Raw genomic sequence first — 144,179 nt, 5'->3', positions numbered from 1 at the left:
GGTAGCAAAATCTACGAACACAACAACGAGCGATTCTTGCTTTAGACAAGGAACGCCTTCGGGCGGCAGACAGAGCTGTAAAGAGTCTAGAAATACAAGCAAGAGCAAACAGGAGGAGGAACAAGAGGAAGCTGGAGGAGGAGTTTGCAGAGGATGAAGATAATCCATCCTATGGACCTGGAATGCACTAAAAAGCTAATCCAATCTTTGTCGCTCGATTCCCAAAACTTTTATTTTCTCATACTAATTACATGTTTTCTAAGGATCTTCCAAACATATTTGTTTCAAACTTTCAGTAAATGTTACACAGTACCTTCTGCATAATTTAACACAGCCTTTTTCCAAAAAACTGTATATTTTTGAATATATAAATAAAAAATTGCAAAAAAATATTGTTAATTTTCATTACAATTGAAAAAAAATCATCTTTAATAACTGAACTAAAATTTTGTAAAATCCCTGTGTTAAGTTGTAGCCCATATTCCAATAAATAATCTGTAAACAGTTCTACTTCCTACCTCAAATGCTTTGTGAGGAAAGATGTAATTTATAGGCGTTATTTTAACATTGCAAGTATAGGGCGTTCCGGAGCCCCTTAAGGCAATGCTAGACGGCAATGGTGTATGGAACGCCACTGGGGACAAGAATGGCATTACATAGTGTTTTCGGCCGAACCCAGGCTCTCTTTTTTTGAAAATGGTCGCCGCATTTTGGTTCGCCGCAGACAGGGGGAGCTTCAACACACTGATTACATTGGAAATTGTAATTCTTCTAAATTTCACCACTAACTTCACAAAAAGATAATCAACTAAAAAATCGAGTGTTTCTTACATATTGCAGTAAAGTCAACGAAATGAAGCAGAGTACCACACATCGACAACATCACATGGAGATGACATAACAAAAAAAAAAGCCCTTGAAAATGGGAATCATTTCCCTAAACGCATTGCATGAAAAGTAAAGTAGAAAAAATCGTGACTCGTAGCAGAAGAATTATTTATAAACTGACCTACTGTTTTCTCAGTCGGAGGCTTTCAGAACGATTTATAATTGATCAAACCGCAGTGCACGACTACATGTTTCTGCACGAACATCTGCGTTCTTGATGTCACTGAATGTCAAACTTTTACCCTTGCCCCCAGATCACCACACTTGTCGCGGATCGAAAATGTGTGGTAAATGGTGAAATGACGGTTGCAGTGCTCTGATCCAATGACAGTCACCACATATGAACTTTGGAACCAGGTGAATGCAGCATGGATGGCTATACCAGAGGACCCCATTCGCGTCTTTTACGCGTCGATACCATCACCCATAGAACATGTTATCAGAGCGCATGCCTATGAGGCAACAGGACACATGCTGAACTGGGCCGACTGGATGCTAATTATTTCTGCTGACTGTATTAATGTGCATGTTCTGTGAACATGAACGTCTCATATCTAGTCGAGGGGGGTGAGCTGTTTTTTCTGAACATGAGTGTATTAGAAAAAAGGTCTCAGAAAGGAAAAGGCAACATGATGCCAGAGCGCCTCACCAAGTTTTCTGTTTGACAATTTTGTGCTTATGAAAACTAAGAACAAGGAGCTTACGATTGATTGTGTGGGATCCTCTAGAATAGTGGACAAGCCTTGTGCAAATGGCTACGGTTTGGAGCATTACTAGTGCCACAAACCTTTGGCATTGCCCAATATCTTTGATGCGAAGTGATACATACAGAAAAGGTAGTGGGAACAGTAGTAAATCATCGCCCTCAGCCGGCCGCGGTGGTCTAGCGGTTCTGGCGCTGCAGTCCGGAACCGCGGGACTGCTACGGTCGCAGGTTCGAATCCTGCCTCGGGCATGGGTGTGTGTGATGTCCTTAGGTTACTTAGGTTTAAGTAGTTCTAAGTTATAGGGGACTTATGACCTAAGATGTTGAGTCCCATAGTGCTCAGAGCCATTTGAACTATCGCCCTCAGGGGGCGAACATCGGGCCTCCCGTGTTGGCAATAGTGCTTCCTTTCTTCGTTTTATACTGTCAACCTGCATCTTCTTCATTCAGATTTCGTCTTTCGTTCTTCTCTATCTAATGTAAAATAGTCTCTGTAAAATTTGAAACGGAGAGCAAATTCAAATAGGGTGGCAGAGATGAACAACATTATCTCGAGGGTAAACAATTACTAAAGATTAACATGAATGAACATGGAGCGATTGATTTATCTATATAAGGAAATTTCCAGACGATGAAAGAAAAGGGACTTTGTAGTTGTGGTCTACAAAAAGCTAATGCAGTATTGAATACATTTTTCATATTGTCAGTATTTCCAATATTTATGTATTTTCTGTGTGTTTCAGCTAATTTTTTAGTAACTGTAAAGATAAATAATCTTTCTGATAAGAGAGTAAGGTAACAGACCATTTAAATTTTTTGAAATAAATAAACAAAAATAAAATAAATAAAAGGTAAATAGATTACGTAGTTATAAGCACTTCTTGCTTTAGTAATTCGTCTCAACTTAAATGAATTTTATGATTTTTTGATAGAAATGTAAAGTTGGTTGTGCCATCTTAGGTACTGTTTTTCATATTTTGAATGATGATTAGTTTACTTCTTATTGGAAAAATATTAATAGTGAATGAGACTTTTCACAAAAAGTAGTGTTGCAGAATGAGATCTGTCGAATGTCTTCCATATTTGGTTCTTCTGAAAATTTGTAGGTGGGCAAAGTTTTGTTAAGAAAAGTACATACTTCAATTGTTGTTAATTCAGTTTCAGGCAGCCTTTCTTAACAATCTTGCCGTTGTATAATCTTGAAATGCATTAAAAATAATTTTAGATTCACGGGTGGAAAGAAAAGTACCAAGTTATTCTGCGTTAATTTTAACATGCAGCTGTATTTTGTTATGTGAATGCACGGGAGTGCTTGAGAGAGTCAATGAGGGAAATACAAAAAGTTGAAATGTTTTATTTTTTTAATATCCATGTTAAATCTAAACCATTGGAAAAATTCCTGGGAAGAACCTCGAGGCGTGTGACATATACCCGAGGGAGAATGATTTTGTAAAGGGAAGTCAGAAGACGTTAGGACCGGAATAAGTCTGTCATTTACTTTTAGAATTATCGAAACTTTATTTGGTTTATAACTAAACCTAATGTAAAAAATTTAAGTTTTCGTTACGTACAATACTTTCTAAATTGTGACTGAATCAGAGAGGGTTTTGCCGCGAGAGTCTTCTAGAAAGAATATTCCGACTGGTCTTGAGGAGCAACAGCCAATCCGAATTGAGAGCTTCCCGCGCAGAGAGAGGGGTGCTGTCTGTAAGAGGACAGATGCTAAGGAGGTCGCTTACGAACCTTTGTACCAAAGACACCACGGTAGATCGCTCCTCTCAAAAAATATCTAAAATGAAGAATTAGAGACGTAAATTCGGTTCGATTATCGCTACAAGGAAGCGACTTGAGTGGTAAGCATTTCAGTGAACATTTGGTAATTTTATATGCTTCCGTGTGAAGGATTACGTTTAAAATATTCTCGTAGAATTTATAAAATCCGCGTGGCCTGTTTCGCATTCCTTAAGGAATAGCTTGGCAAGCACTTCTGACAAAAGGGAGACTACTGAATCGACTGAATTTTCTACTCGCTTGAGGTTGTGGGTCAGTGACTATATCGATCGTGAATAATATTCGGGTCGAACCTGCAAAATTGCGGCTGCTTTCATGTGACGATGTGCAGCACACACACACTTTGCTACAAGAAGACAGAATCTGAACCCCCAAAATTTATCATAAACGATCAGAAACAGTTGTTTACCTAGAGTTTTGCGGCATCTATCTGGTAGATATTAGGTACTGAATTCTTTAACGCTAATTTGCAACATTTATACAGTAACTGCTACGACAGAGTGAAGGAAGAGCAAGCAGACAAGAATCCTATCGAGGTAGGTGGATTGAACTGTATGAAAGTGATAACAATACGAAGAAAACCGAATCCCGCCCCACCGTAGTTGCAGTGCAACGATCTGCTACAGAGCTTACCTGTGGCTGTAATGTTCGTGCATTACGTTAGCAGGTCAGTGATTCTGTGCATTGTGAACAAACTGAATTGTAAACGCGTCAGTGGACTCCTATTATCACAGAGGGTATTGGCAGATATAGTATTCTGCTACGGCAGTAATAGCCTCGCTCGTTTACTGTATGCCGAACGACATCCAAAACGCGCCAATCAATTTGAAATTGTGTTCAGGCTATTCCAGTGAGCTGCAGAGACTGTGGATCATTCGCTGCACGCACAACGAACTGAACGTCATCCATTTTGTTGTACATAGAGCAAAGTTTAGAATACGACCCTAAAAGGTGTCGCTGTAGTGTGGATTCTTTCGTAAAATGGTTACTTTTTGCTTGCCATTAAGAGTGAATTGAAAATGACGTGAAATACAGATGTTGCAAATGTTCTTGACAATAACCCTTAGTCGAAATTAGATAATCGCACGATTAAATAAACATCGCATTACAGCCTACTACGGACCATGTTTATCTTTATTTAATATGTAACACTTGACCATGTTACCCAAGTATCAGAGTTAAATGCCCAGACATGTAAGGTATAGACGGCCATCGGACAGAAAACTTTAAAATCAATGAGAAAATTATTAAAAAAAGCTTTCAGCACTTGGTAAATGTTTTATTGTATCTCTTAATATAAAAAAATTGTAAAGATATTGATAGTAGGTGAATTATAAGTTAAACAGAACCTCATTTGTAAACAGCATTTTCCAGTTTTAGGATTTTTTAACATTTTTATTAATTCGTTAGAACATAACAGTTTTATATGGAAAATAATGAGAAGTCGTCGCAGTTATGCAGTTAGATGAATCTAGATCTAAGACTAATTTACGAATAAGGGAGGATTAGTTTATAGGTTATTTTTTAAAACATGCGTTACCACATCCATGGCACACATCAACATACGACGTGCAGGATTCATGTAGCCATAACTTAGACCTGACACTTTGGATCCAGTCACAGGTTTTATTTGTTTCTGAGTAGTCTTTCCCTCATCTAGCGCTCTCGTCCTCTTCTTCATGAGGTTCGTCACTTGACTCTTCTTTGTAGTGAACGTCGTCTGACGAGTGTAACTGGCTGAAATACCTTTAACCCTTCTTGATTCGAGCATTTTTCATTAGTTTATTTTTCGAAAAGGTATAGTCTTTTACCTCTTGCCTCAAGTTTCAGTTTTAACTTTTTAATATTTTCTTTTGACTGCAAGTTTGTAGCTTTAATTTTCCTGGCCGTACACGTGTTTGTTTGAGGTTCAGGTTCATCTGGATAAAGTTAAATATTGTTCAGAATTTCTTTGGAGGTGACGTGGTTCTTTTCACTTGAAATCACAGGCCAAATAGGCCTATCTTCTGGTCTTGTATAAGGCACTGGTAGAGGGGATGTTGCCCTTCTTTCAAGGAATATTTGGCCACATTTGTCTGCTGAAGAAGAGTCAGTGGTTCCAATAGTGGACTGTGACTCTGGTAACAGAGCTCTCTCAGCGAATTTTTTTCTAGATGACTGGATGATATGTGCTACAGTAGGGGAACATGGTAGGGGTGACGCGATTCTTTCGTGGAGTGTTTGCCAGATACGCTGATGTTTTTATTTCCTTTAAATCTATCTGGATCACTTGTAAAAACGTAGTCCGGAACTGCGTTCTGATGATGGTATAGTTGTCTCTCTCAATCAGCCAGGAGAAAAGGCAATGGCGCGTCATCAAACATGGTGGATGCAAACTCAAACAAAATATATGTATCGGTATGCAGTTAGACCGAAACAATTTTGCAACCAAAGTTTCCGTTGCCAGTCACAGGATAAGTTATGTGGAAATTGAAAGGTTTTGATATAATACACAATTTCTTTGTATACTCAAAACTAAACTCATTCAAATACTTACTTTTATTTGAAATAAGTAATCAATCGGAGCAGCATCAATCACCCACGTTGCTCACTAACTACCAATTGATGGGCAGCGCTGCACTGCGGATTGTGGAAGAACGACAGGCGATGGGCATCTCTCCAGTCGAAACATAACCTTTGAAAAATTTATGAATTACTGTGCTAATAAACCTCTTACGTTATTTGATTTTCAAACAGCTGAGCAAAACTGAACGTACTCAGACATTTCTCTCTTTACTTATTCTGATCATCACTAAACTGACGCACAATATATATTTTTTTTTTAGCGCAACGCAGTCTGACATTAAACAATCCCTACAAAAGAATGGCCGTGACTAACAGTAACCTATACCTTTCATGAATCACTTACCTCAGAAAAATCTTCATTACTCAAACTACTGCAATACAGCAAGCACCAATACTGCCCGCTGAATAACAGATTCTAACTACTGAAGGTGCTAACTACTGATAGGCATAGTTAGCAAATGAAAGATTTTGATAGAGAACGAACAATGTATTTACCTTAATAATGTTCAAAAGTCGTCACATATTTATATCAGTTCATGATATCCAATATTATAAATCTACTCTTTCTGATGGATACGTGTCCTGATCGTCCGATCTCAGAATTCTGCCATCTCTGTCTCCACATCCACCACTGCTGGTGGCTCACCTCCAACTGCACAATGGTACATGCTGTTCACATCCAACTGCATAACATTACAATAGTAAATATTCCAGAAATGCAAACCAGCCACAGACTTCACACGGCACAGTCAGTGATTTTCATATAGAGCGCTACGTGGCGTTACCAACAGAAAAACCTAAACAGCCTACTTACACTGTACAGCCGGCTTCCCCAGTTTACCCTAATGGCATCCGGACACAGCAGAAGTTTACTTCTCGTTTTTATCGATAGGCAATGTCACAGTTTTTGACATCCTATGTATTTGACTGAGATGAACATTATACAGTGTATTATATACATGGCGACTCACTAAGAATTGTGATCAGAGAACGGACCGTTCACTATGTCATGGTAACACGATGTGCTGTAACCAGAGCCCTCAAATGTGGTTGTATGGAATCAAAGAGGGTCTGGTTCTTTTTGCAAGGAATCTCCTCCACATGGCCTGTTGGCTAAAATAAAGAAGATATTTTTAGCAACCAACAAGTGGCCATTTATGCATATTCCAGATATGTTTGATGAGCAACGTGTCAGAGGATTGTGGAGCCTTTGGAAGCACTATTACCTGTTGCTTTTCGAAGATAACTCTCTCTTTCCTCATCCCTTCGAACCGATCATAGTTCTGCCAAACCATGATGTACTAGAAGTGACTTTTGGTCTTGGTAACACTGTATACTTTTGGCTATTAGATGATCGTGATTTAGAGTTCCTTTTATCTGAGTCACCCGTCTTCTTACAAGTTTGATGCGTCCAGTCACGAATTCCTCTCTTGTGCCAGCCTCTTAGTGTCAGAGTAGCACTTGCAGCCTACGTCCTCAATTATTCGCGGGATGTATTCCAAACTCTGTCCTCCACTACAGTTTTTGCCCTCTTTACCTTCCTCTAGTACCAGACATGTCATTTCCTGTCATTTAACAGGTGTCCTTTCACCCAATTCCTTCTCCACGTCAGTGTTTTACACATATTCCTTTCCTCTCCGATTCTCCGCAGAACCTCCATATTCCTTACCCTATTAGTCCACTTCATTTTCAACGTATGGCACCTCATCCCCAGTGCTTCTATTCTCATCTGTTCCGGTTTTCTCACAGTCCATGTTTCACTACCATACAGTGCTGTACTCCAATCGCTAATTCTCAGAAATTTCTTCCTCAAATTGTGCCCTATGTTTGATAATGGCAGACTTCTCTTGGCCAGGAACGCCCTTTTTGACACTGCTTTATTTGATTGGATTCGATTTTAACAGGGAAACAAAATCAACATGGGTCAAGCCCACTGCTGCCCTCACCAAAAAAGGTTTTATTGTGCTGTATCGTTCACTGACTGTAGTTAAGCCAGGCAATGCCCTAGAACAGTGCAAGGAGATTCTTTACTAGCGCTTTGCTACACACAGTTTTTTTAGGTCTGGTTAATACGAATATTCTGTGTCTTTCAATCTCCAATTCCTCGCATTCAAAGATCAAATGTGATACTGTTTCCTCGTCCTCACCACACATCCTACATTTGGGGTCTTCTTTTAGTATCACCATTATATGTAGGTGTTTTTTTAAATTCGCATGTCTTCATTATCACTAATCCCTGAGTCACTATGAACCCACAATAGTTTTACCCTATTGCTTTCCAGTAGCTCCACAAGGATTTCATAGCATTCTGCCACTATCTTTGATCTCGTTGCAGAGGCTGCCAGTGCTTTCAGGGCTGCTTGGCTGTCTCAATAAATGAAAATGCTACGCTCTATGTAGCACCTCCACAAACTCTCCTCCAAACACACCCTGTAAGTAGATATTTCTGTTCGAAGCAGAGTGGCTATCTTTCCTCGAGAGACTGCACTCTCCATCCTAGGCTGCACTTCATTTAATCCGGTCCCAACACCTTGATCTGTTTTCGAACCGTCAATGTACCAGTCTACATCCCAAGTACAGTGTCTAAATTTGTTCTCCAAGCGCTCTCATCTTCAAATTACTACATGAAATGCTTGTTGAAGCAGCTGGGAGTTATTATATAGTAGGCCGCCATTTCCCAAGCTACACCTATAACTACATCACTCAGTATTTTAGTGTGAGATCATGCATACTCTTGGGGCTTAAGCCCCCGTATTTACCACAAGCTGTCCTGGTACTCACTAGAGGACCATTCGCCTTGGAACAGGTTTTCCTTATGCGAGGGGTCCATGATAGTTTCTCATCCAGGGTTAACCCTAGGTGTTTCACTATCACCTCCACTGGCAGAGTTTCATCGAGAAGCTTGAGATACCTATATGTGTGTTGGATCTGCTTCCTTCGTAAATGGTACTATACAACAGTATTCTTAGTATTGAACCTTAGTTTCTGTTTCCTGCACCAATTTAGCACAATGTTCAATGCTCCTTTTGCCATAGCTTTGACTGTACTTGAAAATTTGCCAAGTATTACTATGACAAGGTCGTCTGCGTTTCTCTGACAAAAGTACTATCAACAGTTTAATTCTACAATCATTCAGCACAAGGCTCCACAGTAGAGGGGACAGGAACGCCCCCCCCCCCTTCCTTGTTAACAGCCTCTGGTTGTGTTGACTACCATGTTCTCTTGCATCGTGGTGGTTTCTGCCTTTCTACCACTAAGCATGGCTCTAATCTACCAGCAAATGAAGGTTTCCAAGCCATGCACCTCTGCTGCCTTAAGCATGGATTCGAAGATCGCGTTGCTAAAATCCCTTCGATGTAGAGGGCTATTTCCTGAAAATCTAGTGCTTCCTCCACCTTACCAGCAAGTTGATGGAGTGCAGTTTGACACGATTTTCCTGGTTGGTATGCATGTTGGTTTATGTGTAGACGGACTCTAGTTAACCTGCTCTCCATAAGTTCACGTTGACCAGTTTTTCTAATTTTGTAAGAAGAAAGGAGGACAGACTGGTTGGGCTCATATCCTTGGCCTTGTACGATCAATTCTCCCTGGCTTTGGAATGAAGACAACGTTCACTGCCATCTAGATGTTAGGAATAATTCCTGCTGCTAAGCTAACACTAAATAACCTGCATAGGAATCTCATTAAGTTCACTTCTGCTTGTTGCAGGAGCGCTGGAAAAATTCCATCTGGGCCAGGTGACTTGAACAGTTGGAATGTTCCCACCTCTTCATTGGATTTCACTATGGTCAACACGTTCTCGGGCCAATTCCCAGTTCTCCTTTCTAACACATGAAAACCGATATCTCACAGGGCTCTCGTCCTGGTATGTGTTGTCTGACAGAGTACATTGAGGAAAATGAGTTATGATAAGTAGTTCCATCGTTTCATGTGCTGTCCTTGTATACTCCCCATCCTCTTTCCTTAAAGATCCTCCTGGATTAGTTGGTACCCTATTGAGGATTTTGTGAATTCTGGCCTGAACAGCCGTACCTTCTACCTTCTCACAGAAAACCTTCCAGGACGCCTGCTTTGCCTGATTAATTGCAAGATTGTATTATACAATGGCCTCCCGATATTCTGCCTGTTGTCCTTTCCTTCTCACAAGTCTTCGTAGCTGTTTCTTCTGTGATTCCAGGTTGTTGTTCCATCAAGATAAATTCCTATTCGTGCACTACTTGCTGATTCAGCAGTTGTCATGGTACCAGGTCATGATGGCAGAGGGTTACTGCCTCTGCTACCTCCTCAAATTCTCAAATTATCGAATTTCTGCATTCCAATAGGCTTGAGTCGAGGTCCCTCCTATACGCCTCCCAGTTCCTTTACTTTTTAGGGATTTCTGTAGTACATGGTCTGTCCAATGCCCATTTCAGCCTCGAATTTAATGTGGTCTGATGAGGATGGCGCTAAAGCCACATGCCATTGTTTGACATAACTACCCATCAAAGTGGAACAGAAGGTTATGTCAATTACCTCTTCCCCTCTTATATTACCGAATGTAGGTTCCTTGGCCCTATTGAGGATATCTAAGCTATTAGCTGGAAGAAATTCTAGAAGGTTCTCACCTCTATTGTTGGTGTCAGTGCTGCCCCACGCTAAGTTGTGGGGATTAGCAACGCATCCGACTATTAGTTAATAACCCTGTTATGCACAGGCTTATGTCAGTCTCCTCACCTCCTGAGAAGGAGGAGCACTGTCCTCATAAGGAAGGCATGCCGAGGCCATTACAAACTCCCTCATGATACCTTCCTCATGTTGCCGCATCCTGATGGTCACTTAGTCCCTAGAACAAAAGTCCCCTATCGGCATGAAGGGGATTCCATTTCTTACATAATTGCACATTCTGAACTGTCTTATGTTTCTATCATAAACTAGCTTACCTCCAGGGCTTCCGACGGCTCTACATCCCCTCTATATAAATAGGGTTCCTGAATCAGGGCCATGTCCACTTCCATCTTCCCAGAAGATGATTTAGGGCACCAGTGGCCCCTTTACTGTGTTACAGATTGATCTGCAGCACGTCCAGTCTCCATCTTGCCGCCATTGTCGCTTCTGACGTCTTTGACTACCCTTACAGCAACCTGTGAGAACCCACATAATAGTCTCAGGTCCTGTTCCCGCATTGCCTTCAGTGACTTCTCTCCTACTTGCATGACAAGGGTTTGGCCGTTTGTTGCAAACTTCCAGTTGATTAGCTTCCTATCCTCTGTTGAGTCTTTCGGGTTTTGAGACCCTATTTCCGCAATCAGGGTCTCTGGAGACGTATCCTTAAGGAGTTTTGGGACCCATATTAATATCTTTGTTGTCTTGAAGGGTTCAGCCACTACCTTTACCAACAGCTTCACATCCTCCCATGGTGATATTAGGGGCACATTTTCCTTAAGACAATTCACGGTACCCACCACCTCACAGAAAAATAATAACACTGTGATCCAGATAGACTCTCCTGAATTTGGGTCCTGAAGTAGTATTCGTCCCCCCTCCCCCCTCCCAATCTTCTCAAAGCGAGCCATTTACACTAGCTCCTCCTGTTGTGAGGTGATCTTGACCAGTGGATAGCCTTGCTGGATAACCGCCATCCTAAGAACCAACACTGCAGCACTATAGGTCTGTTTCCCTATTTCTTGACCCGGCTTTTTCTGGATACACTTATCCTGAGAAGTGGGTCTTCCCTAATTCTCTTACTGCCGGCTCTAGATGTAGAAGGGGTTTGTACATGCACTTCTCCCAGGGACAGTCTTTTCTTTGAGATCTTGGTCTCAAGTCCTTTTAGTTCCCTCCACTTTTGTTTAGGAAGCCGCTGTTTTCCTTCATTTAGCTTTTGTTCTCTGAGAGGTTTCATCCTCTGAGCCACAGACAAGTCTTTGATCTTAGTCTGGTCCAACTTCTTAGTAACCATACCCACTTCTTGAACAGGTCTGTCCCCCCATTCAGCTAAGAGGACTTTTCCATCGGTTCCAGTCCTAATGTTTGGGTGTCTGAGGTCTCAACTTTCCCCTCAGTATTGTTATTTTCTTTTGTGTACATTTTGATTCCACAAGAGTTGGAAATCTAATCGGTCCACACTACGAAAACCCCAAGCAGTGCAAGGCAATTCACACAGGGTTGTCGCCCAGTATTCCTGAGTCTCCGTTCACGACATATCTTCCCATGTGCCACGCACCCCTCGGCACAGATGGGAAAGGACAAGGAATGGATGTTGGATGACAGGTCGTTGTGGGACATTAACCAAGACCTTACCGACCATATCTTCCCACAGGTGTCATAGCCCTCAGCTTCACGGGAACCCACAAGCCTCGCCTCCTGCACGGAAAGTGCTGCTTTAAGGTGGTGTCACTCGGAGAGTTTGCCAATGCTACTCTGCTTTTGATGTCCTCCTTGCCCCGCCAGTCATTGGTTATTTTGCTGCCTGTGTAGCAGAATTCTTTAACTTCATCTACATTGTGACCAACAATCATGACGTTAGGTTTCTTGCCGGTCTCATTTCTGCTACTTCTCATTACTTTCGTCTTTCGTCGTTTTGCGCTCAGTCCATATTCTGTACGCATTAGATTGCTCATTCCATTCAAAATATGATGCAGTTCTTCTTCACTTTCACTGAGGATAGCAATTTCATCAGTGAATCATATCATTGATATCTTTTCACTCTGAATTTTATTCCATTCCTGAATTTTTTTTTTTTTTTATTTCCATCATAGGCTCTTCGATGTGTAGATTGAACAGTAGGGGTGAAAGACTACAACCCTGTGTTACACCCTCGGCACATTACGTTTTTATATAAATTGCTGAAGATTGTAACGAGATGCGTTTACCAAATGCAGCATATGATTTCATTTTGCATCACATTGGCGCTGCGTTCTTATGCATTCAGTTTGGTATAAAATGAATCGTCGTTACTTCCAGCGTGCCTGTGTAACTGAAGCTACAATGCACCAAACACGCTTTCGATTTTGCTCTCACCGCTAAATAGGCCTACGATATCAAATAATGGCAGTGGAACTGATTGATCAGATCATCTGACTGATAGAAGGGAGAGCCAAACCAAACTGCATGCAGTGAAACATAAACAATAATTTTCTTTCAAAATATCCTTGAAATAATTTAGAAACGCTATCAAAATACACTGGTGTGCAAGACTGTAGGTCGGAAGGAACTTCCACGTGATGTATTACTAGCAAGCAATATAGCTCGATAAAACTTAGACAATGCACAGACCGAACTGCTACATAATACACTCCTGGAAATTGAAATAAGAACACCGTGAATTCATTGTCCCAGGAAGGGAAAACTTTATTGACACATTCCTGGGGTCAGATACATCACATGATCACACTGACAGAACCACAGGCACATAGACACAGGCAACAGAGCATGCACAATGTCGGCACTAGTACAGTGTATATCCACCTTTCGCAGCAATGCTGGCTGCTATTCTCCCATGGAGAAGATCATTGAGATGCTGGATGTAGTCCTGTGGAACGGCTTGCCATGCCATTTCCACCTGGCGCCTCAGTTGGACCAGCGTTCGTGCTGGACGTGCAGACCGCGTGAGACGACGCTTCATCCAGTCCTAAACATGCTCAATGGGGGACAGATCCGGAGATCTTGCTGGCCAGGGTAGTTGACTTACACCTTTTAGAGCACGTTGGGTGGCACGGGATACATGCGGACGTGCATTGTCCTGTTGGAACAGCAAGTTCCCTTGCCGGTCTAGGAATGGTAGAACGATGGGTTCGATGACGGTTTGGATGTACCGTGCACTATTCAGTGTCCCCTCGACGATCACCAGTGGTGTACGTCCAGTGTAGGAGATCGTTCCCACACCATGATGCCGGGTGTTGGCCCTGTGTGCCTCGGTCGTATGCAGTCCTGATTGTGGCGCTCACCTGCACGGCGCGAAACACGCATACGACCATCATTGGCACCAAGGCAGAAGCGACTCTCATCGCTGAAGACGACACGTCTCCATTCGTCCCTCCATTCACGCCTGTCGCGACACCACTGGAGGCGGGCTGCACGATGTTGGGGCGCGAGCGGAAGACGGCCTAACGGTGTGCGGGACCGTAGCCCAGCTTCATGGAGACGGTTGCGAATGGTCCTCGCCGATACCCCAGGAGCAACAGTGTCCCTAATTTGCTGGGAAGTGGCGGTGCGGTCCCCTACGGCACTGCGTAGGATCCTACGGTCTTGGCGTGCATCCGTGCGTCGCTGCGGTCCGGTCCCAGGTCGACGGGCACGTGCACCTTCCGCCGACCACTGGCGACAACATCGATGTACTGTGGAGACCTCACGCCCCACGTGTTGAGCAATTCGGCGGTACGTCCACCCGGCCTCCCGCTTGGCCACTATACGCCCTCGCTCAAAGTCCGTCAACTGCACATACGGTTCACGTCCACGCTGTCGCGGCATGCTACCAGTGTTAAAGACTGCGATAGAGCTCCGTATGCCACGGCAAACTGACTGACACTGACGGCGGCGGTGCACAAATGCTGCGCAGCTAGCGCCATTCGACGGCCAACACCGCGGTTCCTGGTGTGTCCGCTGTGCCGTGCGTGTGATCAGTGTTTGTACAGCCCTCTCGCAGTGTCCGGAGCAAGTATGGTGGGTCTGACACACCGGTGTCAATGTGTTCTTTTTTCCAATTCCAGGAGTATAGAGCAGAAGGTAAATGAAAGAAATACATATGAGAAGAACGAAAGGACACTTTGTTTCCAAGACAATAATTACGCTGAACTCACTGTGATTTAGGATGTTCGCCTGGGCATTGGACTGGTAGGACATTTTTGTGATTACGTATGCTTTTCCGGCGTAATAATTTTTGAGAGTCTCTTCGGGCTTGCGGCCGGAGTGCGATATATCGTTGCTAGCAGTGCTCCACTAAGGGCGGCGTCACCTCCCTGTCTTGGAGAGCAGCAACCGTGATCGGCGGCGCATGCGCCGTGTACTGAACAGTGGCCTATATTGGACTTCGATTTGCAGCCTGGCGTCAGTTCTCAGCGGGACTCATCAGCAGAAGCAGCATTTTCCTGAAGATGGCGAACAGTTGGATCGCCGAAATATCTAGTCAAGTTGATTTTAGGATCCGGCATCAAACCCGAAGAGACTTTCAAGGACATTTTTCTTAGTGGGGTTTGCGATCTCCACAGAGGGCAAAGAAAACTCTGCAACTTGTTCCCATGCCGAACAAATGAGGCAAGGAGTTCTTGTGGTGGGGTGTGGTTGGAGTGGTTGGGCGGTTTACAAAATCTGTATGGTCGTTAGTGCATTTGGACACACTGCAATACGTCTCGTCAACGATGCGTTAATTCAGTGATCAGGATACTTTCCAACCTTGCGGAGTGAAACTTCCCTTCTTGGTACATTTGATGATTCTAGGTCAACGGGAAGCGCACTGTAGATAGAGATGTGTGTATATGCGAGTATCGAAACATACGACGTGAATGGCCGTATCTTTTGAGTATACTGACTTAGATGCTAAGGTTTATTATACAGCTAAGGATCCGTACGCCTTAATATGTGACACCAGTTTCAACTTAGTACGTCAACCCGTTCCTGAAAAAAATATCACTGAACAGACAAACAACAGACGGACAACGAAGTGACTCTGTAAGGGTACCGGTTTATCGACTGAGGTATGGAACCACAAAAATGAAGTCCGAGCAAAATACACCTTTGAAAAGACGCACGTGGGGAAGGAACACAGCGTCACAATACCGTTCACAAGTGGGAGTACCATGTTCAATGACTATGCCTTTCCACACCAAATTACCTGGACCATCAACTACATTGCCACAATAACAGTGACGTGTGAGCGTGTAATGTTGAAATATACAGAGGTCACTGTACGAAGGTGAGTCAAATGGAAACCTTAAATTTGTAATAACAAATCGACATTTCGCGCTGTTATCCTGTAAGTTGGTAAGCGTGCTACAAACAGCTTGCAGAATGGCCTGTAAGTGGCAGCATAGCACAGATGCACACTTATCGTCGCAGTATCAGTATAAAGATGGCCGCCCCACTTGCGACTTGCACCAGGGGAGAACAGCGTTCTGTTATTCGGATTTTGCATAGTGCAGGTGTGGAACCTACCGAAATTCATCGACGAATGAAGGTTCACCACGGTGATGCATGTTTGTCACAGCAGCAAGTCTACGAATATAGTAGGAAGTTCGCAAATGGTGTGACTTCAGTGGAAGATGCTCCTCGTCCAGGTCAGGCACAAGAAGTTGTAACTCCACAGAACATTGCAGCAGTTAAAGCCATAGTGAATGAAAACCGCCAGACGACACTGAATGACATTGCACCATGTTTACAGTTTAGTCATGGGTCAGCACACCTCATTGTAAATGATGTGCTCCAGTTTCACAAAGTGTGTGCAAGGTGCGTGCCACGGCAGCTGCCTCCTGAAACGAGAGAATGACGTGTTAATGCTTGTGAAGAACTTCTTCGGCGCTTTGAACGAGAAGGTGATGGTTTCCTTGCAAGAATCGTTACTGGGGACGAAACCTGGGTTCACTTCCACCAACCGGAAACGAAGAGAACGAGCAAGGAATGGCCCCACTCCTCATCACCAAAACCAAAGAAGTTTTGAACAGAACCATCAGCAGGGAAGGTTATGCTGACCCTCTTTTGAGACGAAACCGGCGTCATGTAGGAGCTCTACATGCCTAGCGGGACCACTGTCACCAGTGCATCATACACAGATATCCTAAAAAATCATCTGCGGCCTGCAATAAAATCAAAGCGATGTGGATTGCTGTCAGCAGGTGTCCTTTTGCAACATGACAATGCAAGGCCCCACACTGCCCTTACAACAGTTGCAACAATCACAGACCTGCATTTTAGTGTCTTCCTCATCGACCATACGCACCAGACCTTGCCCCAAGTGATTTCTATATGTCTGGATCACTCAAAGACGAAATAGGAGGAAAGAAGTTCCGTTCTGATGAAGAGGTACGCCATGCGGTGCGTGAGTGGTTGCGCAGACTACCAAAAGAATTTTTCTCGAAAAGAATTTATGCAATTTGTAAGCGCTGGAGCACTTGCATTGAGCGTGGGGGAGATTATGTTGAAAAGTGATACAGCCTCGTACCACATCTGGAAAATAAATAATATTTAAAAAGTATTTAAGGTTTTCATTTGACTCACCCTCGTACCTGTGCAACATTATGCCTCCACGAAGCGTAAATGTGCACCACCAAAATGATAATCTTCCACAAACTTCTTGTGTGCTTGGGTGCATTACATGTTCCCAGCTCTTGCCGTATGAGGGTACGCATTGCACCCGGAAATACTGTCAACCATCATCCTTTTAAAGGTCCAAGTGTTAGGGTGTGTGGAGGCATAATTTCGCGTGGGCGTTCTGACTTCCTAATATTGGATCACGGGCCACTCACAGACCAACGTTATTGTGGCAGAACACTCCTTTCCTATATGCGTCACTTGAGGGATGCATTCGAAGGTGACTTAATTTTTTCGTGGTTGCAAAGCGCGACCGCATCGAACAGCCCTGGTGGAGCAGCTCTTGGAACGAGGTACTATTAGGTGAAAGGACGGGCCTGCCCCTTTCCCAGACTTAAATCCCAGCGAACACGTGTCGTATGCATGGGAGACACGCGCTGCAGGGCGCGCACGTGCACCAACAGACAGCAATCAGTCGTCATCCGCGCTGGTGGAAGAATGGAACGCCGGCCGGGCTGGCCGAGCGGTTCTATGCGCTACAGTCGGGAACCGCGGGACCGCTAAGGTCGCAGGTTTGAATCCTGTCTAGGGCATGGATATGTGTGATGTCCTTAGGTTAGTTAGGTTTAAGTAGTTATAAGTTCTAGGGAACTGATGACCTCAGATATTAAGTCCCATAGTGCTCAGAGCCATTTGAACCATTTGAAGAATTGAACATGGCACAGCAAGAACTCGTCACTAACCTCGAGGCCAGTATGGGAACACGCTGCAGAGCAGTCACCGCTGTCCATGGTCATCAAACACCCTACTAAGACCATGACCTGCCATTTGAATTTACAGTAGGCCACCATAAAAGATGGTGAATGTACTGTAATTGTTGTGTTTGAATAAATGTGTCATTTCTGCTCTCATCATCACGTATTTCTTTCAGCCATCAGTCACCCTTACGTCGTATGGTCCAAGTTTCATCGAGCTATGTTACTTGGCAGTAAGAAATTATTCGAAAGTTACTATTATCTCTAAGTTTTGGACACCAGTATTGCAGAAATGACATCATGTAACACTTCAGCTTGCTGTTTAATTTTTTCTAAACTGTGTGACCGTTTACGATCAAGGATCAGCAGCCAGCAAAAATTTTTGCTAACGACAAGGGTCATTTTCTTAGTTCTTTTGAGCCGTTTCATGTGGGCCCCCTCTCCCCCCCCCCCCCTCATGAATTCCACTCCTGTGCTAACCCATTCGTTTCAGATTAGCTCTTATGCCATACATCCTCAATTATTTCTTGGGTGTATTCAGAACTCTGTCTCCCTCCACAGCTCCCTCTAGTAAGATACAGGTTATCCCCTGATTGTCGTAACACATGTCCCATGATTGTTTCCGTTCTTCGTATCTGTATTTTCTGTATGTTCCTCTCTTCACAAATGATGCGGAGAACTTCTTACGATATCATTCCACCTATTTTACGACATACATCTGTGCCACCAAGTCTCAAACATTTCGTTTCTCTTCTGTTGCGATTTCTCAGTGTCCATGATTCACTAGCATACAATGCTGTGCTTCAAACATACATTGTCAGGGATTTCTTGCAAAGATTTAGATATGTGTCTGATACTAATAGAATTCTCTTGACCGGGAGTGCCCTCTTCATCTGTGGCAGTCTGCTTTCCATGTCCTCCGTACTACGTCCGTCAAGAGTAATTTTTGTTTCAAAGTAGAAGAATCTACTTCATGGTCATCAATGTTGGTGATAAGTTTTTCTCTATTCTCATTTCCCGTACATCTCATTACATTTGTCTTTCTCAAGTTTACTTACATTCCAAATTCTGTACTCATTAGACTGTTTATTTCGTCCTAAAGATCCTGTAATCTTTCTTCACATTCACTGAAGATAGCGATGTAATCAGCGAATCTCATCATTGGTATTTGTGCACCCTGAATTTCAATCCCATTCTTGAGCCTTTCTTTTATTTATGTCATTGCTTCTTCGATGTAGAGACTGAACAGCAGGGTCGAAACACAGCGTTGCTGTCTTACACCGTACTTATTCCGAGCACTTCGTTCTTGGCTTTCCGGTATTATTGTTACCGTCTTTGCCTACAGGTTACTACTGTTTGTCTCATATTCGAACACTTTTTCTGGATGGACAAAGGCTATGAGCTTATCTGTACTTTTCCGGTGTCTTGCTTACATTACCAGGCCCATAGTCGATTTCGCCTGTCTGGTAACTTTACCTTTCGTAATGCCAAACTGTCCATCTAGCAGATTTCCTATTTTCTTTTCCATTGTTCCGTATAATATTCTTGTCAGCAGCTTGGGTGCGTGAAGTGTTAAGCTGAGTGTGTGATAGATTTTGCACTTGTGTGCCCTTGGTATCTTCAGAAATGTGTGGATGATATTTTTCTGAAATTCTAATGGTGCACTGCCAAACTCACACAGATTCTACACACCAACTTGAGTCGTTGTTGGGTTGCCATTTCCCCCAATATAGTGTATACCGTCAGCCTTACTTGATCTCACGTTTTCCAGAGTTCTTTTAAATTCCGACTCTAATACTGCATCACCTACGTCACCTGTATCGATTGCAATTTCTTCTTCCAACACTTCATCAGACAAATTGTCTCCTCTCATAGAGGCCGCCAATGTAGTCTTTCCATCTACCCGCTGTCTCATCTGCGTTACCTGTATACATACATTAAAAAAACTAATCGTCAAAAAAATTATAAATATTATTTGACTCAACATACAATTTACTGAACACTATAAATATTACAGAGATTCCAACAATGCCACATTCCGCAATACAGCTAAAAGAAAACACTAAGGATGAAGGAGGCTGGAAGATACACAGTTATTCACGGAATTGTGTGAGACGTATGTTTAACAAAGTGTGTATGAAAGTACATAATCGTCTACAACACTTTACACCAACTTTGATAAATTAGCAACGACGGTGTAGCAATCAATAACATGTAAAATGCATTCAGTGACCTCACCAATGCAACGCAGTGTAAAACACTGATTAAGATGAAAAGATTTGGTATGCATTTCAAGGGACATACAGGTAAATATATGCAATACATGTAAACCAAATACCATATAATTACAGAGGTTATTAGGTAATCCGTCAGTGCAGAATAACTGATTTTAGTAAACAGGGAAGAAATAACTAGATCGAAACCATTGCTTTAATTGAATTATATATTTATAGAAATGACGAACGCCAGTTACGATTGTCAATTTGTTTATTAATAGCGATTGCTATTAGGAGCACTATTCGAAGATGCATGAGTGCTTTTTGCAGTAGCTGGTGCCCATGTTATGGGACCCGGTACTGTTAGTTCGCACGCAATATAGCTAATATGTGCCACAATATTCGAAACGTTTGCTTGATAGTCGCAAAGTAAATCCAAATTAATAACTACAACGCTAAAAGCGGTACTTATCCTGTCAGAGAATTTCATGGTATCATTGAACTTTGAAGCTAATTCAGTGGCTTAATTTATATTTTGGCTACACTCTGTCTGACGACATAATGTCGCAAAAGAGTTACCGTTGTGGTGATGGAGATGCAGTCGACGCATCGTGTACCACAAGTTCTAATTAGGCTTCGCTCGTGTAAACATCACGGAGATATGTAGGCTCTGATACCGACAGAAAAACAATATTAACTCATCGCTGCGTTCAATCCATGAAATGTGCGGACACAGATAGCGTTGAACTGATGGAAATGTTCTCTGCAGTATCTTATAGACTACTGCGTTCAGCGGAAGAAAGAGACCTGCAGTTAAAGACTGAGAACGTGTACTTGCGGTAAATGTACAGTACCTGTCTTACACATAGATGATTCAGCTCGTTTCACAACGTCTTACTAAACAAATTACATTGCATTAAATTATAATACATTCGGAATTTTGAAATCATGGACGGAAGAGCGAAACAAACCGCCATTCAGATTGTGTGTGTGTGAGACTAGTCACTCATCGGCAGACTTTTAAGCAATACTCGCAATCCTGAAGACAGGGTGCGTAAAGATATTGCTGAACACAATAATATTCAGAAGAAGGGGAAGAAATTCGGGATTTCTTGGATGACAAGCACTTCGTTTTCATGTAAGATAAACTCTCCAGATACGTGCTTCTCCGAAAGCCAAACTAAGGTGTGTGGAAGAGGGTTCTTCTATTACATCTACATTCCTTGCCCCCCCCCCCCCCCCCCGCCCCTCTGTCCCCATCACTTTCCCTGTTCTGCTATTTGAGAATGCTTTCGGGAAAAACCCGTATTAATTCTAATACACTCCTGGAAATTGAAATAAGAACACCGTGAATTCATTGTCCCAGGAAGGGGAAACTTTATTGACACATTCCTGGGGTCAGATACATCACATGATCACACTGACAGAACCACAGACACATAGACACAGGCAACAGAGCATGCACAATGTCGGCACTAGTACAGTGTATATCCACCTTTCGCAGCAATGCAGGCTGCTATTCTCCCATGGAGACGATCGTAGAGATGCTGGATGTAGTCCTGTGGAACGGCTTGCCATGCCATTTCCACCTGGCGCCTCAGTTGGACCAGCGTTCGTGCTGGACGTGCAGACCGCGTGAGACGACGCTTCATCCAGTCCCAAACATGCTCAATCGGGGACAGATCCGGAGATCTTGCTGGCCAGGGTAGTTGACTTACACCTTCTAGAGCACGTTGGGTGGCACGGGATACATGCGGACGTGCATTGTCCTGTTGGAACAGCAAGTTCCCTTGCCGGTCTAGGAATGGTAGAACGATGGGTTCGATGACGGTTTGGATGTACCGTGCACTATTCAGTGTCCCCTCGACGATCACCAGTGGCGTACAGCCAGTGTAGGAGATCGCTCCCCACACCATGATGCCGGGTGTTGGAACTGTGTGCCTCGGTCGTATGCAGTCCTGATTGTGGCGTTCACCTGCACGGCGCCAAACACGCATACGACCATCATTGGCACCAAGGCAGAAGCGACTCTCATCGCTGAAGACGACACGTCTCCATTCGTCCCTCCATTCACGCCTGTCGCGACACCACTGGAGGCGGGCTGCACGATGTTGGGGCGTGAGCGGAAGACGGCCTAACGGTGTGCGGGACCGTAGCCCAGCTTCATGGAGACGGTTGCGAATGGTCCTCGCCGATACCCCAGGAGCAACAGTGTCCCTAATTTGCTGGGAAGTGGCGGTGCGGTCCCCTACGGCACTGCGTAGAATCCTACGGTCTTGGCGTGCATCCGTGCGTCGCTGCGGTCCGGTCCCAGGTCGACGGGCACGTGCACCTTCCGCCGACCACTGGCGACAACATCGATGTACTGTGGAGACCTCACGCCCCACGTGTTGAGCAATTCGGCGGTACGTCCACCCGGCCTCCCGCATGCCCACTATACGCCCTCGCTCAAAGTCCGTCAACTGCACATACGGTTCACGTCCACGCTGTCGCGGCATGCTACCAGTGTTAAAGACTGCGATGGAGCTCCGTATGCCACGGCAAACTGGCTGACACTGACGGCGGCGGTGCACAAATGCTGCGCAGCTAGCGCCATTCGACGGCCAACACCGCGGTTCCTAGTGTGTCCGCTGTGCCGTGCGTGTGATCATTGCTTGTACAGCCCTCTCGCAGTGTCCGGAGCAAGTATGGTGGGTCTGACACACCGGTGTCAATGTGTTCTTTTTTCCATTTCCAGGAGTGTATATCTGATTTCCATGATGTAGTCGGGCAGTCATAAAGCATCGACTGCACACCTACCAAAGCAGCGCCGTGAAACGGCGTCAAGAAGGCGCTGACCCGAGCACCAATGGAAAGAGCGGGCAGCGTCACACCTCCAGAAAGACAGAGCTTAGCGCTCCCTGTCAACGCTGACTTAATCTGTCGCTCACCGCTAGGTTGGCCAAGTTCGGTAGCAGATTTCTGGAGTATCAGTACTGAGAATTAGGAAGACGCACTTAGCCAGCGTTCTGCGAGAAGTAATAGGGTGCAAATTAATTACATGGAGGAGGCACAGGAAGCACATCAAGATACCTCAGAGCAAGAAGGTAAGTTATGGTTCTTTCCTTTTTAGAAATAAAGTTTTCTATTAACCAGTAACTTTGGATTTCTGCCAAGGGCCATCGCAACTTCCCTCTTTCCTTGTATGTGTCAGTGCTCACTCCCATAGTAGCAAACACAACTGTAGTCATTTTGACAGTAGTATGTGGTAGGAAGTAATATGTTGTCCAATTCTTTCCGCAGCGTACTCCCTTGGAAATCTAATACTAAACCTCTCGATGATGCTCAGGGCCTCTCTTATATCGTCTGCCAATGGGATTTGTTGAAGATCTTCATAACGCTGCCGGCCGGTATGCCGAGCTGTTCTAGGCGTTTCAGTCTGGAACCGCGTGACCGCAACGGTCGCAGGTTCGAATCCTGCCTCTGGCATGGATATGTCTGATGCCCTTAGGTTAGTTAGGATTACGTAGTTCTAAGTTCTTGACGAAAAGCTACGCTCTCCGTTGGATCTCATGTACATCATTTATCAGACAACCTGGTAAGGATGTCAGGAAGGTGAACAATACTCAAGCAACCACCTAAAAGACGTTTCGTAAGCCTACGTTGTAAGAATAACATCTCCTTGAGATTCATTCACTGAATCTCAGTTTGGCAATTCCTTTTCTTACCACTACACTCATTCTCATAAAATAAGGATAATGCTGATACATGGTGAAACAACGCTCTGGTGGGTGGTTTGCGGGTTTAAATAACCTCGGGGTATGACCATGTGGTGAATTTGACCTGCTTTCGTCGCACGGTGGCGCTGGCAGCAGTCCACAGAAGAAGAAGTGTGTCGGTGCATGTCAGGAGTACGGTGCAGAGAGTATGTGTACAGACGTGCTAATGGTGACTGTGTGTTAAAAATGGCTCAGTGAACACATACTGATAACGTTATGAGGGGTAGGATACTATGGCGACTGGAGGCTGGTAAAACACAGCAGGTAGTAGCATGAGCTCTTCGTGTGTCACAAAGTGTGATCTCAAGATTATGGTAACGATTCCAGCAGACAGGAAACGTGTCCAGGAACTACAGAACGGGGCGTCCGCAGTGTACAACACCCCAACAAGACCGATATCTCACCATCGGTGCCCGTAGACGGCCACGTAGTACTGCAGGTAGCCTTTCTCGGGACCTTACCGCAGCCACTGAAACAGTTGTCTCCAGACATACAGTCTACTGACGACTGAACAGACATGGTTTGTTTGCTTGGAGATCTACAAGGCGCATTCCACTGATCCCTGGTCACAGGAGAGCCCGTAAAGCCTGGTGTCAAGAGCACAGTATATGGTCATTGGAACAGTTAACAGTGGTCCCAGGTTAGGTTCACGGACGAGTCCAGGTATAGTCTGAACAGTGATTCTTGCCGGATTTTCATGTGGCGTGAACCAGGAACCCGATACCAACCCCTTAATGTCCTTGAAAGGGAACTGTATGGACGTCGTGGTTTGATGGTGTGGGGTTGGATTATGATTGGTGCACGCACACCCATGTATGTCTTTGACAGAGGGACTGTAACAGGTGAGATGTATCGGAACGTCATCAGTATGTCCACCTTCTCAGGGGTGTATTAGGTCCCACTTTTCCCCTGATGGGTGATAATGTACGACCCCACCGAGATGCCATCGTGGAGGAGTACCTTGAAACAGAAGATATCGGGCAAATGGAGTGGCCTGCCTGTTCTCCAGGCCTAAGCCCCCTCGAGCACGTCTGGGATGCTCTCCGCCGACGTATCGCTCCACGTCTTCAAACCCCCAGGACACTTCAGAAGCTCCGACAGGCACTGGTGCAAGAATGGGAGGCTATGCCCCAGCACCGTCTCGACAACCAGATCCACAGTATGCCAGCCAGTTGTGTGGCCTGTGTACGTGTGCATGGTGATCATATCCCTTATTGAAGTCGGGATGCATGCGCAGAAAACAGTGGCGTTTTCTAGCACATGTGTTTCGGGACGGTTTTCTCAACGTATCACCAATACCGTGGACTTACAGATCTGTGTCGTGTGTGTTCCCTATGTATCTGTGTTATTAGCGTCAGTTTTTTGTAGTGCCACGTTGTGTGATTACTAGTATGCATTTTAGGGTAATAGCCCTACGACTGGTTTGTTGCCAATAGTATAATAGAGCAGTGGTAGATCAGTTCAGCTATTTTACACTTATTTACCTTTACTGTAATCTGTCATTCCTTGCACCAGTCATAGACTCTTGTAGATCTTTACAGCCTTCTTGCGTTACTGCCTCGTTATAGACAACCGCATCATCGGCGAACAGTCTCGTAGAGTTTCTGAATTTTTACAGTAGACCCTTTATACGTACTATTGTAAACAATAAATGTCCTATCACATTTCCTTGGGGGTCTCCTGAAATTACTTTCAAATCTGTTGATTTTCGTCCGTCAAGAGTGATGCCTTGAATTTTATGTAGAAGATTTTCATCCTCCAAAAGATTTACAAATCGTGGATACAGAACAATTCCTGTAGTTCTATATTTTGACTCGGCAATATAGGCCTTTAATTACGTGTATTTATCCCAACGCTCTTCTTCAAAACGGGAACGAGCTGAGTTTCTTTTTTGTTTCTCAATTCGTTTGGCACTCTTTGGTGATCCAGCGACCTACGATAAAGTGCCTCTAGAAGGGGAGCGAGTTCTTTCGCATAACGTCTGTGGAAACTCGCAGGTATCTCATCTGGTCCAGATGTCTTTCCACTACTGGGAGACTATAGTTTTTTATCTATTCCGCCAACGCTTATTTCGGTATTTGCCATTTACACTGATTCAGAGGAGGTACCGTATTACAATTTACTGCGGTGAAACAGTTTTGGAAGACCGATTTCGGCATTCTCTCTGTCATCTTCCCTTTCGGTGCCAGTATGCTCACTGACCGGCTAAGTGGATGGTTAGCTCTTTTTGCTTTCTTAACAACTCACTAGCACGTCTAGTAACACCGAAAATATAGATTAAATACGTTCTGCACCAAACTTCTCACCATTTAATATCTGTTCATAATTTTTAATATATTGCTATTTGTGAATCTGCAAGACTTATTATGGAGACTATATTTAATATTTAATGGGTGCAGTAGCGTATTTATCTTTTGAACGTATACAATCGGTTGTAATTCTAATATAAATGTTGTAAATTGCTGGCTGATTGCCAAGGGAATATTATTTAAATGTATAGATAGTAACGACGAAATGACAGTACGGCAGTAGCTGTGCCATGTTTATCTTTCCGTATGGATAGTCTCTGTCGCGCTGCAAGCAGAAAGGAGGCACAGCAGCTTGAGTCTTGAAAGAGTGCGGAAGTATTTGTCGGGCGCTCCCGTAGACGCGGTGTGCATTAATGATCGCGCAAATGTACCGGCATCTGCTTTATTTCCCAGGGAGTATTGAGAGCACGGTCGGAGTGGACAGCCGGAGGAAGCAGTAATTTATAGCCCCTCCCACAATTGTCCTTGGTCTGGAGACAATTCGTGGTACTCAACCACCAGCAGCTCCACCAACGCCACATTGTCGTGGGCTACATTCTTCGTTGTCTGCACAGCTGCAATATCGTAAGACTGTTAACTAGCAGAGTATAGCTAATATTTTACAGGCATTACTCAGTGACATTTAGTTAACAAACTTGCGTCACTTTCGTTTCCATGCAATAACCAAATGTAAAAATATGAAAATTTATTACCTATTCACTGCCAGTTCAGTCTGAATCTTGCTACATCAGTAATTGTTCATTCTGCTATTGCTTAACAGAGGCTTCAGCAGGTTGTAGCCGGCCGTTGTTACGAAGCGGTTCTAGGCTCTTCAGTCTAGAACCGCGCTGCTGCTACGATCGCAGGTTCGAATCCTACGTCAGGCATGTCTGTGTGTGACGTCCTATGGTTAGTTAGGTTTAAGTAGTTCTAAGTCTAGGGGACTGATGACCTCAGATGTTAAGTCCCATAGTGCGCAGAGCAATTGGAACCATTTGAACCAATTTTTAATTTTAAGTATTAATTTTGCTCGCTTAAAGTAACGTAAAATTCCTATAGCAAAATTAATAACTAAGGATACAACACAAATTAAGAATGCGCAATTTCATTTATTCTGTATTTAGCATAACGAGTGACTTATGCTGGCTTGATACGTACTATATTGTTCTTATGTTAAAAGTAAATCAGTTGCTCATTTGCTTAAAGTAAATTAAATTCAATCATTGAATTATTAAAAGTAAATTGGTTGACTTTTCCCAAATTATATGTTACACGACGCAGATATTATTGAAAGTCTTTTTTACGTAACAAAGTTTCAGTTACAGCCAGTCATTTATTTAACCAGCAACTTCATTTAACTTTGCTTTCAAAATTTACTGTTTCGGAGCAAGTAACTGAAAAGTCAATGGTTTATGAATCATTTACACACATCAAAAAAAGTTTTTCATCACCCCGGTTTCCAGAAGTTATGAAGATAGACTTTGACTATGGATATTATATCACCGACACAGTCACTTTGACGGTTCCGAAATGTCACTAAACCCGTCCAAAGATGTAAACAACCACGCATAAACAAAGCATATATGACGGAGGGGCTCCGACAGCCGATCAGTTCCAGTCATTCTACCATGAAGGAGGTACACGGCTCGTGTTGTCTGTAATTCAGTACCGCCATTCGATCGCGTCCTCATTGTTACTTTGTGCGAGGAAGAGCTCTCAACAAGGGAAGTGTTCAAGCGTCTCGGAGTGAACCAAAGCCGGCCGGTGTGGCCGTGCGGTTCTAGGCGCTTCAGTCTGGAACCGCGTGACCACTACGGTCGCAGGTTCGAATCCTGCCTCGAGCATGGATGTGTGTGATGTCCTTAGGTTAGTTAGGTTTAAGTAGTTCTAAGTTCTGGGGGACTGATTACCATAGATGTTAAGTCCTATAGTGCTCAGAGCCATAGCCAGTGAACCAAAGCGATGTTGTTCTGACATGGAGGAGAGACAGAGAGACAGGAACTGTCGATGACATGCCTAGTTCAGGCTGCCCAAGAGGTACTGCAGCATTAGATAACAGTTGCGTACGGATTATGGCTCGGAGGACACCAACGCCACCATGTTGAATAATGCTTTTTGTGCAGCCACAGGACGCCGTGTTACGACTCAAAGTGTGCGCAAATGGTTGCATGATGCCCAACTCCACTTCCGACGTCCATGGCGAGGTCCATTTTTGCAACCACGACACCACGCAGCGCGGTACAGATGGGCGCAACAACATTCCGAATGGACCGCTCAGGATTGGCATCACGTTCTCTTCAACGATGAGTGTCGCATATGCCTTCAAACAGACAATCATCGGAGACCTGTTTGGAGGCAGCCCGGTACGGTTGAACGCCTTAGACACACTGTTCAGCGGGTGCAGAAAGGGTAGGTCCCCTAAAGTTTTGGGGTGGCATTATGTGGGGCAGGCGTACGCCGCTGGTGATCATGGAAGGCGCCTTAACGGCTGTACGATACCTGAATGCCATCCTCCGACCGATAGTGCAACCATACCGGCAGCATATTGACGAGATATTCGTCTTCATGGACGACAGTTAACATCCCATCGTGCAAATCTTGTGAATGACTTCATTCATGATAACGACATTGCTCGACTGGAGTGGCCAGTGTGTCCTCCAGACATGAACTCTATCGAACATACATTGGATGGATTGGAAAGGTCGGTTTATGGACGACGTGACCCACCAACCACTTGATCTATGCCTAATCTCCGTTGAGGAGTGGGACAATCTGGCCTTGATGACCTTGTGAATAGTATGCCACGACCAATACAGTCATACATCAATGCAAGAGGACGTGCTACTAGGCATCAGAGGTACCGCTGTGTACGGCTATCTGGGATGCCCCCTCTGAAGGTCTCGCTGTATGGTGCTACAACATGCAATGTGTGGTTTTCATGAGCAATCAAAAGGGCGGAAATCATGTTTAAATCGATCTCTATTCCAATTTTCTGTACAGGTTACGGAACTCTCGGAACCGCGATGATGCAAAACCTTTTTTGATGTGTGTAGTTTATCGAGGAAAAGGGTGACAACCTTCTTTTGTCAGCCAGTGATTACATTCTTAATTTTCTTTGCCATTACCTTTCTTAGGATTTTGGTTTTTCATTGCTCTAGTGGGCTTGTGACCGGTTAATTATCAGTTTTTCTGCTAACGAGTATTTTTATGTATTAAATATCACTTGGCTCCCCCCACTCCCCACCTCCCCAACCCCCCCTCCCCTCCTCACAGTATGTGGTTCGTGAGCGATTGTACTAAATCCCGCTCATTTCAAAGTTATTATCAGTATTTAGATAGGTTTAGAATAAATTCTTCCTTCAGAATGGTCTGTTGTGCACTTTCCTCCTACTAAACGGTATTATATTCCCTTTGTAAAGATAGCTTTACTCAATGTGAAATTTCATTAGGCATACGTGATCACCGTCATAGACACTGCAATCCAGCAGGCATATTAGGAAGGGGAGATTAGAGTTTTGTTAGCACATCTGAAAATATAGACAAATACGTAATCAGTGCTGTTTGTTGCGTTGTAAAATGTTAATTACATCCGGAGATATTGTAACCTAAAGTTGACGCTTGAAACCTCCGACGTTCAGTTGCGTGTTGTAGCAAACACGGGCCACGGTCGGCGAGCAGCATCTGCAGGGACATGTTTACGATGACGACCGTGTTTACGAGCGTGGCCGTAGTGCACTGTTGTGGTTTGGTCTAGCTGTCGCAGTGTCCGCATGTAGCGCTTGCTGCTATTGTTATTCTGCATTCGTGTCCGCACGAAGACCAACTCTAGTACACCGTGTTACCAGACGTCTGTGATAGTGTAGTGTTGTAGGAACTTTGACCATGGTGTATTCGAACTCTGAAAAGGCGGAGATGATATTCATCTATGGCGAGTGTCGACGAAATGCAGCTGAAGCCTGCAGGGTGTATGCAGAACGGTACCCGGACAGAGAGCATCCAACGTGCCGCACATTGCAAAACATCTACCGCCAACTGTATGCAACAGGTATGGTCGTAGCACGCAAACGGGTCCGTAACAGGCCCGTCACAGGAGAAGCGGGTGCAGTTGGTGTGTTAGCTGCTGTTGCCATGAACCCACACATGAGTACACGGGACATTGTGAGAGCCGGTGGACTGAGTCAAAGTAGTGTCATGCGCATACTGCATAGTCACCGCTTTCACCCGTTTCATGTGTCGCTACATCAGCAATTAGATGGTGATGACTTTAATCATCGAGTGCAATTCTGTCAATGGGCATTAACAGAGAATGCGTTGCAGTTATACCTGTTTACCGATGAAGCGGGTTTCACAAACCACGGGGCAGTGAATCTACGGAACATGCATTACTGGTCCGTGGACAATCCTCGCTGGCTCAGACAGGTAGAGCGACAGCGACCGTGGACTGTAAACGTATGGTGCGGAATCATTGGCGACCACCTCATTGGTCCTCACTTCATTGCAGGGGACCAAACAACTGCAACGTACATCGCGTTTCTACAGAATGATCTGCCAACGTTACTCGAAAATGTCTCACTGGAAACGCGTCGACGTATGTGGTATCAGCATGATGGTGCACCTGCACATTCCGCAATTAACACTAAGCTGACCTTTGACAGGATGTTCGACGGGCGTTTCATAGGACGTGGAGGAAGTATAAATTGGCCAGCCTGTTCTCCTGATCTTGCACCTCTGGACTTCTTTCTGTGGGGTACGTTAAAGGAGAATGTGTACCGTGGTTTGCCTACAACCCCAGAGGATATGAAACAACGTGTTGTGGCAGCCTGCTGCGACATTACATCAGATGTACTGCGGCGTGTACGACATTCATTACGCCAGAGATTGCAATTGTGTGCAGCAAATGATGGCCACCACATTGAACATCTATTGGCCTGACATGTCGGGCACACTCTATTCCACTCAGTAATTGAAAACGGAAACCACGTCTGTACGTGTACCTCACCCCTCATGGTAATGTACATGTGCGTCAGTGAAAAAGACCAATAAAAAGGTGTTAGCATGTGGACGTAATGTGCTGTTCCAGTCTCTTCTGTACCTAAAGTCCATAACCGTTCCCTTTGGACCCCTACGTAATTCGGTGCTCTCCGATACACACGATCGAACAGAGGAGGAGTGGTACGCAAGCGTCAACTTTAGGTTACAATATCTCCGGATGTAATTAACATTTTACAATGCAACAAACTGCACTGATTACGTTTAAAAAAACGTAGGTTTGTGTTAAAAAACATACTTCCGTGCATTTTTTTATGGTATTTATTAACCAATTACACTAGTCCCTCTTCTCACGTTCGGTCTGTGGGATCGATTCGTCAGTATTTGATGTGGTTCACGAAATATATCCAGCGGTAATGTTAGGTGACTCACCCTGTATTATACAAAGTTAGAATTTGCTTTAGTTAAAATAAAACCGTAAAATTATGTTTTGGGGATTTTTATCTCATTTTGTTCCATGGTGGGACTTGATAGCTCCGTCAGGTGATAATGGTACAGCCATCGCCTGCTCCTGGAGACATGGCGTTGATAAAAGACTACTTTTTCTCACATTCACACAGAAAATATCTTCCATTGCGAACACTCATAAGACAGTTGTTTTCTCAATTGTGTAAAAACTACAATTTTCATATATCTTCCGGACAACAGTAAACACTGGCAATGAGCTCCAAGATAATGTACTCAAATTTAATTTGAAAGAGAAGACCATTCTTTGTTCCTTCATGCTCAAGGGCACTGGCCAATATTTCTAGTTAGCAGTGCTACGTTAAAACTGAATTTGTTGATCCTCTGATTCGAAATATTACTTTGATGACTGATGTATCGCATGCTGCGTTAGTTTCGCCAGTAAAGCGTTGTTAGGTTAGGTCAGTGTTTTTTAACGTCCCGTCGACAACGAGGTCAGTAGAGACGGAGCGCAAGCTCGGTTTAGGGAAGGATGGGTAAGGAAATCGGCCGTGCCCTTTCAAAGGAACCATCCCGGCATTTGCCTGAAACGATATAGGGAAATCACGGAAAACCTAAATCAGGATGGCTGGAGACTGGATTGAACCGTCGTCCTCCCGAATTAAAGTGTTGTGCTTATATTCTTAATGAAAGTATTTTGTTAAAGAACCACTGATTTCCTCATCTGGTGTACGATTGTCACATGTAGAATCCAGTATTTCCTCATCTTTCAACTTTTTGTCATGCAAAAATATGAAGCTACAGGACGAAAGGGACTTAGAAGCACAGATTTTTATAAGATAATTTTCTAAAAATCTGCGACGCTTTGTGCTGTTAAACAATTACTAATGTTATCACAAATAGACTAACCAAGAAATAGGGAAAAATATGAAGCCGCGATTATCAGAGTAAACACTCAAAATGAAGCACAGAATGACTCTCGTCGAATTACACGCAGTGAGTAGTGCAAGGACTGAGCGCGCTGAGATTCAGACTGTTCTATAGCCACAGATAATGCTTCCAGAAAACGTCTGTTATCTATTAACAACGTACACAAAATAAGGATAAATGAGGCGAAGAAATCCAGCCATGCCTGATTCAGGGTAGAACGCTCTATGCTCCTTTTCTAAAGGGGGACCCAGAAGTTCCACCATATCATATTGGGTTAAGGCGTAAAGAACAATGTTTCTCAATTTCATCCATTTGTCCTGGGCACTGAATATCTCATGTTTACTTCTCAGATACTCTGCACCTTGTATCCTTTACTCTTGCTGGGCAAAAGTTTTTTCCTACATTTCTTAACAATCCTGTGGTCAATGGTGCTTTCCTGTACGTTGATTCGTAAATTTCAGGTCTTTTTCTGCTAGAAAATCTAAGACTTTATCCCCACACCTAGGTTATCTATCTGCTCGAAGTATTTTTCGGACAAGACATTCAGAATAACGTCACACGAAGGTCTGTCTCTGGCATCAGTTTTGATCACATGGATTTTCAGTTCTACGTATGAGAATTTTAAATCTCTTGTTTCTACAACAGAATTGTCAGGAAGGGTATCCACGATCTTCCCCAAGTTTTCTATGAAGCTATTTCACATTCGGAATCCATAATAACCTAACTAGACATCGTATAATTCATTTCGGCAACAAATACACCGCCACATTTGGCATGTGAGGTATTCTGGCGATATTCGAATACAGCAATACGCTAAATTATCCATTCCTTTCTAAAAGCTATATATTTTCCGATGTATAACATGAACAAATAAGTTTGATGCATGAATAGAACGGTAAACTTATCAAGTTTACTTTTTGCACTCTACAAATGTTCCATGAGTGCCCGTTTAGTCATACGATACACGTCCAAGCGATATTCAATATCGTTACGTAACTCACGTAGCAACATCCTATGAACTGACTTCACAGCGGCACAGTTGCGCTTTCTGAGCTGGTACAGTTTTCTTGGCGGCTGGGCTATGTAAACACTGTGTTTAACGTACCCGCAAAGGAGGAAGTCAAAGGCTACGTAGGGGCCATTAGAACATACCATTTTGACCAATATGCCCAATCCAGCGATGCCGTACTTCGTCGTTTACGTAGCGATGCTGGAATGAGGTGTTTCCCAGTCTTGTGGGAATATGATATTCTCAGAATCAGCAGTCAGTTATGGAAACAACCACAACTCCTACATATCAACTTAAGAGAGACGATTCAGTTTTCTCACAGAAGGGAAACGGCCTATACAGCATTGACTGTGACACTGTACAGAAATGCATTAATCTTCGGCGAGTCTCGTTCTTGCGCCGTAATTTTATAAGAATCTTCACTCTCCCAAACTTGTGGCGATTAGCGTTTCCAGACAAATGAAAGGCGTGGAGGCGAAATTTTCATCGTTAAGTGACTGCTATAACATCATTCACAAAGGTTGCTGCGGTATTCCAAATTCGTGGCTTGCTCGAGCTGAGTACGAAATGTAGCGTCACCCTCTCCACGGTCGCTGTTGCCACGGTTGGTCGACCGGTACTTTTCTTTTCACTGAGAAAAGAAATGTTTCCAAATTGTCGATACCAACGCACAATGCCCAGTTTACATGACTTTTCTTTTCCATAATTTCTTATGAGTGCACGCTTCACTTTTGTAACTGATAGACATCTCGCACACTCCAACAAAAATAAAGAAATAAATAAATAAAAAATAAAACGTCTCTTTTCTTGCTTTGTCGCCATTCCGTCAAGGCACTGCACTCATAATGCCAACTGGTGGCCACAATGCGGGCATGACGAGCTTCCTAACTTTTCTATTAAGCATCAATCATATTATCAAATACCATATAGAACTTTGAAAATTAATGAATCATTTATAGTATCCTCGTATAGTCCAGGCTGAATTTAGGGTTTCATTGTCATTCATTTTCAGTGCCTATTAAATTTCTGTTACAAATAAAATTAAATCGTTATCACCTTTAATGAGCGGTACTAATTCTGAAACTTTAGCATGGATGCTCCTGTTGTTTACTAATATCGTGTTAATCCGCAATATCTCCAATGGGCGACGACGAACGTCGTTTGAGAGTAGTGTAACAGCAGTTCGAGTCCGATACCTCCGCAGAATCGTCTGAGCCTCAGGGCTAGACCTTCGGCTCTGCTCCAATCCTAATTTTAGGACCACGATAGGCTCTTAGTACGATGTTAGGAATAGCTTAGTGTGCACCTCACGTGCGATACCAACCCAGCCAACCGCCTACGAAAAGAATCGAGAATTGTCTGAGAACCCACGCGGAAAGCTTCATTCGTATCGACGCAAGCCACAGTATCGTGACATTGTAGTCGATAAGAGAAAAAAGACTTGGTAAAAACCAAGACCCTTTCATAGGATTTATTGACGTGGAAAAGCTTTCGACGAGGTAAAGTGCTGTTGTGTGTTTGAAATCCATGTGTGTACGCTATACGGCTAATGGAACACACGCACAAGAACCAAGAGAGAATAAGAATGTCATGATGTTGAAAACAATTCCGCTGACAGCTGGTAGAATGTTGACAATATTCTGCGAATAATACATCTTGACTGTGAGCGACGTGAACCACAATGACATTTTAATATTTTTCAACCGGATTACGCCTCTTTAGGCCGAGAAACCGGATATGTATTAACAAAACCCATCTTTCCTCCAGTGAGCAGAATTCATCTTAACATCACGCACTTCAACAGCTGCTGATGCCTGGAATGTGCGAAGAAGAATGGGAGGCTAAGAAAAGAATAACAGAATTTCAAAAAGCATAGTGCCGCGTGCATACTTTTTTCTTTACTGTTCAACTTGTACGTACAGGGAGGAAGAAATGAAGGAAACTTTAGCAGAGGCATAAAAATTCGGGGAATAAATTCGACGATTCTAAAAGGAACCGTAGAAGTGAATGTTTGTAGCGATACACAGAGATTAGAATACATGTCACAAATAATGCGAGACGTTGGTTTTAATAGATACTCGATGATGAATAGATTTGCATAAGAGAACATATTATGGGAGGTCTGATAAAAAACAATTTGGTAATAAGCCTCGTCAGTTAACTGAAACTATGGCAGTTGTAACTGATATGAGGCATTACTGCACAGTAAAATTTACAGCTCATGGAACCTATCGATTTTACACTTTGCAGAGAGAGAAAAATATGGACATACACTATTTGTTCAAAAGAATGTGGAGACCTATTAGCGGACATGAGGTGTGTCAACCCTTCATCTTTATGACCGCTTGTGGTCTGCTAGGCACTTTGAGTGAAGTGTCTGAGTGTCTGTGGAGGAATGGCACCCCATTCCCCCTCAAGAACTGAAACTAGAGGTGGTTTTGAAGCATGACACTGGAGTCTGGAACGAAATCGACGTTCTGACTCATCCCTTAGGGTATACGATTGAGTGCAGGTCGGCACTTTGAGCAGGCCGTTTCACTGCAGGAATGTTATTGACCACGAACCATCGCCTCACAAACTATACTTTATGTTAGGGTGCATTGTCATGGTGATCCATTCATCGTCTCTAAACTGCTCCTCTTCTATGCATGGTAGACAGTGCCGTAATGTATGCTCATTTCTGTATACATGATATAATTAAATTTTCATAGACACATTTGAGTCTCATCTTCACCTACATAACCATGGAAACTGAAGAACTGAATTAAAATTTTGTAAGTAGGCTGTTTAGGTTTTTTTATTGGTAACGCCACCTCTGTATGAAAATCACTGGCTGTGCTGTGTGCAGTCTGTGGCTGCTTTGCATTGTTGTAATACTCGCCATTGTAGTGTTAGGCAGCTGGATGTGAACAGCGCGTAGCGTTGCGCAGTTGGAGGTGAGCCGCGAGCAGTGGTGGATGTGGGGAGAGAGATGGCGGAGTTTTGTAATTTGTCATGAACTGCTATATATATTATGACTTTTGATGATACTAAGGTAAATTCATTGTTTGTTCTCTATTAATATCTTTCATTTGCTAACTATCCCTATCAGTAGTTAGTGCCTTCCGTAATTTGAATCTTTTATTTAGCTGGCAGTAGTGGCGCTCGCTGTACTGCAGTAGTTCGAGTAATGAAGATTTTTGTGAGGTAAGTGATTTCTGAAAGGTATAGTTTAATGTTACTCAGGGCCATTCTTTTGCAGGGATTTTTGAAAGTCAGATTGCGTTGCGCTAAAAACATTGTATGTCAGTTTAAGGACAGTCGTGTATAATTGTTCAAAGGGGACGTTTCATATGGCGACCCTGCCAGGATACGAACCTGGAATCTTCTGAATGATCAAGACTATCTTTATGGACTGTGAACACTACTTCTTCAAGACTGCATGGAAATCCACTACTTCTGTGTGCAATTTCTTTTACTAATGAGACTTTGTGAAAAAAAACTGTAATTACTATTATGATGAATGATCAGGACTATCTTTATGGACTGTGAGAAAATTTTAGCTTTTGACCAACATTGCATCAATAAGTGTGTGCATTTGATTTCTTTGTTATTGTAATTACGATTATGAAAAATTTTAACAAATATGTATTGCCCAGTGCCCAAAACAATTTGTAAAATTTTTTGTTTAGGTTTTTTTATTGGTAACGCCACCTCTGTATGAAAATCACTGGCAGTGCTGTGTGCAGTCTGTGGCTGCTTTGCATTGTTGTAATACTCGCCATTGTAGTGTTAGGCAGCTGGATGTGAACAGCACGTAGCATTGCGCAGTTGGAGGTGAGCCGCCAGCAGTGGTGGATGTGGGGAGGAGATGGCGGAGTTTTGTAATTTGTCATGAACTGCTATATATATTATGGCTTTTGATAATACTAAGGTAAATACATTGTTTGTTCTCTACTAATATCTTTCATTTGCTAACTATCCCTATCAGTAGTTAGTGCCTTCCGTAGTTTGAATCTTTTATTTAGCTGGCAGTAGTGGCGCTCGCTGTACTGCAGTAGTTCGAGTAATGAAGATTTTTGTGAGGTAAGTGATTTCTGAAAGGTATAGTTTAATGTTACTCAGGGCCATTCTTTTGCAGGGATTTTTGAAAGTCAGATTGCGTTGCGCTAAAAATATTGTATGTCAGTTTAAGGACAGTCGTGTGTAAATGTTCAAAGGGGATGTTTCAATTTATGCCAGGACAAGGACTAGAACCCACTTTTCCTTGCTTATTAGGCAGGTATGCTGGCCAATATACCACCACAGCATTACAGCTAAAATAGTTGCATGGAGAAATCTAATCCAATGCCCTTACTAAGAAACTTCAGTTCACATCTTCAGATTATAATCCCTACGGGGGAGGGAGATCTTGTGTAGCATGAAATCTTGTGTAGCATTTTTCAAAACAACATTATGGCCGCATACTTAAGGTATTTTCGACAGCCTGGAAACATACCAGGAAGAAAATATTGTCCGCTGAAGGCTGCTGTGCCGTACCTAGCTCAGCTATGAAGTGCATGTGCAAGGCTTTAGAGCGCGTGTATGTGATGAACTTCTGTAAACTTGAGAGTATAATCTGTCATACCACTATGTGTGTTCTAGAGTAAATTGTCTTTGACAAAAATTTCACTATCATGTATAGCTTCATGTGACTGCAGTGAGATATGGGAATCGTGTATACAGATCATTGATTTGTCAGATGTAAGATCTTTTCAAAATCAGTTACTGATTATTAGAACGTGTAGCCTCATATCTCACGCATATAGGCATATGAAATCTGAAACTGTGTGGTGATTCTGGTGGGCACGGGAATTGACAAACTATCTTGGTAAGAGCTTTTGGTACTAAGACAAGGGCGCCTACCGACTTTGTACAGTTAAGAAAAGGACTATCTGTGTTAAAATTTATAAATGGCAACTAAATGGCTAAGGTAGACTATATCACTCTGCACCATCATCGCTAGATTTGGTTGCATACCTTGCTGCCTCATGTACTCTTCTTAGTAGCTGACACACTCCTGATGCATGCCACCGTCGGAAAGTTCTCCACTGACGTCTAAACAGGATCACCTCATCACTAAACATGAATTCGCCTTTTCCTCCAGATAGTGACTTCTACCTCTACACAGGCTCTGGTTAGATATTTTATGATGCGGTATGGAAGATATCATAGCGAACGAGAGCTTAGTAAACGTCTGTCAGCGAACAGATGCACGTTTTATTCCCAACATATTAAAAATTCTGTACTCAGACATTCTTATTTATAGAACACAAATCATAATAATTAGTGCTTTGGTGTTATGTGATACGAAGCTTGTAAAAATGATCTGTAATTTACATGTACTGTCACGCACAGAATTGTATGGAATGCTAATACTCATATGTTCTATAGTCAGTTCGTTCGTCATACTCAAACCTCCTATGAATTGCCTCATCCGTCTATAAAGTGTGTTTCAAAATGAATATACTGCTTCTAAGGCTTTGTAGCACTTATTGCATTCAATTTGCAGTTATAAATACACTATATGAGAAAAGAAAGGCGCACGACGAGGGAATTATCAGAATGGGGCGCAAATCGACAAATGTGATGCACATGTACAGAAAAACAATTGATTAAAGTTTTGGAGAAATTGCATGATTTATTCAAGAGTAAGAACTTACACATTGAGCAAGTCAAAAACGCGTTGGTCCACCTTGGGTCTTGTATTAGCAGTTCGGCTTCCATTGACTGGCAGAGTTGTTGGAAGTCCTCCTGAGGAATATCTAGCCACATTCTGTCCAAACTCCCCCCGTGGGTCAAGGGGTTGGAATAGACTCAAGGTATCTCTGCGGCTGTAAGAGGCGGCTAAAAGTAGTCTCACACTATTTGGCCCTATAAGTTCGGGTCCCATTTTATGGTTTTTACCTGCCACTCTCCGAATTCTACAGAAGAGCGGGCCATGTGGGGAACGACACCACATGTGGTGCACTAGTTATCCATAGTACCCTTAGATTCGATCTCTGGAATCTCTTGTCATGGCTTGTCATCTCCACCTGCAATTCAACTATTTCGGCGAAGACACTTTCCAGGGTATGTCATCATCTTCCGTTGTCTCCGTCCTCTTTCGCCCCCATGACGGTATAGGATTTCTCTGCGTTCAACATCCAGCACGGGAGCCAGTCCGATGTATGAGCTGTAAGACTCCCACATATGCCAAGGAGTAGACGCCTGCCTTCCTGGGGCATCAGGTCTCCTGGCAACGGCAATCATGCCAAATGGACGTTATTGTGGCTGGGTGTTGCACGTGGGGAGAGCCCCTGATTGGAGTGGGTGGAATCAGGGTGGATGACCCACAATGAAGTGGACTAATTCATCTCTTGCTGGTGACCGTACAGCGCCAGCAGTCTCTAAGAATGGCAAGATCGAGTACAATGCTGACAGATATGACCCTAAATCGTTTCCCTCCCTCACTATACCATGGGAAGAACGTAGGACTACAGAAAGAAGAGAGCCATATTCACCTCGGTATTTAGTCTGTAGCAGAATGGATGGGACTCGTTTCTAATTATGAAGCCTCAATTTTTTGTTGAACATCTTAATGGTAATTAGGGGATGTAACAGCGCTATCCGAGATGAGAAGCAGTGCAGTCTTGATTCAGACAGCATCCCCAGCCAAATCCCAGACGTTACTCGCTTGTGACTGGGTGGGAGACATTCCTGTTTCCGTCACTCCCCACAAAAGCGTCAACATGGGCCAGTGGGCTATTTTCCGTCGTGACCTGCTCTTGCAGTCTGACGACGAACTCGGAGCCTATCTAGAACGGCAAGGTTGCTACCAGTGCCCTCATCTTGGCCTTTGAGGGTGACTCATTGCCTTAAAAGGTCAAGGTGATGGTTTACCGCTGTGGCGTTAAATCATACTTCCCTTCCTCTATGCATTGCTTTAAGTGCTGGAAATTCGGGTGCATGTCTTCGCGCTGCACTTCCAGCGCCATAATTCGAGACTGCTGACGTCCATAGCATCCAGGTGCTCTCTGTGCCCCCTTCCACTTGTATCAACTGCGGATAGCAGAACTGCCCCTGTTCAGCAGACTGCACAGTACGCCAAAAGGAGAGGATAATCATGGAGTACAAGACCCTGGACTGGTTGATTTACCAAGAGGCTAAACGTAAATATGAACGGTTACACACCATTTGGCTGACATCCACATATGCTGGAGCTACATTACCCTTCTGTCCTCCAGAATAAATCCACCCCCTTGGTGGATGGGGGAAAATCTACTTCCGTTGCTCCCAAACTACCTCCTTCTGGAGCTAGGCCCCCCAAACGCAGGGGACATCGGCCCCTTTCCTCCAGCCAGAGAAGCAACAGCCTCCTCTGGCTCCTCTCGTGTGGAAGGGGTCCTTTGGGGCCCTCTCTTCAAAGGTCTCCACTAATGCCACAGTGGACACTCGCCAGTGGCTAAAGGAGCCAAAAGCTGCTGGACAAAGTGCTTCATGGTCTTCCTCCGTGCCTGAAGGTACTTCAGAGAATTCTTCCCAGCAAGCCCTTAATAGATGCGAGGGGGCAAGCAAACAAAGAAGTCTACTAAGAGAAACGGCCCTCTGGTGGCCCCAACACCACCACTCCCTACCAATTCCCAACCTGCGGATGCGGTGGAGATTTCAACGGCCCCTGAGGACCTAGATCTCACTGATGCCTCATCGACAATAGGAATAGATACAAATACTCAATCGGTGCCAGCAGGTGACCCGGAGGCGTAAACTGCCTCCTTGCATCCATCATGCCTTCCCAACTTCACGATAACGTCAACCTCCAGTGGAACTGCTGCAGTTATTTCCACCATCTGAATGAGCCACGGCAACTGTTAAGTTTTACACGTGCTTTCTGCATAGCCCTCCAGGAAACCTGGTTCCTGCCCTTCGGGGCCACAGGGGATATTTCGAGAACTTTAGCGAATGTAATAGAGTGTCTGGTGGAAATTGTGTCTATATCGTGACACAGTAGGCAGTGAACCTGGGCCCCTTCAAACCCTTCTTCTAGCTGTGGCTGTCAGGATAAGGACGACACAGGGATTAACTGTCTGCGACGTATATCTTCCTCGAGATGGTGCAGTACTCCTGAACGCATTGGATGCACTGATTCATCAACTCCCTATATCTTTCCTACTTTTGTATATTTTAACGCCCATAACTCAAGTGGGGTGGCACTGTGCTTACTGGCCGAGGTAGAGATGTCGAAACTTTACTGTCTCAGCTTGACCTCTGCTTCTTAAATACTGGAGCCAGCACACATTTCATTTCAGTGTGGCTCATGGCACTTACTCGGCCATGGGTTTACCCTTCTGCAACCCATAACTTCTCCCACTGTCCACTGGAGAGCCCACGATAACTTGTGTGCTAGTAGCCACTTTCCCATCTTCCTGTCACTCCCCCGGCGCCATTCCCCCGGACGTCTGCCAAGACGGGCTTTAAACAAGACAGACTGGGGGCTTTCACCTCTGCTGTCACCGTTGAAACTCACCCACATTGTACCATCGATGTGGTAGTTGAGGCGGTCACTAAAACGACCGTTTCTGTGGCGGAAAGTCACGATCTCTTGTTCTTTAGGGTACCCCCCACGAAAGTCAGTATCTTAGTTGTCACCGGAATTCGCTGAGACCACCAAAGAGCGTCGGCGAGCTCTACAGCGACGTAAGCGGCACCCTTTCTTAAAGCACCTAACAGATACCAGACCCCGACAGCTGTTACTGGCATTAACATCAATGGCGTGTTATCTACCGACGCAAACGCAATTGCCGAGCACTTTGCTGAGCACTAATGTACGAGCCTTCACGTCAGAGAATTACCACCCAGCATTTCGGACCAGCTGATGGAAAGGAAAGTCCTCTCGTTCAATGAACGTCACAGTGAACCCTATATTGCTCCATTTACAGAGTGGGAGTTCCTCAGCGTCCTTGCACATTGCGCCGACACAGCTCCTGCGCCAGATGGGATCCACATTCAGATAACCAAACATCTCACGTCCTAGTAAAAGCGACATCTCCTCGTCATCTTCATCCAGACCTGGTGCGATGGCTTCTTTCGATACCAAAGATGGGCCAGCACCATCATTCCAGTGCTCAAACCCGGTGAAAACCCGATTAATGTAAATGGCTATCGGCCCATCAGCCTCACCAGTGTTCTTTGTAAGCTGTGAGGATGTATGGTAAGTCGGCGGTTGTGTTTGGTCCTGAAGTCACGTGGAGTACTGGTTCCATGCCAGGGTGATTTCGGCCAGGGTCGCTCTAACACTGATAATCTAGTTTCGCTCGAGTCTGCCATCTGAACAGCGTTTTCCAGGTGCCAACACCTGGTAGCCGTCTTTTTTGATTTACGAAAAGCTTATGACACGACCTGGCGACATCGTATCCTTACCACGTTATATGAATGGGGTCTCTGGGGCCCACTCCCGATTTTTATTAAAATTTCCTATCGCTCCGTACTATCCGGGTCCAAGTTGATACCTCTCAAAGTTCCCCCCATATCCACGAGAATGTGGTCCTGCAGGGCTCTGCATTTGTAGTGGCCATTAACGGTCTAGCAGCAACTGTCAGTTCGTCGGTCTCACCTTCTCTATACGCAGACGACTTTTGAATTTCGTACTGCTCCTCCAGTACTGGTGTTGACGAGCGGCCCCTACAGGAACCAATCACAAGGCACAGTCATGGGCTCTAGCCAACGGTTTCCAGTTTTAAGCTGCAAAGTCGTTTGTCATGCACTTCTGGCAGCAATGTATGGTTGACACCATACCAGAACTTTACCTGAACAACCATACACTCACTGTAGTGGAGACACATCGATTCTTAGGACTGATTTTCGACGCCCGATTAACGTGGCCTTCTCATCTTCGTCAGCTGAGGCGGAAGTGCTGGCAGCATCTCAATGCCCTCCGCTACCTGAGAAACACCATCCGGGGTTCAGATCGCTCTACGCTGCTGTAGCTCTACAGAACCCTTGTTCAATCCCGCCTTGACTATGGGAGTTTGGTTTACGGTTCGGTGGTGCCCTCAGCGTTGCGTTTACTCGAACCAGTGCACAACTTTGGCGTTCGACTTGCAACAGGAGCTTCTAGGGCGAGTCCTGTGATTAGCGTCTTGGTGGAGACATGAGTACTTCCATTGCAGGCTAGGCTTGAACAATTGCTGGCCAGTTACGTTCTCCTGAGCATACGCATTACCGTCTCCTCTTCCCATCCACAGCACTTCATCTTCCACATCAGAAGCCCAGGTCAGGGCTTAAATTTGCTGTTCGTGTCCAATCTATTCTGTCTGAATTGGAGTCCTAGCCTTTACCACCTACACTCTAGGTCCATTCACGTACTCCTCCATGGTGAACACCTAGGCCGAAGCTTCGCCTGGACGTTTCACATGGTCTTAAGGATTTAGTTGACACCGCGGCTCTCTGCTGTCACTTCCTCTCGATTCTTGACATGTACCGGGACCATGAAGTGGTTTACACTGACGGTTAGATGGCTGATGGTCACTATGGCTCCGTTAATATTCATGGAGGAATATGGAACAGCACTCCTTGCCAGATGGCTGCAGCGTTTTCACTGCACAGCTGGCGACCATTTCTAATGCTCTTCAGCGCATCCGCTCCTGCCCTGCTGAGTCGTTTCTTCTCTGTACTGACTCCTTCAGCAGCCAACAAGCTATGGACCAGTGCTACGACCGCCATCCTTTGGTAGCGTCCATCCAGGAGACCAATCGTTCCGTGGTGTTAGTGTGGACCCCAGGCCACGTCGGAATCCCAGGAAATGAACTTACTGACAGGCTGGCCAAATAGGCTACACGGAAACCACTTATGGAGATCGGCATCCCTGTAATTGACCTGCGATCATTATTGTGCCACAAGATTTTTAAACTTTGGGAGACGGAGTGGCATAATCTCAGTGTGCACAACGAACTGCATGCCCTTAAGGAGACTACGAATATGTGGAAAACCTCCATACTTGCCTCTCACAGGGACTCTGTGGTTCTCTGTTGGCTCTGCGTTGATCATACTTGGCTAACACATGTCTACCTCCTCCGTCGCTAGGATCCACCTAGTTGTAACTGTGGCTCACATAAGACTGTCGTCCACATCTTTCTGGACTGCACACTTTAATCAGCTCTGCGGCGGGCTTTTAACCTTCCCAGCACCCTACATTCGACGTTGGGTGATAATGCCTAAACGGCAGATTTAGTTTTACGTTTTATCAGTGAGGGTTTCTTTTATCATACCATCTAAGGGTGGGCATCTAGCCTTCTCTCTGAGGTCGCCAACCTCCCTCAATTTTAACTCTGTCGTACTTTCTTTGCATTGGTTTGTCTTGGTGGTCGTCTTTTCCCTACATGTGTTCATCTCGCCTTGTCTTTTTGGAGTGGACTTTTTAATGTATTGCAGAGTGGCCTTCGCATCCTCTTTTATTATTGTGGCCAGCCTGCCTAGACCATCTGCTCTATGGTTTAAATACCTTCTTCTACTTTCCCTTCCAGTGTATGTTTTTCCTGTATTTTGTTCGTTCCATTCGTTTTCCTTTAGGTGTGGTGTTGGGTGTTGTTGTACCTAGAGCCTTGCTTGTGTAAGGAAAAAAGGACTGATGACCCTGCAGTTTGGTCGCTTTATACCCAAAACCAACCAACCAAACAACCAATCTGCCTAAAGATGCGTTAGATCAACCTAAAATCTGGTTGGTGGGTCCAACCTATAATCGTCCATCGTTTGGAGAGAGATCTGGCCACCTTACTGGCCAACGCAGGTTTTACATGCACGAAGACAGGCAACACAATGTCTCGCCTTGTGCGAGTGGGCTTCAACTTGCTGAGATAACGAAGACATGCCTGGAGACTCCCCAGACAGCGATGTGAAACCAGCCTGACTGTCGCCCGCTATACGACCCGACAACTAGGAGTGATGATGGTCTGGAGTGCCATTCCATTTCACAGCAGGACCCCTTTGGTTGTCATCCACGTCACCATTACGGCACAGTGGTACGTTGATGATTTCTACGTCCTGTTTTGTTGCTTTTCATGGCAAGCACTCCAGGACTTACATTTTAGCTGGATGACGCCCGCCCCCACACGACGAGATTTTCCACTGGATGTTTTCGTGCTTTCCAAACCCTACCTTTGTCAGCAAAGTCATCAAATCTCTCCACAACTGAGAATGTTTGGACCATGATGAGCAGGTCCTCTAACCAGCTCGGAATTCTGAAGATGTAAAGGTCCAACTAGGCAGAATGTGGCACTATATCCTTCAAGCGGATATCCAACAGATCCATCAATTAATGCCAAGCAGAAGAACTGCTTGCTCAGGGACCATAGGTGGACGGACGCGTCACTGACGTGCTCAACTTGAGAGGACGTTTCTCTTCAATAAACCATCCAGTTTTTCTGAAACTGGCATCATTTATTTTTCTGCACATGTACATCTAATTTACCGATATCCGTCCCACTCAGGTAATTCCTTCGTGGTGCATCGTTTTCCTCTTCTTTTTCTTGTTTTTTGTCTTGTGGTATAATAAATGAAATGAAAGAACAATTCAAGTAGTTTATATTACAAGTGTGCAATGTGTGCATCGTACGACACACATAAAGGCAATGGACGAGTTCTTCCATAATCTTGATCAGCGCGTCTGGATTAGTTGTTGCAACATTCCTGTTTCTTAAGTCGGGTAGATCAGTTGGTAGAGGAGGCACGTGCACATGATTCTTCATGAATCTCCAAAGATAAAATTGCACGGTATCAGATTGTGTGTGAAATTGGAGGCCATGCAAAACAAGCTGTGTCATCCGGCCCCTTGTGGCCAATCAAACGGTCGTTTAAACAATCTCGTACTGAATTACGCTAATGAGGCTGGGCACCATGTTAGTGCCAACAGAAATATTGTGGTTTAGCTTCTTCCAGTTGAGGAAAGAGTCATACTTCTAGCGTGTCAACGCTAGTTGCTTCACCGAAGAGGCCGCGATACGGCATAAAAATCGTTCAGTTTAAGGGAGTCTCGACGGAGTTGTACCATCTTGTGGCAATTTGGTGACTAACAGATGTGCACATCATATTGTGTATACACTTTGCTACTTAGGTGAAAAGTCGATTCATCACTGAGGCCGACACGATCCAGAAAATCTTCATCTTCATGCATTTCTTGTTCAAAGGCGACGCTTAAACCGAAGTCTGTAGGCTATAAGGGCTGTAACAAGTGCAGAAGATAAGGACATAGTTGTAAGTATCTCCTTAAAGCCGGCCGCGGTGGTCTCGCGGTTCTAGGCGCGCAGTCCGGAACCGTGCGACTGCTACGGTCGCCGGTTAGAATCCTGCCTCGGGCATGGATGTGTGTGATGTCCTTAGGTTAGTTAGGTTTAAGTAGTTCTAAGTTCTAGGGGACTGATGACCACAGCTGTTAAGTCCCATAGTGTTCAGAGCCATCTCCTTAAAACTCCTCACAGAGTAACTGAAACTGGTAATTCATAACTAGCCTTCGGTACCGGTTTCTTGTTTGAAAAGCTCCCACTCTTTGAACAGGTTCTTCAGTCACTCCTGGTCGTTCCACACTCTTCTCTTAGCGTACACGCATACAAGCAAAACTGTCTGAGCTGCTTTTCCGCTTCATGCATTGTTTGTAATTCTTAAGTTGAATTTAGTAAAAGCTATAGAACCTTAAATTATGTATATTCATTTTGGAACAGCCTGCACACTTATTGCGTGCTGTAGCTGAACTGAGAACTGAAGTAGTAATTAAAAAAATAGATAAGTTCGCGTCATTTTTACGACTTTCACTTTCCATTTAGTTCGTAAGTCATATTTTGAAAATATCTGGTTTTATTTAACCCAGAGCTTCCCTGCGCACAATTTTCCGCGATTGTACTTTTTTTGGCGCCACTCTCTGGATACTTTTTATTGGAAACTAAGGCAGAGTGTGTCTGGCAGGCTGCCCACGGTACGTGTGAAACGGCTGAACAGTAAATTTTTTCCGCTGTTACCTTAATTGCTTTGAAACTGTAAAAGATTAATTACTATCGCCATCTACACTGGCTTTTTTTAATGGCGCTGATGCCTGAAATGGACGACTTTTGGACTTTCTTGTGATACAAACTACTAATTAATTAGTATAACAGAAAAATAACGTATTTTAAATAATAGAATAAAATTGACGAAGAAATTCTTATCATGTGATTTGATCCAGAAACTTACCATTAAGAACATAACACAGTTTGCAGAGTAGTACCGGTAGAATTTCACACTGCGAGTCAGTTTTTGAAAATAAAACGTAGTGTTTGGAATGTCTATAGAAAGGGCGTGTCACATTACTGAGTAGTTGTAACACTTTGTTAAAGTGTGTATCGAACATTCGTAATACGGTACAATATCTTCCAAGGGCTACAGTCTGATAAATACAGAGTGGTGTTCGCAGCGTGGCGTTTTGGTGACGTGTCACAGCGTCACCATTCACGAGATAACAGCATTCGCTTGCTATTGGCTAAGCAGATCACCATCATATACGATAATCAGTTGTAACCGTAATAAATTAGAAGCACGTATAATAAAGTTTCTAGAGACCGAAAATCTTATGTCCACGAATCAGCACGGTTTTAGAGGGCATCGCTCGTGAGAAACTCAGCTCGCTCTTTTCTCACATAATATACAGCAGTCTACGGATTGAAGGCAACAGGCAAACTCCATATTTCTAGAATTCCCGTGTTCAACAGAAGACTGTTAACGAAGCTACGAGCATATGCAACGAGTTTGCAGATACTGTATCTGAGTGGCTCGAAGACTTTTTAATTAATAGGGCCAAGTATGTTGCCCTCGTCTGCAAGTGTTCATCAGAGACAAGAGTGCCCCAGGGAAGGGTGATAGGACCACTACTATTTTCTGTATACATAAACGATTTGGTGGACATGGTGGCCAGATATCTGCGGTTGTTTGGTGATGATCCTGTAGTGAAGTGGAAGGTGTCCAAGTTGGGTGACGTAGGAGAATAGAAGATGACTTAGACAAATTTCTAGTGGATGTGATGAATGGCAGGTAGCTATAAATGTTGAAAAATGCAAGTTAACGCGGTTGAGTAGGGAAAAGAAGAAAACGCGTAATGTTCGTATACAGCATGAGCAGTATACAGCTTTACTTCGTCACATTGTTTAAATATCTGGGCGTAACGCTGCAATGCGATACATAATGGAACGACCATGTGAGTATCTTGTTACAGAATGCGAATGTCCGAATTCAGTGTATTGGGAGAATCTTGCATAAGTGTTGTCTTTCTGTAAAGGACGCTAGTGCAAACTGTTATTGAGTACTGCTTGAGTGTTTGGGATCCGCACCAGATCGGATAAAAAGGAAGACATCGAAGCAATTCAGAGGCGGACAGCTAGATTTGTTACCAGTAGGTTAGAACAACACGCGACTGTTACGCAGATGCTTGGGGAACTCAAATGGGAATCCCTGGATGGAAGGTGACGTTATTTCTAGGAACACAACTGAAAATTTTTAGAGAACCCGCCTTTGGAACTGAATAGAGTACGAGTCTAGTGCCGAAACCATATATTTTGCGTAAGGACCACCACGGAAGCATATAGGCAGTCGTTTTTCGCTATTCCATTTGCAAGTGGAACAGGAATGGGAAAGACTTGTAGTGGTACAGGATTCCCTCCGGCACGTACGGTACTGCTGCTTGTGGAGTATAAATGTATATGTACGAGGGCAGTTCAATAAGTAATGCAACACATTTTTTTTCTGAAACAGGGGTTGTTTTATTCAGCATTGAAATACACCAGGTTATTCCCCAATCTTTTAGCTACACAACACTTTTTTTCAACGTAATCTCCATTCAATGCTATGGCGTAACGCCACCTTGAAATGAGGGCCTGTATGCCTGCACGGTACCATTCCACTGGTCGATGTCGGAGCCAACGTCGTACTGCATCAATAACTTCTTCATCATCCGCGTAGTGCCTCCCACGGATTGCGTCCTTCATTGGGCCAAACATATGGAAATCCGACGGTGCGAGATCGGGGCTGTAGGGTGCATGAGGAAGAAAAGTCCACTGAAGTTTTGTGAGCTCCTCTCGGGTGCGAAGTCTTGTGTGAGGTCTTGCATTGTCATGAAGAAGGAGAAGTTCGTTCAGATTTTTGTGCCTACGAACACGCTGAAGTTGTTTCTTCAATTTCTGAACAGTAGCACAATACTCTTCAGAGTTGATCGTTTGACCATGGGGAAGGACATCGAACAGAATAACCCCTTCAGCGTCCCAGAAGACTGTAACCATGACTTCACCGGCTGAGGGTATGGCTTTAAAGTTTTTCTTGGTAGGGGAGTGGGTGTGGCGCCACTCCATTGATTGCCGTTTTGTTTCAGGTTCGAAGTGATGAACCCATGTTTCATCGCCTGTAACAATCTTTGACAAGAAATTGTCACCCTCAGCCACATGATGAGCAAGCAATTCCGCGCAGATGGTTCTCCTTTGCTCTTTATGGTGTTCGGTTAGACAACGAGGGACCCAGCGGGAACAAACCTTTGAATATCCGAACTGGTGAACAATTGTGACAGCACTACCAACAGAGAAGTCAAGTTGACCACTGAGTTGTTTGATGGTAATCCGTCGATCATCTCGAACGAGTGTGTTCGCACGCTCCGCCATTGCAGGAGTCACAGCTGTGCACGGCCGGCCCGCATGCGGGAGATCAGACAGTCTTGCTTGACCTTGCGGCGATGATGACACACGCTTTGCCCAACGACTCACCGCGCTTTTGTCCACTGCCAGATCACCGTAGACATTCTGCAAGCGCCTATGAATATCTGAGATGCCCTGGTTTTCCGCCAAAAGAAACTCGATCACTGCCCGTTGTTTGCAACGCACATCCGTTACAGACGCCATTTTAACAGCTCTGTACAGCGCTGCCACCTGTCGGAAGTCAATGAAACTATACGAGACGAAGCGGGAATGTTTGAAAATATTCCACAAGAAATTTCCGGTTTTTTCAACCAAAATTGGCCGAGAAAAAAAATGTGTTGCATTACTTATTGAACTGCCCTCGAAGATACATCATAGCACGTATTTTCCTCTCCTGTGATTAACAGAACCACAAGCTGTTTTGTATTGGCAGGAGGAGCTGATGGCGACTGTTACGGTAGACGGTCGCGTCGGTTTTGGATCTAGCTCAGTGTCACCAAATATTACTTAATCAGTCAGTTTGGTGGCGGCGACCGCTGTAAACGGTCGCGTATGAAAGGAAGTTGTTAAAAAGTTTGTTGAGTGTTTTAATTATTGTATTGGTTCAAATGGCTCTGAGCACTATGGGACCTAACTTCTGAGGTCACCAGTCCCCTAAAAATTAGAACTACTTAAACCTAACTAACCTAAGGATATCACACACATCCATGCCCGAGGCAGCATTCGAACCTGCGACCGGAGCGGTCGCGCGGTTCCAGACTGTAGCGTCTAGAACCACTCGGCCAAATTATTGTATTAATAAGTAGCTGGGCGCCGGCAGCAACAGGTGGTGTCACTGTTCACAAGTTGTTATTCAGGTTAGTAATTTTATTCCGGCGTGGACTGGATCTGAGTAATGTCGCACAAATGAGAAATTGTTGGTAATAAACAGAGTTAGCTATCATCATTATTTACGAGTGTTCTACGCTGATAAATATACATGCCGTGTTCTGTGATTCATCGTACGTAGGCTGAACGTGCTGCACTTGAGAAAATTTATTCTTTGGAAAAGTAAATTGTGCAGTCTCTAAAGAAAAGTATTTACGGATGTTCCTGCGGTTATCACCACTGCAGCGCCACGTCTAAGCGAGGCCACGACGAAGCGCATCCACTGCAGCGTCAAAGATATATTTACAACACGCGAGGTGAGCAATCTACAGAGAAATACCAAGTTATGGTCGTGGCGTTGCTCATTTCCAACGACAGTACTCGTGCAAGAGTAATCTGTTACCCCTGGATACCGTGGCACACTACTCCGACGAGTGTAAAGTGTTGTAGGGCTCCCAGGAGTTTTCAGACAAGATGCTACATGTCGATTAATTGTTTTCTATCAAATAATGCGATGCAGGATACAGTTGTTTGTGAGAACAGTATGACCGTCTGATATCTGTGCTGCAACGTGGTACTGATATACTGTTCAAGTGTTTTAGTGACATTAGCCGCTCTTGGACATTGAAATGAAACAATGGTAAACGATGAAACGGGTCTCAAACCTGGATTTCCGACTTAACGCGACCGGTCGACTTAACCACCTCCGCCATCCTAGCGTCTTCCCAGCCTGTTACACACTAACGTAGCGTCCCCTACCCATGAGTCCCTTACTCGCTGCTCCTGATTTTCGTAGGAGATCGGGCATGGTGTGCATGACACTAAAAGGCATGATATTTCATTCACCGTCACCTTATATATACAGGGTGAAAATTAATAAAACCAACAAACTGCAGGGACTGATTCCTGAATTGAAATGTACGAACCAAGGTCCTGTGTACATGTGTCCGCAAATAGATGGTGTGCATACATCATATCGTCCCGGAACAGAATACAGAGCTGCATCGCGTACACGCCACAACAGGTGTTCAAAGTGCCCTCCACGGGACTGCAGGTGATATGGATTGTAGCGGTTCTCTCCAGAATACACCATAGTGGTAGGCCATTTGCCTGGAGCTTGTACTAGGACTCGTCTTAACACTTTGCCGTCCGCACGTCTCGTACAAATTTATTCGCTTGGCGCCGGCAACGCTACTTCGGCTTACTTGGTTTGTCGCCGGCCGCTTGTTACCTTTCCCTTGATGACAAGCTTTAAACACATTGAAATTTGCTCGCTTTACGTTTCCTGAAATCCTCTATCTTGCCGTATCGTTCCACAAACTCGAATGTTCTTTTCAAGTAACTTCTCTGCAAGTTCTACACTGTTATAATAATCATCCATGTAGAGGTGATGCCACTTTCCGTCACAAAGTGTCAATAGTTCCATCACAGTTTTTGCTATAGGCTGTCCAGCGCCGGAATATATCTTGAATGAGGAATTGTATCCCGTACTCGAATCACACAGTATCCAAATGAGTAAGCCGTATTACGCAATTTTCGACGGATTGTAAACTTTAAAATTTAACCGTCTACGACACGGTATCATTCCTTCAATTTGGGGAGATGTTTTGACTTAGATTAGACGTTTCATTAAACTTTTTGGAAAAATAATCAATTACGAATTACACTTTGACAAGTCGGTGGGCATTATCCGGTTTATTGTTGTTGTCGGAAAAATGTAAAAGTGATAATATTTGTCTGAATCGGTTGCGGGACATGGTTTTGCGAAATATCGGTTTGTCTATCAACGGATTCGTTGACCAAAGTCATCGATCCATGCTCTTTTTACAATTCCCATAAGGATAGGAAGCCCAAACTATTTTCTAAGTTAGGTTCCCGTAACGTCGACAAATTTCGCATTTTTAGCCCAGTTTCTTTCTATTGCAATTTTGACTGTGGTACTTGTCGGTTTCGTTGCTAATATATTCAGTTAGACCTTTCCCAATATCTAATCCCTACGATATACTCTACACTCTGTCTATCTTTGGGAAATATGTTATGACCCCGAGTCAGACCACTGTGCACTATCGTCATCGTCAGATTCAGCCGAATCAGTTGCCAACCGTACCGTTCGCCGAATTCTTCTTGGTCTTACTTCCCTATCTCCCTACGGTTCTGCTTCACTTTCATTTTTTCTTATATCCAATGTCTTCTTCCCAGTCGGCCAAGTCGTTCGGAACGTCAGACAAGACGTCTGCGCATTCATCGTAAATAATCTTATAGTCTCTCTTGTCCGCCACGATGAAGGGGCAGATGTCCTTATAAAAAGAAAAAATTGTGGTAGTGTGTAACGTATTGTTACCTAAACAAAACACCAACAGATTGCAAAGGATACGGAAGTGCTGTGGTGTCGCCGGACGGTATACTGTTAATATCCTATAGAAACTGCGTTTGCACAGTCCATCACCTCCCTGCACGTTCGTCTGTCTGAATGGGCCCACGATCACACAAACGGCCAAAAAGGGTGGTTGGTGTCTGTGAGAGTACTCATTTTGGTATAGCTGTGCTGCCTTTCGACCTTTTCCATCTACTTGGCTGTACACAAACCCAATCTCAGGTGGTTCTCGACGTTAATACCGGACCTTTCTGCTGCCTACAGTACACTACGTTCATCACACAGCCTGCACAACCAAAGAACACACGAGACGTGGTCAGAAGAACTGTCATTCGTCAGTGACACCTACCGTGAGAAAGATGCACCTCCGGACGCATGTTCATGGGACCTTTTTTCCTCTATTTACAGTCAGGAATTTGCCCCCCCCCCCCCCCCCCTCACCACCAGAGTTTGACGGTTTTATTAATGTTTGTGTGTGTTTTGTGTCGGTTCTTTCGGACAGTCGACTCTTGGTTCAAAAATGGTTCACATGGCTCTGAGCACTATGGGACTTAACACAACACCCAGCCATCACGAGGCAGAGAAAATCTCTGACCCCGCCGGGAATCGAACCCGGGAACCCGGGCGTGGGAAGCGAGAACGCTACCGCACGACCACGAGATGCGGGCAAACAGGGTTGAAGATAAGTGTAATAGATGCTGGTGTATTATCTAGGGTTAATGTTCTGAAAAACTTAAATATGCAGATTGGAAAGAATACGGTTTCAGCTCTAACTGTTGTTGATTGCCGCGAGAAACCGAAGCTAAGAGATCTGCAGAAGCTGCTACCGAGGAGACTAAGATAAATAAATGAAAGGAGGGAAAGAATATAGAGGATAAATAAACAGATGGCCATCAGCAATATGCTACTTCAGTGTTTTAAAACTTGACAGTGGTAAGCTAATAAGTTAGTTTACTTTCTCATCGATTTACTGGAACCAAAATTTTTATCATGCAATACACTTTTCGCCTAAATAATTGAAGTTAAATTCACCGAAACAGCCACGTATAGTTAGAAAGACCACCTCTTTCTCCCTTGCCTACTATTTTTATAAAATTCTAACATATGATGATGACAATTTTTAAATACATCACTCACAGTAAAATAAATTTTTATGTTTTTCACAGATCAGCATTAGAAGTGGAAACGTGAAGCATAACACACTTCTGTGAATGTTGTCTGTAGCCTGACCTTTTTTTTTTTTAGCTGTGCAGTCAGTGATACCAAAGAAAATAGTACCTCAGCTGAAAAGGGTTTTCTGTTTCCTAGCCTTTTATATTGTTAAGGGAGTTGATTTGGGGGAAGATACCAGACAACGACGTCATCGGTCTCGTCGGATTAGAGAAGGAAGTCGGCCGTGTCCTTTCAGAGGAACCATCCCGAAATTTGCCTGAAGCGATTTTGGGAAATCACGGAAAATCTAAATCAGGATGTCCGGACGAGGGATTGAACCATCGTTCTCCCGAATCTGCGTCCAGTGTGCTAACCACTGCGAGACCTCGCTCGGTGTCTTTTATACACATTCTTATTTGTCGACCTCTACTTTACGGATCAGTAGGACTGTGAGGGGGAAGAGAATGTTAAAAATGCAGCCCGTCCAGAGTCAGATCAACTTCAGGAAAAGAACTCGCAATTAGGATGCCAGCCACATCAACCCATTCCAGGCAAATATTTGGGTCATTGTTCTGACAATACGTAGTGGCGACCTTTGAAAGAAGAGCTTTCAAACTTCCGCATGCAATGTTTGTTACCCGCTCCTACCCACTTCAGCTGCCTAATGCCGCAGCGCGGAATACTGTGTTGTAGAATGAACGCCAAAACTTTCTTATTCACTGAATGTTGAAGACTAGGGAAGGGCAGGAGAGTAGTGGACACGTCTGCCCAATGAATCTGAAATCTTGTTCGAGAACACATGCTAGTTTACACGAAAGATAGTAATTAATATGAGTAGGTAACTATCAGTCTCACGCACATATGCATGCAACAATATTTAAACAATATTCTCGTATTGACATTCAGATATAAATCTAAATGAATAAACTTAAGTACCTGGAGAATTGTTATGAAATGAAGTTCAGGATTTTCGATTTACGATTTAATCTTGCAAATCACGTAGGAGAACAGTGCATCTCCTGCGCATGTACTTCACTTTAAGATTACCAGCTGTAAAACTCCAACGAAAATAACACACAGCAGCGATATTAGACATTAAATAGCTCTACGCTACTTCTAAAATCACGCAAAATTCGTTTCATTCATTTACTTAGCATTTGTGAATCACCGCATATAAGTGTTCAAAACAAAGAAATCTCTGCCACCAGCTACATGTTAGATAGCGCTCACACTGACAGTATTAAAGAACCACAATATCAATATCGAAACAGAATCTCACCAGTCTCTTACTCACCCCATTGTTCAGTACTTCGCGCATGGGCACTACCTGGCTGCAGGAGTGGGGAGGGGTGAAGAGGGAGGAAGGCGTCAGGGGGGGGGGGGGGGGGGGGGCGCAACTGAGTGACAAACTTTGGGCATGAAGTTTAAAAGGTGTACTTTCGGAAGATCGTAACTGCGTGCTGTCAGATTTATGATCCAAATCTTCGGCCGGTATCGTTTGCTGTAGCTGATAGCTCATACCTTGACTGTGTGCCTTCTCGTCCTTGAAACTTGAGGTCAAGCTGCTGATGTTGCCTTGTCAAAAACGTATGCATTGAATTTTTGTTTAACGCCAAATCTCTAAAATAGTTATTCCTGTGAAACTATTGTCGTGCGCCCGTTGCCTTGTCAAAACGGTACGTGTGAGGAGCCCTAACGACACACTCTTGCCTTCCGCTTGCTTCCGTGGTGTCGAAGTGGCAACTCTACCTCTCAGTATAAACGTACCGTCTTGTGATAGTGAACTGATCATATTTAGCTCACATCGTTCTTTATTATGGTGCCACGGTTGCTGGCTCGCATACTTGTGCTGTATTTTCGTGATTGTACGTTACGTGGTTATCATATCATTTTGTTTCAGTCATACATTTTTCAGTCGGCTTCACTGTGAGAAATATAAGGTCTTGGTTCGCACACTCAACTTTTGAGAACACGTGAAATCAGTAGCCAGTTTTGTTTCAGTCATTCAAGGGTTAAAGATGCTTAGCTGATTGGTCTTTCGCCCTGCAGATAATATTTCAGGCACTAACGTTAATATCTGGCTATTTCCTTTTGCCTGTAGTACCCGGATGGTAATGTAAAAACACGTTGTCCGTTGAACAGGATCTGTGTATGACAATAATTTAAAGATGGATCCACCTTTCTGCAAGTACAGAATTACAGCTTAGTTTATTACGCAAACATATTTCACCACAGTTGTGGCAGCCTCACTGGGCTTTATTATCTTATATGTTTAGATGAGGAAATATGTTACACCGGATTTTGTTATTATTTGAATTACAGACATACTTTACCTTTTATTTTAAATTGTGACTATTCCGTCGCAGCCCGCCGAAATCAGCCACATGTCTAAATTAGGAGATCATATGATATTCTAATATAAGGTGTTTTAGAATACTGTCTGCGTGGAATTTTTATTTATAATCCAAACTTTAAAACATATATTCCTGTTAAATACGGGGTATGTTTCGTTTTCTTTGCTGTAGCAATGTGGTATTAGGTTAGCTCTGATGTGTGGATGGTTTGTATGCCGAATGTGTTTTTGTTGATGTGATTTAGTCGGACCGACCTATGGGCATAGGTAAGCTTTGATATTGCATAATATTCGCTGTGGTTTGTTATTCATGGACTACGATTCGTATTTCGACAGTTTTTGCTCGTGTTGTTTCACGTTGATTTCCGCTTATTAGGTTGCTGTCGCTTGGACACACATATCAATGCTCATATTTACGTTGATGATGCGCTTTCGCCTATTTTGTTTTGATTGACGTCCGTTACTTTGAATCTGTACAGCTTGTTTTCATTCTCTCTCTCTCTCTCTCTCTCTCTCTCTCTCTGTGTGTGTGTGTGTGTGTGTGTGTGTGTATGTATGTGTGTGTGTGTGTGTGTGTGTGTGTGTGTGTGTGTGTGTGTGTGTGTGTGTATGTCTGTCCGAGAGAGAGAGAGAGAGAGAGACAGAGAGAGAGATTGAGGGAGACAGAGAGAGAGATTGAGGGAGACAGAGTGAGAGAGAGAGAGACAGAATTATGTATAGACAGGTAGAGTGAATGGTGTGGAGTATGGGGAGAGGAGTTTAATTATATAGTGTGACAATATGCAGTTTTGAGAAGAAGTTTAGATATGTACTTCTACTACTGTGGGAAAGAGAGTTCTATTGCATAGTGATGTCTGTTCTTTTAGTACTATCTTTCCTTGGGCTACTGATTTTTGGATGCCATAATTTTCTTCTATCGTTAGCTTTTGGTAAGGACTGTTTTCAGTTTTATGGATTTTTGTCAGTTTCTATGTCCGTTGGGAGGTGATTCTATGCTGTTGGGTGATCTGCTATTGTCGTTTGTATTCCTTTGCTTTTCAGTGCTCTGAGACGAACTGTATTCCTATTTCTATAATTCCTGCATGTTTGGCGCCATGTATACAGATAGTGCAATTTAGTTGACAGATACCGGACTGGCTGTATTTGCCAGTGTTGGTAGTATTTCCTCCAAGTCTCGCTTCTGTACGCCATGTTGAGTTCTTGGTTCTTTAGTACAATGCCCATCCTGTGTGTGACTTAATTGTTCTAAGTCGTTATGTTCCTTGTTTTGCTTACTGTCAGTGTGTTGTGAGTTGTGTTGAATTTGTGTGTGTATGTTTTCTGATGGTCTGCTGCATTCTTTTGTATTTTATTGTTTATTATGTTTACTGCCTTTTCGTCACAGCCATTCTCCTGTTTATCATATCACTCCTACCCGAAAGCTGCATATGGTCACAAACAACCCGATGCACAACTGTTATCAGTAGGTGATGAACGATAAAAAGAAAAGAAACAAGAAAGTGGTTTGCAGATGAAAAGTTGTAGATGGTGTAGCAGATTTTAAGGTACCATTATAAACAACCTATAGACATATGTGAGGTGCGTAAATAAATGTGTACACCCACTTAATTTCTTAATTTACTAAAATTACTAAAAAATTAGATTTTTAGACATACCGTAAAAAAAGCTAGGCATGCCTCAACTCAGTGATGTAAATATCAGCTCTGAAATTTATGTAAATTAACGTAAAGTTTATGAAAATAATCGCTCCCTGTACAAAAGTAAATGTTTTGTGCCGAAAGTTCGTATCATCCACTCAAGAGGGTAAGACGAAACAACAATTTCGCAGAAGAAAAATGAACAAATAAATCAAATGTAGATAGCAGAAAAGCTGCTGAATTATCTCTGGGTGTAAACTAAACTACAAAACGGTGTCTTTTGTAAAGTGGAATTCATCTGAAATTTTTCTTAGCAATCACCGAAATAAGAACTACAACATTCGCAATATGATTAATGGAAATTATTTGGGGATGGGGTGCGGAATAATTCAGCCTTACTCCACATACTGACTAGACAGTAACTGTGGTTAGGAGTCCAGTTTTTCTAAATTGACTAAAATCTCTCCTAATTTCCAATCATACTCCACAATAGACAGTGCTCTTGAGACAACGCCACGTTTGCTGAAATAGTACTGCCTCCCACGTCACATTAAACGTCACTATCCGAAGCGAAAGAAACATAAATATGGCGTGTTATCCACCCAAGATCAAATAATAAACATGTCGTAATCTTTTCATATCGCTCTTTAGCGTTACCATAAAGAATATCGCCTTTCACAGCACCAGAAATCACGTTCTAGTGACCTACTCAATGTCAATAGTTATTCCTGTCCTCATTGGCTTGTACGCTACTTTACTAACACTTCAGATGTTGTCAGCTAAAGTCATACCGCGCGTTCCGTCTGCACTAAACAGCTGCAGCGTTGCACAGCGAATTACACTGGTATATCCGTTCTCAGTAATCTGATTCCTATAACAATCACACACTTTCGGTGTAAATCTGTTTTCTTATTGCAAGTTGGTGGAACACAGCTGTAATATGTTCAATGAGAGATATAACTACACAGGGCGAGCATTAAACTAACCCTGATTACCAAGATGCATTTGTTACAAACAATGTCTGTTAACAGCTAGGCGGTTTGTGGCATATGGTAGTCTAACACACGCCTTTTTTTGAGGCGACATTTTTACATCTATTCTGACGGCATCTGAAGTGTTTTTTCTCTCTCTGTCTCGTTGCAGGTAACGTAATGTAGGAATGCTATCATTACAGTGGTGTTTATGCAGGAGAAAGCGCAACGTGTTCTGTAGTTTCATAAAACACAGTCGACTACTACAGTACAGCGGCAATTCCTGAGTGCTAATAATCGCGATCCGCCACCTGCGAATAACATTAAATATGTTATAAAACACTTTAGGAAATTGACAGTGTTCAGTGTTTGTGACAGATTTTGAAGTCAGTGACATGTTGATACCGTACAGACAACATTTCCACACAGACCGCAAAAATAAGGGCGTCGCGTTTCTAGAGAAACCGTCGTAGCTCATAGCAATGTGACGAGGATTTCACACACATGGATGCATTTCCATTCAGCTCCTGCAAACTTTGCAGCCAACGATAGGCCCAGATGTACCAAGTTTGCCAAGATGAATCGATGTAAACAATGAACATCTTAAAAATGTTTGCTCTTTCCAATAAAGCAACTTCTCACATTTTCGCGAAAGTAAACAGGCATAAAATCGAGACATAGGGATCGGAGAACAGACATATCGTGGTACAGCAGATGAGGGACCCCTGAAATTTAATGTGCGGCCCGGCTTCATGCTGAACGAAGTTTTCGCAACTTCCGCTATCACTTAGCCCACCATTTCGGGAACAGATTATCTGCAGAAGTTACAACTTCATGTTCAATTTGAGTTACATTAATTTCCAGAATGGGTAGTAGGTGTCAAGATGGCGCACCACCATACTGACACTTGTTTGTTCGCCAGTTCTTCTATGAAACCTTTCCGAAGACATTATTCGTTACAGTCAAACAACTTGGCCGTCATATTCAGTAGGAGTAACGCTTCTTGATTACAATTCCAATGCATAAAAAAACAGATAGGCAAGTATTTGATACTTTCCGGAGAATTTCCGCATAAGATATTCAGAAAGGACACTAAGCAGCCATATGGGGCTTAGAGATTAAAGTAACTAATGAAAGGAAAGGAAACGTATTTTTTGGTAAGAACAAGTAGGGATCCTGCAGTAGCTACATACTACAAAAACCACTCAGAATTACTGATTAAGGTTATTACAAAATCGAGGAACAAGTACAATGTCAGAAGTCAGTACTTCTGACAACAGCCCTGAGGTTACTTGAAATGAAGTGAAACGAGAGACAGGACTACGAATCACAGAACAAGACAGCAGAATGGTAGGGCTATGAACGATGAGACACAGGTGGGAAATGCATTTAATAATAATTTCTTAATTATAGTAGAAAGCATAGAGACAAACAGTTCCAGAGCAAAATCACAGCAGTATGTTCAAAATGTAATTGCCATGAATTTCAATCATATGAATGTATTACTAACTTGTCCTCTTGAAATTGAGAAAATTATACGTTCTCTCAAAACTAAATACTCATTTGGTTTTTATGGGAATCCCAATAGAGTTGGTTCCCATATAACAAGCCCTGTCTTACGTGAAATATGTACTGCATTACTAACTGAAGGCATTTTTACAAAGAGACTGAAATATGCCGTTGTTAAACCCCTCTTTAGGAATGGTGATAAAAGAGATGTTAGTAACTACTGACCTGTTTCACTGCCGGCCTCATTCTACAAATGTTTTGAGAAGATGAAACTTCCTGGCCGATTAAAACTGTGTGCCCGACCGAGACTCGAACTCGGGACCTTTGCCTTTCGCGGGCAAGTGCTCTTCCATCTGAGCTACCGAAGCACGACTCACGCCCGGTACTCACAGGTTTTACTTCTGCAGTATCTCGTCTCCTACCTTCAAAACAAGATGACGTACTCTAGAATAGTATTTTTCCTTAACAATAATAATGACCTTAGCAAATCACACTTTGGGTTCAGGTAGGTTGCCCTACTAAGAATGTCATTTTCACATTCGCCCAACAGATTTTTCAAGCATTAAATAATGAAATAGCGACGGTTGGTATTTTCTGGTACCTATCTAAGGCATTTGACTGCGTGAATCGCAGAATTATCCTAGATAAAGTGATGTTTTATCGGACAGATAGCACAGCCAGTCAACGTATAATGTCTTATCTAATCAAAAGAATGTAGAAAGGTTTACTTAGTAATTCAGACAGTACAGTCTGGTGACATAGTTCTGACTGGGGAAAATCAGATATGGGATTCCCCAATTCTCAATCTCATGTCCACTGTTGTTTCTCATACATGCAAATGAACTTCCGTCTAATATACATGCACAAGAAGCAGAATTAGTCATTTCTGACGATGAGATTAGTATTGTAATCAATCCGAGCATACATACAGAAAAGAATAAATTAAATCCTAAAAGCCGGCCGCAGAGGCCGTGCGGTTCTAGGCGCTGCAGTCCAGAACCGCGGGACTGCTACGGTCGCAGGTTCGAATCCTGCCTCGGGCATGGTTGTGTGTGATGTCCTTAGGTTAGTTCGGTTTAAGTAGTTCTAAGTTCTAGGGGACTGATGACCTAAGATGTTAAGTCCCATAGTGCTCAGAGCCATTTGGACCATTTAAATGGTGAACAAAGTTTTTAAAAGTGTCGTTGGCTGGTTTTCTGTGAATGGTCTCACCCACAATTTTAAAAAGACGCAGCATATTCAGTTCTGCACATCTATAGGTAGTACACATCAGATGAGTGTAACACACAATGAGGAAACAGTAAATAGGTTGGAAACTGAAATTTTTAGGAGTCCGTATTGACTAGAATTGAAGGTGGAAAAGAACACGTTTCGGAACTCCTAAGACAAATTAGTCCAGCCACATTGCGCTTAGAATCATTTCATATCTTTGCGAGAAGCAAATCAATAAGCTGACTTATTTTGCATATTTTCATTCAGTAATGTCGTATGGAATAATGCTATGAGGTAACTCATATTTAAGAAACAAAATCTTCATTAAGGAAAAACGGGCTGTCAGAATAATATGTGGTGCTCACCCACAATCATCTTGTATACATCTACTTAAGGAGTTGGGTATTCTGACTACTGCTTCCCAGTACGTCTGTTGCTTCAAGGAGTTTGTTGTAAATAATCCACTCCAACTAAAGAGGCACAATGAAATAAATAATTACAACACGTGAAGGAAAAATTACATTCATTACTCCACATTAAAGTTGTCCTTAGCACAAAAATGGGTTCACAATGCTGCTACAGAAGCTTTTGCTCACTTACCCACTGAAATAAAATGTCTGACAGACAGCAAAGTACAGTTTGATAAGAAAATGAAAAGATTTCTCCTTGACAACTCCTTCTATTCCGTAGAAGAATTTCTGTTACTGTAATGTGGGAAAGGTTGTGGGTAGGGACTACGAACTTGCATGTGTATATCTTTTTCGTTTCTGTGTGTGTTAAAAAACGTTTAGAAATGTTCAGGACGTTACAGTACGCAAAATTAATTTGCGCTGTGAATGTAAAATAACTCCTCCCACATCATTTCAATCTATCGTGCAAAATGAACCATGGGACATGTAACCAACTAAATTACCCTGCTTGATTGCTTGATACCACCTTAAAACTGTTAACATAATTAATTAGAGACAGAATGGGGAATTATATAGAAATAGCAGAAGAACAGCAAGGATTCAGGAGAAACAGCAAGCCAATAGATATTATTTTCGCTTTAAGACAGTCTGTACAGAAATCCTTAGAATTTAATAACCCAGGCTATCTACGCTTCGTTGAACTATCAAAAGCCTTTGACAGAAAAGGAATATAATTCAAATATTAATCAAGAAGAGAGTACAAATGGATTTAGTCAGAATCATTTATATACATACACTGGTCATAAAAGATAATTAAAAGACACAAAGGAGCCACAGATGAAATTACACTAGATAGAGGAATTAGAATACGGGACACATCAAGTCCGCCCCTGGTCAACGTAATAATGGATCACATTATCGATGACTTAAGAAAGAAACCAGGCTATAAGATGGAAAATAAAGTGGTAAATATTATACGTTATGCGGATAATGACGTAGTGCTAGCAAAATATGAGGATAATTTACAAAAGTTACCTCACCAGTTTGACAAGACGACTAAGCAATATAACCTGGAAATCGCACCTGTACGTTGTAAATTAGAAGCAGTGATGTGTCAGTTGACCAAGCGATGGGTTTTATCTACCTAGTGACTGTTACCACCAGCTATAATTACTTAACCATGGAAGTGAAAAATCAAGCGACAAAGGCAGTAAGTGTAGCTAGCTGCCTGCAGAATGCCGTACGGAGAAAGAAATTAATGACAACTGAAGGCGAAATAAAAATTTATAAAATAATGGTGCGTCGTGTTTTGATATATGCAACATAAACTAGACCACAAACGAAATAGAGAAAACGAAAGTTAACGGCAGTGCAAAAGGAGATCCTAAGCCAGATCCAAAGAGTAACTGTGTGTCACAAAAGAACAAAAAAGTCGATAAGGGAACAGTGTGGAATACACAATATTATAACTGTATGAAAAAAAGGAAAACTAGAAACTGAGCGGATCATGTGGAAAGGACGGACCGTTCAAGACTAGCTACAGTTTGTAAACATGGTCGACCGCCAGGGAAAGGACTGCCCCTATGACCACCCGAGAGATGGGACAGTAGTTTGTCCTGTATATACGCTGAATGAGGCTCACAAGTGTGGGTAACCCAATTCGGCAGAAGAAGAAGGAAATGATGATTTTTTTTAGTGGGGTTAAGTTACAATTAAGTGTTCAGTTCACCAGTTCCTAACGTTCGGAAAGCTATACAGCCGATGACGGATACAATGTTGACAAAGACATGAGGAAAAACTGAATATCGGCTTTAGAGTCTACCGGCAAGGAACAGTGCACCAAAGGAAACCTGTCAAAAAATACTTTATTAGGTAAACTATTAAACCCAGCATACCGAATTTCTATAAGCAATGCAACATATTTTTTTTTCTGAAAGTAGGTTCATTTTATTCAGAATTCCAATACACCTTGTTATTTCCCACTCTTTTGGTTACGAAACCCTATTTTTTCAACATGACCTCCTTTCAGTGCGACGGCCTTACAGCCCGTTACTGGGGCGGCCTGTGTGCCAGCGTGATACCACACTCTCGGTCGACGTCGGAGTCAGCGTCTTTCTGCATCAATAACGTCCCCATCATCTGCGTACAGTGAAAGGTGGCTACACTGAGTCACAGCGCCAGGGATTGCGCCAAATACTATTATTCCGCTGCCTCCACTGGGGCAGTAGTACTTCAGAGGTTGCCGTGGGCAGTACTTTTTGAGAGGATGTCGAGAACAGTACTAGTTCAGAGGATGTCGTGTGCAGTTGTTGTTCTGTTGGGCGAGAGAGTAGATGCTGTTCGGTTGGTGTAATGTATAGATGGGAGATGTTGCAATGATCACAGTGTATTTTTCGTAAATACACTCCTGGAAATTGAAATAAGAACACCGTGAATTCATTGTCCCAGGAAGGGGAAACTTTATTGACACATTCCTGGGGTCAGATACATCACATGATCACACTGACAGAACCACAGGCACATAGACACAGGCAACAGAGCATGCACAATGTCGGCACTAGTACAGTGTATATCCACCTTTCGCAGCAATGCAGGCTGCTATTCTCCCATGGAGACGATCGTAGAGATGCTGGATGTAGTCCTGTGGAACGGCTTGCCATGCCATTTCCACCTGGCGCCTCAGTTGGACCAGCGTTCGTGCTGGACGTGCAGACCGCGTGAGACGACGCTTCATCCAGTCCCAAACATGCTCAATGGGGGACAGATCCGGAGATCTTGCTGGCCAGGGTAGTTGACTTACACCTTCTAGAGCACGTTGGGTGGCACGGGATACATGCGGACGTGCATTGTCCTGTTGGATCAGCAAGTTCCCTTGCCGGTCTAGGAATGGTAGAACGATGGGTTCGATGACGGTTTGGATGTACCGTGCACTATTCAGTGTCCCTTCGACGATCACCAGTGGTGTACGGCCAGTGTAGGAGATCGCTCCCCACACCATGATGCCGGGTGTTGGCCCTGTGTGCCTCGGTCGTATGCAGTCCTGATTGTGGCGCTCACCTGCACGGCGCCAAACACGCATACGACCATCATTGGCACCAAGGCAGAAGCGACTCTCATCGCTGAAGACGACACGTCTCCATTCGTCTCTCCATTCACGCCTGTCGCGACACCACTGGAGGCGGGCTGCACGATGTTGGGGCGTGAGCGGAAGACGGCCTAACGGTGTGCGCGACCGTAGCCCAGCTTCATGGAGACGGTTGCGAATGGTCCTCGCCGATACCCCAGGAGCAACAGTGTCCCTAATTTGCTGGGAAGTGGCGGTGCGGTCCCCTATGGCACTGCGTAGGATCCTACGGTCTTGGAGTGCATCCGTGCGTCGCTGCGGTCCGGTCCCAGGTCGACGGGCACGTGCAGCTTCCGCCGACCACTGGCGACAACATCGATGTACTGTGGAGACCTCACGCCCCACGTGTTGAGCAATTCGGCGGTACGTCCACCCGGCCTCCCGCATGCCCACTACACGCCCTCGCTCAAAGTCCGCCAACTGCACATACGGTTCACGTCCACGCTGTCGCGATATGCTACCAGTGTTAAAGACTGCGATGGAGTTCCGTATGCCACGGCAAACTGGCTGACACTGACGGCGGCGGTGCACAAATGCTGCGCAGCTAGCGCCATTCGACGGCCAACACCGCGGTTCTTGGTGTGTCCGCTGTGCCGTGCGTGTGATCATTGCTTGTACAGCCTTCTCGCAGTGTCCGGAGCAAGTATGGTGGGTCTGACACACCGGTGTCAATGTGTTCTTTTTTCCATTTCCAGGAATGTATATATAGAGGTAACAAAAAAAAATGCCTCTTGGTCACAGGTTCAGTCAACAAAGCATCTGGCTCGTGTTCATGTATTAGCCTTGTAATTCTGGTTTAGATGTGCAGTTATAGTATTTCTGGTATTTCAATTAGTTCATTGTAAATGGTGTTTAAAATTTCTTGTCGTATTGAGGAAGAACCGTGCCAGATACATGTACGTTGAATCGAACTACCACACACAGAACAGTTACACTTGTGCTTTGTTGTTTCGTAGCTTTCATAATTGCAGGGGACTTAATTAATCAATTGTGTTAACGGAAATTTCCCTTCATTCTTTATTGTTATTTTATGCAGTCAGTTTGCGTACCAATACTACTCAGGGTCAACCGGTTATGAGACTTCGTAACCGGATAAACAGCTACTAAAATTATTGCATAATAATTAAGCCCCCATGCAACTGCTTCCATTGAAGTGCATCCTTAATCCAGCCAAACAGTTGGAAATCGGAAGGTGCGGAATCCGGGCCGTAGGGTGGATGACGATGGACAGTGTAGTGAAGTGAGCTCCTCTCAGGTGCGTAGACTTGTGTGAGGCCTTGCGTTGTGTTGGAAGAGACGACCATTTGTATTTTTGTGGAGACGAAACACGCTGAAGTCGTGTCTTCATTTTCCTGAGGGAAGCACAATATAATTCACAGTTGGTTTTGCACCATGAGGGAGGACATTAAACACAATAACCCTTTCAAAATCCCAGATGACCGTAGCTATGACTTTACCTGCTGTGGGCGCGGCTTTGAACTTATTATCTGGATATACTGTTTGGAGGAAAGATGGCGTGACGCCACTCCATGGATTTTCGTTTTGTTTCCTCTTTGAAGTGATGGACCACGTTTCATCTCCTGTGACGACGTTCAACAAAAATTGTCATGATCACCCACGCAGCCCGCAAGCAATTCCACACTGAAGGTTTCTTTTTTCTGATCTTCTGTTAGGCAGCGAGAAATGTTCGCGAACCCCAAATGGTGGACGAATGTGTGAGCACTACCAACAGAGACGTCCAGCTGAGCGGCAAGGTGTTTCTTTGTAGTCCGTGGTTCGTCTCGAATGAGAATGTGCGCAAGTTCAATCACTGCAGCAGTCACAGCTGTGAGCGGCCGGCCGGTAGCCAGGTGATTGGACAGGTTTGCGCGACCTTGTTGTGAGTATGACAGACCCTTGCCCAACGACTCATCAGGCTTTTGGTCACTGTCAGGTCTCCGTAGACATTCTGCAAGCGCCTACGAATATCTGCGATGCTCTGATTCCCCTCCAAAAGAAACTCAATAACAGCGCTCCGCTTTGAACATACCTTCGTTACAGACGGCTGCGTATAGTGCCGCCACCAATCACAACTTCATGAAACTGTAGAGCTTGAAGTGAGAATACTTCACGACGTCTAAAAACAAATTTCGCAATTTTTAGAGCGAATGACAGAGAAAAACGTGTTGCATTGCTTACAGAACGCCTTACGTGTATCTAAAATAATACTTTAGAAAATAATTTTATTATCAGAAAAAGACTTTGTGTACACCCATCGGCTGCTGTATAAAGATAATGGAAATGCGCTGCGATTTTCAGTCTACGCTGATTGTCTTCTGCCAGTGAACAAGCAGCCGTTTCAGCATCTTTCTTTCTGATGTATGAAACATAGTTGCTTTAATACTAACGTTAATAGGCAAACACATGTGTTTATGTTTACTGGACACATCTGTACTACCGCTGAAAAGGCAGTGTGTACACATTGAAACATCCCCTTGGAAAAATTTATGAATTACTGTGCTGATAAACCTCTACGTTATTTGATTTTCAAACAGCTGAGCAAAACTGAACGTACTCAGACATTACCCTCTTTACGTATTCTGATCAACACTAAACTGACACACAATATTTCTAGCGCAACGTAATCTGACTTTCAAAAAACCCTACAGAATATGGCCCCGACTAACAATAACCTATACCTTTCATGAATCACTTACCTCGCAGACAAATTCGTTACTCGAACTACTACAATACAGCGAGCGCCAATAATCCTAGCTAAATAAAAGACTTTCAAAAAACCCTACAAAATATGGCCCCGACTAACAATAACCTCTACCTTTCATGAATCACTTACCTCGCAGACAAATTCGTTACTCGAACTACTACAATACAGCGAGCGCCAATAATCCTAGCTAAATAAAAGATTCTAACTACTGAAGGCACTATCTAGTGCTAGGCATACTTAGCAAATGAAAGATTCTGATAGAGAACAAACAATGTATTTACCTTAATAGTGTTCAAAAGTCATTTTATATATATATATATATATATATATATATATATATATATATATATATATATATATATATATATCAGTTCATGACATACAGTCTTACAAATTTACTGTCTCTGATGGACACGCGTCCAGATCATCCGCTCTCAAATCTCTGCCATCTCTCTTCCCACGTCCACCACTGCTGGAGGCTCACCTCCAACTGCGCAACGCTACGTGCTGTTCACATCTAACTGCCCAACACTACAATAGCAAATATCTCAACAATGCCAACCAGCCACAGACTGCACTCAGCACAGGCAGTAATTTTCATACAGAGCGCTACGTGACGTTACCAACATACAAACCTAAACAGCCTACTTACAACATCAATTGTTCAAATGACATTCAGTTCACTCACAACGCAACTATCACGAACATTCAGTAACTGGGATGGTATAAAACACAGTCCACTTGCCTGTAGGCATTTATGTTGCAGATTTAATGTATAGCTTCACTTACAGCGAGCTCAACGATTACAAAAACCGAGAAAACAATTTCGTCTATTATAAAAGTATGTCGCAAAATGCCAAAACGAATGTTTGTCCAACGCCAGGAGACTGCTCTCATATACGGAAACTGGTGGTATATTCGAACCAAGTTTGTTCAAAGGTGGTTTGATATGTCTGGTAAAACTGGAACAAAAAATGTTTGTTTCGTAAACAACTCACCTTACTTCCCGACGTAGTCCCCTTTGCGGGATATACAATCAGTCTAGCGATCGCCCAGCTTTTTCATCCAATCAAAAAAATAGGTTCTGTCAGACATTTTAAAATACTTACTGACTGTAACTGTTACTTCCTCATTTGTTGAACATTTCTTCCCAGCAAGCAAATTTTCAAGTTATGGAACAGGAAAAAGTCACTTGGGGCTTCGCCTGGTGAACAGGGTGAATCGAGAACCGATCCAAAGCCCAGATATGGCACTTTCGCTATTGTTATCGCTGATGTGTAGGATGGTGCATAATCGTGACGAAAGACTTAATTTTTGCATGCCAATCATGATCTTTCTTCAGCAAACGCCAGTTTGAAATGATCTAACAAGACAGCGTGATAGGATCCAGTTATGTTCTGCCTTTTTCCAAGTAATCTATGAAGATTACTGTTTGAGAATCCCAAAAGAGAGTGGCCATCGCCTTAACAGCTGACAAAATGGTCTTTTCATTCGTTGGTGCACTTTCGCCAACCTTTGTCCATGGGTTTGATTGCTGTTTTGACTCTGGTGTGTAATCATGGATCCAGGTTTCATCAACTGTCACAAAAGTGCAAAAAGTCTTGCGGATTGCGATTAAACATCGGCTGACATGGGGCTGAAATGCTGTCCAGGGTGCACTTAGGCTCGACTAAGAGCAACCGCGGCACCCACCTGACACACAGTTTCTTCATAGCGAATTCCACGAGCAGGATATCATGCAGTCGCTGACCTGAGATGCCTGTAGTCTCAGCGATTTCACATACTTTTATTCGGTCGTCTTGCATTAACGAATCATGGATTTTGTCAATGATTTCGTTTGTGGTGAAGAGCAGCTTCGGTGCTTGTCCAAATATGTTGAAATTAATTGATAAAAATATAAATGGTCTTCAGCGATGGCACAGAGTCCTCGTGAATTTCATACAGTTTTGTTTTGAAAAGTGTAGTAGTCCAGCCCTTCAATTGAAATTGTTTAATAACAACACAGAATTTGCGTTTCTTCATTTTCAGTCAGAGTCTACACACTGACCAACTGGTGACCTGTAAACAGTTCACTGTACGTTGAATATTTTTGATAGCTTTTGCATGATCCTGGGACTACTCACGCTTACCAACCATAAGAGACAACATAAACGTTCCATTCTTTCACGGAAATTTTCCAAACATATCAAATCACGATCGTACAGCTACTGAAAGTCAATGTTATATAATTCCGTCGTATACTCGAGCAAACACGAATACCGTTTTACTCTTAATTGCCCCGTCAATGCTTATGAGAAAACGGTATCTTACAACTCCGATGTTCTTTTCTCCATAAACAAAAGAAGGACTTTATTTGCCAGAAGGCAGTTCCAATGTGTATTGTCTGTTCTTTCTTTCTGCTCGTGTTCTAAACCTGAATCAGATGATTAATGACAATTTTTATGCAAGATTATACTCCAGAATACGATACAAAAGTTAGTTGACAATATTAAAAATAGAACTTGTTTCAAAAGATCTCCCGCGAACAGCGAATAGCACTAGATTCTTCCGGTGCACGTTTATCCGACGTGCTACTATTGATCTAGCCTGAGACGTGCCCGCTCAGTCATAAGGGAGCTAGGCACCATCTCAAGTCTCCAACAACCATTACTGAAACGACTTGGCACTGCCGACGCCAAGAAGAGACGTAGAACACTTCACATGCAGCGCCACGAGTTCTACGAATGGAGGCTATGTGTCACCGATGTGTATGCGCAGCTTAAGGTCTCTCCATTCACATCCTCTACATTCCACCCTTAGTGCCAACACTTCGATAAAATAAAAAGAAACTTTACTTACGTATTTGAGGGTAATTTGTGTAAAAGTTATTTCATTACACATTCGAAGAAACACGAGCTCCATGTAGACAACCCAAGATTAAACAAGAATCAAACGAATATATTTTTACATCAATATGAGTTACTAATTATGTAAAACAGTGCACCTAGCTCCAACTTGAGAGCTAAAATTGTTCGTCGAAGAAACGAAAAACACAGTCATCAGCTCCCGAGATTTGAAAGAGGGGTATAATGAAATTCATATTACTCGAATTTATGCAGTGTATGTACGACCACACGTCAATAGGATTGGTACATACCACACGAATGGAATACATTTATCTGCTGCAAAATAAAATGAGGGAAAAAAGTAGATCACGTAACTAAAGAGGAGGTACTGAATAGAATTGGGAAGATGAGGAATTCGTGGCCCAACTTGACTACAAGAAGGGATCGGTTGGCAGGACACGTTCTGAGGCATCAAGGGATCGCTAATTTAGTACTGGAGGGAAGCGTGGAGGGCAAAAATTGTAGAGGGATAGCATGAGATGAAAACACAAAGCAGATTCAGAAGGATGTGGGTTGCTGCAGTTACTCGGAGATGAAGAGGCCTGCACGGGATAGAGCAGCATGGAGAGCTCCATCTAATCAGTCTCTGAACTGCAGACCACCACAACAACAAGGCGGGAAACAGTTCGAAGGTAAACATTACAAAGTTCCTTCCATTGCTATTACGTTTCCCTGTGTGTAGAAGCTGAAATACTTATATTGGGTTTGCTGAGAAAATCGTAATGTATTACATACGATTCGTTCGTCTTTGTGAGAAATATTCTTTTCAGAGGATGTTGTATAAATCAAACAGCTAATCGTAGTAGATATGAGGTGAAAAATTTTGAAACAGAAATGACAACAGCCCTCGTCCGTTATTAATGAGACCCATTTCTTTTTGTTGGGTCATTTAGAACTACAGATCTACCTCTTTGGAGCAACACAATGAGTGACAGACCGGAAGAATCATCATTTCTTTTTAGGGAATATGAATACTATTTCTCGCAGTTTCCTTAATATTTCACTTACTCAAGCAATTGTTGTAATTTTTAAACAATATTTTAGTACGATATAAAGTAAATACATTATGTGAAATGGTTGATGAGTTCAAGTGAAGAAACTGATTTTAGTTGCGAAAAATATAAGGAAAATTGTTTCAACATATGGCTGTAAATCAATACATGACCGTTTCCGCCGAATCTTTCACATATTGTACATCGAGCTATCATCCCAGGGTTGTGTGGAGGGAATTCATACCTCTGGCTACTTCATACCTACTTTGAAAGGTAAACTCAGTAGTGAGAATGACATTTAGCTGACAAAATGAAGACTACGATAACTAGGGCGTATGGGAAGACGCCAAATGATGAACCTGAAGAAACTAGAAGATGATAGCAAGGAAAATGAGCAAGAAAGAGTCGAAGAAGGAAGGGACTGAATACGGAGAAAATGATACGCGAATCTCTATCGGTAAAGAAATTTTTGGACTTACGGTAACAGATACTAATCATAAATGTGTGTCGCCGTACTAGTGATTAGCAATTGGTAATCCGTTTTTAAATGGAAGTATAACTAAGAACAGCGAGTGTTTTAGAAATATCCCATTTTCTAACACTGATTGTTAGAGATATTTTTTAAAAATACATGTATTCCAAAGATTACGTGGAAGAAAACGTTTGTTACGAGTTAAAAAGAGTTGTCGCACAGCAAGACAATTCACATATGAAATTTTTATTCTTAGAAACGCAGCAGAAGAAACATTACAAACTGAAATTGATATTCTTACCGCTATTCGCATAGTGTATAAATTCGTCATCTGTAGAAATCATATTACTCTCGGAAGTGATCTGATTATAGTAATAGAATGTCAGCACAGAGATTGAGGAATGTAGCTTGATAGAAATAATTATATTAAGTGGGAAACTAACCTAGCGGTACTACAATGGTGCAGTATGTCCAATTCATTTAATTTCTGCAAAGACGAAATATTTCGGTAAGATAGTAATGCACACGTAGCAACAAATTTATTGGTTTATTTGCTCATGACCGGGCAATGATTCCAAACAGTGATTAACACAAGCGACGTGTCGCACAAATGTTCCAATTCATAGCTCAAGACACCTCTTTAATATTACAGGACCTACGGTAACGCCACCACAATTAAAAAAGTGAATGAACAGGGTGGGGTAAACTAGTCAGAAATAGAGAAATTAGAAGTTCACATCAAAACATTCAAAGAAAATGCGAAAATTTGAAATTGAATAGGAACATTTAATAGACGGTAGTAAATGAAAACGAAAAGATCTATAGACTGAAATTTAAGTGTAATTTTCTTTTAAAAATGTGTTTTCTATACAATCGGAGTTAATTCTTGGGAAATCTATTTACTACAATAAATGCGATATAAGTTTAACATCTTTTAACGGGCTCTTATATACTTACGTTCAGTGCTACAAAGCGCCACAGCATTCGGTCGTGATACAAACAGCGCATATTCTAGTTTACTGCGACATAGCAGACGCTGAACAATATGTTACGTCTAAAGTATTCCCAAATTGGGGAGAAAAGCAGGAAGTGCGACTACCACTGAGAGATAAGCCGACGGAATTTTTATCTATTTAAATTAGAAACACAGTGACTGACTGATCAAATTAATAATATGGGCATTTAGTTTGTGTCCCAACACATCTAATCTACGTCCTCGTATGTTATTCAAAAATTTAATGAATCGTAATAATGTAGGCGTTGAATATTAAATGTCTGTGTTATTTTTGTGTGCTGGAAGCGAATCGCCTTCCTCTTGCTCATGTATTTGGGATTCCCTCTTCCAGGCTGAGCTTAGAACTCCCAATTTGTCGACGTCTTCAGCACGGGGCAAAGTAGGCCTTCCATATTTTCGCTCCTCCCAGCGTTTAATCTTCAAGGAAAGGATTAAACGTCTCACATTTATTCTGACAGCAAAACCAGAAGCATCCAAGAGAACTTGTGACGAAGAAATATCCACTCTCATTTCTGCTGTCGGGTGCGAAAACACCGCTGGGGGTAGCTGTGCTGCCCGCGGCTACCAGTAACAAGCTGCCGCTGTTTTTATGAGTGTGACAAAAGATTTCCAGTGGTGTAGCTGTACGCCACCGACAAATATTTTGCATTTTCGATTATGTATTCTGAGTGGCGCTCTCTGTAGGGAAAATAGAAGGATTTAGAGAATGTGTAGAAAGTTACAGCTGCTCAGAGAGTGTCTTTTATCGCCACACCGCTATTCCTGAAACCTTTACGAGTTGCTGGTTGCCTATGGCCTATGGCTCTCACAGGGAATTAAAATTTGATTTTCGGTATTTCGCGTGATCATTGGCCATTTCAAAAAATTTATAATGCTGTCATAATCTACTCATTAAGAGGTATAATCTTCTGTTAAAAGTTTAACACAATAACACAAGTATGACAGAAACAGAATGTGTGCCATGAGACAGTGTAGCTGACGGCGCGCAAATACTCGGATTTAATTCATCTAATATTTGACAAGGAGAGCACTTAAGCGACTTCCAGTTAACTTAACAAATATTTTCAAGTCTTTACGGAACATTTTCTCGCTGACACAACTCACAAAGTAATGGAAAGAGAAAAGTTTGTCGCTTGCTGCATTTTCACTGTTCATACAGTCAAACCTTAGCATCAAGCTTGCATTTTAATTTGTTACTTGTTTGCTACCGCCCCTGTTCGCAATACAGTTTACCGACTGAATGTACCCACAAAATTATATGAGTGTACGACACTTAGTTCAGCAGACATGACATCATAATCATTCAGATGCTTGAGAAACCGCTTCTGCTTAAACTTCATCAGGTACGACGTTTTACTTTGTTACTTATTTACTACTGACTCCCATACGCAACACACTTTGCAGACAGTATCTACACATATCACTGAATGAAACTGCACAATTATAGCACGACACATAGGTCAGGAGGTATGACGTCATAAACACTGAGTTGCCTGAACACCTAAATTTTGTTTAAAATAGACAGCAAACTACACAGAGTGTGTATGTTCGGTGTTTTACAATGAGGGCACTTTGCGACTCCAAAACATTCCATAAACGTTATCTCTCTTACATACTCAAAGTCAAATATTTAACACATTAACTGATTTGGAAAATAATTAGACATTTTAAACTAGTTCAAACATGGGAGTTTGATTCCTCATAAAATCTAGGGTTTTATGGTGACGTCTTTGTTTATTATGCTACCAGTATCATTCAAGAAAGCGCTTTTCAATTTTAAAAGTGTTTGACAACGTAGTGTAAGATCAGCTAACAAATGCAAAGCATCTCCCTCCCCATTACTTTCAATAAAAGAGATTTTCTCCTGCTGGGACAACCCATTCGGCAACATATCTTATAAATCTTTTCGAAACTCTAGTGGGTGTATTTGCTTGTCTAAATCAAAATGCAAAAACTGCCGACATCTAATAAAAGCAGCCTGAACAGCAAAACCATGCAGCACAGTAGCGCTACTCAAACTGCAAGAGGTTACTCTACGTTTTATTCACACAGTGCTAGCGTTTAAATCCTCTACTTCAGGTCTACTATTGATACTTCGGTCCATTTGTCCACACATTTCGACACAATCTGTTTCTGTATTTTTGATTTCGATTCGACAAATACCTTTCCAAACTGATTCTGAATCATAGCGTATTTTTTTCAATTATATTCTCTATTCTGTTTATTGAATTCATTGCCAGCCTCACCGATTTCGCTTATAGAAATGTCAAGCAACTGGGATAACAGTTGCCCTACATTGATTTTCAGGTAACTTTTAAGAGCCAATTTTCTAGTTTAAGTAGCCTTTGTGCGATTCTATTGTATTCTTCAGCGCATTATGACTGGAATCGATTTTAGTGCTTAAAGTGAATTAATTTCATCTCTCAATTCCTCATTACTGGAATCAGTTTCAAGGTTTATACTGGATTCTTATCAGTTTTGCAGTTCACCATTGCTATATTCGAACTCTTGCTTTAAACTGAATTCTGTTATACTTTGCGATTGATTTTAACTATCAATTTAAAAAACAGCAACTAGACACCTTGGCGTCCCTATCTTTCCACTCTACATTGCAACTGGTTTCAAGGAAGACCTTTGCTTTGTCTGACCGATTTGAATCCCTGAATGATCAAATTCAGTTTCACTTTCAGACACTTTCACTGGTTCTCTTTCGTATTTTGGGGAAACCCGGATTTCTAACTAAACTTCCTGGCAAATTGAAACTGTGTGCCGGACTGAGAGTCGAACTCATGACCTTTGCCTTGTGAGTGTGTGGGTTTTATTTTGTCAAGTTGGGCAGTAGATTGATCCAACAAGAGCCCTTTGGCTCCTGCAAGAAGCAATTTCCAACTCACACCGCTATAGAAGTCAGACAGACGCTCCTAATCTACCAACAAGAACTGCATGAAAAACATTCAGCAACAAATATCTTGTGGAGTCGTCTGCTGTAAGGAAAAGACACAAAAATATTGTATATATTCTTACGTAACTAGTGGGATACTTGGGTATGGGAGTATTGCAAGTTAGTGTAAGAAAAACATTAAACGAACAAAAATAATCATTTATTGCAAAAAATTCTGAGAAATCAAGTACAACTTTTTCTTGTATCAAAAAAATTATTAAATTTCCGCTTAGTAGATTGCCCCTTATGGATAGGAGTGCTATTATTTTACAAAGTATCGAAAGGTTCTTGTCTCTCTTTTCTTTAGGAATGTTATTTACTCGGCAGAATGGCTGAGAGCCGTGACTACACAACTTGAATAACCTTTCTAGGTGCGTTCAAGGATGTTGCATGAGAAATGTAATGGAGTGTACTGTTAGGGAGGACAGATGGGGCTCGCATACACTGTAGCGCACAATACCGTGAGCTGCAATGACTGCAACCTGCGTGCTCGCTGCTGACACATAAAAGAATTATCTCTCTCCATCTGCAATGACCTTCGCCAATCAAACTCTCCCTATGTCTTGATTAATTCAAGGACTCCTATCCAACCCTAGTCTAAATATTGGCGTGCTACACCGGTCAGATAACCAGTCCACTGTGATGCCACTCAATACTCGCTCGCAGGCTTTTACCAAGTACACTGTCTGTGCTCACACTGCACAATAAGTGTGGTGACCAACACAGTGAACAACGCTCAATCACGAGTGACTCAATATAGAGTTTCACTCCGATTCACTAACGACAGATGTGCTCTCCCAGTGAAGTACCGAGGAGAGACTTTTTTCTTCACCCTTTGCCCACATGTACGAGCGCATACACTCTCGTTACATGTTCCCACTCCAAGAGCGACAATGGAATGGCCCTTCTTCTGGAAAAGTTGCAAGGGTATACCATTCGCTGTTTTCCCTCACTCCTCTGGCTGTTTGCATCAGAAATATTCCACCAATCAGCGTTGCTCCTTTAAATGGGAGAAGAACTTTTCGTTTGAGTCGAACAATGCGGAAATCTGTAGCTTCTCTGGTAGGCGTATACTATTCTCCTGTGAGAACTCCGTAAATGCACAATCGGTCTGTGAAAACATGCGACTTCTGGGCACTCCCACACAATGCAGCGGAATTTGCTTTTAAGCTGAACATGGGGGTCCTTATCCCTTCGCTCTGGCAAAAGCTGTCTTCTCTCTGGAAAGTCGCTTCGGCCGAAGTAGGTATGTGGTTGACCCAGCCCTCTGAAGGGACTGTCTTCCCAGACGGCTGGTTCCCTCTTTAGGACGAAAATTCCTGTGGCCGTCATGTTGAGTACGCCAGCCTCGACTTTTACAACTGTGGTTCGCACTTGCGAGATACTTACTAGATATGCATATTGCTTACATGAATTCATACAAAATTGCCTCTACCTTATGGAGTTTGGGTTCGAATGAAGCATCTTGATGTGCAGAATACGATTGTGCAGACGGAATATGTAAGAAATGAAGGTCAGGCACCTTACATACCCCTCTCCCCCCACCCGTTGTGACAAAATTTTTGTCTAGTGTTTGTCAATGCCAAGAAAAGCATTGACAAAGTCAAGCAGAAATTGTTCTTTTAGATTTTCCAATAAACTTTCTCAGCAATTCTTAACAATTTAGTAATTATTTCTTTACAGCTATTGTTTCTAGTTTTTAATTAGACAGTTTGTGTTTTGTTGTTAGGCAAACATAGACTTTACAAAGTTTGATATTCTTTGTCGTTGCCATTATGTGTCTCTGCTTTTCTTTTTCATTTCCAAAAGTTGCTTTTACAATATCAATTTGTCTTAACTCGTTAGTGTACAGTGTATTATGTCTTAGTGTTGTTATTTCTTTTCTTTAGTTAAACTTTGTGTGAATGTTCGCAAAAGCTCTGTTATGTTAATTTGTTTCATATATTGATTTCTTTTATGTCTCACTGTTTTTCTTCTTAAGGAATGAAGAGGCTTTTCTCTTAAATATATCCTCGGCACTAATGTTATGCCCGCATCTCGTGGTCGTGCGGTAGAGTTCTCGCTTCCCACGCCCGGGTTCCCGGGTTCGATTCCCGGCGGGGTCAGGGATTTTCTCTGCCTCGTGATGGCTGGGTGTTGTGTGCTGTCCTTAGGTTAGTTAGGTTTAAGTAGTTCTAAGTTCTAGGGGACTGATAACCACAGCAGTTGAGTCCCATAGTGCTCAGAGCCATTTTAAAAAAAAAAACTAATGTTATTATAGTAGCAAAAATGTATTTATGAACTTTCTTTAGAGAACGAAAATACTATATAATTCTTTTTCTAATTCTACATAGAAAGAAAATAAGATATTGTAAGACTATCCTAATTTAGTGTCTTTCTCAAAAAATTTCAGGTATGTATAAATTAGGGACTTTACATATTTAATAAAATAATTACTGTTACAAATAAGAAAATAAATATTATTTGCATATATCTAATTTTTATAATTTACGCTGATTGTGTTTACTCTGTCTGTTTCTTTGTTTGACGATCCCCATGGAAGTGTGGGAAGGCCTCGACTCATTAATATTGGTGTCACAAATCATTTGAGAAACTCTCTACCATGCGATGCAGGGTCTTATTTGTTGGTGATGTCATCATGAAGCGGTATTTTTAACTGATGGTGATTACTAGGGTTTATTGAGTACATGGTGATGTCTTGGCACTCCTTTGCTGTAACACCTGGGGTGGTATGGCAGTTCAGTGATTGTAGTAAGTTGGTGATTACCGACGATCATCACCTAATAGATGTGCCGTGAGGTCTTGGTACTGCACACCTGGTTCGATATGGCAATTTGGTGATGTTCAAAATGGCTCTGAGCACTGTGGGACTTAACATCTGCGGTCATCAGTCCCCTAGAACTTAGAACTACTTAAACCTAACTAACCTAAGGACATCACACACATCCATGCCCGAGGCAGGATTCGAACCTGCAACCGTAGCATTCGCGCGGTTCTTGACTCAGCGCCTAGAACCGCGAGACCACTACGGCCAGCAATTTGATGATGTGGTAGGGAGAATGATGTTCATTTTGCTGAATCCATTTCTGGATAACGTTTGTTCGTACTGCTTAATATTCCGTTTGACGTTAGTTGGTACTTGTTTGACCATTCTAGGTTTATTTTTGGAGAGGTGGTTGTAGTAGCTACCATGCTTCAAAGTTCATGGAAAGACGTTTGTAATAATTTTCTTTTTAGGATAGGAGAAAGAGGTATCTTGCTGTCTTCTGCCCTTCCTCGTCTTGCATCGTCTCTTCTTTCTTGCATAATTCTGTTCTTCTTGGGCTAGTAATATGTGAATTGTAATGTAGGAGAGATATAGGATTTGTAGAATCTCACTGCCTTTCCAAATATAAGTTGATGAGTTTATTTCTTGTACCTTCTTTGTATTGTCGTCGTATCCTGATTCTCCCCACACTTGTCCTTGAAGTAGCAGTATCGTGGCATATGTCATGTCCATGCTGCGTGTTGTTCTTCTGAAGTCCAACTTGGTTGTAGCCTGCATTTCCAATGTGGCGTTCGTCTTCATGTTGTTGTCGTTGCCCTAAGTTCTTTCTCAGCACGTCTGTACCCTCTCCGTCGCTATTTCGAAGCATCTGGTGTTGGGGGAGTTGGCGATTGATGTTGGTGGTGATGTACCCCTGACGCATAGAAATATTTACAATTTTTGTTTTACATATGTTTGTTATTGTTATTTACAAAAAACTTTGATTTCATACAATGCAAAAATTTTCTGATAGTGGTAAAAATTATTAGATTGATATATTTCTTCATTCTAATTATGTCCTACCACTTATTCATACTTTTATGGGTTGTGTGTCATTTCTTGTTTGTGTGCATGTTGCAGGATACTCAATACTGCAAGAAATAGTTAGTCTGTTTTGTGTCCCTTTTTTTCTTTTGGTTATGTTGTTCTGTTGATCTATTAATTTAACTTTCATTTAGTGGTTAGTATAAGATAGGGTGGACGTTAGTTTTCCTAACCTCTTCCTCATTTTTCACGTCAATCTTTACGTTTTGCATTATTCGGTGGCCTAACTTCTACTTCTGGATTCTCTTTGCTGTGTTGTTCTTGTCTCTGTGGACCATAATTTCCTCTCTAATTATTCAGGCCTTGGTCTCGCCAGTTGCTGTATCTGACATCGTGATCTCTTTCAAAGTACCCTTGACCGTTGGCATTTTGATTCCTAAACACATATCCATCACTCTATGAGCGTCCATTTCCGTTCCTATTTCGGTACCAATTACTCTGATTCTCCTTTCTATGCCAATTACCTCCATTATGCCACTGTCCTGGTCTGTTAAATTGCCTAAAATTATTGGTATTAGGATAACGATTATTATTATTGGAATATTCGTTCCTAGTCCTCTCCTTTTTTTGTTCCCTCTCCTTCCTTTTTCCTTTCTCCTAGTCTTCTTCAAACATGAATTCAAGTTCCCTTAAGACGTCTACGAATTCTTCAGTACTTTCGTTTTTCCCAACTGTCGCCTGTTGATATTTCCAACTGTCGCCTGTTGATATTTTACCGTTAACTTCATTCTACATAGACGTATCACGTCTCCGTTACTGTATGGTTTGTCTAGACATTGATTCTTTATGTCCATTGTGTCAAAGAATTTTACCACGCTTTTCTCCCCAGAGTTTTCATATGGTGTCATGTGAAGTAAGTCGTATTTAATATTGTTTTGCGCCTTCTTAAACCAATATATTTCGAGAAATGCTTTTCTGAACTGCCGATAAGACGTACAGGTAGCAGCCATCTTTTGCATTACCTCAGCTACTGTTCCTGACATGTGTGCACAAATGAAGTCAAGTTTGGGAGCCACGTTCCATTAGTTTGGCAAGCCTACTAGGAACTGATGGATGAGTATGCGTGCATGCAGGCTACCGCCTTCTTCCTTGAAATGTTGAAATTTTCTAACTGTTAGGAGGTGCTCTGTATCATATCTACTCATAGATCTGGTTTGTGGCTGATTCGTGGACTCAAATAATCTGCCACTGCTCGTGTCGTCTAGCCTATTCTCTGTTAATCTATTGCCTATCTGCACATGCTTAGTTTCCTGCCCCATATTTGCGTCATATCGTAACATTGGTGAACATAAATGTTGTTCGTTTGTCTCTACCCTCGTCATTCGCGGTACTGTAACTGTGCTACTGTTATATTGTGTCATTTGATTTACTGGTTCAGTTGCCTGTCTTTCTATTGGAATCGGCTGACTGTACGTGTTCTGTTTTTCTAGATACTGTGACTGGTTCTGTGGTATGTGATGTAGTACATTGATCGAGGTTTTCTGTTTAGATTTCAGCGCGAGTGTTACGTCTGGCCTCGGTTCGACTTGAACTTTCTTAGACGGCGTGTGTTCGTTACTGAATTAATGCTTGACGTATCAGTTGTTTCGCTACAGGTGTAATCGGTCTCTATCTTTTCTTCGATAGTTAGTATCAACTCTGTTCGAAGCTTTTCAAACTGATCTGTGTTTTTAAGTTCTATCTTATTGATCCGCTGATCGTATTTTTTCAGTGCAACTTTTGCGACCTTGCTTTGAGTTGCTTGTTCTTCCGTAATTTTTATTGCTGTTCGAGTGGCTTTTTTCGTTAAACGCGGCACCTTTTTGTCAACGTTTACGATGTCCAATGGGACCTTGTCCACGTCAGTGCGTAATGGCTGCTGACTTTGTGTTTGTACCTGAATTGTTTCTCTAGATCCTTTAAAGTCTTTGTTTATTTGTGTGATCTGACTATCAATTCTAGTGATCCCTTCCTCCATCTGGATTTTAACCTGTTGAATCTGTGTCTATATCTCTTGTCTGAAGTTTTCATTAGCCTGTTTCAATTGCTGATGCTGTTCCGTCATCTGTGTATTGTGTATTGTTGTACTATCGCTCATTTACGGTAAAATCTGCATGATCGCGTCCTGTCCTGTAACACTGCCTTCTGCTGAACTGTGTGTTCTCGTTCTATCGTTTTCTACTCTGTCAGTTACGTCATTTACTGGGCTATGTTGTGGTGTTAACTGCAAGAATCCATGATGTCTTCCGCTCTCCCTGTGTTGTTCTTTGTGTTGAGGACTAGCTGCGTATGCCGTTGAACCATTACGTGGCGCAAACAACTCCGCCAACAGCCCTCTCTGTTGTGTATGTCTTGTGTTTGCAGATACAGTTGCGTCTGGTACGGAACCGTTTCGTGGCGCTCGTAATTACACAAGACTCTGTGCCTGTTGCTGAGGCATATGTAGATTGTGTACAAGAGGTTAGACGTGTACTAAATGTTCCCCCTCTTCCTCACTGTTTACTTCTCTTTGGACGTCAGCTAACTGCCGATTCATTGACTGTATTGACGCGTATTCGTCTCTGAATATGCGCCATAAAACGCGTTTCTTTAGCGCGTTTCGCTGCTAATCTTTGTGTTTCATGCGTGGACTGTCTATTTCTGGCTCAGAATGTGCCCTACACGGAATTTCGTATTCTGGAAATTCGATGTTGTCGTCCCTTCGATTCCCATCAGTCCGATCCGTCTCAATTCTATCCCCATCTAAATAAGCCTGCTGATTCTGCCGCCCACCGACTGTCCGATTCTCTGATTCACCCTCTGTCCTATTCTCAGGTTCACCGTCTGTCCTATTCTCAACTAGCTCGTTTGTTTACTATTTACACTCCTGAAAATGGAAAAAAGAACACATTGACACCGGTGTGTGAGACCCACCATACTTGCTCCGGACACTGCGAGAGGGCTGTACAAGCAATGATCACACGCACGGCACAGCGGACACACCAGGAACCGCGGTGTTGGCCGTCGAATGGCGCTAGCTGCGCAGCATTTGTGCACCGCCGCCGTGAGTGTCTGCCAGTTTGCCGTGGCATACGGAGCTCCATCGCAGTCTTTAACACTGGTAGCATGCCGCGACAGCGTGGACGTGAACCGTATGTGCAGTTGACGGACTTTGAGCGAGGGCGTATAGTGGGCATGCGGGAGGCCGGGTGGACGTACCGCCGAATTGCTCAACACGTGGGGCGTGAGGTCTCCACAGTACATCGATGTTGTCCCCAGTGGTCGGCGGAAGGTGCACGTGCCCGTCGACCTGGGACCGGACCGCAGCGACGCACGGATGCACGCCAAGACCGTAGGATCCTACGCAGTGCCGTAGGGGACCGCACCGCCACTTCCCAGCAAATTAGGGACACTGTTGCTCCTGGGATATCGGCGAGGACCTTTCGCAACCGTCTCCATGAAGCTGGGCTACGGTCCCGCACACCGTTAGGCCGTCTTCCGCTCACGCCCCAACATCGTGCAGCCCGCCTCCAGTGGTGTCGCGACAGGCGTGAATGGAGGAACGAATGGAGACGTGTCGTCTTCAGCGATGAGAGTCGCTTCTGCCTTGGTGCCAATGATGGTCGTATGCGTGTTTGGCGCCGTGCAGGTGAGCGCCACAATCAGGACTGCATACGACCGAGGCACACAGGGCCAACACCCGGCATCATGGTGTGGGGAGCGATCTCCTACACTGGCCGTACACCACTGGTGATCGTCGAGGGGACACTGAATAGTGCACGGTAAATCCAAACCGTCATCGAACCCATCGTTCTACCATTCCTAGACCGGCAAGGGAACTTGCTGTTCGAACAGGACAATGCACGTCCGCATGTATCCCGTGCCACCCAACGTGCTCTAGAAGGTGTAAGTCAACTACCCTGGCCAGCAAGATCTCCGGATCTGTCCCCCATTGAGCATGTTTGGGACTGGATGAAGCGTCGTCTCACGCGGTCTGCACGTCCAGCACGAACGCTGGTCCAACTGAGGCGCCAGGTGGAAATGGCATGGCACGCAGTTCCACAGGACTACATCCAGCATCTCTACGATCGTCTCCATGGGAGAATAGCAGCCTGCATTGCTGCGAAAGGTGGATATACACTGTACTAATGCCGACATTGTGCATGCTCTGTTGCCTGTGTCTATGTGCCTGTGGTTCTGTCAGTGTGATCATGTGATATATCTGACCCCAGGAATGTGTCAATAAAGTTTCCCCTTCCTGGGACAATGAATTCACGGTGTTCTTATTTCAATTTCCAGGAGTGTATCTCAATGATTTCCCCCCATACTGTCTACATGCTGTCTATCACGCAACCTTCCAGCTTTTGCTCTAGTTAACATGGAAGTTCTTTCAACACACCAAAACCCTATCTATAAAACTGTACGACCACTCACCAGTTGGTTGAACCAACAACAACAATGTCGTGACTTCGGAGCTGTTCTGTCTGCCCTGCAACAGTCTCCAAGCTCCACCCATGCACTTGCAAAGGGACAAGTATGTTACTTCGTAATTCTAACTTATTTGACACTGCATCATTGTGCTTCTCTGCATCACTTAGCATCTGTGTCTATCACCTGAAACTCCTATGCGCCAAAAGCTACTAAAAAATCGTAAAAATCCAATATTTTCCAACACAATAACACAAGACATTGTCACTACAATTCTACTTTCCTCGCTACTTGTATCTGTTGTATTCCATTATCTTTGTAAATAACTGTTCAATACATGAAAGAAATTTTTTTCAAAGTGATAATTCAACGACCTGACGCACATAACTAACGTATATCACTTATTCTAGAACATTTCCATCTTGGTAACGTACCTATTTTACCTATCCTGTCCGTTTTACCTATCCCTGCAGTTTTACCTATCCTGGAGGGGGTCGCCATTTTCTGTGAGTGTGTAGGTTTTATTTTGTCAAGTAGCACAATGGATTAATACAACAAGTTCCCTTTGACTCCTGCAAGAACAGTTTGCACCTCACACTACTATGAAGGTCAGACAGACGCTCCTAATGTACCAACAAGAACTGCTTGAAAAACATTCAGCAACAAATATCTTCTGGAGTCGTCTGCTGTAAGGAAAAGACACAAAAATGTTCTATAAATTCTTATGTAACTGGTGGGATAATTGGGTATGGGAGTATTGCTAGTTACTGTAAGGAAAACATTAAACGAACGAAATATATCATTTACTGCAAAAAAATTATTTGAAATCAAGTGAAACTTTTTCTTGTAAAAAAAGAAATTAATAAATTTCCGCGTAGTACATAGCCTCTTATGGATAGGGATGCTATTACTTTACAAAGAATCCAAAGGTTCTTGTCTCCCTTTTCTTTAAGGATGTAGTTTACTCAGCAGAATGGCTGAGAGCTGTGCCTACACCACTTGAATAACCTTCCTAGGAACGTTCAACGCTGTCACATGAGAAATGTAATGGAGTGTACTGTTAGGGAGGACAAATGGGGCTCACATACACTGCAGCACACAATACGTGAGCTGTAACAACTACAACCTGCGTGCCCACTGCTGACAAATTACACAATTATGTCTTTCTATCTGTATTGACCTTCGCCAATCAAACTCTCCCTATGCCTTGATGAATTCAAGGACTCCCATCCGCTCCTAGTCTAAATATTGGCTTGGTACACCGGTCAGATAACCAGTCCACTGCGATGCCACTCAATACTTGCTTTCAGGCTTTTAACAAGTACACTGTCTGTGTTCACACTGCACAATAATTGTGGCGTCCAAAACAGTGAGCAAATCTTAATCGCGAGTGACTCAATATAGGGTGTCACTCCAATTTGCTAATGACAGAGGTGCTCTCCCAGTGAAGTACTGAGGAGAGACTTTGTTCCTCACCCTTTGCCCACATGTACGAGCGCATACACTCTCGTTAAATGTTCCCACTCCAAAAGCGGCAATGGAAAGGCCATTTTTCTGGAAAAGTTGCAAGGGTATATCAATCACTATTTTCCCTCTCTCCACTAGCTGTTTGCATAAGAAATATTCCGTCATTCAGCGTTGCTCTTTTAAATGGGAGAATGACGTTTCGTTGAGTCGACCAATGTGGAAATCTGTAGCATTTCTGGTGGGTGTGTATGGTCCTCCTGTGAGAACTCCATAAATACGCAGTTGGTCTGTGAAAAAAATGCGTCTTCTGGGCAATTCCACACAATGTAGTGGAATCTGCTTTTAAGTTGAACAAAGAAGTCGTTATCGCTTCGCTCTGGCCAAAGCTGTCTTCTCTCTGGGCGGTATGTTGTTGACCCAGCCCTCTGAAGGGATGGTCTTCCCAGTGGGCTGGTTTCCTCTTTAGAACGAAAATTCCTGAGTCCGTCATGTTGTGTACGCCAGCTTCGACTTTTACAACCTTGGTGTGCACTTGCGATTTACTTGTTAGATATGCATATTGCTTACACGAATTCATACAAAATTGACTCTACCTTATGGAGTTTGGGTTCGAATGAAGCGTCTTGATGTGCAGAATACGATTGTGAGGGCAGAATATCTAAGAAGTGAAGGTCAGGAGACCACGTCACCTTACAGCCTTTTGCGGGCAAGTCCTCCACCATCTGAGTTACCCAAGCACAACTCACGCTCCGTCCTCACAGTTTTACATCTGCCAGTACCTTGTCTCCCACCTTCCAAACTTCACAAAAGCTCTCCTGCGAAATTTGCAGAACTAGCACTCTTGGAAGAAAGGGGAGCACTTGCCTGCAGAAGGCAAAGGTCCTGAGTGCGAGTCTCTGTCTGGCACACAGTTTTAATATGTCACTAATTTTCATATCCGAGCACACTCCGCTGCAGAGTGAAAATCTCATTCTCGACCCTGATTTCTAATTTCTATTATGTCCTTGTCCTCATCAGAGACTGGTCTTAGTTTAATTCTCAATCTGTAGTCTAAGTAAGGCTCATCTTTAATTTATTTTCTATTTCAAATCATCATTGTCAAAGACTCGTTCTACACTGAAGAGCTGAAGAAGCTGGTACACCAGCTTAGTATTGTGAAGGGCAGAAGAGTCACCATGGGTTCAACTAATGTCTGAATTGGTGCTGGAGGGAGCTGACACAATGAATCCTGCAGGGCTATCCATAAATCCGTAAGGGTAGGAAGGTGTCGAGATCTCTTCCGAACAACATGTTGCTAGGCATCCAAGATATGCTCAATAATGTTCATGCCTTGGGAGTTTGATGGGCAGCAGAAGTGTTTAAACTAAGAAGAGTGTTCCTGGAGCCAATCTCTAGGAATTCTGGACGCTTTGGTTGTGGCATTGTCCTGCTGGAATCGCCCAAGTCCGTCGGGAATGCACAATGGAAATTAATAGATGCAGGTGAACAGACTGGATGCTTACGTACGTGTCACCTGTCAGAGTCATATCTCGACGTAACAGGGGTCCCATATCACTGCAACTGCGCACGCCCCCGCACCATTACAGAGCCTCCACAAGCTTCAACAGTCCCCTGCTGATATACGGGGTCGATGAATCCACGACGTTTTCTCCATACCCGTACACGTCCATCGGCTCGATACAATTTGAAAAGAAACTCGTTCGACCAGGCAACATGTTTACAGTCATCAGCAGTCCAATGTCAGTGAAGACGGGCCGATGCGAGGGGTAAATCTTTGTTTCGTGCAGTCATCAAGGGTACACAAGTGGGTCTTCGACTCCGAAAGTCCGTATGGATGACGTTTCGTTGAATGGTTCGCACGCTGATAATTGTTGATAGCCCAGCACTGAAACCGGTTTGCGGAAGGGTTGCACTTCAGTCACGTTGAACGATTGTCTTTAGTCTCGTTGGTCCCGTTCTTGCAGGATATATTTTTGGTCGCGGCGATGTCGAAGATTTGATGTTTTACTAGATTGCTGTTATTCACGGTACACTCGCGAAATGGTCGAACGGGAAAGTCGCCACTTCATCGCTACCTCAGAGATACTGCGCCCCAGCGTTCGTCCGCCGAGTACAACACCACGTTCACACTCACTTAATCCTTGATAACCTGCCATTGTAATAGAAGTAACCGATCTAACAACTGTTAGAGACGTTGTCTTATATAAACTTTGCCGAGCGCATCAGAATGTTCTGGGTGAATCTGTATTTCAATCTGTATTTGAATACGCATGTCTCTACCAGTTTCTGTGGTGATTCAGTGTCGTTCAATTTTTACTTCATCCTTTTCAATAGGATCCATCTCTGACAAATTGTTTTATAGAACTGCAATTATTTCAATATAAACGAGACAGTGCTTCACACCTTCTTCAACATGTAGTCAAAGTGATCTGGTGAGTTTTTGAAGTCTGATATCAGATTCTTTACTTTGACGATTACCTTCAGAGGTAGAGGCGTTCCTCTACCTGCTGTGATCCTAGCTTACCATTATTTGGTCAGCTGAACTGCCGACGTAAACACTGAGCGGCTTACGTTCGCCATGTTGGCGAAACCGTCGGCGCCTTCAGCTTCTGCTAGAGTGTGGAAGCGCAAATTTAGCGTCAGAACGGCGGCTTCCGCCGTGCAGACGCCTTGCGGTGGCGCCACAGCCGGAAGGAAGACAGGCAGGCAGACAGAATCCACATGTAAACACCACAGCTCTCCACTCCACGCCACGCCAGCAGCTGCATAATGCAGCCTGCTAACACGGACTTCCTGCAAGCAGCAGGAGCAGGTACAGCTGTACAGGTGCACAGAGTCGCTCCGCCATATTTACTCTAGCAAAGTTTCCCCCAGGCTACGATATATATACGAGAAGCTTTCATGTGTAATGCAACACTTTTTTTCTGAAAGCCTGTTGGTTTTCTTCAGTATTTCAATACACCATATTATTCCTCAGTCTTCTCGCTACAAAACCCTGATTTTTTACATAATCTCAGTTCAATGCGTCGGCATTACGCCACCTTACTGGCAGGGCCACTATGCCCGCAGAGTACCAATGTACTTGTCAACATCAGAGCCAACATCGTGTTCCATCAGAAATGTCCGCATCATCCACCTAATGCTTCCAGTGCATCCTTCAATGGGCTACACTGGCTGCTGTTTACGGTGTTCTGTTAGGCGTCACGGAAGCCAGCGGGAATACATGTTCGAGTAAGCCAGCTGAAGGACGAGTGTGTCAGCAGTACCAACAGAGACGTTCAGTTGAGCAGCGAGGTGTTTGATTGCTATCACCTCGAATGAGAGTGTCCACACGTTCCAGCACGGCAGGAACCACGGCTGTGTGAAGCTGGCCAGCAGGCTGGAGATCGGACAGGTTTGCGCGACATTCTTATGATAATGAAAGGCCCCTCGTACAACGGTTTGCCATGCTTTTGTTCATTGTAATGCCCTAGTTTTCAGCGAAAAGAAACTCAGTTGTCAGTCTGAAAAGCACCTCCGCTGCAGACGTCGTTTCGAAGGCTACGTATAGTGCCGCCACCTATCGTAACTTCGCGAAACTATTGGGGATAGAGCGGAAATATTCCACATCGTCCCACAACCAATTCTGCATTTTTTCAGGAGAAGCTGGACGAGAAAAAATGTGACTCCATTTCACACGTAGGTTTACCAGAACACTACTGAATAACTTTCAGAGGTTGGTTAGTAGCACCCTCTATATTTACCTCTACATCATACTCAGCAAGCCACCGAATAGTGTGTGGCGGAGGATACTTTTGGTACCACTATCTGATCTCTCCAACCCTGCTCCACTTGTGAATAGAATGATTGTCGGTAAGCCTCTGTATTGGCTCTAATTTCCCGAATTCTCTCCTCATGGTCAATACGCAAAATTTGCGCGGGGGTAAGTAATATGTTGTCCGACTCCGACTGAAAAGCGCTTTCCCTAAATTTCAGCAGTAAATCTTCCCAATATCAGAACGCCTGGCTTGTAATGTTTGTCAGTGGAGTTTCTTTAGTATCCCCGTAACGCTCTCTCGCGAACTAAAGGATCCCGTGACGAAATGCGCCGTTCTTTGTCGGATCTTCTCTATCTTTTCTATCAGTCCTATCTGCTAGGGACCCAGGCAGATGAACAGTACTCAAGAATCAGGCGAACATGCTCCTTATAACGCACTTCTTTCGTGGATGATTTACATTTCCAAATGATTCTATCTATGACTCTGAGTCTGGCACCTGCTTTTCCCATAGGTTTACGTGGTGATTCCAGTTAAGGTGCTGCTGGATAGTTGCTCCTAGGTATTTTACAGTAGATACTGTTTCCAGCATTTGGTCGTCAGTAGTGCAGCACTACAGTAGTGGACATCTTTTCCTATGTATGCGCAGTATGTTACATTTATTTACGTGCAGGGCAATGCTCCAGTGTCCGCACCATTCATGAATTCTCTGCAGGTCGTTCTGCAAATTCTTACTATCTTCTGGTGTTGCTACTTTGCTACTGACAACTGCATCATCTGTGAATAGACTTCAAGAGCCTCCGACGCTCTCTACAAGATCATTTATATATATATTGTAAGCAGCAACGGTCCTATCACACTTCTTTGTGGTACACTGAATATTACATTTACATCTGTCAGTTTTGTTCGGTTAAGACCGACGTGTTGAGTTCTGTATGAAAGGTAGTCTTGAATCCAATGGCATATCTTCTCCGAAACTCCACAAGCTCGTATTTTTTTCGTTAAACAGCAATGTGGGACGGTGTCAAATGTCTTACTGAAATCAAGGAACACGGCATTGACCTGAGCACCGTTGTCAACTTCGCTATGGATCTCATGGAGGAACAGAGCGAAATGAGTTTCGCAGGATCTCTGTTTGGGGAATCAATGTTGATTTTTATAGAGGACATATTCATTTTCCAAAACCGTCATAATTTTTTACCATAAAGCATGTTGCATAATTCTACGAGAGATTGGCGTCAACGATATAGGGTTTAGCTCTAGGCTTGAGCATTTTCTTATAAGGGATCTACGGTCTTCCGAGGTTCGTTACAGAGTAATAAAGTAATTATGATTTATTACGTTTGCTACCACAGTAGCACTTGCTTTTTTGAAAATATCCATACAACAGGGAAGAAACGTGTAATATGAAATAACCGAAACTTATAAGCCCCTACATACAGTACCGAGGAATGCAACAAACTTCAGACGAAACACATACTGTTCTATCACAGTGTGTTCATTCTGCTCGGTCATTGTGCAGTACAGCACGTATCCAGTACAGAACAGTTTCCCTTACAGGTATTGTTCAAAATTCTGAGCACCCTGGTGACAGCAGCGTGTGTAGCGACGCACCATCGACTGACTCACAAGCTAGTTTACTACGTAGATTTGGCGTACTACTTCCACAGCTGCTATAGTTATATCAACGAGGTCCATCGGAGAATCGATCAGCTTCTCGTGAAACAGGCTCTTCACACGCCTCCAGGAGAAGTCAATTGTTGTCGTGTCTGCGAGCGGGCTATCCACGGAACAAGACGTTCTCGATTACTCCACTATCACCCAAATTGTATTCAATGTGATTCCTAACATCGACTGCAGAGAGTACCGGCGACCCTAAGTGTCGAAACCCCATCTGCTGACAAGTTCTCAGAGGCTCTTCTTTTAAGAACTGTGGCAATAAATGCTGAAGAAACATAGAGCTCACGACTCCGTTCATCACATCAGGAAGCAGGTAAGGTCCATTCACAAGATCGTTGATAATACTAACCCATATATACACAGCAGACGTCTGCTGATAGCAACACACCAGTGGGTCTGAATTTTCGCCACCCCATACATGGCTAATCCTCCTTTGAACATGCCCTCCCTCGTAAACATGATCACGTCTGTAAAAAGCAGAAAAATTGGGTCAACCTCTTCACTGCTGTAGGAACCAAGTTGCAAACGCATTTCTAAGTGCAAAATCTGCTGGCTGCGATGATCGCCTTCTGTGCGCGGTGAGCCTGGAATTGTTTTTCCTGCAAGACTCTCAAAACAGGTGACTGGCCTATGTTCAGAGCTCGTGCAACGCGCCCGCTACTAGAGGCCGGATTGTCAGTAGTTGCGGGTAACACTCTCTCTTCCATATCGGTTGTTCTTTTCTTATAAAAAGAAGAGGTTGAGGCCCTCCACGCCCACACCGTCATGATGGCCAACTCAAACGGTCTACTGCCCTCTCTGCAAAAGGGTTAGTTTTGACTAAAGTGAGGTGTCGCAGGAAGTGGATCCTGCGATGTTTGCTTACGTTAAGGTTAACCATTAATACGCGCTCATCTGGAGACAGACTGGGTCGAAAGGCGAACAAAGTTTAGCGGTTTGAAGGGCAGAGGAAGAAAAACGCAAAGGCAAACAGCCAAGGGAAGAAAACGTCTGCAATAGTTAGGTCGGATGTCTTGTTGCCAGCCACAGGTCATGCAATGGCAGGCTTTGTTGGTAGTGGGTGTCATGCATGTCGATACCTTTGACGTTGTGCGGTGCTGTTACTCGGACCCTGCCGCTGGGTGCCGGTGCCCATCTCTCGGTCAGCGTCAGTAAACCTGTAACAGCTAGGCTCATCATCGTTATGTGTCCGATAGGTCCTATATCACATGCACAGTGTAGGGTGATGTTGGCGATTTGTTTGTGCGTCACTGGTTAGTTCGTCGGTTTCCCTGCTGTAGCCTCTTGGTCGTCTTTAATAACAGGTGGTATTTCCAGTCAACGTTGCTGATATGCAAGGGCTTGCCTACGTTTGTCGCTTGTTGGCGTGTGTTATCCTGCCATAGGTGGCTATGCCCTGAGCTAGCAGGTGTTATAGCATATCCCACACAGTCAGTATCTTCCATTCTATCACCGAATGACCCAGTTTCTCGTAGGCGCCTATCCACCAGTAAATATATCGTCCATAAAGGACGGAAATGGTTCAAATGGCTCTGAGCACTAAGGGACTTAACTTCTGAGGCCATCAGTCCCATAGAACTTAGAACTACTTAAACCTAACTAACCTAAGGACATCACACACATCCATGCCCGAGGCAGGATTCGAACCTGCGACCATAGCAGTCGCGCGGTTCCAGACTGTAGCGCCTAGAACCGCTCCGCCACCCCGGCCGGCAAGGACGGCATTCTCAGGGCTGCGATGTTGCGCCGGTCTATATTTTATTTTGCCACTACACATTTCGATGATTCACAACATCATTATCTGGTGGTGAATTGTTTATTTATATGGTTGGTGTTGGTGAATAACACAGACGTCTTTTCGCAGTCGCAGATCAACGGCAGTGAAGATTATTTTACGTCTTTTGCTAACGATTAAATAGCTTATTTATAATAGGTACTCTAGAAGTTAGAAAACATGAATTTCTGACAGTGAATTGTACTTGCAGTGAAGGTAGAATTATAAAAGGTCTGCATACTTTTGCTTGATGTATGTCCTCTCCATTGCACACTATATTTACACTGTCGTTTCAATTATGTACATGTTACAGGTATGTTTGTTTACACTGGAGATACAAGATTAAATGGTTTCTACAAAAATACGTTTTAATTTTTTTTAAATATATGAATGGGCTGCACCAGAATACTAAAATGTGCTCAACTCAGTACATAGGTAGTACATAATCACCGCTTCTGCTTCGAAATCTGTCCTAGCATAGTATCAACTTTCCAGTACCCAATGTAATACAATTCCGCCGCCTGTGCTTTCCGCCAATTCTCAACGCGGTCAGCATCTCGCTGTCTGTGACGAAATGCGGTCCTCATAGCCAGCGGCTCACGTTAGCAAGGAGATGAAAATCAGGTGTAGCCGAGCCCAGGTTGTATAGAAGGTTATCAAACACTTCCCATGGAAAATACTATAGGGGCGTCTCTGTTTCAGTTGCACTGTGAGTCCGAGCATTGTCATGGAGAAGGACAGCGCCCGATGTAAACATTCCTAGCCTTTTCTTTCCCTGACTGCCTACGTCACGGACGTCTGCAGTCTTGCTTCAAAGTTCCCGCCCCAGCTTCGCACTTTGCTGGTACGTATGACAGTTACGTTATTTGGACTGCATGAAATCAAGCGGAACTCCTCAGATTGAATAAGTCGAATAACAGAACACACTTCACACTTGGCGGGAGACGCTACTGTTTTAGACTATTTACGTGCTCACAGTGTGCTCAGAAATGAAAAGTGCGACGTGAGGCAGTCGACGTGTATATTAGACAGACAACAAATCTGTCCAAAGCTTCTACGGATTTTCGCTGTGGTTTTATTCTCACAACCGATTAGCCTTTGAAAATAAAATAGCTCTCGTTTAATCTTTGCAGAACAGTGAGGTAACTTATTTGTGCCTGCTGATGATTATGGGCATGTTGCTTCTTCACGATTCGTACTGACTTGAAGAAATAAACACATATCGCAAAACCATCTTACCAGGGACTACGTACTGTTACATGTTACACAGATGCATTGTCAACATCAACGGGGATACAATCACGGAAGAAGATGTGTCTACAGCTACTGTAGTGTAGGCTACTTGAACGTCCCGTACTCAAGAACTGTCTATGTGATGCCTCTGTGGAGCGACGTATAGAAAGCGTGTACTTTTACAGGCAGAGAGTAGCCAACGATGCTACTGTCTCATAATGCCTCGTGACCGAGGCAGCCACATATTCTGAGTAACATACACTCCTGGAAATTGAAATAAGAACACCGTGAATTCATTGTCCCAGGAAGGGAAAACTTTATTGACACATTCCTGGGGTCAGATACATCACATGATCACACTGACAGAACCACAGGCACATAGACACAGGCAACAGAGCATGCACAATGTCGGCATTAGTACAGTGTATATCCACCTTTCGCAGCAATGCAGGCTGCTATTCTCCCATGGAGACGGTCGTAGAGATGCTGGATGTAGTCCTGTGGAACGGCTTGCCATGCCATTTCCACCTGGCGCCTCAGTTGGACCAGCGTTCGTGCTGGACGTGCAGACCGCGTGAGACGACGCTTCATCCAGTCTCAAACATGCTCAATGGGGGACAGATCCGGAGATCTTGCTGGCCAGGGTAGTTGACTTACACCTTCTAGAGCACGTTGGGTGGCACGGGACACATGCGGACGTGCATTGTCCTGTTGGAACAGCAAGTTCCCTTGCCGGTCTAGGAATGGTAGAACGATGGGTTCGATGACGGTTTGGATGTACCGTACACTATTCAGTGTCCCCTCGACGATCACCAGTGGTGTACGGCCAGTGTAGGAGATCGCTCCCCACACCATGATGCCGGGTGTTGGCCCTGTGTGCCTCGGTCGTATGCAGTCCTGATTGTGGCGCTCACCTGCACGGCGCCAAACACACATACGACCATCATTGGCACCAAGGCAGAAGCGACTCTCATCGCTGAAGACGACACATCTCCATTCGTCCCTCCATTCACGCCTGTCGCGACACCACTGGAGGCGGGCTGCACGATGTTGGGGCGTGAGCGGAAGACGGCCTAACGGTGTGCGGGACCGTAGCCCAGCTTCATGGAGACGGTTGCGAATGGTCCTCGCCGATACCCCAGGAGCAACAGTGTCCCTAATTTGCTGGGAAGTGGCGGTGCGGTCCCCTACGGCACTGCGTAGGATCCTACGGTCTTGGCGTGCATCCGTGCGTCGCTGCGGTCCGGTCCCAGGTCGACGGGCACGTGCACCTTCCGCCGACCACTGGCGACAACATCGATGTACTGTGGAGACCTCACGCCCCACGTGTTGAGCAATTCGGCGGTACGTCCACCCGGCCTCCCGCATGCCCACAATACGCCCTCGCTCAAAGTCCGTCAACTGCACATACGGTTCACGTCCACGCTGTCGCGGCATGCTACCAGTGTTAAAGACTGCGATGGAGCTCCGTATGCCACGGCAAACTGGCTGACACTGACGGCGGCGGTGCACAAATGCTGCGCAGCTAGCGCCATTCGACGGCCAACACCGCGGTTCCTGGTGTGTCCGCTGTGCCGTGCGTGTGATAATTGCTTGTACAGCCATCTCGCAGTGTCCGGAGGAAGTATGGTGGGTCTGACACACCGGTGTCAATGTGTTCGTTTTTCCATTTCCAGGAGTGTATTTGCTTCAGATAATTTAGAAGGAGATTCCTTTAATGCCGTGAAAACCTATGCCATGACATAACATCCGTTTACGAAATCTACTGCTTCATTGCATATCTTTTGCTACTTAATGAAACGAAATTTAATACAGTAAAAAGCGTATATCGTAATAAGGGTTTGTGGCTGTAGTTTGTAAATTATGTTTTGACAGCAATTTTCACATGACAGTCATTTACTGATTATTATTAACAGAGTTTACGGAATTATGAACGATAATCAAGAATCATGTGAGGTTTTACCACAGTTATCAGACAGATTTATTTAACTCTAAAACTGTAAAATTATGAATATATTACACATAATTCAAATTTTCTGTCATGATCCACATTATGCGATCAAAAGTATCCGGACACCACAAAAACAAACGTTTTTCATATTAGGTGCATTGTGCTGCCACCTACTCACAGGTGCTCCATATCAACGACATCAGTAGTCATTAGACATAGTGGGAGAGTAGGATGGGATACTCCGTGGAACTCACGGACGTCCAACGTGGTCAGTTAATTGGGTGTCACTTGTGTCGTATGTCTGTACCCGAGATTTCAACACCACTAAACATCCTTAGGTCTATTGTTTCCAATGTGATAGTGAAGTGGAAACGTGAAGGGACACGTACAGCACAAAAGCGTACAGGCTGACCTCGTCTGTTGACTGACAGAAACCGCCGACAATTGAAAAGGTCGTAATGTGTAATAGGCAGACATCTATCCCGACCATTACACAAGGCTTACAAACTGCATCAGGATCCATTGCAAGTACTATGACAGTTAGGCGGGAGATGAGAAAACTTGGGGATATCATGGTCGAGCGGCTGCTCGTAAGCCACACATGACACCGGTAAATGCCAAACGGCGCCTCGCTTGGTGTAAGGAACGTAAAAATTGGACGATTGATCAGTGGAAAAACGTTGGGTGGAGTGACGAATCACTATACATAATCTGGCGATCCGATGGCAGGGTGTGGGTATGGAGAATGCCCGGTGAACGTAATTTGACAGCGTGTGTAGTGCCAACAGTAAAATTCGGAGGCGGTGGTGTTATGGTGTGGGCGTGTTTTTCATGGAGGGGGCTTGTACCCGTTGTTGTTTTGCGTGGCACTATCACAGCACAGGCATACACTGATGTTTTCCAATGTTTCAGATGGCTCTGTGCTCTATGGGACTTAGCATCTGAGGTCATCAGTCCCCAAGAACTTAGAACTATTTAAATCTAACTAACCTAAGGACATCACCCACATCCATGACCGAGGCAGGATACGAACCCGCGACCGTAGCGAACGCGCGGTTCCATACTGAAGCGCCTAGAACAGATCGGCCACACCGGCCGGTTACACTGATGTTTTAAGCACCTCCATTCTTCCCACTGTTGAAGAGCAATTCAGGAATGGTAACTGCATCTTCCAACACGATCGGGCATTGTTCATAATGCACGGCCTGTGGCGGAGTGGTTACGTGACATTAACACATCTGTAATGGACTGGCCTGCACAGAGTCCTGACCTAAATACTACAGAACACCTTTGGGATGTTACGGAATGCTGACTTCGTGCCAGGCCTCACCGACCGACACCGATACCCCCCCTACAGCGCAGCACTCCGTGAAGAATGGGCTGCCATTCCCCAAGAAACCTTCCAACTTCTGATTGAACGTATGCCTGCGAGAGCGGAAGCTGTCATCAGGGCTAAGGGTGGGTCAACACTATACTGAATCCCAGCATTGCAGATGGAGGATGCCACGAACTTGTAAGTCATTTTCAGCCATGTGTCCGAATACTATTGATCAGATATTGTACATTGTCCACTGTAGTTCATATATAGCGATAATATAATACATAATAATGTCTTATGAAACCCTCATTGGGAACCTTCTATTAATTATGTCCAGTTACAGGTATTTGTCCCATGGGTTGTGCATCATAGTAAGATAAAGCAAATGACCATATTTGTGTTTCTGCGATTTAAAACTACATGGATACGTTTGCACTGCAAAATGTTATTAGATCCATGATAATTCATATGAAATATACAATGCTGCAATGAGAGTAATTTCAAAAGCTTAGTGGGTACTAGCCTCATCGATGAAAATCTCACTAGGAAACATTAATATTACTTGGGTCCATCTGATGTTAAAAATAATCAGTGAACCGAGAATACTCGGCCTCGATATCGTCTACTTCATTTGTATTATTCTCCAATTGTCTTTAATGCAATATTTATGTTTGTCTTGTTAATTCGCAATTCTACCCAATGCACGGACTATTTGACTGCAAGATCACAGAAACAGGCTGTTATTTGCAGCGAGTTAGCTACTGGGCACTAAAGCAGACGTGTATGTCTCGAGGCATTCTTTTCAATCATAGCCCGGTTGCCTAAGACACGAACAGCATTAGGTAAAGTCCCAGTTGGTCTGCGCGTTTGAGATGCTGATTAGTAAGCAACTACTCAACAGAATATCCAATTAGGTAACATCTCGAAAGCCGAACCCAGAGAAGTCGACGTAATAGTTCATCGCAAAGGCGTCACACTGGGTTCATGACTCAGGACTCATGAGTGGTCAATATATATTAGGAATTCTATTCCCCACACATTATTTGCTCAAATTTGCTGCTTTATCACAGGCTGCATTTAACGCCCAGAGCAACAAACTTCCTCCACTGTGCACAGTACGCAGTATTATCAAATGAGTTCATATTCTTCCGCACAAACACGTACAGCACCCCCATACTGAATCAGCTATTTCGTATTTCACTTTTGCCATCGCACATGATGGTAGATAACGTTCTCCTAGAATCCACGAAACCGGAACCCTTTTACAGGATTGCTTCAGAGTGTAGCGTGATTAATCGCTCCAAATCACTCATTTCCAATCATCCATGGTCCTGTGGAATCGCTCTTTACACCACCTGAAGTGCTACTTAGCAATTAATACTGATATTCACGACGCACAGTCATTATACTAGATGGACTGCTGGTTAAGTTCGGAGCTCACGAGGCTTTCCTTCTGCTGACTTCAAGTGAGTTTTTTACAACCACACTCTGCATTGCTCGTGTACCTTGCCTGTCTGTTTATAATGTCTTGCATGAGATGTGGTTGCTCCTTCGCGTATCCACTTCACAGTCACATTGATTACAGTAGATGTGGGAATTTTAGAAACGTTGAAGTGTCTCTGATAGATTTGTGACATCTAATGACTCGTAAACTTTCGGAGTCACTGGACTCCCTTGCCCTGACCATTCTGCTGGTCCCGCTTGTCCTCTGGCAGCACAGAACAGCCGGGTCCGACTCTCGAGGCATTTGGAGGTCGATTCCGTATTAGATAGCGAAGTCTGGATAATTTTCATGTAGTAGGGTAAACAGCATCGCTACAGGTTGTTTCATTTGATCCGTCATCTTACATTATAAGTTTTCTACTGTTGTCAGACAACAGGGTAGAAGTCCTGCTTTTGTGTCACATTTAAGATCCGTATCTCGCTAATCCCCCCCATGAACCATGGACCTTGCTGTTGGTGGGCGTTGCGTGCCTCAACGATATACATAGCCATTCCGTAGGTGCAACCACAACGGAGGGGTATCTGTTGAGAGGCCAGACAAACTTGTTCCTGAACAGGGGCAGCAGCCTTTTCAGTAGTTGTAGGGGCAACAGTCTGGAAGATTGACTGACCTGGCCTTGTAACACTAACCAAATCGGCCTTGCTGTGCTGGTACTGCGAACGGCAGAAAGCAAGGGGGAACTACAGCCGTAATTCTTCCCGAGGGCATGCAGCTTTACTGTATGGTTAAATGATGTTAGCGTCTTCTTGGGTATAATATTCCGGAGATAAAATAGTCCCCCATTCGGATCTCCGGGCGGGGAATACTCAAGAGGACGTCGTTATCAGGAGAAAGAAAACTTGCGTTTTACGGATCGGAGCGTGGAATGTCAGATCCCTAAATCGGGCAGGTAGGTTAGAAAATTTAAAAAGGGAAATGGATAGGTTAAAGTTACATATAGTGGAAATTAGTAATGTACGGTGGCAGGAGGAACGAGACTTTTGGTCAGGTGAATACAGGGTTATAAATATAAAATCAAATAGAGGTAATGCAGGAGTAGGTTTAATAATGAATAAAAAATAGGATTGCGGTTAAGGTACCACAAACAGCATAGTGAACGCATTATTGTGGCCAAGATAGACACGAAGCCCACGCCTACTATAGCAGTACAAGTTTACATGCCAACTAGCTCTTCAGATGATGAAGAAATTGATGAAATGTATGATGAGATCAAAGAAATTATTCAGGTAGTGAAGGGAGATGAAAATTTAATAGTCATGGGTCACTGGAAATCGACAGTATGAAAAGGAAGAGAAGGAAACGTAGTAGGTGAATATGGATTGGGGCTAAGAAATGCAAGAAGAAGCCGCCTGGTACAATTTTGCGCAGAGCATAACTTAATCATAGCTAACACTTGGTTCAAGAATCACATGGAAGAACCCTGAAGATACTAGAAGGTTTCAGATAGATTATATAATGGAAAGACAGAGATTTAAGAACCCGATTTTAAATTGTAAGACATTTAAAAGGCATATGTGGACTCAGACCCCAATGTATTGGTTATGAACTGTAGATTAAAACTGAAGAAACTGCAAAAAGGTGGGAATTTAATGAGATGGGATCTGGATAAACTGAAAGAACCAGAGGTTGTACAGAGTTTCAGGGAGAGCATAAGGGAACAATTGACAGGAATGGGGGAAGGAAATACAGTAGAAGAAGAATGGGTAGCTCTGAGGGATGATGTAGTGAAGGCAGCAGAAGATCAAGCAGGTAAAAAGACGAGGGCTAGTAGAAATCCTTGGGTAACAGAAGAAACATTGAATTTAATTGATGAAAGGAGAAAATATAAAAATGCTGTAAATGAAGCAGGCAAAAAGGAATACAAACGTCTCAAAAATGAGATCGACAAGTAGTGCAAAATGGCTAAGCGGTGACGGCTAGAGGACAAATGTAAGGATGCAGAGGCTTATCTCACGAGGGGTGAGATAGATACTGCCTGTAGGAAAATGTTAATAGGGTGGAATCGAGTCTGCGGTTCGCTTCGATTCGTCAATTTATGTAGGACTCGTGAGTGGATGTGGTATTCCTACGAGTACTCGTTGTTCTCTCCTTGGTTTTTGCTCTATGTTTAAGCCTTCAGCAGGCGTGCCGATTTTCGTAACACGAGAGGGCGCGCGGCGCACTTTGTACACATGTAGTAAAAAACTGGTAACGCAATGGACAACGAGAAACTGGCTGTCCCTTTTTCGATATTCTGGAAAAAACGTGGCAGGAATCCATCCACAGTACATTACCGCTGGGAGAGTTGGTCACGAGAAGACTGGGCTCCGGCTACCCACGTGGCACTACCGAGAGAGAAGACTATCCTGTTCGGCTTAAGGCTATGGGGCATCATAATGCATCTGCAACAGCGGTTTGATCAGCAGTTGGTACCACAGTGACACAACGAACTGTTACAAATCGGTCACATCGACGACATCTCTGAGCCAGACGCCATGAAGTGCGCATTTGACTGACGCCAAACCACCGCCATTTGCGACTAAAGTGTTGTCAGGTGAGAGCTCAATGGGTAGCAGAGTGGCGGTCTGTTGTGTTTTCTGATAAAAACTGGTTCTGCCTTGGTGCCAGTGATGGCCTGCGTTGGTTAGAAAAAGGCCAGGAGAGCGCTTGCAAATAACCTGTTGGCGGCTTAGACACATTGGACTTACGCCTGGAATTACGGCCTGCGGTGTAATTTCGTACGACAGCGTTAGTACTCATGTGGTTATCCCACGCTCCATGGGTGAAAATTTGTATGTCAGTCTGGCGATTCGACCTGTTGCGCTGCCGTTCATGAACGGCATTCCAGGGGGTGTTTTTCAACAGGGTAACGCTCGCCCATGCACCGCTGTTGTAACCAAAGATGCTATACAGATTATGGACATGTTGCCTTGGCGTGCTCGATCACCGGATCTGTCTCCAGTCGAGAACGGAAGGGACATTATCGGACATCAACTCCAGCGTCATCGACAAATCGCATAACCTCCCCTGCATCGACCGACTAAGTGCCACAAGCACGGAACGCCATTCCCCAAACTGACGTCTGGCAGTTGCACAACACAATGCAGGCACGTTTGCAGGCTTGCATTGAACATCCTAGCCGTTACACCGGTTATTAATGTACCAGCATTTCACATTGGCACTGGCGCTTACATTAACCTGTGATCTTGCAGTGTTAACAGATTACATATGTCTTCTAGACTTAATGTATTCCCAAAATTTCATTTCCCTACATTAATTATTTTTTGGTGTTGCGAATTTTTTTCCGCCAGAGTAATCTAGACGTCTGGGTGATGCGTAGTGGACGACCATCTCATACGTTCGTGCTGTTTGGTCAGTGTGACAGGAATCAAGCTAACGATAAGTAAGTATAATTGATTGCGCCTGCATTTGATGATGTCTCTTAATTTTATTAATGCCTGTACGTAAGGGCGCAGCTACATGTTTATGTGAAAAACCTACGTCTTCATTTACATGTACCCTCCGCAGGCCACCTTGCGGTATGTGAAAGAGGGTACGTTGTACACCAGCGTCTCTTCTCTCTTTCTCTCTTCTGGTCGCGTGTGGTTCACGGGAAGAACAGTTGCTGGTAAGCCTCCATTTGGGGTCGAATCTTGCAAGAACCAGTAAGGAGTGTGCTATCGGCACACAGGCAGAAATGAGAAACTTAATCGTAATCCCAAATGAGCAATTACAACTAATGTAGAAAACGAAAAGCATAAGACGTAATAAATTTGGATATATATATAGAGAACATAAGTTTGGGCTCTGTTTATAATATTTTTCCAGTTCCCCTGTTTCCAACTAAGAGAGCAGACAGATCAAGTGTCGTGCTAGTCTGGCTACAAGGACTATGTAGAGAGACAGGGGTCAGTAGTCTGATGATAATGTTTGGTTTACGGGGCGCTCAACTGTGCGGTCATCAGAGGCCGTAGAATTTCCAAATTTTTAGGAAGTCAAATTTTTTTCTCAATACAATCTAGCCACTTTCACGAATTACGATGATAAAGAAATGATGAGGACAACACAAACACCCAGTCCCCGGGCAGAGACTAGCCCCAACTCGGCCTGGTATCAAACCCAGGACCCCGTGACCCATAGGCGGCAACGCTAGCCACTAGACGACACGCTGCGGACAGGTCAGTTCTCTGGCGGCCGTCATGTTTTTTAATAGACTATGAGTCAGATGGATAAATGACCATACAGTCATGTGCGTGTATTACCGAGATGTTGTTGTTGTGGTCTTCAGTCGTGAGACCCGTTTGATGCAACTCTCCATGCTACTCTATCCTGTGCAAGCTTCTTCATCTCCCGGTACTTACTCCAACCTACATCCTTCAGAATCTGCTTAGTGTATTCGGCTCTTGGTCTCCCTCTACGATTTTTACCCTCCACGTAGCCCTCCAGTACTACATTGGTGATCCCTTGATGCCTCTGAACATGTCCTACCAACCGATCCCTTCTTCTGGCCAAGTTGTGCCACAAACTCCTCCCCAATTCTATTCAGTACCTCCTCATTAGTTATCTGATCTACCCCTGTAATCTTCAGCATTCTTCTGTAGCACCACATTCCAAAAGCTTCTATTATCTTCTTGTCTAAACTATTTATCGTCCATGTTTCACTTCCATACATGGCTACACTTCACACAAATACTTTCAGAAACGACTTCCTGACACTTAAATTTATACTCGATATTAACAAAGTTCTCTTCTTCAGAAACGCTTTCCTTGATATTGCCAGTCAACATTTTATATCCTCTCTACTTCGACCATCATCAGTTATTTTGCTCCCCAAATAGCAAAACTCCTTCACTACTTTAAGTGTCTCATTTCCTAATCTATTTCCCTCAGCATCACCCGAATTAAGCCGAGCGGTCTCAGGCGCTGCAGTCACGGACTGTGCGGCTGGTCCCGGCGGAGGTTCGAGTCCTCCATCGGGCATGGGTGTGTGTGTTTGTCCTTAGGATAATTTAGGTTAAGTAGTATGTAAGCCTAGGGACTGATGACCTTAGCAGTTAAGTCCCATAAGATTTCACGCACACACACTCACCCGAATTAATTCGACTACATTCCATTATCCTCGTTTTGCATTTGTTGATGTTCTTCTTATACCCTCCTTTCAAGACACTGTCCATTCCGTTCAACTGCTCTTCCAAGTCCTTTGCTGTCTCTGACAAAATTACAATGTCATCGGCGAACCTCAAAGTTTTATTTCTTCTCCATGGATTTTAATACCTACTCCGAACTTTTCTTTTGTTTCCTTTACTGCTTGCTCAATTTACAGATTGAATAGAATCTGGGAGAGGCTACAACCCTGTCTCACTCCCTTCGCAACCGCTACTTCCCTTTCATGTTCCTCGTCTCTTATAACTGACATCTAATTTCTGTACAAATTGTAAATAGCCTTTCGCTCCCTTTATTTTACCCCTGCCACTTTCAGAATCTGAAAGAGAGTATTCCAGTCAACATTGTCAAAAGCTTTCTCTAAGTCTGCAAATGCTAGAAACGTAAATTTGCCTTTCCTTAATCTTTCTTCTAAGATAAGTCGTAGGGTCAGCATTGCCCCACGTGTTCCAATATTTCTACGCAATCCAAACTGATCTTCCCCGATGTCGGCTTCTACCAGTTTTTCCATTCGTATGTAAAGAATTCGTGTTAGTATTTGGCAGCTGTGACTTATTAAACTGATAGTTCGGTAATTTTCACATCTGTCAACACCTGCTTTCTTTGGGATTGGAATTAATATATTCTTCTTGAAGTCTGAGGGTATTTCGCCTGTCTCATACATCTTGCTCACCAGATGGTAGAGTTTTGTCTTGACTGGCTCTCCCAAGGCCGTCAGTAGTTCTAATGGAATGTTGTTTACTCCCCGGGTCTTGTGTCGACTCAGGTCAATCAGTGCTCTGTCAAACTCTTCACGCAGTATTGTATCTCCCATTTCGTCTTCATCTACATTCTCTTCCATTTCCAGAATATTGTCCCGAAGTACGTCGCCCTTGTATAAACCCTCTATATACTCCTTCCACCTTTCTGCTTTCCCTTCTTTGCTTAGAACTGTGTTACCATCTGAGCTCTTGATATTCATACAAGTGGTTCTCTTTTCTCCAAATGTCTCTTTAATTTTCCTGTAGGCAGTATCTATCTTGCTCCTAGAGAGATAAGCCTCTACATCCCTACATTTGTTCTCTAGCCATCCCTGCTTAGCCATTTTGCACTTCCTGTCGACCTCATTTTTGAGACGTTTGTATTCCTTTCTGCCTGCTTCATTTACTTCATTTTTATATTTTCTCCTTTCATCAATTAAATTCAATATTTCTTCTGTATGTATCTGATTGCAATTATGTTTTACATAATGTAAGTCGCTGGATTATAGCAAGGGAACTTTGTTTTAATGTATTGGTAGCAACGTCGAAATGGCAATAGCTGTGTCGGAGTTTTTCTTTGCGTATGGAGACTGTCGCCCTGAGAGTGGAGAGAAACCATTGCAGCTTGAATGATGAATAAGCGTACAAGTGTTTGTTGGGCACTCCCGCAGACGCGGTGTGCATCCTGTGATCGCGTCAGTTAGGCGTACCTAACTCGCTAACCCACGAGAACTGAGAGCACGAGAGGTGTGGACAGGTGGAGGAAGTTGCAATTCCAACCATCGCTTCTTTTGTAGTTATCTGTGGCTCAGGAGACGACTCGATATTCTGAATCAGCAGCAGCAGCAGCAACAGCGGTAGCTCAGCATTGTCATCAGATGCATTCTTCGTCGTCCGAACAGCTACAGCACCCTAGGACTGTTAACTGACGGATATAGTACTGTAGGGGCTTTACCCGGTGACACATCTTTCACGAAGGATGACTAACTTGAACAATTACCTGGCATCATTGTCGTCTTAAAGACATACTTGATTGACATAAAGTCACCAAGTTCAATCTTAAAGGCAATTAGCGCTCACGACCGCTACAGTGTGTGTTTAAAGAAAGTGTTATTTGCAGCCTCATAGTGTCGCTATTAGCGCCACTCTTACTCGACTGGATCTAACTATGAATACAAATCGTCTCTGAGATGTAGAAACAAGCCTACCAACTTAAGTTCACGTCGTACAAGTTCTCCTTGGTGTTGCGGTATTTTATTCCGGTAGTGAATTTGCAATTTAACATTGAGAAAAACTATTTAAACAGGCTCCAGATTGTTCATTAATGAAACCAGTTTACATAAATCGGAATCTGTACAGAGTAGCAAAATTTACAGCACAAATATTGGGTATAGGTAATTTAAACCTGTTAATTAGTATTAAATTACATTGCCTTCCGTACAGCAAACGCTATCAATTATCTGAAAATAATTTAGGCAGCATTTCAAAAACGATTTAAAAGGCCGCTCTTCAATATTACGTTAACACACAGAAGCCTGTACTGTTAAAGACAGATAATCAAACCATGACAATACGACGGTAGGTGACTGAATTTTCCATTGGTAATAACGAGTGTTTTCTATCGCCGTTTCATCCATATGATTGCTTAACGAGATAAACCAATTTGCAGGCGATCGACACAGAAAATGATAGGTACGAATTAAAACAATAAATTGGGATCCAGTGCTGTGGCAATTAAATGGGATTTCAATAAAGAGCGTATGAAGTGCCTGTGTTGTGATGGGCGGCTAATGACGTAGAAATATCGTGACTGAGGTTCACAAAACAGCATGTATTGATACTTTTTTTTCACGATCTGTAGCGTGAACATTTGATATCTCAGTGACGTCACACTAATGTGATAAGATATTGCTTACTAGAAATTTCCAACAAACTGTCTGCGATTAAAAGATGTATCCGAGACAAAGGTTGTACAACGATTATATCTGGTGTTACTACGTGTATTACCCTGACACCGTACAGCATTTGTGGCGTAACTCTGTCTGATGGGCAAAGGTATGGAAGAAACAGGCACGAACCTTACTGACAGACAGAGCATGGAAAGATAGCAGATTGTCACGTACGATTAGAAGACCACTGTCAGAAAGTCCACGATATACATCATGAATGAAAGCTCTGTGATGGGAATTGCGCGAACAGTTCTGTCAAGATAGAGCTGCTAATTTGAAGCCTCTTACACTTCACATGATTCAAAGAAGACTCTCAATAACTTGACGGTGCACATAACCTCGGCTACACATCAGTGGAAATATGTAGGCGGTCCTAAGATCCAATGGTCACTGTTTACCACCGCAGAACATGAGATTATATACGGAGAACAACACCGTATATATTTACCCCACATGGTCTTCCACAACTGTGAACCATGGTGGATTTCCGACAGTGGTATTGCAAATTATTTGTCAGACACAAATTTTCGTATACTACATCTTTGAGTGACTATACCATCATAAAAGAGTCAAAGCATTAACAATTACTAATAACATTACTACTAAATTACTCAACATAAGTTTCTGTTCGCGTCACATGCTGCTGTAAGATAAAACCAGTGCTTGTTAAACGTGCTTTCCCTCTAATGACTACGGTGTAATTATCATTTCGCTTTGGTGACTAATAGTAACCTTATGAATGACGCAAAAATTATAATGTTCTGATATTAACAACCGGCTTCAAAATTTCGTAGGTAGCAGAAGATGCATGTACGGAAGCTATCTCTTTCCACAGCTGCACTTGATGTAATGGCCACTAGACCACATGGGAATGACAGTGTTCTCAGGACTAGTATACTGACGAATAGTCAAAGATGGCTAAGAACTTGTAGATTTAAGTGGACTAAACGTTGACTGCGAATAAAGATATATGACAGGCTTCCCTTAGTTAGAAATGGTCCTGAAAGCTATAACACAACAGGTAAATCGTTCACTCTTATAGGCAGACTATGCAACTCGAGCGCGACAACAGCTGCACCCTTACTGAACAGTAAGAGACACTGGTTTGATAAACACTGGTCAGTCTGAGCGCACTCTAGCACCTCTAGACGAAATCAGTCGACCGACAACGTTTTGCCCCGGTAGTCCATTCCTCCCTAGTCTCCCCTCCTGACTTGTATTTCATTGTTATGCTGGAAGAAACACTTTGATACTTCGCTGATTAAGAACTAACGACGTATCATATATTATCTTGCTGTAAAACAGTTTCTATATTGATAGAAACAATTTTTGCTCGTAAGTCTCGGTGGAGTAACAGTTGTAGCCATATTGCACTCGCAGATATATTTTAATGTCGTGTTGTCTATTACTAAATGCATTGGCATTTCTTGAATCTGTATTGACGTCAGCTGTTTGCGGCAAATGAAAATTTTTGCCGGACCGTACTCTAACCAGGATTTTTCGCCTATCGTGAGCGGTCGCCTTAACGACTGGCGTGGAATTGAAACGCCAGCATCAGGAAAACGGGTCTAGTCTTTACCCCTGCGTCATTGCGGTCGATAGTATGTATGAAACATCAGGACGTTCCAATAGGCTAGTAATATGTAATTGGGGCAGCTCTTTAACAGGGATGTCTGCAGTATGTGGTTAAACAAGTATTTGTTCAGGCTTTTTCATAAAGCTGTCATTTTATCATTTGGATAAGAGAAGAAGCAAATCATCTCGTCAGGCATAATCAGGAATAGTGTATTCTGAAGTAGGTTTGGTAACATTTGAAAGGTATGGTGAAGTTGGAGGACAGTAATAAGTAAGAAAGAGACTGGATAGAGTGGGGAGTCTCACTGCAAATATAAATTAGTTCGGAAACCATTTTCACTAGTTGCCTAAAGGAGGACAGAATGAGATTCAGCCAGACCTGGAACGAAGACGGGTTCAGATCACTCATAACAATGACATAACGGCTAGGTCAGAAACACGGATAAGCTGAAAAACCAGATTATCTTTGTTGCTGAAAGTAGGAGTTGTACAAGAAAAACACGGTCACTAGGATCGTGAATCTGGTGCCAAACGCAGACACTTATAGAGAACGTTGACAAAATGAGCTTACATATCGATGCGTAGGACCATGTATGATAGCAGGTAAACCTTAGTTAACAATGTAGATGACGGAATTAAAATTAATCTGGACGGAATTGAAGTAGCAACAGCAAATACTACAATGTTTTATTTTATTTTATTTTATCTTATGTCTTTGCTTTTCGCAGGTTTTGAAGCACCTACGCTAGTCCTACCTGTTATTCGTGTCAACAAAGATCTGGGTTTTTGACTTTAACTGCATCAGAGAGCTATAACTATGATTTTCCCCTTCCTGCAAATTTCGAAACGGCGTATAGCAACTGTGGCTTGCATCTGAATAACGTGTGAAGGACAGACGACCAGATTTTCTATGCGATATGGGTAAGGAGAGCCAGCACTACACAGTCTAAGTTCCTTGTGAGTGCTTGAATCAGAAGAACAAAAAAAAGGTTCAAATGGCTCTGAGCACTATGGGACTCAACTGCTGTGGTCATTAGTCCCCTATAACTTAAAACTAGTTAAACCTAACTAACCTAAGGACATCATACACATCCATGCCCGAGGCAGGATTCGAACCTGCGACCGTAGCGGTCTCGCGGTTCCTGACTGCAGCGCCTAGAACCGCACGGCAATTTCGGCCGCCTGAGAAGAACATATTTTGATGAGAGCCAGGTAACAGAAAAGGAGCATTGTTAGAAATCGGGACACACCTGTATCACTGTATGACATTTATAGGAAAGTGAATGTGTCCGGCAGATAAGCTTGTAGTATGATTACAAGATTTGTTGAGTTCTGATCTAACAGATGTTTGTGTCTTTCTGGGCATCAGGTAAAGGGAAGGATTCAGGAGTTACATAAATTTACGATATTGCAGAGCCTGTGATTTTAAGAAGAATGTTTCTTCGGACACGCATGTGTGTAGAAAGGAACAGGTACTACTACGAATACAGCCGTTATGAAATACAAGAAATTCATTTGCAGTTTCTAATACGAACAACCATCAACTGTATAAAGAAATGTCGAATATTAACATTTGTGCCGGCCGAAGTGGCCGTGCGGTTAAAGGCGCTGCAGTCTGGAACCGCAAGACCGCTACGGTCGCAGGTTCGAATCCTGCCTCGGGCATGGATGTGCGTGATGTCCTTAGGTTAGTTAGGTTTAACTAGTTCTAAGTTCTAGGGGACTAATGACCTCAGAAGTAGAGTCCCATAGTGCTCAGAGCCATTTGAACCATTAATATTTGTGCTTAAGCGAGACTCGAGCACGGATTAATACCTTAGCCACTTCAGATGACCGCTCGAGTAAAGCGGGAAATCCCATTTCAAGTACCGGTCTGGCACGAATTCTCATTGTCGTCATTCCCTTATGCAACTGATGGTTGTTCATATTAGAAACTGCGAATGCATTTCATGTATTACGTAAATGTGGCTGTACTCTAGCATCAATTTTAGTCAGCGTAAAAACAAAAAACCAGGACTTACCCATTTAAAAATTAAACACTCAGCCAAGGCGTCTTATAGATTTATCGGTGAGCTAGTTGCCAGACAAGAACAAGCAGTTAATAGTTTTTTGAGATATTAATGCAGTTCTTTTTAAATATGCTGATAGTAAAATGAGATACAGACGTTATTTAATTGTTGTAATCTGATTTCAGTGGCAAATCTTCCAACTGCTGCATAGGAAAATACCAGAGCCCCAACTGTTGACGTTTTCGGAGGCAGTACTGATGCTGAAACAATTAATGTACATCTTATTTACTGCACCACTTGACAATGATGAACAATTAAAGAAAATAGGTAATGTAACACGTTACTGGTATGAGAACTAACCTCGAAAAACAGCGAGGCTTGCCAATGATTCCTTCCTGCAATGTTTTAAGATTAAGTTAAAGGAGAGGGACTCATTATGCTGTACAGGATGTTCGTCTTAAGGGCCGTTACGTTCAATTTCTCTGGTGTTTCAGCAGATTTTAGCAATTTAGATTTTGCAATGTACAGCTCGAGTCAATCCAAATAAATACTCCTCATCGTTTCTTTTATATGAAGTAAAGTGTGGACGGAAAGCGTCAGTTTGCTTTCTGCTAGAAATAAAATGAATTGTGTAGAAACATAATGAATTACTTAGAACTCCTGAAAGTAGACATTGACTTTGGATATTGTATCACAGATACAGTCCCTTTGCCTGTTCAGAAATGTCACGAAACCCGCCCAAAGATGTAAAGAACTATGCATGACTGCGCCTATTAGACGGAGAGGGTCCGACAGCTGATATATTCCACTCATTCCACCAGGAAGGAGTACACGGGTCGGGTTGTCTATAGTGCAACCATGCTTAGACGATCAATACTGCGGTTGGATCGTGTCGGCATTATTACTTTGTGCCAGGAAAGACTATCAACAACGAAAGTGTCCAGGCGTCTCGGATTGAACAAAAGCGATATTGCTCGGACATGGAAAAGATACAGAGAGACAGGAACTGTCGATGACAAGCTTCGCTCAGGGCGCACAAGGACTACTACTGCAGTGGACGAAGGCTATCTACGGGTTATGGCTCGGAGGAACCCTGACAGCACCGCTAAAACGCCCCCTTAGAAAAATATATGATTTACTGTGTTGATAAACCTCTTACATTATTTGATTTTCAAGCAGATGAGCAGAACTGAACGGACTCAGACATTTCGCTCTTTCCATATTCTGAGCAACACTAAACTGACACACAATATTTTTAGCGCAATGCAATCTGACTTTTAATAATCCCTACAAAAGAATGGCCCTGACTAACAATAACCTATATCTTTCACAAATCACATACCTCACAAAAATCTTCAATACTCAAACTACTTCAATACAGCGAGCGCCAATACTGCCAGCTAAATAAAAGCTTCAAACTAATGAAGGAACTAACTACTGATAAGCATAGTTAGCAACAAATGAAAGATTTTGGTAGAGAACAATCAATGTATTTACCTTAATAGTGTTCAAAAGTCATAATATCTAAATCAGTCCATGATATCCAATATTATAAATTTAGTCTCTGTCCAGATCATCCGCTCTCAAAATTCCGCCATCTCACTCCCCACATCCACCACTGCTGGCGGCTCACCTCCAACTGCGCAACACTACGCGCTGACAACAGCCAACTGCCCAACACTACAATAGCGAATATTACAACAATGCAAACCAGCCACAGACTGCACACAGCAGAGCCAGTGATTTTCATACAGAGCGCTACGTGGCGTTACCAATAAAAAAACCTATACAGCCTACTTACATAGCCCCCATGCTCCCCACAAAAAATTTTACAAATTGTTTTGGGCAGTGGCCAATACAGATTTGAAAAAAAAAATTGTCATAATTACAATAATAAAGAAATCAAATGCACACACTTATCGATACAATGTTGGTCAAAAGCTAAAATTTTCTCACAGTCCATAAAGAAAGTCCTGATCATTCATAACAGTAAAATTGCAGTGTTTTTTTTTGTGAATGTCTGAGCAGTAAAAGTAAATGCACATGGAAGTAGTGGATTTCCATGCAGTCTTGAAGACGTACTGTTGTCCTTCCAATGGGAAGACAGTGCCGACTCTTGACATGTAGACAGGTAATGGGCCACAACAGAGCAAACCACTGCGGCGTCAGTCGAAGTTTTGAAGAATATTGGTAGGTAGGTCATCACAGAGCAGACCCACTGTAATCCTGGTAGAGATTGTGGTATTGGTGGGCCACCAGAGGTGCAGACCCACTGTACTCCTTGTAGAAATAATGGTATTGGTGAGTCATTAAAGATGCAGACCCACTGTAGTCCTTGTAGAGATGGCCAGCAACCATCTGTTGTGACTGTGCAGGTGCACAGTCACCATTGAAGAGCGTTGCGGATAATATAGCAAGTCCATAACCACCACTTGTCCACTCACAAAGTTTTTGAATTGTCCTTAGAACCAGCAATGCTGTTAACGAGTCCCTTGCTGCATTATTAACACACGTGCAAGCACTAACAGTCTCAACATCTCACATACTGTGCATATATTATGACCAACAGAAACGTGTGCACTGAAATGAAACTTAATTTGAAGAATTGGTGTCTATACAATTATAAATTTACAACATAAGAATACAATTACAAAAGTACAAAATACATCATTAAAGAACATAACAGTACAGATAACATTTGTAGTAACACAGGATTTACAAAAGAATATAAATAAATATATACATCAGTGTTACAGGAATTATGATATAAGTAAATACATAAAAGATCACAAAAGCTTTTGAAACATCAACTTCACACACGAGCATTAAAACAGAACAGAATAAATAATGTCTAAATATCTTTACAAAGAAAATAACGTTTTATTAGGAAAATTCTACAACATATCTCGTATGAGCCAAACACATAAATACAGGAAAAACCACAAATATACAAGAGTACACAAACACATAGCGGAATAACAGGAAAGGAAAGGACAGGGTTTGTTTTACTGCAGTATCTTGCAAACAAAACTTTCTTTACTTCTTGGAGATCTCCCTTCGTTCTTCATTAATTCAAAAAGTGCTATCTATACCTGCTTTCTGTACATTTTTCGTAAAACTTTTCAATGTATTTCTTCCAATTCATCGCAACTCATTCTCTTATATAGTCTTCCCCCTCTTAAGCTAACTTAAATCTACTGAGCTCAGATACATAAACTAAGGGACGAGGCAATGCAGCAACACATAACAAATTAACACAAACAGCAGTGACAAAAAATGGAATATTGGCAAAGCAAGCAGCAGTATATCTAAATTAGCAAAGCAAATGCAACATTACAATTAATATGAGCCAATGTGTAGCAACAAGAAAAATAAATCAAATGTAAAACTGGCTTAACAGAGTAATACAAAGTGAAATTTAGTATCGCAATGCCTGGCAAACAGCAGCAGCAAATGCAATAATTAATATCTAAACATGACAAAGCTCAAGCAGAAAAAATATTACACAAAAGACAACAATGCAGAAAATGGAAATATCTATTCACATAATAATGTCTATGCAATTAAATGGTGTACCACAACTTATTCTACAAATTAAATTACCAAGTACTTGAAAAGAAAATTATGTATGCAGTTCCTGTGAAGGGAAATGTCTTTTTGTGCTTCCTCATTTTTTTGGAAGTATATCTCAAAATTATTATTTACTGGATCTGTAGCCAGAAAATATTTATATTAGTACATCTATTAAATTTTATTCTAACCAATGCTGCAGTGCAGCTAGAAACTAGATGTTAAACGATATGAGCAAATATATATATATATATAAAGCAACATATCAAATGTCATTCACTAGACAAATGGTGCCTCCAAAGGCAAAAAAATATCTCTCAACTAGAAAGACAATAGATGTAAAATGTTTCTCATCATTTCATTAGGCATTTTAGTAAATATCATAAATTATCTTTGGTGTGACGTCATAAGCGCGTGACTGCGTGTGAGATCGCTCTCTAAGTTTTCATCTATTTTTAGTTTTCAGATATATATTTTAACTGTTTTTGTGATAATATTTACTATATAAGTGACTTATTAGTGGTTTCTTCATTCACCTCTGCATTTCGTGTGTTGTGGCCTGATATTTGTGAGTGTTTCGTATCGAGCAACTTAACCTCTTACCCGTGTTTACATTCCGCGCTGACCAGTTGCAGCTGTAGCGGCGCATCGAAAGCTAAGTACTAATTAATTGTTTGTGTATAGTAGTTTATTTAGGAACTTTAGTAGTCTTCAACCGGTGTTCTTGGTGTTTTCCGGTGAAATAACTTCAGAAGAAATTTTTGCGAACTGCTTTCAGTTTCGTTACTGTCATTAGACGTTTGATTTTCTTTCTGTGTTAGTATTTTGTTATATTCTCATTTGTTGTTGATTAATACTGTCAATAATAGTAGTTACTTCCCTTGTAGAGCAAGTTTGTGATAATTGTAGTCAGTTTTTAACATCTTCTTATTGTAGTAGCGGAACTTAGATAAAGTTGTTTTCTTGTTTCAATAATTGTAAAATTTTACCATGAGTGAGAAGTGTGGGCTTTGCCGTAGGTTCGTGAGTAGTGGATTGCGGTGTGAGACTTGTTCGAAGTATTTTCACTGGGGGGAATGCAGTGGGGAAGCCAGTGGGCATTCTGGTGAGATCCTCTCCTGGAACTGCAGGTTATGTAGCAAGAGTAAGTTGATAGAGGAGCAGGAGCGTAAGATCTGTGCCCTTCAGGTGCAGTTGAAAAACGCACAGGAGGAGCTAGATAGGATGAGGAGGGAGAAGGGGGTTGGGGAATGGGAGCTGGCTGTTGGCAAGAGATCTGCTAGGAGAAGGAGATTTTCAGATAGTTTTACTATTGGTGTTTGTAATAGATATGACCAACTGTCAGAGTCTAGTGGAGAGGAATCTCTAGTAGCTGTAGATGTAGGAAGTATGCAGCAGACCTCAGCAGTTACGGTGGCTAGGACAGTTGCAAAGTCTAAGAGAAAGAAGAAGGTTCTGCTGTTAGGTAGTTCTCATGGTAGAGGTGTAGGCCAGCAGTTGCAGGAAGTATTGGGGAGTGAGTACCAGGTCACCAGCATTGTGAAGCCTAATGCAGGATTGGCTCAGGTGACTTTTAACATAGGGGGGTTATGTAGGGATTTTACTAAAGAGGATCAGGTAGTGATTGTGGGTGGGGCTGGTAATAGTATTGATAGGGATGGGAAGTATGACATAGATGGTGACCTGGAAAAGATAGCCACTCAGACTGGCAACACGAATGTGCATTTCGTGGAACTGTTTCAGCGTCACGATCGGCCTCATCTTAATATAGCCGTCAGGCGTAATAACATGAGACTTGGGGGTGCGCTGATGACAGAAGGCATGAGTCACATTTCAGTGGTGTCGGTGGAGTCTATCAGTAGGACGGGTTTCACTAGACATGGCCTGCACCTCAACAGGTATGGGAAGGGGAGGTTGGCAAAACTTATAGGTGACAGCATAGGTGGGGGTGGTGGGATCACTCATGGGAAAATTCCGGTAGTTGTGGGTGTTAGAGCTGTACCTTTTTTAGATTGAAGTCAGCTGATAGGTATTCCTGCTTAAGGGAAGTCTCTCTAACAAAGAAACCACTTTCTACAAAGCTTGGGTATCCGATTAATGAGGGAATTAGTATATTTCATCAAAATATACAAGGTATTCGAGATAAAGTTAGTGAACTGCTTATAGATGTTGACTCTGAAATTATTGGTATATCTGAACACTTCTTAAATAAGGAGATAATTCAGAGGCTTCCTTTACCAGGATACAGGTTGGCTGGCAGCTTTTCTAGGAGCTCTTTGCGGTGTGGGGGAGTAGCCATGTATGTGAAAAACGGTATCCCATTTGAGTCAATTGATGTTTCAAAGTACTGCACTGAAAAGGTGTTTGAATGTTGTGCAGGTGTGGTTAAATTTAGTGGAGCTAAACTTCTTACTGTTGTTATTTATAGATCCCCAGACTCCGATTTCACAACATTTTTGCTAAAGCTAGAGGAGGTTCTTGGTTCACTTTATAGGAAATACAAAAAGTTAGTTATATGTGGTGACTTCAATATTAATTGTATAAGTGATTGTGCAAGGAAAAGGATGCTGGTAGACCTCCTTAATTCATATAATCTTATGCAAACCGTATTCTTTCCAACGAGAGTGCAAGGGAACAGTAGAACAACCATAGACAATATTTTTGTTCATTCGTCATTATTAGAAGGGCATTCTGTTAGCAAAAAAGTGAATGGCCTTTCAGATCATGATGCACAAATTTTAAGTCTAAAAGATTTTTGTGCTTCAACACATGTTAAATATAGTTACCAACTTTTTAGGAAAGCTGATCCAGTTGCTGTACAGACTTTTGTAAACCTTATCAAGGAACAAGATTGGCAAGATGTTTATAGTGCTGATACAGTAGACGATAAATATAATGCTTTCCTCAAGACTTTTCTCGTGCTCTTTGAAAGTTCCTTTCCGTTAGAACGTTTAAAACAGGGTACTAGCACAAACAGGCAGCCTGGGTGGCTGACTAAAGGGATAAGAATATCTTGTAGAACAAAGTGGCAATTATATCAAAACGTTAGAAACAGTCAAAATCTAAATGCAGCAGCCCATTACAAACAGTATTGTAAGGTGCTTAAAAAAGTTATTAGGAAGGCAAAAAGTATGTGGTATGCAGATAGAATAGCTAAGTCTCAGGATAAAATTAAAACCATATGGTCAGTCGTAAAGGAAGTGGCTGGTCTGCAGAGACAGGTCGAGGATATAGAATCAGTGCGTAGTGGGGATGTCCGTGTTGCTGATAAGTCGCATATATGTACAGTACTTAATAATCACTTTCTGAATATAGCAGGTGAACTAAATAGAAACCTAGTCCCAACAGGGAATCATATAGCGCTCTTAGAAAAAAGTGTTCCGAGACTGTTACCTGAAATGCTCCTCCATGATACTGACAAGAGGGAGATTGAGTTAATAATTAAATCACTAAAGACCAAGAACTCTCATGGATATGACGGGGTATCTAGCAGAATACTGAAGTATTGTTCCACGTATATTAGCTCAGTACTTAGCCATATCTGTAACTTTTCCTTTAGCAGTGGTCGGTTTCCTGACCGATTAAAGTACTCGGTAGTGAAGCCACTTTATAAAAAGGGAGACAGGGATAATGTTGACAATTATAGACCTATTTCTATTCCATCGGTGTTTGCTAAAGTTATCGAGAGGCTTGTATATACAAGGTTACTGCAGCATTTAAATTCACATAATTTGCTGTCAAATGTACAGTTTGGTTTTAGAAATGGCTTAACAACTGAAAATGCTATATTCTCTTTTCTCTGTGAGGTTTTGGACGGATTAAATAAAAGGTTGAGAACGTTAGGTGTTTTCTTTGATTTAACGAAGGCTTTTGACTGTGTTGACCACAAAATATTACTGCAGAAGTTGGAACATTATGGAGTAAGGGGAGTAGCTTACAATTGGTTCGCCTCCTACTTTAAGAACAGAAAGCAGAAGGTAATCCTCCGCAATATTGAGAGTGGTAATGATGTTCAGTCCCAATGGGGCACTGTTAAATGGGGCGTTCCCCAAGGGTCGGTGCTGGGGCCACTGCTGTTCCTTATTTATGTAAATGATATGCCTTCTAGTATTACAGGTGATTCAAAAATATTTCTGTTTGCTGATGACACCACCTTGGTAGTGAAGGATCTTGTGTGTAATATTGAAACATTATCAAATAATGTAGTTCATGAAGTAAGTTCGTGGCTTGTGGAAAATAATTTGATGCTAAATCACAGTAAGACTCAGTTTTTACAGTTTCTAACCCACAATTCAACAAGAACTGACATTTTAATCAGACAGAATGGGCATGTTATAAGCGAGACGGAACAGTTCAAGTTCCTAGGCGTACGGATAGATAGTAAGCTGTTGTGGAAAGCCCATGTTCAGGATCTTGTTCAGAAACTAAATGCCGCTTTATTTACCATTAGAACAGTATCTGAAATAAGTGACATTTCAACACGAAAAGTAGTATACTTCGCATATTTTCATACGCTTATGTCATATGGTATTATTTTTTGGGGTAATTCTTCTGATTCAAAAAGAGTATTTTTGGCTCAAAAACGGGCTGTTCGAGCTATGTATGGTGTAAGTTCGAAAACCTCTTGTCGACCCCTATTCAATAGTCTGGGAATTTTGACATTGCCCTCACAGTATGTATTTTCTTTAATGTCGTTTGTTGTTAGCAATATTAGCTTATTCCCAAGAGTTAGCAGCTTTCACTCAGTTAATACTAGGCAGAAATCAAATCTGCATGTGGAATGCACTTCCTTGACTCTTGTGCAGAAAGGAGTGCAGTATTCTGCTGCATCCATTTTCAATAAGCTACCACAAGAACTCAAAAATCTTAGCAGTAGCCCAAACACTTTTAAGTCTAAACTGAAGAGTTTCCTCATGGCTCACTCCTTCTATTCTGTCGAGGAGCTCCTGGAAGAGATAAAAAATTAAGCAAATTCCAGTGTTACATTCTTGATTTTCTTTATTTAAACTAACGACTTGTTTCATTTTATCTGTTTCTACAATCGTGTTATAATTTCATGTATTGACTCGTTCCATGACCATGGAGACTTCTCCTAAATGTGGTCCCACGGAACAATAAACAAATAAAAAAAAAAAAAAAAAAAAAAAAAAAAAAAATAAAAATAAAACCACAGTGTAACCATATGTTGTCAAGTTTGAGCGTGTCGTATTTGCGATGCTTTCTACAAAGAAATGTCAATAGCGAATGTAATGGCCTCCTTTTTTCTCCACCTGTGCCTCTGAAAGGCACACACTAATAGCTTTTTTTCTGGGTGACTGTCGCTCAGATGGGTCTCCACAACACATTACATCAAGGTCACCTACCTTCTTTAGTGAAATATTTATGGCAGAAATTTCCACTACAGTGAGAGTCTCATAAAAAATAAAAAAAAATATACATTAGAAGTGTGCAGAAACAAAATATCATACATAACAGTGACCAAAAAGTTTTGTCAGCATTGTGGTAGCTAACGTTCACATATGTACACACATTTCATAACTCTTAAAGTATGATTCTTGGCTTCCAACATCCTTTTCATAAATCAGAATCCCTGACAACTACTCCTTATTTCTTATCTAATTACACATGTACATATTCATATTCATCAACACATCTTCAATATTTCATCATAATAAATACATAGCATAATCAGATTCCTCATATAGCATCATCTCATTGATCATAAGTATACCTCAAAAGCATCATACACATCATCGCCATAATAATAACACCATAACACCTCAGCCAAATCTCAAAAACGTCGTAGCTTTCTGCAATAATTTCAAAGCCTAAAAAAAATTCTCTGCTCATTTCAGTAGTGTCATCTACCTCAAATGTACTTTAAAAATCATGACCCCATTATGAACAGTTCACAAAGTACAGACAAAATACGATTTCATAAGTGTGAAGATATCCAACTGTGTAATTATGTAAACATCTGTCACTGATGTAGTGAAATAAATGTTTGTCTCTCTCAGTTAAATGATCAGATAGCTGTGTAATTTATGTGTTAGAGAAATATGGTAACGATGTGTAAAGTTGTATAAGCAAATACCATATTAGCTAGGACTCCTTGTGCTTGCCAAACACATGGTACACAAAGTAGGCGTGTGCCCCCCTGGGGATTAATGTAATTACACCCTCAGGTGTTACAAATTACAGCAATCGAATGAAATTTTTCACCGAAAACTTTCTTTGTATGTTTGTGATTCAAAAATCTTTAAAAATAAATGTTTCAAGTACAAAATTAATCACTCAAATGCGTGTCCTGTAGCACTAAATGTGCGTCTTGCTGTAAGATAATTCTGTGGAAGTGTCGTAGTTATCGTTCTCTGTAAGCAAAGTTCTTCCGAAGTCAATGTACTCACCTCATCATAAACAAAAGTGAAATGCTTTGCGTACAGATATCTTAGTTATTACGCTTATTGCCGTGATGAAGAAAGTACTGTGCTGTAACGTATTGTTGCGCTACGGAAAAGGCTGTCTCATTGTAGCTATACCACAAAAGTTACTAGTAAAACATGTTTTACTTTCCTGAATAATACAGAAAAACTGTGCAGATGTAAAACAGATATACCGCAAAAGTAACCACGTAAATTGTGTCACGTATTAGTAGCGTCGTGATATAATCGTGTAGCTATCAAAGAAACCAAATACTAAGTCATCTTTAATCTCACCGAATGTACTTCAAATAAACAGTATCTTTTCAAGTAAATCTAAATGTTGCATTAAGGTCTCATTAGCAGTATATGTTCTAAGTATGTAAGACGTATATTCGTTACGTGAACGTGCAACTAACAAGCAAGAATGTACAATAACAACACTGTATCGTCTGTTCACTATAACAATGCATTCATAATTTCTGTTTAAATAAGTACTGTTGGTTCTTGACTGGATATTTAACTTCAAACATTGTTGCATGTTAACAGATTCTAAGTCTGACAAAGCATACTCGTAACGTGAAGTGAAAAATTTTATAGCAAATACTAAGTTAAAAAGCAGATTATCTCTCAATAAACGGTTTTACGTGTGAAATGTGGTGTAAACCTTTACTCTTCCTAGTACGCAGAGTTTCAACTTCAACGCAATTATCATGTGGTCGGATTCTGTAAGGTCCATTGTAAATCAGAAAGAATTAGTGACTCAAGTGTTTCTTCTTATGTGACAATTAATGAGCTTTAATGAAAACTTTCCGACCAATATACAGTTTCTTTGCATTTGCTTTACCGTGCAGTTTTCTCCTTTTGTCTGCAGCAGAATTTATATTTTTAATAGCCAAATTAATTATGTCTTTGTGTCGAAGTTTACGTGTATTCGGAAAAGGTACAAGCTCTCTGATTCTGTTTGGTGGTTCTTCATTCTTCAGTAAAAGAATTGGTGGTAAAGTAGCGGAGTTATGAGGCATTTCATTCAGCACGTTTTGAAATAAGTGTAAATATCTGTCCCAATGCTGAAGCTTTCTGTGACAATAAAGTCTGCAAAGCTAATTGATTTCTTTCATAATCCGTCAGACGGGGTACAGTGTGGTGAGTACAATGAAATAAAATACAGGTTTGATTTTATAATTCGGAAGCATGCGTGACCAAACAGCAGATCTAAAATGCGGTCGGTTATCTGAAATGGCTTTAATAACGTGTCCAACTTCACGTAAGAAATTTTTAACAGAGGCGTTGCATACAGACCGTCCAGTGACTTTACGTAGCGGAGTGAAAGAAACAAATTTTGAAGTAAGTTCAACAACGACTAGAACGTACGAAAATCCATTCGATGTTCTGACGAGTGGACCCAAGAGCTCAACAGCAGCAAATTCTTTTAATTTAGAAGGAATGATAAGAAACATCGGAGCACGATGTGAGATAGTAGATGGTTTAGCTTTTTGACAAAGTTTACAAATAGACAAGACTCTTCGAATTCTCTTTTCCATATTGTTAAAATAACAATTCGTTCGAAGAATATGATAACATTTCCGTGGACCAAAATGTGCGTAGCTGAAATGAATGTACCAAATGAGCTTATTAACAAAATCGTCTGGAATGCAAAGTACCCATAGCTTGTCATCAACAGTGCAGCGTTTGAAGAGTATGTTGTCTCTAACCAGATAATAATTCTGAATCTGAGTGTGTGACTTTCCATGCCATTTACTTTTGAAGTCTTTCCAAATCGGATCTTTATCTTGTTCAAGAGCAATGTCTTTTAAAGATGTTGTAATGAAGTATTCAAAGGCGACTTTCTGAATGTAAAGAATACTGAAATTTTTCTCGAGGTTGCCTTCTGTGTTACTTTTCTCAAGCCCAGTCGGTGCGCGTGACAGTGCGTCCGCAACAATGTTCTCCTTTCCGGGAATGTAGACTATTGTGAAGTGGAATTCTTGCAGAAACAATGCCCAACGCTTTAACTTGTCATGATTTAATGTTGAAGACATAAGAAATTGTAATGCACGATGATCACTGTATACATTTACGTGCTTACCAGAAAGAAAGAAACGGAATTTGTTAAATGCCCAAACGATAGCTAAAGCTTCGAATTCAGTAATGGAATAATTTTTTCAGATTTTGTTAGCACTCGGCTAGCAAAAGCAATGGTTTTCTGAACAGTAGTGTCATTTTCTGTGGCTTCTTGAAATAAATGGGCACCAAGGCCGACGTTAGAAGAATCCGTGCAAAGGCAGAATCTTGTGACAGATCTGGATGAGCTAGTATCAGCGCGTTAAGTAGCGATTCTTTCAAAGAATTGAATTCCAACTGTGCTTGTTCGTCCCAGTTCCAAATAGTATTTTTTCCAGTCAGAGAACTAAGTTTTGGTGTAACTAGAATTAGCATATTCAGAAAACGACGGTAAAAATTTACGAGACCGAGAAAACTGCGGACTTGTCTTTTTGTGGATGGAACTGGAATGGCTCTGATTGCTTCTAACTTTTCGGGATCCGGCTAAATGCCTTCAGAAGAAAGAATATGTCCCAAAGATCTCACCTTTGACTTACCGAATTCAGACTTTTCCAAGTTAACTGTAATTCCAGATTCTGCAAAAATACGTAAGAAACTGTTGAGGATGCGATTACGTTCTTCCCATGAAGCTTCTGCTATTAGAATATAGTCCACATATAAGGAGATGTGACGTTTTAAGAACTCGGGTAATATGGAATTTAGACCGGAAATGAATGCTGCCGAAGAAATGTTCAAACCAAAAGAAAGTTTCCGAAACTGATAACAAACGCCGAAACAAAGAAAAGCTGTGTATTTTCTACATTCTGAATAATTTCGATCTGATAAAAGCTGGATCTGAGATCAATGGAAGACATCAATTTTACACCATTAAAATTTTGAAGGAGTTCTTCCAATGTTTGCGGCCTGTCTGTTTCAGGAATGATGATAATATTGATTGGTCTCTAATCCAAGAGAAGCCTGATCGATCCATTTTTCTTCTCTACAATATGTAATGGATTGTTGTGTGAGCTAACTACAGGCTCAATAATGCTCTCGTCAACCATAGATTTTATTTCAGTTCTAACACGGTCCCTATAATTTGCCGCAATTACGTATGGTCTAACACAAAATTTAGTATGCTCACGAACACGAAATTGGTATTGAAATCCCTTGATTGTTCCCGTTTTGTGAGTAAAAACTGTGGAATGTGCTTGTAAAATCTCAAAAAGTCCTGCCTATCAGTGTCACTACAATTCTCAATTGTTTGAATTTTATTCTGAATTAACACATTAGTATCAAATACGCCGTCGATATCATCCCTGTCAGTCCTTGCAGAGTTCCGTCGAAAATTCCGAACTGTTGTCTAACAGGAGGTAAAGCCGATTAATATCCTCGTCATGGTTTGAGAGCCAATCTTCAAATTTCAAAGCTATTGACTTACCTTCTTTCTATAAACTTATTTCAGCATCGTGAAAGTTTAAGATTGCTTTGTATTCATTCAAAAAGTCTACTCCCAATATAATTTCCGTCGACAATAATGGAACATTAAGAAAGTTCATAGAGAAGCTGAGGCTTTGACAAAAGAATTCTAAGTTGGTTTGTTGGCGTACGTCTACACTTTTTCCAACGATTGCACCTTGTAATTTAATCTTACGTAACGGAAGTGTGGGGAAATCGTTCGATTTGTTGCATTTGCTAAAGGCTGTTTCACTAATTACTGAAATGGGACTGCCAGAGTCAAGTACCTCCGTAAATTTTACTGTAATGTGAATCACAGGATATGCAATGTTGTTATGTTTTACGTCGTGTTCCTGGAGTAAGATGTCCCTAATACCTTACATTTTTACATAATTACTAGCCACGGCAGCTATTTCGTCAGCTTCATAAGGACGTATTGTGGCTGCCAGTGGTGTGAGTCATTGCCTATTGTCTCTGTTGGAGCGCGTCATTATTGGGATTTGGAGATCTAATTTCTACAAATTCACCTTGTCGAGAGGGCCCTGCCCTGTTTGAATCCCGCCAGTTCTGATGAAATTCAGGCCTGTCGTTTTGTCGGTAGTTTACATAGTTTCTTTTTTGTCCGTCATGTGATGGAGAATTTCTCCCGGAAACGTAACTGCGCGGTGGACTGTTGCGTCTGACGTTATTCTGTCTCCCTTGATAATAATTATTTTGGTTTCCATATTGTCTGTTTCTCTGACTGTCTCTGTGATAGTCATTACCGCAGAGAGGTGATCTTTCCCTGTGATTCTTACTACTGTGCGGACGGTTGTCATACGGGTGGTGTCTGTTTTGGTCACGATTTGCGTTGCAATAACAGCCTTGTCGTGTCCAGTTATTATTTCTGTCATCGCGGAATTGTGACGGATGTGACCTGTAATTGTTGTACGCCTGTTTTCGCGTTCCGCGATTGTCAGTTTCAATTTCCAATTCTTGTAACAGTCTCTGAAAAGTTTCAATGTCGTCTTTGTAACGTCCGGCCAAAATAATATGTCGTAAATGTTCAGGCAATTTGCTTAAGCAAATGCGGATGAGTCCTGAGGGGCTGTATGTGTTTGAAAGATACTGATTTTTATGTAACATGTCTTCGAAATATTTGACAAGACTGAAAATTCAGATTGTTTGAAATGTTTCATCATTATGATGCTATGTTTTACTCGGTCTTGTGTAGCTTGAGACCAATACGCTGAGAGGAAGGCGTGATAAAATTCTCCTTCACTGTCACAATCGTGAATGACAGATCGCATTCATTCAGCTGGTTCATTCTGTAAATAGCCACACATAAATTCTAATCTGTGCTCTAATGATCAGTTGGGAGGAAAACAACGAGAGAATTGATGAAGCCACGCTTGTGGATGAATGTCGTTGCCGGAATTCTTAAATGATTTGAAATTACGTGTAGTAATAAACAGCTTACAGTCAAAATCATCATGTCGGCGATTAGCACATCGGTCATTGTTACTTCGTTTCGGCTCTTCTATCTCAAAATTTGGTGTACCTTGCCAATTTCTTTCATAACTTCCGAAGTGCCCTGTGTTATTATTTTGTGGCTGTTCCATATTTCTATGTCCCTCTTCCCATATTGGAGCGCGAGTGTCTTCTGAGATATGTAATTCTTTTACGAGTATCACCTGTGTCAACTGATCTTGTACTTCCCGGATTTCTCTTTGGTGTTGCGTACTGATTTGATTTTGACTTTGTTTGCATTTTCTGATTTGTTCATACTCATCTGTGTCAGTGACGGCTACAGGTCTTGTGTCATTCAGATCATCATCTACCTTTGTAGATAAGTTAGTGAACTGATCCGAAAGTTCGGCTACTTTCTCTGATAGTGAACCGATTTCCTCAGTGTGCTTTTCTGAACCAAGTTTCAGAGTGTCCATTTGTGTTGAAATCGTATCTACTGTGTCCTTTAAGTTTTCCTGAGTTTTTGCAAGTTGCGTAACCGAATCGGTAGATGCAACTGAGTCAATTTTAGCTTGCAAGGTGTCGTGATTTTCATGAACGATAGTTTGCAGTTCTTTTATGCCTGCTTGGTGATTCTGTAATGCGTTTTCATGCCGCGAAAAAAATAGGTAGAAAATGTTCACAGATTTGTGTTTTTGCGTCATTACAGACTTTTTGACATTTCGTTTCAATGTTATGTAACTCAGTAGTTAAATCTTCACGTGTTTGTTCAAGCGTGGTGTCTAACTTCCGAAGATTTTGCTCCATTGTGTCTAACTTTTGAAGCTTTTGCTGTGTTTGTCTCTGATTTTGTTCCATTTGTTGCATTTATTGCAATAATAATGTATTAGTGTCTGGAATCTGTTTCTCTATGCTTTTTGGCAGTGCATTCTCACCGGCAACATTCACATTTTGACAAGCAGAAAATGTGTCTTGACTCATTTGAGAAAACGGTGAGGACCCTAAACCTGAGTCTACAGTATTTGAAATATTGTGTTCTGTCATTTCAGATTCCTGAAGCGAGCTGTTGCCGACCGATCGATCGATAATGCTTCCCTGTTCACTACTTGTTTCACTGTCTACACCATTATTTCCCGTCCGCTCTATTTCCCTATGCACAATTACCAAATTACTATGTTGAACACTAGTTAATTCATTACACGGTGGCGCTAACACACTGCTTTTGTCTTCACTGTCATTTCTTAGTTTACTTTGAAGTCTAGTATTATGTTTTTCACACGTCTTAATTGTCACAATATTTCATACGATAACACGGAGAAGCACAATTTGAAAAGCAAAAATAAGAGAACACATTAACATAACACTGAAAATAAAATCTAGTTCATTCCAAGCGCAGCTGCGAAACACTTGGTGCAAATCTACATGCATGCCACAACTTTTTTACTGTACAACAATGAAAGACTGCAACTACAAAGGAGATTATCTCTACAATTACACGCTAGCAATAAACAAGAGCTACACTAATTACACAAACTACAAGAAGAAACAGATGATTCCAGTGAGGCATCCCCGGCTAAGGGTAGACATATGAAACGTCCCCTTAGAAAAATTTATGAATTTCTGCGCTGATAAATCTCTTACATTATTTGATTTTCAAACAGCTGAGCAGAACTGAACGGACTCAGACATTTCGCTCTTTTCCTATTCTGAGCAACACTAAACTGACACACAATATTTTTAGCGCAACGCAATCTGACTTTTAAAAATCCCTACAAAAGAATGGCCCTGACTAACAATAACCTATACCTTTCACAAATCACTTACCTCACAAAAGTCTTCGTTACTCAAACTACTGCAATACAGCGAGCGCCAATACTGCCAGCTAAATAAAAGATTCAAACTACTGAAGGCACTAACTACTGATAGGCATAGTTAGCAAATGAAAGATTTTGATAGAGAACAAATAATGTTCCATTAAGTTTCGGGAATGCAGCCGCATGTATTCAGCTTCTTCTTCTAATATTTCGGCAGTATACCTTTCAGCCATCTTCAGAGAGAGCCGTACGACTGACGTTCCAGCGCTCGCTCCATCCTTTTAAACTCGCGGACCGCGCCACTGCGCATGCGGGCACAGATAAACAAGGCGCCAGTGATGTTGATTGGCGGCAAAGACGTACAATATGCATGAGTTACGTCTGTGACTGCGCATTCGATTCATACTGGGAGGTCGATGTATTACTGGGAGCTGAACTGTAGTGACGTCTTTGTAAGTTCAATATTGAAAGTGCCGGATTCCATGATTTATCTAATGTGAAACCGCTGTCTCTACTAATTAAATTCTTCGTCAAGCGAATTTCAGTGGCCTCTTTTACTACGGAGTCCCAGAAAGATGAAACAGAAGTCAGAATTTCGACATTTTCATATACCATAGAGTGACCAGAATCAATACAATGCTCTGCCACAGCCGATTTACTGGGTTGTAAGAGCCCATGTGGTCCTATGGCGAGGACAAATTGCAGGACTTCTTAAACCATCTGAATTCCACCCATGGACAAATTCAGTTTACGATTTTATACGCCTTGTTTATCTGTGGCCGCATGCGCAGTGGTGCGGTCCGCGAGTTTAAAAGGATGGAGCGAGCGCTGGAGCGTCAGTCGTACGGCTCTCTCTGAAGATGGCTGAAAGGTATACAGCCGAAATTTTAGAAGAAGAAGCTGAATACATGCGGCTGCATTCCCGAAACTTAATAGAGCAGTCCTTGCGCCGCGAAAACCTGAAGATTCACAACAAACAATGTATTTACCTTAATAGTGTTTAAAAGTCATAATATCTAAATCAGTCTATGATATCCAATATTACCAATTTACTGTCTCTGTCCAGACCATCCGCTCTCAAAACTCCGCCATCTCACTCCCCACATCCACCACTGCTGGCGGCTCACCTCCAACTGCGCAACGCTACGCGCTGACAACAGCCAACTGCCCAACAATACAATAGCGAATATTACAACAATGCAAACCAGCTACAGACTGCACACAGCACAGCCAGTGATTTCCATACAGAGCGCTACGTGGCGTTGCCAATAAAAAAAACCTATACAGCCTACTTACAACGCCACCATGTGGAATAACTTTTACGTGCAGCCACAGGACGTCGTGTTACGACACAAACTGCGCTCAGTTGCCTGCATGATGCGCAACTTCACTTCCGACGTCCATGGCGAGGTCCATTTGTCAACCACTTCAGCATGCAAGACGGTACAGATGGGCCCAGTAACATACCGAATGGACCGCTAAGGATTGGAATTATGTTGTCTTTACGGGTGAGTGTCGCATTTCCCGTCAACCACACAATCGTCGGAGACGTGTTTGGAGGCAACCTGGTCAGGCTAAACGCTATGGACACACTGTACATCGAGTGCAGCAAGGTGAAGGTTCCCCGCCGTTTTGGGGTGGCACTATGTGGGACTGACACACGCCGCTGGTGGTCACGGAAGACGCTGAAACGGCTGTAAGATACGTGAATGCCATTCTCTGACCGCTAGTGCAACCATATCGTCAGCATATTGGCGAGGCATTCGTCTTCATGGACGACAGTTGGCGCCACCTGCACATCTTATGAGTGACTTCCTTCAGGATAATGACAACGCTCGACTAGTGTGGCCAGCATTTTCTCCATACCTGAACCCCATCGAACAGGCCTGGGCTGCTTATGGACGACATGGCCCACCAAACACTGTGAGGGATCTACGCCGAATCGCCGTTCAGTGGGATAATCTGGACCAACAGTGCCTCGATGAAGTTGTGGGTAGTATGCCACGAGGATTACAGGCATGCGTCAATGCAAGAGGACGTGCTACTGGGTTTTACAGCTACCGGTGTGTACAGCAATCTGGACCACCACCTCTGAAGTTATCGCTGTGTGCTGGCACAACATGCAATGTGTGCTTTTCAGGAGCAATTAAAATGGCGGAAATAATGTTTATGTTGATCTCTATTTTAAATTTCTTTACAGGTTTCGGAAATCTCGGAACCGAGGTGATGCAAAACTTTATTTTATGTGTGTAGAAACAGTGTCTTGAACTGTAAATTCATTCTAATTAAATAAATTTGGTATCTACAAGCCAACGCCAAATTGCAAGAATCAGTTGGCTCTAATCAACAGCTGTCTTCGACCTACACATATTACACTAGTGGCCATTAAAATTGCTACACCGAGAAGAAATGCTGATGATAAACGGGTATTCATTGGAAAAATACATTATACTAGAACTGACATGTGATTACATTTTCACGCAGTTTTGGTGCATAGATCCCGAGAAATCAGTACCCATGACGGCAACCTCTGGCTGTGATTACGGCCTTCATACGCCAGGGAACTGAGTGAAACAAAGCTCGGATGGAGTGTACAGGTACAGCTGCCCATGCAGCTTCAACACGATGATCACAGTTCATCAAGAGTAGTGACTGGCGTATTGTGAGGAGCCAGTTGCTCGGTCACCATTGACCTGACGTTTTCAGTTGGTAAGAGATCTGGAGAATGTGCTGGCCAGGGCAGCAGTCGAACATATTCTGTATCCAGGAAGGCCCGTTCAGGACCTGCAACATGCAGTCATGCATTCTCCTGCTGAAATGTTGGGTTTCGCAGGGATCGAATGAAGGGAAAAGCCACGGGTTGTAACACAGCTGAAATGTAACGTCCATTGTTCAAAGTGCCGTCAATGCGAACAAGAGGTGACCGAGACGTCTAACCAGTGGCACCCCATACCATCAAGCCACGATGTCTCAAACACGGATGCGACCATCATGATGCTGTAAACAGGACCTGGATTTGTCAGAAAAAAATAACGTTTTGCCATTCGTGCACCCAGGTTCATCGTTGAATACACCATCGCAGGCGCTCCTGTCTGTGATGCAGCGTCAAGGGTAACCGCACCCGTGATCTCCGAGTTCCATGCTGCTGCAAACGTCGTCGAACTGTTCGTTCAGATGGTTGCTGTCTTGCAAACGTCCCCATCTGTTGACTCAGGGATCGAGACGTGGCTGCACGATCCGTTACAGCCATTCGGATACGATGCCTGTCATCTCGACTCGTAGTGATACGAGGCCGTTGGGATCCAGCACGGCATTCCCTATTACCCTCCTGAACCCACCGATTCCATATTCTGTTAACAGTCATTGGATCTCAACCTACGCGAGCAGCAATGTCCCGATACGGTAAACCGTCTTCGCGATGGCCTACAGTCCGACATTTATCGAAGTCGAAAACGTGATGGTACGCATTTCTCCTCCTTACACGAGACATCACAACATCGTTTCACCAGGCAACTCCGGTCAACTGCTATTTGTGTATGAGAAATCTGTTGGAAACTCTCCTCATTTCAGCATGTTGCAGGTGTTGCCACCACCGCCAATCTTGTGTGAATGCTCTGAAAAGCTAATAATTTGCATATCACCGCATCTTCTTCCTGTCGGTTAAATTTCGCGTCTGTAGTACGTCATCATCGTGGTGTAGCAATTTTAATGGCCAGTAGTGTACTTTCTCAGAAAACAGCATAAATCCCCCAAGAATCTTAAAATCGGCGAATATTCTGACGGTTATTTTCCCTGCAGTTGTCTCTCCATTCTGCCTGTTCTCAGCCAATATCTGGGAACAAAAGCCGCAAAGCGAAGGCCGTGAGTGCATCCGAGCGAGTGGCTGCGCCCCGTGGGTAACATCGTACGCCCAAGCCATCCAACGCGGAAGGACGTGACCGGAATGAAACAGCTTTCACTCAGTGTCACTACGTGCGCTGAATCTTTGCGGTGGCGCCGCGTCAAAGTCGTTCGTGTGTGTGTGTGTGTGTGTGTGTGTTTGTGAGTCTATGTGTGTGTTTACGTGTGTGTGTGTGTGTGTGTGTGTGTGTGTGTGTGTGGTGTGTGCGTGTGTGTGGGTGGGTGGGTCGGTGGCTGGGTTGTGTGTACCGCTGACTGCCACGGGCTACACGGCGTTTTGCTGAGTCGAGGCGCTGTTTGATTTAGCTGCCAATGCAACATCCGCAAGGCCGGCCGAAGTGGCCGTGCGGTTAAAGGCGCTGCGGTCTGGAACCGCGAGACCGCTACGGTCGCAGGTTCGAATCCCGCCTCGGGCATGGATGTTTGTGATGTCCTTAGGTTAGTTAGGTTTAACTAGTTCTAAGTTCTAGGGGACTAATGACATCAGCAGTTGAGTTCCATAGTGCTCAGAGCCATTTGAACCATTTTGAACACCGCAGGTTTTTCGCGAACGATTCTTCGTTAGTGCTTTTCGACGGTTTGTCCCCAGCCTAAAAACTCCGCATTGTACAACAGCCCGAGCATGGGCTACTAAAGACCACTAAGGCTTTGCCACAAACGATCGTAATACTTCTTTATTTAATGGTTTCGTTAGGCATTGTGAGCCAAAGCTGTTTGGTCACAGGACGACGAAGTGCTCAGTCCACAGAGGAAAGTTGGAAAATATTCATGATAACCACAACAAAAACAACACACACTTACACCCACCCACCCACAACAATGCTAACTATATACACGCGTTTTCATGCACAGCACTAACCAAACACTGCTGGGTTCTTACGCACTAGACGTGATTCTGCCCCACATATACAGTTGCTATAATCACAGAGATCGGGTTACATTACATAGATACTTGAAGCCAGTTTTCTTTTTTTTTAGGTTTTAATTCGTAATTGCTACTGTGGTACTAGAGGCAAGTATAACAACACGTCACATTGTCGTAGCGCAGTGGGAAATGTATTTAATCTGTTGAAAGTAGTAGATTCGAATTTCTTTACACACATCAATTTTTTTTAATTTTTAAATCTAAGATTTTCATCATTATTTTTGTTCAATTAACTGACAGAAATGTATTTTTTCATTTTTGGTGTACTGAATTTTCTTATTTACTCTAATTTTTATTTATATCGTTCTTTTTCCGTCTGGAATCTGCCAGCATCGTCTATAAGGTACGAAGCGCCACCAGGAGAGTTTATCGGTTGGTAAAGCTGCAGTCCGTGTAGCCAGTATGAGGATATTTCAGGTAACCAATGAATGTTATCGAGAAATAACAGTTTAATTTTTAGCGCTGAAACTGCAATCATTCCGCCTTGATCTTGCTTGTAAAAGTTGGCTTTAATCGCCATGAAGAGAGCGTTTGTGATTTTAGTTCTGCTGCTGATTCTTGATTCATACATTGCACATCACGAGGTAGTGGTTATTGTAGGAACGGGGTTAAATTCACTGTTGCAAACGAGTCGTCTGCCACAGTTTAGTCACTCTTCACGTAAAAGCATCTGCCGACAGAGCATCTCGTACTTGCGTCATACCACTCGGCGGCCGCTTCCAACATTGCACCAGGTTACACATCAACAGCGTTTGTGAGGTGACTCGCCGTGTTTTGTGTTTCACCTGTAACCGGGCGGTAGACGCCATCCGATGCAACATGTCACGGACATTAACTGTGAAGTAATTTTTATTGGACTCTATTGAGCGAAGAACTCCTGCACAGAATTGAAAGAGCGTCGCGCAAGGATACTTTACAAGTTCAATTTGAACATTTAGGTTTGTCGATCTTTTTTCCAGATCTACTGAAAGCCTATTGAAAGTGAATACTTTCTGAAGAGCACTTAAGGAAGTATTAGCAAAGTGTAAATCATTTTTCCTAGTGGCCACTGAATGAGGGCCGTAGTTTTTCTTAATGAGTCAGTAAATATAACATAAACGCCACAACTGAATGTCATTGAAGGATTAAAATCCTGTGATCCCTGAACAACAGGCTACACGATCTTCGAGAACTGACACCACAGATGTTTCTAGAATGAAATTTTCACTCTACAGCGGAGTGTGCGCTGATATGAAACTTCCAAGTTGGTAGAACACTTGCCCGCGAAAGGCAAAGGTCCCGAGTTTGAGTCTCGGTCCAGCACAGATTTAATCTTCCAGGAAGTTTCATATCAGCGCACACTCCGATGTACAGTGAAAATTTCATTCTAGAAACATCCCCCAGGCTGTGGCTCAGCCATGTCTCCGCAATATCCTTTCTTCCAGGAGTGCTAGTTCTGCAAGGTTCGCAGGAGAGCTTCTGTGAAGTTTGGAAGGTAGGAGACGAGGTACTGGCGGAATTACAGCTGCGAGGACGGGGCGTGAGTCGTGCTTGGGTAGCTCAATTGGTAGAGCACTTGTCCCCGAAATGCAAGGGTCCAGAGTTCGAGTCTCGGTCCGGCACACAGTTATAATCTGCCAGGAAGTTTCACCGCAGATGTATTTGACGGAGCTTTTCCGCGTCAAGAACATTCTTGGCGAGGTAACAGATTTGTCTCAGTATATGATACCCTAATAGATAGCAGAGTGAAAGTAAACCTTTTTGCTTCAGACAGTGGGAATTTTTCTAGTGGTAAAAATAGCAGCGTTCAGTTACTGCTCTGGATTTTTTTTTATGCGGCCCATCGCGAATTCCTCTCCAGTGCTATCCTCTTCATCTCACAGTAGCACTAGCAACCTACGTCGTCAGTTATTTTGCTGGATGTATTCCAACAGTCTTTTTCTCATAGTCACCTCCCGAAGATCCGAATGAAGGAGTATTCTCAAATCTTTCGCAAATTAAGAGATCTTTCCACTTTTTCAGTCACAAACCACATGTCCTTTGGATACACGTAATGTGTTATTAATGCAGTGGTTTCCATTGCCATATGCATCCTCATGCCGCTGATTATTGCAGATGCTTCCACCGTAAGTGGCAGTTTACCACTCCAAGTACAGGAGAGGCCATTGCCAGAATGAGAGTGACTTCTTACATCAGAAGTCTTGGGTCGCTTATGCTAATTAGTAATCAAAATTTAAGTGGTGGCGGGTTTTGAACACCGGACCGTGTACCTTTTGATTAATAATTAAGAATGGTACCCTACAATATGGGAGCGCCTTCTCTGGCTTTGACTGTAGAGAAGATACGAGCACGTTGGCCATTGTTGCACAATGGTTAATTGGTATTATTTCTTTAAACTACTGTTAGAATAGCCACCGACCAAGGAGACTGGTGCCAGAAACACTGTCGTTTTTCCACAAACGCGTCAGCTTAGTTAGACCGCCCAATGACGAAGGGTAGGCATTTTTTGTTTTCTTATTAGTGAAGGTACATTTGCTCAAGATATTTTCTTTCTTACTCCTAAACAAGGCACTTATTGAATGAGTAGGCGCAATAATTAAAGTTCATAGATTAAGGGATATTTTGGGACTGTACGTTGCGATAAAGCTTCAAAATATCTTCGGAAACGAGCTAAAATAATACCAGTAAGGCGATGAAGCGCAATGGCACACTTAAATAGAGGCACGTCGGCCCACATGACCAAACTTCCCCGATGTCTTTTTGTATGTAAGCACTCTTTCTAACTTTAGTAGGTCGAACGTCATCAGCCTGGATCGTATCCAAAGCAATTTTTACGTAAACATATTGTGTTTTTCACTGATTTTAAGCCAGAAAGTAATAAGTGGTGTTCTTTTTTCAGTTCCTTACAAAAGCGGTAACTTCCCTTCGTGTAGTCAGCTAAAATGTTTGTAATTTTAAGTCGAAATTATTACTTTCTGAACACTGCATCACAAATATTTCATGAAACTCCTAATGTAGTCATGTTTTTACTCATCGTCGTTCTGAGTTTTCTTTCTAGTTTGTTAAAAATTATAAAAACAAAACGGAAAGAGGCAATGTTAATGACACAAGTATGAATTTAGCATTAACACAAGTAAAATGACATCACAGATCACTTACGGCAGTGAGCAAAGGACCAAGGTGTCTAATATCCTTAGAAAACTTTAGAGAGGTAGTGCCACAAATTCAGATATTTAGTAACTTCTGAAATGGGAACAAAATTTTGCGACACATTTTCATCTCAGACGGATTCCCGGTGACATATCTGTGGCAATGGTTAAGCTGATTAGCGCCGTAAAACTCCTTAAATAAACTGCGGGAAGAAAAGAATGTTCTTCATGATGGAGAACATGAAGATAAGAATAAGAATCCCCTACATCTTAGACGTCTCAAACCACTTTCTCAAATGTTTTCTTCAAACAATTGTCATTAGCGATAATACGTTTCAGGAAACTAATGCTCCTTGGCTGCATTAAAACTATTTATTAACGTTAATAAATTATTAAGTAAAATGTATGTGATTTTTTTTAAATTTTTTATTTGGTCTTTCAGTGTGTACTCAATTTAGCCATCGGCAACACACAGTGACAATGTACACATAGTTGAATAAACAAATACAGAAATGCATATTTACAAGAATAAAAAGTTTAACTGTTACAGTTTCGTACTTAGTGTTTAAAAAATTGAATTGAATGTAATTGGAAAATAATTAAATGTGTCTTGGCTTACAATTCACACCAATTCTGAAATATCTTCATCAGCCGGCTGGTGTGGCCGTGCGGTTATAGACACTTCAGTCTGGAACCGCGTGACCGCTACGGTCGCAGGTTCGAATCCTGCCTGGGGCATGGATGTGTGTCATGTCCTTAGGTTAATTAGGTTTAAGTAGTTCTAAGCCCTAGGGGACTGATGACCACAGATGTTAAGTCCCATAGTGGTCAGAGCCATTTGAACCATTTTTTATCTTCATCAGCAAGACATGTTTATAATTTACGTGCACCATTAAAACCTACAGATTGTAACCAGTACTCTTGATGAAGTTAACTATCACTTTATATAAACGAGCGTCTTTAGTACACAAAAGAGAATAAACTGATTGAGGATGAGGAAGATGGTAGCCCATACTCAGCAATGTCTTCAGAAAGACCAACCGTTCACGGTCAAATTTGGGGCACATATTTAAGATGTGGTTGACATTAGGTTCCGACTCAGGATCACACTCACATGCTTGTGAACTATAAACATTGATCCGATGTAGATGTTGTGGGAAAGAGGCATGATTGAAGCGTAGTCTTATGGTGGTAGAAATCGTGGATCGGTCCAGATGTGTCCTCATGAACCACAGCCGTGAAGGAATCCGAGGTTGTAGCACTGCGTAATAACCGCCTTTTGTCTGTTGAGAAACGTTCCACATTTCCTGCCATTGTTGTCTTGGGTGATCCTTGACTTCACGTAAGTAGTCTGTATACGGAAGGTGCACATCCAGGAAGGTGCCTAAGGTTGCCGCTAGTTTGGCTAATGCATCAACTTCATCATTATAGAGGATACCAGAATGGGAAGGTACCCACAACAAATGGATCGTCCGGCCCTTGCGTGAGCTGCGAATTTGTTCAGATATCACATCCAAGATATAACTGTTGGTTCTTTTGTTCCATCGACTGTAGTGAATGTTTTTAAGAACGCTTTGCGAGTCATAGACTATCAATATCTTGGGGAAGTAAGTGCTAGAGTCAAACTTAAGTGCTTCCAAAACTGCCACTGTCTCCCCCGTAAAAATAGAAGTGTTCGTAGGCAGTTTGAAGGTTTTGCGGATCTGGATCTAAAAAACAGTCTCGATTGCAAATTTCTTTAATCACACTGACCGATTTCGATCCTTTAAGATCATCTTTAGACTCCCATTTGTGATCAAGACTGTTTTTAATTTTTTATATGTAATCATATTATATAAGATCGCTGATAATGTTTTCAAAAGTTTAAAATTATTAAGAATTAATATTAATAAAGTTTTCTATTGCAGTGAAGTGGCATGAGTTCCCTGAAACACTTTCTCACAGTAATGCATGTGATCAATGGATTCAGTGTACAAATTGTAAGTGGTGGGAACATCTCTCATGAGTTGAAATTTTTTTGTGAATGTTTGAACTGTGAAGACCCTATCAGGCATTAGAATGAAGACTGCTACAAATTCTGGAGATACTTTTCAGTCTAACAGTAATTATAGCAACGTTAACAAAAATTAATCATTATTGTTTGTGTCATAAAGCTGTAGAAATTTGTATTAAAGCGAACTGTCAAATTTAAAGTCGACATATTTTCAATTGAATGACCAATGTCGAAACTAAATTAAATGAAAATAATCATATGGGTCAGCTTGCCCAAACTGATGCTCCAACTTACCGCAATGGTGGGGTAGATTGGCCCAAGATCTATTACGACATTAATTTTTTTTTATGAACAGAAAATCAGAAGCCTTAAACGCTTAGTTGTAAAGATGATAAAAGAATGTACGGATGTTTCCACATAAGATGATCAATGGCAATATTACGGCCGTCCGGAGTGGCCGTGCGGTTATAGGAGCTACAGTTTGGAGCCGAGCGACCGCTATGGTCACAGGTTCGAATCCTGCCACAGGCGTGGATGTGTGTGTTGTCCTTAGGTTAGTTAGGTTTAATTAGTTCTAAGTTCTAGGCGACTGATGACCTCAGAAATTAAGTCGCATAGTGCTCAGAGCCATTTCAATGGCAATATTACAGATACAAGCTGGAAAAAATGCAGGAAAGAAAAGTGGGCCAACCTGCCCCGGTCTCCCCTAATAACCTCAGATAAAGTAGAGTGTAGGATCTATGCGTAAGAAGGCATGCTATCTGACTTTCGTAAACATATAATGCATCCAATGCCAAAGGTAGGAAAGGCAGTTAGGGGCGAGAACTGTCGTACAGTTACCTTAACGTTTCATGCATCCAACTTAATGAAAGGAACAGTGAGCAGAAGAAAGGAAGAGAAACTGAGAATTTTTTAGACAATGATCAGTTGGGTTTTGAAAAGGCAAGGGAACTAGAGAGGCAGATCTGAAGTCCCGACTCGAATTGGCAGCATTACTTAAGAAAAATCAAGACACAATCCTAGCATTTATTGACTTAGGAAGAGCGTTCAAAAAAGTAAAACGGTATGAGTTACTCCATATTCTGAAAAGACAGGAATAAGTTATAGGAAAAAACAGAAAATATACTATATGTACAACGAAAAGGAGGAAACAGTAAGAATGAAAGTCCTAAAACGAAGAGATTGGATTAAACAGGGAGTAATACAGCAATGTGTTCCTATGATACCTTCTGTTCAAACTGTACACTGCAAATCAGTGACGGATTCGTTGTGAAATGGTATCAGTGATAACACTAGCTGATGGCAATGGTATCCTCAGAGAGAGTGAAGAGTATTACACGGTGGGCTGAATTGAAGGAACAATCTAAAGCGTACAGGATATGGATTGAGAGTAAACAAAAAAGATCCAAGTAATCAGGAAATACAGAAATGAGACTAGCGATGTTCTTTGTATCAAAATTAGGAATCACAAAGCAAAAATTAAGGTATTTTGTACTACCTTAGGACCAAAATAATGTTTGGCGCACGTAGCAAGGTAGTCATAAGAAGAAGATTATCTCCGGCGAAGAGAGCATTCCTGGTCGAGACAAGTCTGCTAATATCCAATATTGACATTAGTCCAAAGAAGAAATATCTGATAATATCAGTTTGAAAATCAACATTATATGTTAGCGACTCATGTGACTGTGGGTTAAATGGAAAAGAATCGAACCGAATCGTTTGAGGTGTGGTATATAACAATTCAAAATTGTGGAATTCCTGTTTCAAGTAAGTTGGCAATATCATCGTCAATTTACCGAAGTCTGCGATCGTACCTCTATTTTCGCCCATATTCATGATAACTGCAGTTAAAGTGCAGGATTCATGTGTATTGGTCTAACATTTTATACGAAAGTATTAACGAAAATCCTACACTTTTCCAAATTTTTAGCAACATATAAACGCCGTATTTGTATCTTTGAATATAAGAGTTTCTGATCACAAAGATTAGTAATCCTATAGATTTACAAGCTTTATAAGAAATGCCACATGATTCCAGGTTTTCCAAATATAATTTATGTAATATTTCACGGAAAACTATTAATCACTAAACGGAAATCTCCTATTATATTGTAAAAGTAAATTTAGCGTTTCCGTAAATCATTCAGTATTCTGTAAAAGGTAAATTCGTGCTGTCCTTTACATATAACGTATTTCAAAATCACAAAGTTTATATTTTGGAACTTTATGAAACAACATTTACTACTGTTATAGTCCTATGGCTTTTGGAAGAGTGAAAAAAGACAAGCTTATAAGAAATTGTTAATAATACAAAAACAGGATATTTTTACAGTCATTGATTACAATAACGCAACTTCTGGAACATAAGTAAAAGTTCATGTTAGAACTGTATCCGCATCAAATTATCAGTCAGTAGTAGTACTCGGTACTTGTTTTAGCCTGCATTTTGAGCATGCCTGCCTTATGTCTTTTGTCTCATTGAGGTTCGAGTAATCAGTTCATCTTAATATTAAAAACCTGAAAGGCTTATTTTTACTATTTTGTCCAGTTAAAGGGTGAAGCTTAACATGTGCTGTGGTATAGTGGAAAGATTTCTCCACTTTGTCAGTAAGAAGACCAAGGCCTGAGGTCATCTGCGAGTAAAACGACGAGCACTGTACTAACAAGGGAACCTCCCCATCGTACCCCCCTCAGATTTAATTATAAGTTGGCACAGTGTATAGGTCTTGAAAAACTGAACACAGATCAATCGACAAAACAGGAAGAAGTTGTGTGGAGCTATGAAAAAAATTAGTAAAATATACAAACTCAGTAGTCCATGCGAAGATAGGCAACATGAAGGACACTCGGAGTACAGGAGCGCCGTGGTCCCGTGGTTATCGAGAGCAGCTGCAGAATGAGAGGTCCTAGGTTCAAGTCTTCCCTCGAATGAAAAGTTTAATTTTTTATTTCCAGTTTATGTGACAAACTCTTATGTTTTCATCACTTTTTTGGGAGGAGGAGGAGGAGATTAGTGTTTAACGTCCCGTCGACAACGAGGTCATTAGAGACGGAGCACAAGCTCGAATTAGGGAAGGATGGGGAAGGAAATCGGCCGTGCCCTTTCGAAGGAACCATCCCGGCATTTGCCTGAAGTGGTCTAGGGAAATCACGGAAAACGTAAATCAGGATGGCCGGACGCGGGATTGAACCGTCGTCCTCCCGAATGCGAGTCCAGTGTGCTAACCACTGCGCCACCTCGCTCGGTTTTTGGGAGTGATTATCATATCCACAAGAAAACCTAAATCGGGAAAGGTAGAAGAATCTTTTTAACCATTCGCTAAGTGTACAAGATAGGTGGGCCGACAACATATTCCTGTCATGTGACCCACATGCCGTCACCAGTGTCGTATAGAATATATCAGACGTGTTTTCCTGTGGAGGAATCGGTTGACCTATGACCTCGCGATCAAATAATTTCGGTCCACATTGGAGAGACACGTCCTTTCGTCTACTAATCGCACGGTTTTGCGGTGCGGTCGCAAAACACAGACACTAAACTTATTACAGTGAACAGAGACGTCAATGAACGAACAGACAGATCATAACTTAGCGAAAATAAAGAAAGTAAAATTTTCGGTTGACGGAAGACTTGAATCAAGGACCTCTCGTTCCGCAGCTACTCACGCTAACCACGGGACCAAGGCGCTCGAGGACTCCCACTGTCCTTGATGTTGCCTATCTTAGCGTGGACTACTCAGTTTGTATATTTTACTAATTTTTTTCATAGTTCCACACAACTTCTTCCTGTTTTCTCGATTGATCTGTTTTCAGTTTTTCAAGGCCTATCCACTGGGCCAACTTATAACTAAATCTGAGGGGGGTGCAATGGAGAGGTTCCCTTGTAAGGACTAACAAATAGATGAGCATACTTTTCTTTACGTCTTTACTTTCTGAGAAACCAAATGTCGTTCAGATCCATCTTCTCCACCACTGTATTTCTCTCTTTGTCCACCTCTCATACCCCTCTCCCCCTCTGTCCATCTTCTCCTGTTTCTCTCCCTGTCTTTATCAGCGTCTTCCCTCCCTCTGTCAATCTGCTCTTCCCCCTTTGTGCATCTGCTCCTTCCATCTCTGTCCATCTTCATCTCCTATCTCCAACGCACCCCTTAGTCTCCTCCTGTTTGTCAGACTCCTCCTCCTCCCATTCCTCTTCTCCTCGACCATTCTCTGTTAATCCCTCCTCCCCTCTTCCTGTTCATCACCACCCCTTTTCGTCCTCTGTCTATTTCCTCCTCACTTTCTATCTGTTCTTCTTCTCCCCCATCTCTTTGACTGTCTCTTTCTCCCCCTGACTGACCTCTGTCCAACTCCACCTCTTTCCTTTCTCTGTGCATTGCTGTCAAACTCTTTCTGTCAATTTACCCCTCACCTATCTCTATCCATATACTCCTCCTCCTGTCTGTGCCTATCTCCTCTTCCACCACCATTATCTGTCCATCTCCTCATCTTCCCATATCCTCATTTTATCACTCTCATCAAAATAGGAGACTGGTGTTTCTTATCGTACAGTATTTCTTTCCCGATTGTATTTAATATACGTGTATAATTCGGCTGAAATCGTCTGAGCGTTTTACGATGAGCTTTGTACCCGCGATTTTGCTGTCATACGCACATGTCAAACATATTTCACACACTATTAACAAATTTCATGGATTTTCTACACATATTTCACCTGTATCTCTAGCGAATTTCACCCAGCATTTGCACTTTTGCACTTGTGGCGTTGTACCTTCAGAACTATGTGCTGTAAAATAATATAATTTTGCAGGTACAGCCAGTGGTATATGTACCTACAGTTTATGAATATCGATGTGATAAGAGTTAGCAGTAAACAAGTAATAAATTAAAACGTCAAGCATGATGCGGCAGTTTGTCATGCATCTCAGTGTTTATATGACGTCGTGTCTCCACAAGTAGGAGGGCTATTCGGAAAGTGAGGAACGATCGATCGCGAAATGGAAGCCACTGTGAAAATACGACGATTCTCTTCACAAAAGTTTTGGGCAATGTCTCTAGTATGCCCGTCGATCGCATCAAGACGCTCTTTTCAGTTGTGAGCGCACTGTGAGCGAGTAAAGTGTCGGTTGGTCACAGCCAGTGTGCTCCCTGCCGCCGTTGGATAAGCAGCTGCTGCAGCAAGTCGTATACTCTTAGCTCACTTATTTGTTACATAGTTTAATTCTTAATTTCTTTGCGTGTTTTTGGTATTAGCGTTGTTCAATTAATAAATTTCGGGCGTATTGTAGTATTTGAGAGTTGTAGCATCGCGTTTTAGTACCTGAATAGTGTAAAATCGCGTAGTCTCCTTCCGCCGCCGAGCAGTGTGTCAGCAGTGTGCAAGTAGCAGCATTACTGCATTTACTAGGCAATCTTGTATTTTAATAACCGTTAACTTTTTGTGTCGAATTGTTTGTGCTCTCTGCAGATTAGTTCAGACGTTCTTTGCACAACAGTTTTTAGCATGGATAGGGACTGCAACTACTGTGTTCGGATGCAGGCTGAGTTGGCGTCCCTTCGCTCCCAGCTTCAGGCAGTGTTGGCTTCGGTCACACAGTTTGAGGCTGTTGCCAATGGGCATCACTGTGAGTGTCCAGATGGGGGTTTGTCGGGGTCGGCCAGCTCGTCCCAAGCATCCCCCGATCGGACTAGCACTGTGGCTGCCCGCGATACTGCTCACATTGAGGCTAATCCCTCACCTGTGTTAGAGTGGGACGTCGTCTCGAGGTGTGGCATGGGGTGGAAGACATTCCGGAGGGCTGAACGGAAGGCCTCTCCAGTTTGTCTGACGAACCGGTTTCAGGCTCTGTCTCAGGCTGATACTGATCTTAGGCCGGACATGGCTGCTTGTCCTGTTCGAGAGGTTGCCCCTAAGTCTGCAAGATCAGGGCGGTCGCAGAGGGTGGGCTTACTGGCAGTTGGGAGCTCCAACGTCAGACGCGTAATGGGGACCCTTAGGGATATGACAGCAAGAGAGGGGAAGAAAACCAATGTGCACTCCGTGTGCATACCGGGGGGAGTCATTCCAGATGTGGAAAGTGTCCTTCCGGATGCCATGAAGGGTATAGGGTGCACCCATCTGCAGGTGGTCGCTCATGTCGGCACCAATGATGTGTGTCGCTATGGATCGGAGGAAATCCTCTCTGGCTTCCGGCGGCTATCTGATTTGGTGAAGATTGCCAGTCTGGCTAGCGAGATGAAAGCAGAGCTCACCAT

This window comes from Schistocerca americana, chromosome 3 (assembly GCF_021461395.2).
Source record: "Schistocerca americana isolate TAMUIC-IGC-003095 chromosome 3, iqSchAmer2.1, whole genome shotgun sequence".
In the NCBI taxonomy this organism is placed as follows: domain Eukaryota; kingdom Metazoa; phylum Arthropoda; class Insecta; order Orthoptera; family Acrididae; genus Schistocerca; species Schistocerca americana.
The sequence above is the reverse complement of the archived record's forward strand: the minus strand, read 5'-3'. Positions refer to the sequence as shown.